The sequence below is a fragment of the Suncus etruscus genome, chromosome 11, assembly GCF_024139225.1.
Source record: "Suncus etruscus isolate mSunEtr1 chromosome 11, mSunEtr1.pri.cur, whole genome shotgun sequence".
Lineage (NCBI taxonomy): Eukaryota > Metazoa > Chordata > Mammalia > Eulipotyphla > Soricidae > Suncus > Suncus etruscus.
In genome coordinates this window covers 36,959,515-37,103,693 of record NC_064858.1, presented here as the reverse complement: position 1 = coordinate 37,103,693, position 144,179 = coordinate 36,959,515, and the positions used below count along the sequence as shown (strand labels likewise).

Genomic DNA, 144,179 nt, shown 5'->3' with positions numbered 1-144,179 from the left:
ACATGATTGTAGTTGAGTTTCAGTCATAAAAAGAACACCCTCCTTTATCAGTGCAACATTCCTATCACCAATGTCCCCAATCTCCTCCCCCTCTCCTGTATTCAAGACAGGCATTCTACTTCTCTCATTCTGACATTGTCACCATAGTTGTCATTGTAGTTATTTCTCTAACTGAACTCACCACTCTTTGTGGCGAGCATCATATCTTGAACCAGTCCTTCCAGCCCTCATCCCTATTGTCTCTGGGAAGTACCAGGTTTTTTTGCAGTGCATATAGATTACAACAAACTGAAGAAGGAAAGCCCAGAGATACTAGTGCAATGCTCTATATCTCCATTGGTCATTGTTCAATTTGGATGCTAGTTGGGGCAGGAAGAATAACCCAGAATCCTAGAAGAACAAACTGGTCCAAATCATAAATATCTTTTTTTGCAGTGGACATGGATTACAACAAACTGAAGAAGGAAAGCCCAGACTTCTGAACAAAGCATTTAAATTTGTTTAAAATTGAAATATTACAGAACCCATCACAATATTTTCTACTGACTCAGAATATTCCCCCTCTAGATGTATGTTGATGTAATTTGCTGGGGTTTACAATGATTAATAAATATATCATTTTTAATAAAATTTTTATTTAAGCACAATAATTATAAGCATAATTTAATTGGATTTTAGTGATAAACTGAAAAGCCCCTTTCACCAGTGAAACATTACCATCACCACTGTCCCCCTCCGTTTTTCCCAACCACTGCATGTATTCAAGCGGGGCATTCTACTTCTTTCACTCATCTAGATTTTCATGACAGTTGTTAGTGTAGTTATTCCCTAACTGCACTCACCATTCTTTGTGGTGAGCTTCATATTGTAAGCTGGTCCTTCTGACCCTCATCTCTATTGTCTGTGGGCATTATTACGATAATGTCCTTAATTTTTTTAAAACCCATAGATGAGTGAGACTATTCTGTGTCTATCTCTATCCCTCTGACTTATTTCACTTGGCATAGTAGATTTCGTGTACATCCATGTATAGGAAATTTTCATGACTTCATTTCTTCTGACTGCTGCACAATAATCCATTGTATATATTTACCAAAGTTTCTTTAGCCATTCATCTGTTGAAGGAAATCTTGGTGGTTCCCAGAGTCTGGCTATTGTAAATAGCGGTGCAATGAATATAGGTGTGAGGAAGGGGTTTTTGTATTGCATTTTCGTGTTCCTAGGCATATAGTCCAGTGGTATAGCTGGATCATATGGGAGCTCAAATTTCAGTTTTTTGAGGGATCTCCATATTGTTTTCCATAAAGACTGGATGATTACAAATTGAGAATATCTAGAACTTTTTGATAGGTTGTCTGTGGTTTATTGACTTTATTAAGTAAAATCTAATTGATTGGGTAAAGGAGTAAATATATGACATAATAAAAGGAAATTATTAATAATGGAGAACTTATTCTGATATCTAGTGGGGCTCTTATTAAAAAAGGTTAAGTATTAGTTCTTATACTTTTGTAATATTTAATCCATATTTTATTAAAGTAATATTATACTATAATGTTATATTTTCCATATGTACATCACTGAAAAATAACTTGTGAAAATAAGTCATCACTAAAAATTTAGTTCTCTCCATCATATTTTATGTATCTTATGTACATTATTACAACAGCAAAGAATTGTAACAAGTTAGCTACTTTATTCTCCCTGACATTCTTATAATCACCAGCTATTCTCAATATCTAAAATTTATACTTAAGTCTTCCTTCTAAGATCAAGAGAAGACAAGTTTCCCCACTCTTTATGTTCTATTCAAAATAGTACTGGAAATAATTGCTGTAGTAATTAAATAGTAAGAAAACAGTATTAAGTGGAGTCAGATAGGAAAGAGAGAACTCAAGCTCTCACTATTTCTGGATGACATGATAATATATATAAAGGAAGGAAGGGAGGGAGGGAGGGAGGGAGGGAGGAAGGAAGGAAGGAAGGAAGGTAGGAAGGAAGGGAGGGAGGGAGGAAGGAAGGAAGGAAGGAAGGAAGGAAGGAAGGAAGGAAGGAAGGAAGGAAGGAAGGAAGGAAGGAAGGAAGGAAGGAAGGGAGGAAGGAAGGGAGGGAGGAGGAAGGAAGGAAGGGAGGAGGGAGGGAGGGAGGGAAGGGAGGAGGGAGGGAAGGTAGGAAGGGAGGGAGGAAGGAAGGAAGGTAGGAAGGAAGGGAGGAAGGAAGGAAGGGAGGGAGGGAGGAAGGGAGGGAGGGAGGAAGGGAGGAAAGGAGGGAGGAAGGGAGGGAGGGAGGGAGGAAGGAAGGAAGGGAGGGAGGGAGGGAGTGAAGGAGGAAGGAAGGAAGGGAGGGAGGGAGGAAGGGAGGGAGGGAGGGAGGGAAGGAGGAAGGAAGGAAAGGAAGGAAGAGGAAGAAAGAAAGGAAGGAAGGAAGGAGAAAGAAGAAAGTAGGAAAGAAAGAAAGAAAGAAAGAAAGAAAGAAAGAAAGAAAGAAAGAAAGAAAGAAAGAAAGAAAGAAAGAAAGAAAGAAAGAAAGAAAGAAAGAAAGAAAGAAAGAAAGAAAGAAAGAAAGAAAGAAAGAAAGAAAGAAAGAAAGAAAGAAAGAGAAAGAAAGAAAGAAAGAAAGAGAAGAAAGAAAGAAAGAAAGAAAGAAAGAAAGAAAGAAAGAAAGAAAGAAAGAAAGAAAGAAAAAGAAGAAAAGAAAGAAAAGAAAGAAAGAAAGAAAGAAAGAAAGAAAGAAAGAAAGAAAGAAAGAAAAAAGAAAGAAAGAAAGAAAGAAAGAAAGAAAGAAAGAAAGGAAGGAAGGAAGGAAGAAGAAAAGGAAGAAGGAAGAAAGGAAGGAAGAAAAGGAAAAAATAAAAAAGAAAGATTTAAAAATGAAAACAAAGGAGAGAGTTTATTAGCAGTTATATTTGTGAAAATTATTGTTATCTCCAATATAGTCATTAATGTAATAGTCAAAGTTTTAGTATGGTCCCATATTTTTTCTCCAGCGATGGGCACTGTTGCGTGTGTTTGTGTGTGTGTGTGTGTGTGTGTGTGTGTGTGTGTGTGTGTGTGGCAATTGTTGTTTGCGTAGGCACAGCAAAATAAGGAAGTAATTGAAAATAAACACCTTTGTCCATAAAAATAGGAAGATCTTACCCCCACTTTGGCATAAGACCAATTAAAGGCTCCAGGCATGCTCAGTTGTCCAACCCCCTAGTTATCCCTAGTGGATGCAGTAACTTTTATATATTAATCTACTGAGGGATCCCATGCAGACCCGAAACCATAAGATATATAGAACAACACATAGGCAAAACACTCCAGGACATTGAGACTATAAGCATATTCAAGGAGGAAACTGCACTCTCCAAGCAAGTGAAAGCAGAGATTAACAGATGGGAATATATTAAGCTGAGAAGCTTCTGCATCTCAAAGGAAATAGCACACAGTATACAAGAGCCACCCACTGAGTGGGAGAAACTATTCACCCAATACCCATCAGATAAGGGGCTAATCTCCAAAATATAGAAGGCACTGACAGAAATTTACAAGAAAAAAACATTTAATCCCATCAAAAAAAAAAAATGGGGAGAAGAAATGGACAAACACTTTGACAAAGAAGAAATACAAATGGCCAAAAGACACATGATAAAATACTCCACATCACTAATCATCAGGGAGATGCAAATCAAAACAACTATGAGGTACCACCTCACACCACAGAGATTGGCACACATCACAAAGAATGAGAATAAGCAGTGTTGGCGGGGATGTGGAGAGAAAGGAACTCTTATCCACTGCTGGTGGGAATGCTGTCTAGTTCAACCTTTATGGAAAGCAATATGGAGATTCCTCCAAAAACTGGAAATCAAGCTCCCATACGATCCAGCTATACCACTCCTAGGAATATACCCTAGGAACACAAAAATACAATGCAAAAACCACTTCCTTACACCTATATTCATTGCGGCACTACTTACCATAGCAAGACTCTGGAAACAACCAATATGCCCTTCAACAGACGAATGGCTAAAGAAATAGTGGTACATATACACAGTGGAATATTATGCAGCTGTCAGGAGAGATGAAGTCATGAAATTTTCCTATACATCGATGTACATGGAATCTATTATGCTGAGTGAAATAAGTCAGAGAGAGAGAGAGAGAAAAACACAGAATGGTCTCACTCATCTATGGGTTTTAAGAAAAATGAAAGACATTCTTGCAATAACAACTTTCAGACATGAAAGAGAAAAGAGCTGGAAGTTACAGCTCACCTCAGGAAGCTCACCACAAAGAGTGATGAGTTTAGTTAGAGTAATAACTACATTTTGAACTGTCCTAATAATGAGAATGTACAAGGGAAATGGAAAGCCTGTCTAGAGTACAGGCGGGGGTCATGTGGGGAGGAGGGAGTTTTGGGACATTGATGATGAGAATGTTGCACTGGTGATGGGTGGTGTTCTTCACATGACTGAAACCCAAACACAATCATGTATGTAACCAAGGTGTTTAAATAAAATATATTAAAAAAGGAATTCTCAACCAATGTATCAGCAGTATACTGCAAGGGTCCAAGTAAAAAATGTTGCTCAGGCCTTGTAGTTCTAGGGATTATCAGTGACACCCAGGCAGGGCAGTGCTCAAGGATCTCCAGGGCAACATCTGGTGGGTGCATGGAGAAGTTCTTGGGCTGCACCTGGTAATGCTAAGTGTTCCATGTGTTGCTAGAAATCAGGAAAGTGATAACATTTGTACTATACAAAGTCTATACAAACTTTTATATTTTATTTTGTAGTCCCCATTTTACTGTACCCATTTATTATTTATAATACTTTTATGTGAAATATTTGAGGCTTTCTACATAAACCATTATGCCATTAGAAGTTCTGAAAGTTTTTATCTTTCTTTCCATTTCTATTCTACATTTTTTATAATTAATGACTCTAGGTAAAACTATTAACATTATATGAAATATTATTACTGAGAGCATAATCCTTGTTTCTAATTTTGTCGGAAAAATTCCTCTTTTCAGGTTCGTAATAATTTTACCATTGTAATATATATGCATACACTTGAAGAAGGCTCACATCTATACCACCATTTATATTCTATATCCTTTCTCTTGTCCTATCTCTAACACTCACAGACTGTCCTTATCCAACTCCAGTTCAGTGTTGGAGAGGCTCTATTGTAGTCTATACCACTTTCTCTCTGCTCCTCCTCAAAGAAGTACCATCCTGTTTGGTGCACCCCAACTCCTCTAATTGGACTTGACCTGCATTAAGTGTATGATCCGCTATATTTTTTCACTCCCCATCCCAGAGCCCCATACTGATCCTGTGTCCCTATTTTCTGTGTTTTTCATCCAAAACCACAGGTCTCTAGTAAACAATGTCCAGTGAAGTTCACTTTTCCATCATCCCTTCAATATATGAGGTGCACAGAATCTTCAGTCTTATCCCATCTATGGGAGTCTCCGTGTCACATCTTTCTAATAAATTGTGAGCTGTTCTTTGGAGCAAGTAAGGAAACACATCTGTTTTCATTTTGGTCCAAACTTTTATCAGCTCTCTTTGAATTTGATATCACATATAAAAACAAGCCTCAATTCCAACATTATTAAAATGACTACACTACCTAAGCAACTACATAAAATCAACATGATACCATTTCAGATTCAGACAATATTTTTCCCTGGAAATTCAATTGTTAAGTTTGTATGTAATCAAAAGAGACCCAAAATATCAAAGTTATACTGAAAAACAAGTAACTTGGAGGTGTCTTTATACCTACATTGGGAGTGTATTAAAGGTTATCATGATCAAAACTTCGTGATATTGGAATTAGATAGGTTTTGTGATCCATGGTTCAGAATCAAATAGTGGGTCCCATATTTATGGACAGACATTTTTCAATAAAGCAGTTGAGAATATGAAATGGAATAAAGATAGCCTCTTTAAAAATGGTGCTGGGAAAACTGTATGACCATATATAAAAATTAAAGATGGGTCCATATCACACACAATACAGAAAAGTTAATTCAAAGTAGATCAAAGACCTTGACTGAGATTAAAGTTTTGGCTGGCAGCTGAAGCCTTCTGCTGGTAGCCACCATCTTGGTGATTTGTTTCATGAGGAGTTAGCCATTTAGTACAAAAATTAGCATTTAGCATCTAGGTTCAGCAAGGGTTTGTTACCCGAGATTTCCTCACAGAAACACTTCTTCCTGATGCCCGAAGACCCAGGAGGGCGACTCTGCCAAGAAATTCAAATCCAGAGACAGTGGGGACTCTGGTGTACCTCCGATTTTTTAGAGGAGTGAAATCCTATGCTGCAGACTCACATTCAAATCCAGAAGAATTTAGTTTGAAGGATAGTGGAAATGAAAATCGTGAACTGAATTGACAACAATTCCACTATCAGTAGAGCCTGTTCAAGAACGCATCCTTTTTAGTGAACACAGAGCAAAAGGGAAGAATTGCTGCACTTTTACTTGGATTTACCATATGAAATTACTCCAAGAGAGCCTGATCCCCACTGCATGGTTTTCAACGTGGGCTGCTGCCCAAGACCCAGAACAGCAGTGCTGGGATCAACCCAGCCCAGGAGAGCCAGTGTAAGCAGCATCAATGGAGGCGAGCTTGTCCCGTTCACAAAAGGCAGAGCCTGATCCCCCACCCCTTTATGCATTTTAATGTGGCTACTACTCGTGCCACTCGTGCCAGTGCTGGGACCAAATCTTCCCAAAAGCCTGCAGAAGCCACATCAACAGATGATCTTGCCCCGCCCACAAAGGGCAGAGCCAGTGGAGCCCTGCTTCTCTGCTTCGATGTGCAGCCTTGCACCTGCACATCTCCTAGTCAATTCACTCTAACACAACATGCAGAAAAAATCATAATATAAGTATTGTATTAGAATAATAACAGACCCTCAGATCAATACTTGAGTATTCAGCGAATGATACCAGACATAAAATAAATTAGTATTTTATAAAGGGGCAGAAAACACAAAAGAGAGCAGGAACTTCTCTTCAACAAGTGATGGTGGTACAACTGGTCAGCCACATTAAAAAAAAAAAAACTCAAACCTCTCTTAAAGAGAGGTGCATGGACCTTTGACCATGTACAAAGGTCGAAGCAAAATTAAATATCTTGATTTAATCAGACCTGAAACTATAAGGTAAGTAGAAGAAAACATATGCAAAATATTCCATGACATTGATACTAAAGGTATCACTTTTCCTTTAAGAGAGGAGGAACCACCACTGTAAAGATAAACAAATGGAACTACATTTGTTTCTGCACCTCAAAGGAAACTGCCTAGAATACAAAGTCCACCCACAAAATGGGAGAAACTATTCACTCAATACCCATCAGATAAGGAGCTAACATCTAAGATATACAAGGTACTGACAGAATTTCACAAGAAAAAAAATCTAGCAAACCCCATCAAAAAATTGGGAAAAGATGGGGCCAGAGAGATAAGGCATTTGCCTTGCATGCAACTGATCTAGGACAGAACGGGGCTCGATCCCTCCATATGGTCCCCCAAGCCAGGAGCTATTTCTGAGCACATAGCCAGAAGTAACACCTGAGCATCACAGGGTGTGGCCCCAAAACAAAAAAAAAAAATGGGGAAGAGAAATAAACAGATAATTCTTCAAAAGAAATATAAATAGACAAAAGGCACAAGAACAAATGATCCACATCATCACCAATCATCAGGAAGATGCAAATGAAAACAAGGTACCATCTCATGGTGCCAGTAGAGAGTGGCACACATAACAAAGAAGAACAATCAGTGCTGGCAGGATATGGGGTGAAAGAAACTCTCATTCACTGCTTATAAGTATGTGTTTTAGTCCAGCCTTTCTGGAAAAAAATATGGAATTTCCTCAAATAACTGAAATTGAGCTTCAATATGACCCAGACACCACTCCTAAGAACACAAAACAATACAAAATGAAGGAAAAGGACCATATTTCAAGCACACATATGTTCATTGCAGCCAGGATCTGGAAACAACCCAGATGCCTGACAACAGATGAATGACTATGTATATGGTACATATACACAATGGAATACTATGCAGCTGTCAGCAAAAATGAGGTCATGAAATCTTTCCTATACATGGATGGACATGGAAACTATTACACTGAGTGAAATATGTCAGAAGGAGAGAGATAGACACAGAATAGTCTCACTAATCTGGGGGATTTAAAAAAATTAAAAGTCAGTATGATAATAATACCCAGAGACAAAAGAGATGAGGGCTGGAAAGACCAGCTCATGTATGAAGCTTACCACAAAAATTGATGAGTGCAGTTAGAGAAATAACTACATGAACAAATATCATGACAATAGTAATGAGTGAAAGAAATAGAATACCTGTCTCTTAGACAGTCAAGGATTGGAGGAGCAGGAAGATGGGAGGCATTAGTGGTGGAAAGATTGCACTGGTGAAGGGGTATGTACTTTTTATGACAAAACCCAATTACAAACATTTGTAACCATGTCACTTAGAGATATTTACAAAAAAAAAGTGCTTCTGAAAACACTTCAATTGTAGCTGACACAGAATGTATTGCAGATAATATCATTTCATATTGCAAAAGATTTTTTTAAAGTACTAGAACGTCAATAACTTCTTTAGACATGCAGATCAAGAAAATATAAACAAACATCTATTGTTCTTGGATAGCACTTCAGGATATTAATTACCTAGGGTAGATAATTTTGGCTTTGATGCTTCAAAAGGACTACATTCAAAATCATTCAACATTTTAATCTTTCTCTTTGCTTTTGCCATAATGCACATTTATAGAGTCCATTTTTAAGATAATTTGAGGTAAGGCAATAACTATACTCTACATAATTTTAGTTGCATGTTTTATTTTAACATTGTATTTTGTGCATTTACATTGTATGTATTTAAGTAATATTTGTATGATTATATTTATTGTAACTCATCTAGTAGAATCTGTATACCCTGGATATATTTGTTAAAACTACAGGCCAACATTTGTAAATACAATTTGTACTCACATGTTTTCCCATAAGTATGTATTTAAATAGTTGGGGATTGTGAATGAGATACCATTATAGCAGTGGAAACTTTCTGTGTGAATAGTTGACTGTCATATGCTCTCTGACTTTTTTTCTGATACACTGTCTCTAAGGCACAGTCTTCACATCAAGTTCCTCCTAGTCTGATTGCAGAGACACATGCCAGCAGAACAACACATCCTACTGTACTCCTGACAAGCTTGTGCTCCAACTGTGAAATTCCCAGGATACACACAGGTACTATTAGTTAGAGTGGGTGTGTGACCCAAGATTCTGATGTCATGCTGTTGGTATAAAATAGAATTATACTATGCAAAACTATGAAGAAAGTCTAGACAGTTTGGGACAGTGTAGAAAGAGCTGATATTGTAACCATGTTTATGAATATGTTAGATGTTAACTTTATTCTATTAACGAAGACAGAAGTACATAAGAATGGGAATGAATTTTGTGTTTATTATGTATAAAATGATTTTCATGTACACAGATGTTTGTGGATATTACTCAAAACAAAATAAACATTTGTTTTTCTCTGTTATAAATGCTGTTCTGGCATCAGTGCATTATTCAAATTTAAATTACCTCATCATAGTCCAAATTTTGATACTAATTTTTCTATAAATATTAATGTAATAGTTATAATTATGTTTTCTCTTATTTTGTTATAAAAATTTTACATAAAAACTAAATCAAAACTAGTTTAGCAAAAAATATTTGAATTTAGGGTAAGACGATTTAAAATCTAGTCTGTGGACTTTTAATTTTATTATAAAACAAATAGGGGTGTAATAATAAATTTTATTTTCATTTGATAAATATTAAATAATTATATGAGGCTAAACACAGTTTCTCAAATTACAAATTTATAAAAATAAAGTAATGTTAGTATTTTAATCTCCCTAGGTTCAAATAAATTTAGAAACGATAGCTATCCATATTATTTTCTACAAAATTATCCAAGAGAAAATGATGTTTTCTTAAGTAGGACTTATCTAATATATTTTATTTTTATTTTATTTTGTTTTGTTTTGGTGCTCAGGGTTTTCTCCTACCTCTGCATTCAAGGCTTACTCCTCAGGCTTCATATGTGGTACCAGGGATCGAACCCGAGTCAGCTTAGTTTTAGATAAAATAATATTTTGAATTTTTGTGCATTTGTTTCTAAGACCCTAGTGTATTTAAGGTATAAAATTTGAATCTACATATTTGAACTCTACTGATATCTATATATGTCATATATCACATGTAACTTTAAATGAATGTTTATGATGATTTCAGTATTCTCTGACAAATGGCTACTAAACCATTTTTTCAGATGATCATGATTAACAATTATTACCTGTTACTTTCTAAGGAAGGTTTAATTTTTAATTATATCAATTATATATCTTTATTAAAAATAATTTTAAAATATTTTATTGAAACCATTGTGTTTTACAAAGTCCTTCATAGTTGGGTTTCAGACATACAATGAAACGAAATCAATTCCACCACCATTGTCCACCTCCCTCCACCAATATTCCCTAATTGCATTCAATACAACCCTCATATGCCTGCCTGCCTGCCAGTACAGCAGACCTATTTTAAGTTTAGATTGTTAGAGTTTGAGTCTTTTGATTCCATTGTTGTTGCTTTGGATATTTAGTTCTGTTCTTTTTTTTACCATTACCAATGCTCAAGAGACCACTTGGTATCTGGACCCTATCCTTTCATATTTGTGTTTCTCCTCTTCCACTCATTTTCTTCCCTTCTCCTTGCTATATTCTGGGGCCAGGGGTGTTCAAGATCACTCCCATTTAAACCATTGCATTTCTTCATGCAGTTATTCTAAATACTACATATAAATAGATATTGTTCTGTATATATCCTTCTCCTCTGGCTTACTTCATGGAACACAATATCTTCCAATTTCACCCATGTAGCTCTAAATTGCATCATTCCTTACAGCTATGTAGTATTCTATTGTATGTATCTATATCACATCTTCATGATCTGTTTGTCTGTTGTTGGACATCTAGGTTGATTCAAAGTCTTGGCTATTGTACTGAGTACTGCAATGAATAGTGGTGTGCATATACACCCTTTTTGCTTAAAGTTTTTCTGTCCTGGGGATAGATACCCAAAAGAGAGATTATATTGCTGGATTATGTCTATGAAGTGTTATGTAAAGTTCTTGTTCTTTTATTTTTCATGAAATTCTCAGAAATGAATGAGGAGAGAGTGTTTCACAAATCAAAGAAACCTAAAGACAAAAGGTTCTCAGCTCACCAAAAAAAAGGTCATGATTTTCTATATTCCTAACTTTTGAGATTTTTAATAGCAAATTAAAACATAAAATTATAGTAATTATGTTTACAAATAAGTGGTATCATTCATCTGTTTTATTATTATCAAAAAGTATTCTTAACTTAATAGTAAATGAGATTAGAACTTGCAGGAAAAAAATAATTTTATTTTTACTATCTTGGGTTTTTATGGGGGGCAACACCCAGTGCTCATGAGTTATCCTGGCTCTACACTAAGGTGATGCTAAGAAACCACATGGGATTCTGGGATTTGTGCGTGGTTAATACCCTATTCACTAATACTGTTACACTGGCCCCAAAATATTAATTTTAAACTCTAGAAGTTTGTTGCATGATCCCATTTGGATCAAGTGATGGGAATTAGTGATTAAAATATTTAACAAATTAAAATCTTGGAATTCAGTTCTATCAATTCTTACTTTTTTTTCCTTTTGTACAGGGTTTCCATGGCATATTATCACACTAACTCTAGGAGTTTTATGTTTTATTCTTCTGCTGTCAACCTTAGCCTTAGGATATATGTGTGAGTAGCAATAATCATATTACCTTTTAGAACATTGAGTTAGGATAAAAATTAAAGATATAAAATTTTGAGCCAGATTTCAACTGGCTATGTACAATTGTGTGATGTTTTTATCATTTGCTTTTTGGAATTTAGGTGAGGAGATGAAATCATAAGTTTCATCTGAAAGTTCATATTAGGATTAATCAGTAAAGTAAGAATTTTGAGGTTCTGCTCAGAATCCTAAACTGAGTGAATGTGGAGATAAAAGAAAAGTAGTTGGTGAAACAGTAGCATTTAGGAATGACAGATCTTGTTATGTCTTTAATGCAGGGTCAGAATGTGAATATCGAATGACGTTGTTGGAATGTAAGAATAGTTCATTAACTACAATTGAAGCTATTAAGAGACTGAACTTCCAATTTTTTAGGTTTTTTTTTTTTTTTTTGTCAGCAGACACTGAATTTGCCTGAAAGATATTGGGTGCTTGCAGAAGTGGTGTAAACATTCAAAGTTGTGCAATGAAACCTCAACATATTATTTAAATGTTCACACATTTAAAGGGCCACACACTCATACTTTCATATTTTTCCATTGCATTTTTAGAGGTTTAAGGTTTTTATAAGACTTAACTTTTTTTTAGTCCACATTCATAGTAACTCCTCCTGAGCTCTTTCTTAATATATACCTAATTAATTATGATGTATACTAAATAGAAAGCCAAATTATTTTCAAAATATAATTTATCATTTGCATGCAAATAATGAAGAATGGAAGCAAAAATAAGTAATTATATTATTTATTAATAGTTTATATTTTTGTGTTTTATGTGTTTATGCTTTACATACTTAAGAGAATAATATATAGCAAGTTTATTTCAAAATTTATTTTACTGATTCCCTCCCTTAAGTTGTTCAAATGGCACCTAGGGGTGCCTTTTTCTAGATTTTTGTCAAGTTGCACAAATGAAATAATTTAACATCAAAAGATCCATTAGTCCTTTGAAATTTAAAATAGATTAACCATACTTTTATGACTGTATTCATTGATTTATTGGGTATGCTGGAAACCCAAGTTCTCACACATGTAAGTTAAGACATGCAGTCTCCCATTGAGCTACTTTCCCTGCACAGTAGTTCCATTCAGGCAATAATAATTACTGTGTGATTCAGAGTTTTAATAAATGGGAATAATAAAGCGATCTAATTAAGTTATTCATTTCTGGCTATGATACTATACTGTGGATTGAAGTTTTGCGGAGGTCCTCGTGTCAGTGTGAAAAAGTGCCAAGCCCAAAAGGAAATACTACTTTCTCATCGGAGGCTGAAGATCACACAACTTTCACAGGTGTGTTTTTAGTACTTAATTGACAGTTTATTGATTTCCCCACATCATAAAATGACTCCATTCTTTCCCATCTTAACATTTAATCTAAAATATTTATATCCAATTACATACATTTTAGACTAATATTTTGAATTAAACATGTTTTTTTCTTTATATTTGCATGCTTACTAGTCAAAAATAAGAGGGTCCTCTTATCTAGTTGTTTTGATATGTCTGAGCATTTATGCTTGTGATGGATATTTTTCTAACTGTAGAACTTATAAATTTCTCTACTTTTGAATATTTAATTAGATAGATTTCTTCCTATAGGAAACCTGTCCTTGTTTCTGAAGTCAATTTAAATTTCAGAATTATTGTTTGCTAGTGAAAAATTAGCAATAACCCGGGGCTGTCAAAGACAGTGTCTACAGCAACTGTATTTTTGTCTTCATAATATGTCAGAAGATATTTTAACATATATTTTTGAGATTTAGAAAATATAATATGAAGTAATTAATGAAGTAAATTAAATGATAAATATTACAGTTTTAACAAAAATCAATGGTTTGAGGATAAGTGTGACTTTTCTTTTCAAGATAAACAAACTTCATCTATTGATAAGAGTGATGAAAACTGGTCCTGCTGTGTCAAAAACTGTTACTACGTTTCTAGAAAAGAGGCAAGTTGGGATGACAGTAAGAAATTATGCCAACAACATGGATCTAGTCTCATTAAGATTGATGACAAAGAGGAGCAGGTATGTTTATTTGTAAATACGGAATTGATGATGATGGGAACTTTGTAGTGAGTTAAAAAGGCATTGAGGTTTACTTCTAATATCATTTGTAATGTTTAATTTGAAATAAATCTAATAATGGTGCAGAATTACCTGGACAAAACTGTATACAATTATAACAGACCTGAGAAAATAATTGCTTAAACGAGAAATAGCTTTGCTGTAGTTTCTATGAAATGACTTTGAGTTTTTCATTGTATGTGGCTCATCACACTTTAGTAAGTGCCTTCAATGATTTGAGCAGTCTAAAGGTGGTAAAAGAACATAGCTGAGATCTTTTCGTGCAATATTGATATTTGACTGGGTTACACTTTCAAGCAGGGGTCTCAAACTCGCGGCCCGGGGGCCGTTTCCAGCCCTCCGTACAACATTTTGTGGCCTTACCCTAGAGGAATCTTTTTTGTTTTGTTTTGTTTTGTTTTGTTTTAGTTGTTTGGGTCACACCCCCCAATGTTCAAGGCTTACTTGACTTTGCACTCAAGGATCACCCCGACTTTGTCTCCTGCAGCCCCCAGGTAAATTGAGTTTGAGACCCCTGCAAGGGTAGGTGAATCCCTGTTCTGATCTTGGGGAAATTTAAAGGAAATTGATACAGCTGAAATGATTCTTCAAGTGAAATTTTTTTCTACTCACAATAGATACTTATATTTTCTAGAAGGTTTGAATAAGTTTTGGATATGTTTTTACACATTTGTGTAAAGCCAACATAAAATTAATTTAATTCAGTGAATTTCTACTAATGCTTTATTTACACTATGAATTCCTTTCATTATATTTAGTACTAGCAATGTATATTTTATTATCTAATAAAGAAAAATCAAAATAGTTTTGTTTATAAATTTTATTATTAAAATAGAAACATAATGGGGCCGGAGAGGTGACGCTAGAGATAAGATGCCTGCCTTGCAAGTGCTAGCCTACGACGAACTGTGGTTTGATCCCCTGGCGTCCTATATGGTCCTCCCTAAGCCAGGAGTGATTTCTGAGCACATATCCAGGAGTAATCCCTGAGTGTCAAACGGGTGTGCCCCCCAAAAAAATTGGAAACCTAATGAATATTCATCACTATCACCAAAACTAGATCCAAAATAATAAAATTTGGGGCCAGAGTGATAGTACAGTGAGTAAAACATTTGTCTTGCAAATGGTTGACAGGGCTTGATCCTCAATATCTCATATGGTCCCCTGAACTCAAAGACAGAAGTAACCCCTGAACATCACCGGGTTTGCTCAAAAAAAACAAATGAAGTCAAAGATAAATAAAAGTTAGACATAGTATCAAATGCCTTTATTAATGTAAACCAAGATTGTTGTACATAGGACTCACGTAATTTTAATTTTCTCTACTGCCATAAATTTAATTTTGTTCAGTGTCCATAATTTTTCTCTGTCATTCCTGATTAATTTTCTCCAGTTTTATACTTTTCGTTGAAGTTTCTCGATCAGTTTTTCAATGAAGCTACCTATAAAGTATTTTTCTTACATTTTTATAACAAATCAAGAAACCTTTAAAATCCATGTATTTCCCCACTTAAAAATTTACAAAAGAGACATGATTTACAAAACTATTGATAGATGAGTCTTAGGTATATAATATTTTGACACCAATGCCACCTTCAGTGTCAACCCCACTTCACAAGATTTCTCATGCTCCTTTCTACCACTATTCTCACCCCTCCAGAAAGACACATTTTAAAGTTTGGTGGTCCTAGTTTATGTCTCATGATTAAAATGTTGTTGAGTCTGTACTCTAGATGTAAATCTATACCACTCTCCCACATCATCAGTACCAAAAGGCCCTTGCCCCTTTTTCCCCCTTTGGTTCTATTGATAAAGCACAAGCTAGGTGATATGTTCTTAATTCATTGGACAATAACTTTGCTTGTAAATATAAAACTGGAATACTGTGCTAATAAAACCTTGTGACTGACTTTATTGCAAAAGATTATTATTCTCACACTAATAGTTTAGTACATAGTTTAGAATTCACGTACTGCAAAGTCTATGAATTATGTAAAGAAGTAATTTAACTTTAAAGATAATTAAATGTGGGTCGGGAAGATGGCGCTAGAAGTAACATGTTTGCCTTGCAAGCACTAGCGTAGGACAGACTGCGGTTCGATCCCCCGGTGTCCCATATGGTCCCCACAAGCCAGGAGCGATTTCTGAGTGCATAGCCAGGAGTAACCCCTGAGCGTCAAATGGGCATGGCCCAAAAACAAAAAACAAAAAAAAAAAAAAAAAAGAAAAGAAAAGAAAAAGAAAACAAAAAGATAATTAAATGTTTATATCTAATCCTAATATCCAGCAAAATCAAGTAAGTGAAAGAATTGACCAATATTTATTTTTAGTACATGCTTCTCCACAAACCTACAACTGATAACGTATATTTATAAAGCATACATATTTATTTTTCCCAGGCATTAAAGAATAAAATATAATTGATGCTACTTGTATTTTGGAAGTACTAAATGTCATTGACTATATGTATCAAGTGGGCAGAGAGAGAATATTCCCATTTTATTTCATAAATAAATTAATTTGTCAACTCCCATTTGAATATATAAATAATATTTAAGTAATAATGTATAGCATTTGAATAATAATTATATAAATAGCAATATTTTATTTCATATCAATTTTAGGCACATCATAAGTATCATTTGGTGCAACTACTGGTCAAATATAGCATTCTAGTTTGATTGATAAAGAAAAATTCTCAGTATAGTTTATCTATTTCAATTTGCATAGCAAATAACTGACACAACTTTTTTTTAAATAATCACTTTATTTAAAAAAATCACTCTATTTAATCACCATGGTTACAAAATTGTTCATGCTTGAGTTTCCGTCATACAATGTACACCACCCTTGTACATCACCAGTGCACATTTCCCACTACCAATGTTCCTAGTTTCCTTCCCATCCCCCCTTTCCACCTGCTTCTTGGGCAGACATTTGACTTCTCTCTCTCTCTCTCTCTCTCTCTCTCTCTCTCTCTCTCTCTCTCTCTCTCTCTCACTTTCTTTCTTTCTCTCTCTCTTCCTTTTTAATACACTGTAATCTGTACTATTGTTAATGTAGGGGTACCATGCATATCACTTAATCCCCTTTCAGCAGACAGTTTTTGAAATGACACAACTTTTAAGCAAGATTATAGTAATAGTTTTTGCCTCTTTGTTTCAGAAAATGAACATTTCTTTTCTCAAAAATATAGAAAATTGTTTCCATATTTTTAATTTTTTAATAATAGTCCATTTAACCTTAAAGATGTGTATTTGTATAAACCACTTTATGTATCTTGTCAAATCTCCCTAGAACTACAAACTTTGGGTAAAATAGTTCCATTCTATAATGCTATTTTATATAAATCAATTATTTCAACATTATTTTTCTAACAGATTTAAAACTTTATTCAAGAATTACATATATTTGTTATGGTGTTCTTTGTTTTTGTTTGCTGGTATACTTGCTTTGGGGGGGCCATTAACAGCAGAGCTCACCAAATAAGGCTGGAGCTAGTCTTAACTTTGCTGAGAAATTATTTCTGATAGACCTTAGGGACGTTAGTTGGTGTCAGCAATCAAAAGCAAACCAAGTTAACCACCCACTGTACAGTCTCTAGCCCAGATGTATTATTTTTTTATTTTATTTTATTTTTTTTTTTTGGTTTTGGGGCCACATCCGTTTGATGCTCAGGGGCTACTCCTGGCTATGCGCTCAGAAGTCGCTCCTGGCTTGGGGGGACCATATGGGATGCCGGGGGATCGAACCGCGGTCCGTCCTACACTAGCGCTTGCAAGGCAGACACCTTACCTCTAGTGCCACCTTCCCGGCCCCCAGATGTATTATTTTTTATTTTAACTGTGCAAAGTAGCAAAATTTTGAAACCTTGTGTGTTATTTTTCTGATCTCTCATAGGTTTCATATCTTTTTTGTTTGTTTTGGGATTTTGTTTTTAATTTTTTTTGGGGGGGGGCACAACTGGTGATGCTCAGACATTACTCCTGGCTAAGAGCTCAGAAATCGCTCCTGGCTTGGGGAACCATATGCAACTCCGGGGGATCAAACCGCAGTCCTTCCTAGGTTAGTGGGTGCAAGGCAAACGACCTACCACTTACACCACAGCTCTGGCCCCGGTTTCATGTCTCTCCATATTTATTGCTCCTCATTTTATTTATTTAAATTGGACTGTCTTAATATATTTCATTTACCACAATGAAGCCATGCTAATGAGCTATAATAATTTTAATATTAAAATGTATTATTAACTCTCACGCTTTTTGGATACAAAGTTACTAAAACTCTACCACCAAATTAAAACCTCTCAAATCCTCCATTATAGTTGTTTCTGGTGCCCCTAATCCCTTCCTCCCCCACTTAATCAATTATTGAGCTACCTCAATTCTCTTGTCAGAGCTGAAAGGTTTGCTTTCATTGAAAACTGTCTATTTCAGTTATCAAAACAGCATGGTATTGGAATAAGGACAGGCCCTCAGATCAGTGGAATAGGCTTGAATACTCAGAAAATTTTCCCCAGACATACAATCAACTAATTTTTGATAAAGGAGCAGGAAACCCTAAATGGAGCAGGGAAAGCCTCTTCAACAAGTGTTGTTGGCACAATTGGATAGCTGCTTGCAAAAAATTGAACTTAGACCCCCAGCTATCATCATGTACAAAGGTAAAATCCAAATGGATTAAAGACCTCGATATCAGACCCAAAACCATAAGATATATAGAACAGCACATAGGCAAGACACTCCAGGACATTACAGGCATCTTCAAGGAGGAAACTGCACTCTCCAAGCAAGTGAAAGCAGAGATTAACAGATGGGAATATATTAAACTGAGAAGCTTCTGCACCTCAAAGGAAATAGTGCCCAGGATACAAGAGCCACCCACTGAGTGGGAGAAACTATTCACCCAATACCCATCAGATAAGGGGCTAATCTCCAAAATATACAAGGCACTGACAGAACTTTACAAGAAAAAAACATCTAATCCCATCAAAAAATGGGGAGAAGAAATGAACAGACACTTTGACAAAAAAGAAATACAAATGGCCAAAAGACACATGAAAAAGTGCTCCACATCACTAATCATCAGGGAGATGCAAATCAAAACAACGATGAGATACCACCTCACACCACAGAGAATGGCACACATCACAAAGAATGAGAATAAACAGTGTTGGCGGGGATGTGGAGAGAAAGGAACTCTTATCCACTGCTGGTGGGAATGCCGTCTAGTTCAACCTTTATGGAAAGCGATATGGAGATTCCTCCAAAAACTTGAAATCAAGCTCCCATATGATCCAGCTATACCACTCCTAGGAATATACCCTAAGAACACAAAAATACAGTACAAAAACCCCTTCCTTACACCCATATTTATTGCAGCACTATTTACCATAGCAAGACTCTGGAAACAACCAAGATGCCCTTCAACAGATGAATGGCTAAAGAAACTGTGGTACATATACACAATGGAATATTATGCAGCTGTCAGGAGAGATGAAGTCATGAAATTTTCCTATACATGGATGTACACGGAATCTATTATGCTGAGTGAAATAAGCCAGAGAGAGAGAGAAAAACACAGAATGGTCTCACTCATCTATGGGTTTTAAGAAAAATGAAAGACATTCTTGCAATAATAATTTTTAGACACAAAAGAGAAAAGAGCTGGAAGTTCCAGCTCACCACAGGAAGCTCACCACAAAGAGTGATGAGTTTAACTAGAGAAATAACTACATTCTGAACTTTCCTAATAATGAGAATGTATGAGGGAAATGGAGAGCCTGTTTAGAGTACAGGCAGGGGTTAGGTGGGGAGGAGGGAGACTTGGGACATTGGTGGTGGGAATGTTGCACTGGTGATGGGTGGCGTTCTTTACATGACTGAAACCCAAACACAATCATGTATGTAATCAAGGTGTTTAAATAAAAAAAAAAAGAAAAAGAAAAAAAAAAGAAAACTGTCTATTTCCTGCCTTTGTTTCTTTACATTTTATATATTGGTGACTTTGATTTTTAAAGTTTAAGTAATCGCAGGTTTGAAGCTTTTCTTTCTATATTTCCCAATATGTTTTCTAAAAAAAAAAAAAAAGAAACTCTAAGTGCTCCTAATAGTTTTGTATCAGATGGAGATACTTATAAAAGTCCATTGTTTCATTGTTTGGATTTCTACCATTACTATCAGCTCAATAGATAAATTGATATCTGCTCTATCATTGAAAAGTTTGGAGATAAATATGATTGATATTTAATTATTAGAGTCCTCTGTAAGCAAAGACATATTACTATTATGAATGATATAAAATTTCTAATTTCCCCACAGAGCTTTATTCAATCAAAAGTCAACTACAGTTATTGGACTGGATTACATAAAAATGGCGCTCGTCAACACTGGTTGTGGCTGGATGGCTCAAATCTTGCTCAGAATCTGTAGGTTTTTGTCATCATGTTCATTTTCATCTAAGTAAATAGTCTAGAGATACTAAGATTAAGAAAGATTTTTCAAGTCCTAGATATCTCTAAAATACCATTTGTACAAAACTTAGACAAACAAAAGCAAATCTCTACAGAAGCCCAGTTATTCAGATTTGAAGAGCATTATTTCCTCTTATTTTTTATTGGAGGAAACCTTCTTCAAAGATGGCAAAATATTATTTTACTTTCAGAATTTTTCTCATATATATGAATATACTATTATGCTAATAGGTATAGGTAAAAGATAAACATACAACGAGGGAAAAGATATATAGGCATATATATATATGCCCAGTTTTCTCAGTAAAAATTTACCTTACTGGCTTCATAAAAACTTAAAAAGATCTATTTCTGACATATTTCAATAATAATATGAAATGTCTTATGTTGTAATTAATACTTCTCACATAAGTTCTTTTTATAAGAGTACCTAGAAAAATCCCTGATGGTTTTCTCCATAGTATGTTAGTGCAGATGTATTGGTTTAGTCCAGAATGACTCTACAGAAATAAAGCAAAATATCATGTCATAATGAACCAAAATAATGTTTGGGACAATATATGACCAAATGGCTACTGCTATGCTGTTTGTTGCATATTCACAACATTTCCTGCATTCTGATAGATAAGAAGCTATAAAAGTGCAAAAATATAGAAGCATGCCAAATTCCTATGAATCTTATAGAGATAGAAATATACAGTGACTGAATGATGGTGGGAGGATACTTAATGATACAATAAATATAACAGATGGTAGATGTTATAAGTGTGTTGTCAGGTGTTAATTGCTGCTGAATCAAAAAGCACCTTTGTTATTTGGTTGTAAGAGCTATCGATTAGAGATCAGGTCAGTCTCTTCAGCTCAAAGAGTTTAGCACACAACTTAAACAATCAACTTATATTACTTGACATACAGCCTTCTAGTAGCACTAATAGTAACAATAACAGTAGCAGTAAAAAGGACGTAAAAAGGACCTCATAAGGTTGGAGTGTGTATATATATATAGAAATACTCAAATTAAATTGGATTGTGTCTAGAGTGATAGTACAGCTGGTATGGATTTTGCCTTGTACATGGATGGCCTGGATCCCTGATACTCTATGTGGTGTCTTAAACACACCTGGAGGGATCCCTGAGTGCAGAGCCAGAACTAAGCCCTGAGAACTTACAGATGTGGCTCCCAAACCAAAAATAAATAAATAAATAAATAAATAAATAAATAAATAAATAAATAAATAAGGAAATAAATAAAATTAGGTTGGATAATATGCCTTTGGAGGAAAGATATGTAACTCTGGAATCAAATTTTTGTAGCTTATCCCCGTAATTGAAACTCCTTGTTCTCTTTGGTTTTGCATAATTTCACAACATTTTTTTAACCTTTTGATGTGGGTAACAAATGGTCTTTTGAACAAGGCTGATTCTCACTTGCAGTTTATACAAGTACCTTCCATACTAGCTTTGGAGAAACATGCTCTATGCAAATTCATCTGAGCAATAGGAAACAACATATTTTTCTATTGACTACAAAACGTCACATAAAAATGTATTCCACATAATCACTTTCAGAGACTTCATGTATTTTATAGGAATCTTTTGTAAAATGTACATGTCTAAGCAGTGTACATGTTACAATTTTACTTTTTATTTCCTATCCCATTTCCAGTTGCTCACATTTACATTCATTTTCAAATAAAATTATGTTTGAAATGTTTGCAGCTCTATATCAAAGATATGTATGCTTATTAGAATAATTAGACTCAGGTATTTTAAATTTGTGATAATTTCTAATTTAAGATTGACTTTCTAAATTAAAATATGGTCTTTGATACAGGAATTTAAAACAGACATCTCCACCTGGTGCAAAATGTGGATACTTCAAATCATCAACTATATTTGCTTCTTATTGTTCTATGGAACTTCATTATATTTGTGAAAAGAAGTTTTATCACTGTAATAATTAAAGAAATCGTTGCAATAAAATCTTAATAGTTTTTGTTCATTTATTTATGTATTTATTTATTTGATGCTACGAGCGGCTTCTGTCTTGCAGCGCCAGTGCGATTTTGGTGAATCCACTTCAGGGAGAGTGGGTTGCCCGGGCCGGCGTATGGATAAATATGAAATATAAAATAAATGAAACCACACACAGAGAATGTGGGGTCAACACGTTTCTGGCAGGAGTGTGACAAATTTAATCTTTAGGCAAGGGAGTATCTAAAGGGTAAAGAGACAGTCATATCATGAAAGGAATGCCCACAATGGTTTCTTTCAAATTACAGGAACTATCAATGTACATTGTTTGATTTTAAAACAAATACACATAGCTTTAGGTGGTTTGTAACCTTAGAACAGAATAGATTTCAGTTAGGAGCCAGAGGATAAAAGGAAGGCTAATTTCTTACATATCAAAGTAGTTCCTGGCCTTAGGTGTCCTTACTGATGTAAATTAAGGGATAGTAGGAATCCTGGTTTTCTTTCTAATAACAAATATACTTAACCTGAGGGAATAGTTTTTTGCTAGGGGCTAAGACTCACTTCCTATGATCTGGTAATAGAAAGAGATAAAACTTATGAAAGGGGTACAGAATTATACTTAGTAAATAGCCTAATTCTACACTGGCACAACATGTGTGTTAGCAGGTATTCAAAGTGACAAGGAAGTCCCTGAGGCAAAGTCATCCTGCTGTGGCACTCAAAGACAAGTAGAGAAGACATTGTCTTTAAGATGCTATGTTTTGACTTGGCCTTTGAAAGTAAATAGGCTGACAGAAAGAGACCAAGCTTATCTTATTTGGTGAGGAAATTTCTCTGGGAAAAGAAATTTGATAGAGGCCTTATTTCGGCCTGTAATTTTTACAAAGGAGAGATAGCCAAAATTGTAATGCCAAGAATCTCTTCGGAAATTCCTCAACATTCCACGCAGGGGAAAAAGGTGTTCACAGTGGGCCTTTTGAGGAACCCCTTAGGGGTATTTTTAGTCCCCTACCAGGAAAATCTGAGGATATATCTGGTGGGCTGAGCCTGCCTGAAAGTTTATGTATGCGTGGCAATTTAATTTTGGGGCCATACCTGATAGTGCTCAAATCTCTGCTTAGAAATCACTGGTGTGGGCCTTGAGGGACCGTATATGGTGCCAAGAATTGAACCCCGTTCATCTGAGTGTGAGCCAAATTCCTATTCACTATACTATCTCTCTGAAGGTGGTAAGCTCAGATACCAAGATGTAGAAGTCACTAGTGAGGTCAGACTAGCTGAATGTAAAAGCCACAGATAACATTAGATCTCAGGTGAGTAGAAAACTCACAAATTAGCATCCACAGGTTACATCCGGAGAGTGACTCCATTTGTTTCATGTGGGAAAAAGATGTTTCTATTAGGGTAGAATAGGATGTGGGCTTTGTGTCTGACAATCAGGTGAGAGGGGCTTAAAATAAGCTGTGTGCTTCTTGTTTAAGGAAAACAGGGTAAGGAGATTGGGGAAAGAAGAGGGTGTTCTCTGGATGTTAAAACAGGGTGTTTGCTTAAGGTGATAAACTATATATCTCCAGTCCTAGTTTTATTCTTTAATACCTGTTAGAACAATGCTTAGCTAATTGACTCAAAATATAGTCATCAATTCATAATTTATAAAAATTAGGTTTTCTCCAATAGCTCTGAACAGAAATAACATAACTTTTGCAGTCCAATTGAAAATATAGTGGGGAAGGTGCTTTCTTGAACCCAACTGAGTCTTAATCCACAGAACCCTTTATGGTCTCCCAAACCCACTAGGAGAGATTCCTGTGTGAAGAGGCAGGAGTAAGCCCTGAGTACTTTTGAGTTTTTGTAAAAAGAAGTATGATAAATCTATGTACAATTTATTAATAATCCCCATGTAAGTTCATTTTTATGAAATAACAAGAATTCAAAATTGTATTGAAAGAAGTGAAAAACATATTTTCCCCTACACATTCCTGATGGGAGTTGTCTGTCTCTTTCTCATACAATGCAATGTTCCCCCTCACCCTCCCCTCTGTGTTAACTACCTGCTTGTCTCTTATCTACTGAGTTACAGGTGCTGATCCATTTGCTGGCTCCCCATGGTTTTACAGACCCTGCATTAATCGTCCTGAAGACATCTTGGAGACTTAATGTCTGAGTCCCGCTCACTTGGAGACTTGAAGCCTGGACCCTACTCACACCTACCCCCAAAACCTCCGGATTCCCCCATATCAAAGCCCATTCCTGTTTCCTCTGTAAAAATAACACAGCCCACCTGAAAACTGTATAAAAACCCCCTGATTTCAGACCTCGGGGTTCGCAACCTCTGCTCTGCTCTGAGCACGTTTCGAACCTCTGATCGATCAGATTAAAATTGGAACTTGCCTGCAATTTGCTGAGCACGTGCCTTTTTCACTATTCTGTGCTGGGCAACTGGGGGGGTCGGGTCGTCCGAACTTTTCATTTTTGGCGAGCCACCAGGAGACCCTTACACACCCCGCCCGAGCCAGACGAGTGAACAAGGTCTGCTTGGTAAGTTCCCCTGGGATCCCTTCTCCCTCCTCCTCCCCCTAGCTCACTCTCTAGTTCCCCGTGTGCTTTCTTCTGGGTTTATCTGTGGGAAGCGCCATTTTGCATTGCTATTGTAAACAGACCTGGTAATTCGACTAAGGAGGCTTAGTTGTGGAAGTGTGGCTTTGGAATCCCAGATTGAGATTTCCACTCGACGTGTATACCGAGTGGCAAGCAAGAGTTGACGAACTCCAACGCAAAGTCACATCCCTGGACGCGCGCACCAGGGGGCCTAGGAGGCGATTTAAAGCAACAGGGGAGACGTTCCCTGATTGCAGGAAGGAGGTCTGTCTTTATCTGTGTAGGTTTGCTTTACGCCGCTATTATTGGATTTGAAACTGTTGTTGGAATATTGGCTTGCGATTTGAGTTGAATATCTGGCAATTCTGATATCGTCATTGTGTTTCTCTATTGTGAGTCCCTTGGGGCTCGTCCATTGACTGTCGAGCCGAAAAACTTTCTGTTTAAGATCTCTTACTAACTGTATCTAAACTAACGCTACTGAGTCCGACCGCAAAAGTCCCCCGGAGCCAGGTACCCTGTCTTCTCCATAAAAGACGTGGTCCGATAGATAAATCCTGGTGAAGAATAAAGGGTCTCAGACAGATCTTTCCAGATAGATTTGCCCTCCAACAAGACAAAACTGAGCACCGATTAGGAACACATTGGTTTAAGCAATACACTGCTCCCTCTAGTGGTCGGACATTCTTTTTCTATGTCTTCTGCGACTAATTCTCTCTGTCCTTCTACCTGTAACTGGGCTGATCCAGCCTCGTATTCTGGTACACTCATCCCAGTTTATTGTTTTCTCTCTACAGAACACCCTACCCTTGTTTTCATGTTTCAAATCGGACTCTGTATTGTGTTTTTTTATTCCTTGTTGGTTGTTACACTGTTAGGTGTGGAAAGAGGGCTTGATATATTGCTGTCAAGTATTCTGTGTGAAAGAGAGGCTTGGTAACAGCTGTTTGTGCATAAGGCTGGTGAGACCAGGCAGCAATGGGACAAGTACAATCCACACCACTTGCTCTTACACTAGAGCACTGGAAAGAAGTTAACAAAAGGGCAAAGAAACAGTCTTGGGTTATAAAGAAGAGAAAATGGCAGGCATTTTGCTCTTCCGAATGGCCCTCCTTTGGTGTAGGGTGGCCTCAGGGAGGCTCTTTTCATTTGCCATCCGTACGAAAAGTAAAAAGCGTTATCTACCGCGCCAAACCCGAGGGACACCCAGAACAGGAGTCCTATATTCTTGTCTGGGAAGATTTGTGTGAAAACCCCCCGGAATGGATGCGCCCCTTTCTGTTTCCAACAGCTCCCGACAGCCTGGTCGCCTTGCCGCCTGACCCTGAGCGCTCTTCCTTACCCCCACCTATTAACCATAGCATTCTTCCCGTAAGAACCCAAGAAGGAGGTGCCCCGGAGGAGATAACAAAACCAGCCCCTCCCGGCTCACCTCTATGCCCACCACAGTTCCCCAACATTTATCCAGATACAACTGATCTTCTTTTCGAGCCCCCCCCTATAGGCCCACAGAAGGGAGATTCGCCCTGCCCGCATCCACACAACGGGAGGCACCTGTCCCCCTTGTGTCTTCCTGTAAGGGCGTGGAGAAGCAGGGAGCAGGTCAGGGGGCGTGGCTGCTTCCCGGGTATGCAGAGCGGGGAGCGTCTGCCCCCCCTGCGTCTCCCTCAACTTGCGAAAGTTCGGAGAAGGGAAGGGCAGACCAGGGGGCGTGGTAGGTCACCCCAGCGCCTGAACTAGGAAGAGGGGAACAGCCCACCCCAGCTCCTGCCTCGATCTGCAGGAATGCAGGAAGTGCAGACCAGGGGACGCGGCGGCTCACCGCAGCGCCTGCATTTGGGAGAGGGGAACCGTCCACACTGTCAGCTCCCACTGCCCCTCCCCAGCCACCACCACCACCATTAACCAAGGGGCATGACCGGGCCCCTTGCCTGCCGTCTGTTTTAACAACAGACGAACAGGAATCATACTATCCACCCTCCCCCCCTGACTCAGAGGGAGGGGATGGACGCACAGGACCAGCTGCAGGGACCCGGAGCCAACTAAGAGGACAAAGCTCTGCCCCTCTTGCAGCATCTATCATGCCACTAAGACCAGTGGTCCCCAACGTTCCTTTGCCTGATGGGCATGGTGGAAATATGCCTACCTTACAGTACTGGCCTTTTCCCTCCTCTGATTTGTACAATTGGAAGCTAAATCATCCTTCTTTTTCAGAGGACCCTACTAAATTAATCAACCTTTTTGACTCCCTAATGAACACTCATCAACCAACCTGGGATGATTGCCAGCAACTGATAAAAACCCTCTTTACTACTGAGGAACAAAATAGAATCCTGGCCGCAGCACGGAAAAATGTGATTGGGAATGGTGGTCTAATCACCGACAGGCCTGATGAAATAGATGACATCTTTCCTTTGCGCAGACCTGACTGGGACCCCAACGCTCCTGGAGGTAGGGAACATCTGTCCACTTATCGCCAGACACTCATGAGAGGTCTCCGGGAAGCTGCTAGAAAGCCCACAAATTTAGCCAAGGTAAAAGAAATAATACAAGGGCCAGAGGAGCCACCAGCTGTCTTCCTAGAAAGACTAATGGAGGCATATAGGCGATATACCCCATTTGACCCTGCTTCTGAGGTCCATCAGGCATCAGTAATCATGGCTTTTGTAGGACAGTCAGCAACAGATATTAGAAGGAAGTTACAGCGGCTAGAAAACATACAAGGCAAAAATTTGCAGGATGTGTTAAAAGAGGCAGAAAAGATATATGAGAAAAGAGAAACAAAAGAAGAGAGAGAAGAAAGGTTAGAAAAGGAATGTAGAGAGTGGGAAGAAGAGAGAGAAAAGCGTAAGAAGGAAGAGGAAGAGAAAGAAAGATTAGAGAGAGAGCGGAAGAAAGATTGGAGAGATTACAGGAGAACTAAGGAAATAGCAAGAGCCCTGGCCGTAGCAGTCAGTGCAGAAAGGGCAGACAGGGACCTGGGCCCACGTAAGAACCCGGGATGGAGCTCAGGCCCGCGTCGCAATTTAGGATCACGACGGAAGCCGCGCAAGCTCGAGAAGGACCAGTGTGTTCGATGTGGACAGATAGGGCACTGGGCACGGGAGTGCACCCAACCCCCGAAACCTCACTCAACAAAGACCCTAGCAATAGACTCTGAATGAGGGGGTCGGGGCTCCAATCCCCTCCCGGAGCTCAGGGCTAAGTTTAAAGTGGAGGGGACTCCCGTGGATTTTGAGTTAGATTCAGGAGCAGTATATTCAGTCCTGAAGAAACCACTAGGGCCATTGGCAAACAAACTAACTTTAGTACAGGGAGCAAATGGAAGCAAGTACAGACCCTGGACTACTAGTCGTACAATGGATCTGGGGAGAGGAGAAATAAAGCACTCCTTCCTGGTCATTCCAGACTGTCCTTCACCTTTAATGGGTCAAGACCTATTAACTAAATTAAGGGCACAAATTACTTTTGAGGAAACAGGCCCTGAGGTAATTTTTAGGAATCCAAAAGTCCAACCTATTGGAACATCCATTTTAACCATGAGAGCTGAAGACGAGTATAGAATATTTGAGGAAGAAATCCATACCTCCAAAACAGATCTGGACTGGTGGTTAGAAATAGCACCAGCAGCATGGGCCGAGACTGCTGGACTAGGGTTGGCAAAACTACAGGCACCAGTAGTGGTGGAATTAAAGGCAACCGCAACTCCTGTAAGAATCAGGCAATACCCCATGAGTCAAGAAGCAAAGCAGGGAATAACTCCCCACATCAGAAAGCTCTTTAAGCAAGGAATTCTGGTAAAACGCCAGTCCCAATGGAATACTCCACTCCTCCCTGTCAAGAAACCTAGCTCCGGGGACTATAGACCAGTACAGGACTTGAGGGCAGTTAATGCCCGGGTAGAAGACATTCACCCTACGGTGCCCAACCCCTACAATCTGCTTAGTACCCTCAGTCCAGACAGAACTTGGTATACTGTGTTGGATTTGAAAGATGCCTTCTTCTGCTTACCCTTGCACCCAGCTAGCCAGCCATTGTTTGCTTTCGAGTGGACAGACATGGAGGCCGGCATCTCAGGCCAGCTGACATGGACACGACTCCCGCAAGGATTTAAAAACTCCCCCACCATTTTTGATGAAGCTTTGCATCAGGACCTAAGTGCTTTTCGCGAACAACACCCACAGGTAACTCTGTTGCAGTATGTCGATGACTTGTTGATCGCTGCCAAAACCGAGGGCAGTTGCAGGCAAGCCACTCTAGATTTGCTACAAGAGCTAGCCCAGCTGGGATACCGGGCCTCTGCCAAGAAGGCCCAATTATGCAGACAGGAGGTAATGTTCCTAGGATACACCCTACGTGATGGCAAACAATGGCTGACGGAAGCTCGGAAAAAAAGTAGTTGCCCAAATCCTGCCACCAACAACACGGCGTCAGCTGCGTGAGTTCCTGGGAACAGCAGGGTTTTGCCGTTTATGGATTCCGGGTTTCGCCAACCTGGCAGCACCTCTATACCATCTCACAAAGGGAGATGCAGCATTTGAATGGACTCCTGATTGCCAACAAGCCTTCAATGCAATCAAGACGGCCCTGCTGTCCGCCCCAGCGCTGGCTCTACCTGATGTGAGTAAGCCATTCACTTTATTTCTGGAAGAAAGAGGCGGGGTGGCCAGAGGCGTCTTAACCCAAACACTCGGGCCATGGAATAGACCAGTTGCCTACTTATCAAAGAAATTGGACACAGTAGCCAGTGGCTGGCCCAAGTGCCTTAGGGCAATTGCAGCTGCGGCCCTTTTGGTAAAAGATGCTGACAAGATCTCCCTTGGGCAAAAGCTAACTATAGTAGCCCCACATGCACTGGAAAGCATCATCCGCCAGCCTCCGGACCGGTGGCTCTCAAACGCAAGAATTACACACTATCAAAGTATTCTGCTAGACAAAGACAGAATTCATATCGGAGTACCCGCCACCTTAAACCCGGCCACTCTGCTGCCTGAAGAAGAAGCAGAGCCGATACTGCACAAATGCCAAGACATACTGGCTGAGGAAAGCAGTACCAGAAAAGACCTCCAGGACCAGCCGTTAAAGCAGTCAGATGTGATATGGTTTACAGACGGAAGCAGTTTTGTGAAAGGAGGAGAAAGAAGAGCTGGAGCAGCAGTAGTAAGCAATCATAAAGTGGTTTGGGCCCAACGGCTGCCAGATGGAACTTCTGCTCAGCGGGCAGAACTAATTGCATTAACCAAAGCTTTAAAATTAGCAAAGGGGAAGAAAGCCACCATCTACACAGATAGTCGGTATGCTTTTGGAACCGCCCACGTCCATGGCATAATTTATCAAAGACAAGGGCTGCTGACTTCAGCGGGAAAGGACATTAAAAATAAAAAGGAAATACTGGAATTATTATCTGCCCTTCAACTCCCCAAAGAACTGGCCATCGTTCACTGCCCCGGACATCAAAAAGGAAATGGAGCAGTAGCAGCAGGGAACCGAAAAGCAGATGCAGCTGAGGGACTACTGCCCTGCCCCGTCGCAGGACCAAGGCCACTTCAGGAGGAGGCATTAGTATGGGTCAGAGAAGACATCCCTATACCTCCACTCAAGCCGGAGTGGAAAACTACAAAAATTGCTGGACTAGATCCGGAAGAAATAGAAGAGCCTGACCCAGAGGCAAGAAGGTTGTTGCCACTCAAGGAAGTACCTAGACAAGAGAAAACTTCAAGAATTCAAGAGTACCTAAAAACACTCCATCGCCTCACCCACCTAGGGCCCAGGAAAATGTTAGAAATTGCAAGAGAATGGCTGGGGGGCACGCGCCCCGAGGAAATAAAAAGACTTGCAGAACAAGTTGTTAAGTCGTGCCAGCCATGTCAGCTGGTAAATGCCTACCCTGGAAGAATCAAAATGGGAAAACGATTAAGAGGAACACGACCTGGACAGCACTGGCAGATTGACTTCACCGAGATCAAGCCCACCAAATATGGACTGAAATACCTATTAGTTTTTGTGGACACTTTTTCCGGCTGGGTAGAAGCCTACCCCTGTAAAAATGAAACTGCGCAAATGGTATCTAAGAAAATTCTGGATGATATTTTCCCCAGGTTCGGACTTCCCCAGGTAATCAGGTCCGATAACGGACCTGCTTTCGTGGCCCAGGTAAGTCAGGGATTGGCCAGGGCTCTGGGAATTAATTGGAAGCTACATTGTGCCTATCATCCCCACAGCTCAGGTCAGGTAGAGCGTATGAATAGAACTATTAAGGAGACTTTAACTAAATTATCTCTAGAGACTGGCGTAAGTGACTGGATTTCCCTCCTCCCTTCAGCCCTTTTCCGGGCTCGAAACACCCCTCTCCCCTCCCAGTGTAGTTTAACCCCTTTTGAAATCCTATATGGGGCTCCCCCCCCAGTAAAAGTTATAACTGATACTTATGAACCTTCTCTTGCTTCCTCTTCCCCCTTGACTGCCCGACTGGCTGCTGTCACCACGCTGCAAAAGTGCATCTGGAAAAATCTTCAGCAAGCATACGAGCCCGGGGACCTGACAGTACCACACAACTACAAGCCAGGAGACTCAGTCCTCGTGCGGCGACATCGTGCTCTAACACTAGAACCCAGGTAGAAGGGACCGTATGTTGTCCTCCTCACGACCCCTACTGCAGTTAAGGTAGACGGTATTGCGGCGTGGATACACGCCTCACATTTAAAGCCAGCACCAATAGAATTTAATCAGAATGAGTGGGCAGTGGAGCGAGCAGAAAACCCGCTCAAGATCCGGCTTAAACGCCAGCAAACTGCTCCTCCTGCCTCAACTCCTGTGGTTACTTCTAATGCCCCCAGTCTTAGGGGGGTTTGATCGGCCAGTGGAACACCAAAAGCTGTTAAGGACTCTCTACGGTAACCCCTGTGACTGCCCCGGAGGTCATCAGTTCAAACCTGAGAACCGAGCTACACAGGCAGTCGACTGTGGCACTAAAACGGCCTATCTCCAGCTCAAGCCATCAGCTTCCACAGGTGAAATCAAGGCTCAGTGGGTATGTAAGCAAAAACCCCAACCCCTTCCCCCGGACACGAAAGGAACCTGCCCCCCAGGATGTGTAGAGCTAACTCAGGTACACTCACGGTGCTATAAAACCTATCAGCAGTGCGTTAAAAATGGCCAACTCTACCTGGTGGCGAAACTAACTGATACCTACAAGGGGAGCACGGGAGGTGAGTGGGGTCCTGAAACTTTTAAAACTCCATACGGGGCAGCGCATTGTCTAGCAAATATTGGAGATGTGGTCTGCTGGCCTCTAAAAGCCCCTTTACATATATCAGATGGGGGAGGGCCCACAGATCAAGAAAAAGAAAAGGAAGCCATAAAATGGGCCGAAAAGGAAGTTTATAACCTAATGCCAAACTGGCCCAAGCACCCCTCCCTTCAAGCTAGGGTGCTAAATGAGGATCTGGATTCAAATATACACGACATTCTAAAGTACACTCACAAGCTCTTAAATCAAACCAACCCAAGCTTAGCGGCTGACTGCTGGCTATGCATGAAAATGAGTAACGATTGGCCATTAGCAATACCTGTGCCTAAACCAAATATAAGTAGCTTTTCAAACTGCACCTATACCAAGCCCTTTAAAGTAATCCCTCAGGAATTTGACTCCTCCACTTGCTATGTTAGAAATTACTCACTAACCATAGATTTAGGGCAAGTACCAACAACAAGGTGCTCTAACATCTCCGAAGTCTCGTTGGACTTGGGATGCCTCCCCCCAGGAAAGGTCTGGGTCTGTGGAGGAAATTTGGCTTATCCAGTGTTACCCAGAAATAGCACAGGCATTTGTGCACCTGCCTTCCTGCTACCCAACATTGATGTTCTCCCAGGAACTGAACCAGTCCCTCTTCCCAGCATAGACCTCCTGGGAGGACACCGAACTCGTAGGGCTGTAGTATTACTACCCCTGCTGGCTGCGTTAGGGGTGGTCGGAGGATTAGGAATGGGAGCTGCAGGGTTAGGAGTTTCATTGGACCGGTATAATAAGTTATCTGATCGACTACCTCAGACATCCGGCAGGTTTACAAGTCTATCCAGGACCTACAAGACCAGCATGACTCACTCGCCCGGGTGGTCCTGCAAAATCGGAGGGGACTAGACTTAATCCTAGCCGAGAAAGGAGGATTGTGTGTAGCTTTACAAGAAGAATGTTGCTTTTATGTTAATAAATCCGGAATAGTACGAGACAGAATAAAGAAACACCAAGAAGAATTAGCAAAGCGAAGGGAGGAACTCTATGATCAACCGTTATGGTCTCTATGGGGAGGAATCCTCCCCTACCTCCTGCCTCTACTTGGTCCACTGCTAAGTGTACTCTTAATAGTTGCAGTAGGACCCTGTATCGTAAACAGAGTTGTAACTTTTATCCGCACTCAAGTGGGGGAAGTTAAGCTAATGGTGCTAAGACAGCAATATCAGGAAGTACCCACAAAACTCTGAGTAACCACTTGCTGCACCTTGAACTTAACCCCTGAAACCAACTCCGCCCCACCTCAGCAGGAAGTAGTTACAGAAGAGAAACCGTCTGCCCAAAATCCCTTCAATGTTCTTGGCTAGCAGTGGTTACTTCGGTTACTTCTGTGTTAATTCTAAGATTAGAATTATTAACAAGAAGGAGTGGGAAATGAAAGAAGTGAAAAACATATTTTCCCCTACACATTCCTGATGGGAGTTGTCTGTCTCTTTCTCATACAATGCAATGTTCCCCCTCACCCTCCCCTCTGTGTTAACTACCTGCTTGTCTCTTATCTACTGAGTTACAGGTGCTGATCCATTTGCTGGCTCCCCATGGTTTTACAGACCCTGCATTAATCGTCCTGAAGACATCTTGGAGACTTAATGTCTGAGTCCCGCTCACTTGGAGACTTGGAGCCTGGACCCTACTCACACCTACCCCCAAAACCTCCGGATTCCCCCATATCAAAGCCCATTCCTGTTTCCTCTGTAAAAATAACACAGCCCACCTGAAAACTGTATAAAAACCCCCTGATTTCAGACCTCGGGGTTCGCAACCTCTGCTCTGCTCTGAGCACGTTTCGAACCTCTGATCGATCAGATTAAAATTGGAACTTGCCTGCAATTTGCTGAGCACGTGCCTTTTTCACTATTCTGTGCTGGGCAACTGGGGGGGTCGGGTCGTCCGAACTTTTCATTTTGATATGTAGGAATTTTACTTAAAGTAAATTTAAACTTTTCTTATTAATTTGACCTATCTATAACCAGTGTATTAAAATTGTTCAAACTTGAATGTGAAAAAAAATTAAAAATTCTGTAACTCATACCATGTAATAATCAATTAGTTTCTCTTTCTTTTTTTTTTTTTTTTTTTTTTTTTTTTTGGTTTTTGGGCCACACCCGGTAACGCTCAGGGGTTACTCCTGGCTATGCGCTCAGAAGTCGCTCCTGGCTTGGGGGACCATATGGGACGCCGGGGGATCGAACCGCGGTCCGTCTCCTAGGCTAGCGCAGGTAAGGCAGGCACCTTACCTCCAGCGCCACCGCCCGGCCCTAGTTTCTCTTTCAAAGGCAAACATTACCTATTTTTCTAAGTCCTCCTTTCAGAAAATATGTAACAAAATACAATATATCTGTGCTCTCTGTCAATGCAACTGGTTCTTTATTCACTTCTTTATTTATATTTATCTACTTCTTTGATTTAAATATATATCTTGCATATCATGTTATTTCAGTAACTATTATAAAATAGGGAGTTGAAGCAATGACTTTTTTAATATAATTTTTATTTTGAACATAGTGGCTCACATATTGTTGACAACAATATTTTAGGTACATATTTACATAAAATCAGGGGGATTTCCATCACCAATTTGTCCTCCCTACACCTCTTTTTTCATCCTACCTCCCATATCCTCCTCCCTTACCCCCGGGGCTGCTAGAAAATGTGGTCCCCTCTGTACCTAGTTTACTACTTAATAGTCTTGCACCTGTTTGGTCTTGGTGCCTCCCTTATTTCCCCCTCTAACTGAGAGGCAGGACTAGATATTTCAAGTTATGTGGTTTTGTTTTAAGAAGAGAAAAGTATAAACTGGGGTAAAAGTCTAATACGCCAAAAATGGGCAGAATCCTTCTAGAGGCTCTCATCATCAGTTTGAGAGAGGAAGGAGAAAAATAAGGTGAAACACCCCAACAGTACAAAAAGAAGTGTCAAATATCCAGTGAGCACTCCAACAATAAGCACCACAAAAAAAGCCATGGTCTTGAGATAAAAAACATGGCAGGGCACATAAAGAAAGAAAAGAAAAGAGGAAAAAACATAAATATAAATGGGGACAACAACTTCAATAACCACACCAAAACAAGGAAATCGACAAGAAGTGGATAGGTAAATAAAAATAAAAAATAATTAAAAATGAGTATATGAAAAAATAATATATAAAAAATAAAAAATGTGGGCCCGGAGAGATAGCACAGTGTCGTTTGCCTTGCAAGCAGCCGATCCAGGACCAAAGGTGGTTGGTTCGAATCCCGGTGTCCCATATGGTCCCCCGTGCCTGCCAGGAGCTATTTCTGAGCAGACAGCCAGGAGTAACCCCTGAGCATTGCCAGGTGTGGCCCAAAAACCAAAAATAAATAAATAAATAAATAAATAAATAAATAAATAAATAAATAAATAAATAAATAAAAATAAAAAATGTTTTGTGAAGCAATGACTTTTACATTGAATGTGTATACTAGTATTTAGTAAACCAATTTTATGGAGTCCAGAAAGTTGCAATTAAAACTGCTGTTATAAATGGTCAAGCTAACTGAATACTCCAGTCAAAATTTCTATCAGATAAATCTGAGATAGAATAAGTAATCTTTTTGTTTGTTTGTTTGTTTGTTTGTTTGTTTTGGGGGCAACACCTGGTGATGCTCAGGGGTTACTCCTGACTATGCGCCCAGAAATAGCTCTTGACTTGGGGGACCTATGGGACTCCGGGAATCAAACTGAGGTCCATCCTGGTTCAGTCACGTGAAAGGCAAATGCCTTAAAAAGGGAAGTCAGCCCCACCTCCACCAACCTTGGCGGATGTCCCACCCCTTAAGGAAGTCGTCACTACCTCGGCCCCACCAATAACATCCTTGGCGGATGTCCTGCCCTTAAGAAAGTCCCGCATTTACCCCTACCTCACCAATGATTCTTGTTACTGTAGCGGAAGTCCAGCCCTCAAGGAAGTGGCGTCACTCCTTCCCCTCCCACTTCCCACCTTATATAAGGAGGGACCAACGGGACCAAGAGGTCTTTGTCCCTGTCCTATTCTGGGCACACATTGACCCTGGCCAATCCGGTCAGTAATATCAGTAATAAAGCACTTTTTGCAGCATTTGCTGGGGCCTCAGTCTCTTCATTTCTCTGCGTCGGGCAGCTAGATTAGGATGCCCGGACCTTTCACGCTATCACTCTGGCCCCAAGAATAAGTTATCTTTTAACTATTTATAAACAGAAGCAGGAATGATATTATAACAGGTAGGATCCTACTTTTCCCGAGACCAACCCATATTTGATCCTAAGCATCCCATATGATCCCCCAAGCTCTCCAAGAGTGATCTCTGTATACCAACCCAGGACTAAACCCTGAACACTACTAGGTTTGCCCCCCAAAAACAAACAAAAAATGTATAAATATATGTAAATTAAAATACCTATTGAATAACAGGAATGTCAGCTTTCTTGAAATCTTCATGTACATATTGTTGGATTCCTATAACCTCCCAAGTTTGAAACAAGATGATCTGGAATATCGGAACAGATCTATCAATATTGAGGAAATTGAAATGGTAATCACAAGTCTTCCAACAAACAAAAGCTCATGCCTAAATATATTCACTAGTAAATTCTTTTAAATCTTTAAAGAGGACCTACTGCCAACAGTTTTCAGGCTCTTTCAGAAAATTAAAAAAACAGAAACAGTCCCAAAAAATTATACTTAAGTAATTAAGAAAATATTTGGGAGAAAGAAGATGGTAGAAATCACTGTCCTCAACTTAAAACTATACTATAAATCAGTTGAATGCCTGTTGAGAATACAAGCAGGAGTGGGTGAGGAAGGGAGCATTGGTGGTGGGAATGTACTGGTAAACGGGGGTATTCTGTTTATGACTGAAACCCAACTACAAACATGCTTGTAATGATGGTGCTTAAATAAAGATTTATAAAAATATGGTATTGGAATAAAGACCCTGAGGTCAATAGAATAGACTTGAGTATTTTGAGACTGACCTACATGTATTTGATAAAATAATCTTTCGTTAAGAGGCAAAAAAATACAAAGTGGAACAAAGAAAGCCTCTTCAACAAATGGTGTTGGAATAATGGACAACTACATGCAAAACATAGCACCAGGCACAAAGGTCCAATAAAAATGGGTTAAATAACTTGATATCAAACAAATAAACATAAGATAAACAGAGGGAACCTTAGGCAAAACGCTCTATGACATTGAAACTACAGGCATCTTCAGTGATGAAACAACACTGGCAAAGTTAGTGGAAGCAAAGATCTACAAATGAGTCTACTAAGTTAAACTGAGAATTTTCTGCACTAGAAATCATACAGTGACTAGACTACAAAGACTGTTTCTGAAATGGGAGAAACTATTCATCCAGTACCCGTTAGATAAGGGTTACTATTTTAAGATATGCAATGTGGGGTTGCAGAGATAGCACAGAGGTAGAACGTTTCCCCTGCAAGCAGCCGACCCAGTACAGACGGTAGTTCGAATTCTGGTATCCCATATGGTCCCTGTGACTGCCAAGGGCAATTTCCGAGCGCAGAGCCAAGAGTAACCCCTGAGCGCCACCGGGTGTGACCCAAAAAACAAACAAAAAAAGATATACAAAGTACTGATATTACTTAACAAGAAATAAACAATTTAACCCAGTCAAAAATAGGGAGAATAAATGAACAGACATTTTCTCAAAGACGATATACAGATGGCCAAAAGGCACATGAAAAATGTTCCACATCACTAATCATCAGGAAGATGAACATTTAAACAATGAGGTATTATCTCCTACCACAGAGATGGGCACACATCACAAAGAACAAGAAAATCAGTGCTGATATGGGTGCAGGGACAAAGGGGCTATCATTCAATGCTGGTATGAATGTAGACTGGACCAGCCTTTTTTGGAAAACAATATGACTATTTCTCAAAAATTATAAATTGATCTCCCATATGAATCAGCAATATCATTTCTAGGAATATACTCTAGGAACACAAAAACACCAGAAGCTCTCCATATTCCTATGTTTATCACAGTACTATTTACAATATCCAGACTTGGAACACACAGTTTCTTTAGCCACTCATCTGTTTTTAGGTATTTGGGTTTTTCCAGTTCTGGATATTATAAATAGTGCAATGATGAACACAGGAGTGCAGAGGGCATTTGTCTATTGTGTTTTTATATTCATAATTATATCGCTAGGAGTGGTATTGCTTGATCATATGGAAGCTCAATTAATAGCTTTTTGAGAAATGTTCATATTGTTTCCAAAGGAGAAACGGTCTGCATTCCCACCAGCAATGAAAAGGATCTTTTTTTTTCCCACATCCATGCCAGCTCTAGTTGTTCTTTTTATTTTTAATGAAGTGTGCTAGGCTCTATGGTGTGAGATGATATCTCATAGCTGTTCTGATTTCCATCTCCTTGATGATTAGTGATGTAGAGCATTATTTCATGTGCCTTTTGACCATCTGTATTTCTGCTTTGAGGAAGAGCCTATTCATTTCTTCTTCACAGTTTTTGATGGGGTAGATATTTTTCTTGATAATTTCAACAAGTTCCTTGTATATCTTAATTATTACACCCTTATCTGATCATTATTGGATGAAAGGTTTCTCCCATGACCTATGTACCCTAGTCACTGTTTCCTTTGAAGTGAAGAGGCTTCTCAATTTAATATACTATTTGTTTATCTTTATTTCTTCTTGCTTGGCCAATAGTATTTCATCCTTGAAGAAGACTTTAGCTTTGATATTGTGAAGTATTCTGTCCATGTTTTCTTCTATATGCTCAGATCTGAGATATAGGACTTTAATTTTAATTTTGTACCATTGTGCATGGTGCTAAGGAAAGGTCTGAGTTAAATTTTTTTGCATATAGTTGACCAGTTGTCCCAACACTACCTGTTGAAGAGTCCTTGCTCCACTTTATGTTTATTATATCTTCATCAATATTTACTATGGAAAATGTGTTTTGATGAAAATTCTAAGTGTAAAATTAATAGTCCAGAGAACTCTGGAAGGAGGGTTACAGGAGACACGTTATCTTATGAAATGCTGATAGGGGAAGGACAGTACACAGAAGTAAATAGGCAGGTAAGAATACCCTGTGCTTTTTTATTTGTTAATCATATCTTTATTTAAATACCTTGATTACAAATATTATTGTGTTTGGGTTTCAGTCATGTAAAGAATACTCCCCTTCACCAGTGCAACATTCCCAATCACCAATGTCCCAAATCTCTTTTCTCCCACCCCACCCCTGCCTGTACTCTAGACAGGCTTTCTTTTTTTTTTATAATATCTTTATTTAATCTTGATTACAAATATGATTGTGATTAGGTTTCAGTTATGTAAAGAACACCCCCTTCAACAGTGCAACATTCCCACCACCAATGTCCCAAATCTCCCTCCATCCCACCCACCCCCCACCTGTACTCTACACAGGCTTTCCAGTTCCCTCATTCATTCACATGGTTATGATACTTCTCAGTGTAGTTATTTCTAAAACTGCACTCACCACTCTTTGTGGTGAGCTTCATGAAGTGAGCTGGAATTTTTAGCCCTCCTCTCATTGTCTTAGGATTGTTGCAAAAATGACTTTTATTTTTCTTAAAACCCATAGATGAGTGAGACTATTCTGTGTCTATCTCTCTACCTCTGACTTATTTCACTCAGCATAACAGATTCCATGTACATCCATGTATAGGAAAATTTTATGACTTCATCTCTCCTGATGGCTGCATAATATTCCATTGTGTATATGTACCATGATTTCTTTAGCCATTCTTCTGTTGAAGGGCATCTTGGTTGTTTCCAGAGCCTGGCTATTGTGAATAGTGCTGCAATAAATATAAGTGTGAGGAAGGGATTTTTGTATTGTATTCTTGTATTCCTAGGGTATATCCCTAGGAGTGGAATAGCTGGGTCGAATGGGAGCTCAATTTCCAGGTTTTGGAGGAATCTCCACATTGCTTTCCATAGAGGTTGGACTAGATGGCATTCTCACCAGCAGTGGATAAGAGGTTCTTCCTCTCCATGTCCCCTGCCAGCACTGATTGTTCTAGTTCTTTGTGATGTGTGACAATCTCTGTGGTGTGAGATGGTATCTCATAGTTATTTTGATTTGCATCTCCCTGATGATCCCTGATGAGGAGCATTTTTTCATGTGTCTTTTGGCCATTTGTATTTCTTCTTTGTCAAAGTGTCTGTTAATTTCTTCTCCCCATTTTCTGATGAGATTAGATGGTTTTTGTTGTAAAGTTCTGTCAGTGCCCTATGTACTTTGGACATTAGCCCTTTATCTGATGGGTATTGGGTGAATAGTTTCTCCCACTCAGTGGGTGGCTCTTGTATCCTGGGCACTATTTCTTTTGAGATGCAGAAGCTTCTCAGCTTAATGTATTCCCATCTGTTTATCTCTGCTTCCACTTGTTCAGAAAGTGTGGTTTCCACCTTGAAGATGCCTTTAGTTGCAATGTCATGGAGTGTTTTACATGTTGTTCTATATACCTTATGATATCAGGTCTGATATCAAGGTCTTTAATCCTTTGGATTTTACCTTCATACATGGTGTTAACTGGGGGGGGGGGGGGGGCTATGTTCGCTTTTTTGCAAGTGGCTAACCAGTTCTGCCAGCACCACTTGTTGAACAGGTTTTCCCTGTTCCACTTAGGATTTCTTGCTCCTTTGTCAAAAATTAGGTGATTGTATGTCTGGGGAACGTTCTCTGAGAACTCAAGCCTATTCCACTGATCTGAGGGTCTGTCTTAGAAAAAGACAAAGTTTACTTTTCTAAAAAGCAATGGAAACTTGCTGCCAGAAAACATAACCCACACCCACTCTTCCCAATACCAGGATAAACACAAATGGCACCAAACAGAGCTTTCAGAAACACCAATCTGACCAAACTCTAGGTTTGCCATTATTGGGGCTGATATCACCAGGGATTTTTTGGAGAGACTGTGTTGGGCACCTTCCCTTTGCATCCTTCTTCAGAGAGGCCTAGGAGCTGAGAATCCACCAGAAAAAAAGGCACAGTATCAGAAATAGTGCTTTGAATTTCTGAAGAGCTTCCTTATTTTGATGCTGTCTTCCTTATAAGAACACACCAATTTCTATGCCAGTGTGTAGCTAAGGTCTCATAATGTTCAGAAACAAAGGAAATAACAGAATGACAGCTAACACAAGTGCTTACTAAACCTTCTGCCATCATTGTAATAACTATATTGAGATACATTATATATTAAGAGAATTATTGAGGTACAATAATTCTCACAAACGTGCTTGCCACTGTTTCCCTTCTTAATTTTCTTACTTTTCTTACTTTGTCTTTATTATTTTTCTTCCTATTATTTTTAATAACTACTCTTACTCATATGAAAGCAAATGTACTATGGTCAACTATGTAAACTATGTGATGTATTTTTTAAAGTAAAAAAGAAGAAATGAAAGGAAGTAGCACTATTGAATGATGCACATGGAGATGAACAGGGCATCACTTCCATGCAGAGAAATTATTTGGGGGGGGGGTTTACACCCGGCAACGCTCAGGGGTTACTCCTGGCTCTACACTCAGAAATCGCTCCTGGCAGGCTCAGGGGACCATATGGGATGCCAGGATTCGAACCATCGACCTTCTACATGCAAGGTAAACACCTTACCTCCATGCTATCTCTCCGACCCTTAGAGGAAAATTATTAAGTTATTTATTTTGATATAGAAATTGTACTGCTAGAGATTCAAACTACAGATACATGTTGTACAAAATGTCCTAAGTTCTACTTATTGCAGAAATTTTCTATCTTTGAAAACTGATGGATAAAATGGAAATATTCTTTGAAACAAAACCCAGTACATCATCAGCTTTGTATAAAAAAAGAGTCCTCGGGGCCGGGTAGGTGGCGCTGGAGGTAAGGTGTCTGCCTTGCAAGCGCTAGCCAAGGAAGGACCGCGGTTCGATCCCCCGGCGTCCCATATGGTCCCCCCAAGCCAGGGGCGATTTCTGAGCACATAGCCAGGAGTAACCCCTGAGCGTCAAACGGGTGTGGCCCAAAAACCAAAAAAAAAAAAAAAAAAAAGAAAAAAAAAAAGAGTTCTCTTATGCAACAATATAAAAACATTATTTTAATAATAAATATAAGATTAAGATTTCTAGTTTAAGAACATGTAGTTAAGCAGAAGGCATATATATGATTGTACTTTTTTATATTATGTCTGGAATAATGTCTGAGAAGAAAGTTATGGATGGGTCTGCCTCTAAGAAAAAAGAAATAACCACATAGAGGATAAGAGGCAAATTGAGAATTTGTTTATTATTATTTTTTTTTTTTTTTGGTTTTTGGGCCACATCCGTTTGACGCTCAGGGGTTACTCCTGGCTATGTGCTCAGAAATCGCCCCTGGCTTGGGGGGGACCATATGGGACGCCGGGGGATCGAACCGCGGTCCTTCCATGGCTAGCGCTTGCAAGGCAGACACCTTACCTCCAGCGCCACCTACCCGGCCCCTGTGAATTTGTTTATTATTTTATACCCTATTTTGAACAATATTATTTCAATTACCTGGTCAAATATGATTTAAAAAATATAGAAGAATCCAAGTAAATTTACTTGTTTAATAACATAATGTTCTGTTATTGGTTCTTGTATTTTAAAAAGTAAAGGTTTGTAGAGTAATATTTATGCTATATACATTTCTCTTTTTATTCTTTCTCAAGATAGTTTGAGAGGTCCTAATTCTTCATAAATTGTGTTCAGTTGGGGCCAGAGAGCTACTTACTGGGATTTAGGTATTTGCTTTGCTTGCATATGTCTCTGGTTTGATCCCCTGTCACCACATAGAATTCCCAGAGCACTGCAGAAGACATTCCTAAGCACAGAATCAGAGTCAGGAGTAAACCCTGAGCAGAGCCACGTGAGGCCACTTTTCTGTATACCACAGACACAGGCTCAATCCCCAGCAACACATAAGTTCTCCTGAGTACTGCCAATGTGGGACTCTAAAAGCAAAATATAAATATAAACATATTAAGAGTTTTATTATAGCCATATTTTTCATCATGAAGATCTTGACTCCTTTTCACAAATGTAATAAAATTCTTTACTGCAAGCATCATCCACGATGTTTACAGATTTGAGGCGTCCACATTTCTCTTCTGATGTAGACCTACTTGTTTGAAAATTCCTGCATCAAAGAAAAAATTTACATTTTTGAAGAATATTACTTGGTAAATTATCACTACAAAATGTAAGTATGTTTTGTGTTCATTCGCACATTTCCCCCCAAGAAATACCCACGAGAAAAGTTTCCTGCAGGACGGGACATATTTCTATGCACAAATGAGTACAAGAAATGTATAAAGAAGCAAGATTGCTTTACATTCTCTAGCACCTGTCATCCTCTAATAGACAAGAAAACTTAATTGGCACTTGAGGATTTTGAATTTCTTTTTGTACAAATATCAATCCTGGTTAGAAAGTATGACACATCAGATCAAGATCCTTTATAGTTTTATTAATTGCTACACTTTCTGTGCCTGGCAGATTAGGAGAACTTGGTAAATAGCATATTAAGTAGCTCAGAGATATATTGACAATTTATATGTATCTATACATATGCATAGATAGATAATAGATAGATAGACAGATGATGATAGATAGATAGATAGATAGATAGATAATCTCTTTTTCTAATCTAGCTTCCTGCAAAACACCCAACACATTTGAAGCTCACTAGCAAAGAGATAATTATCAGGAGACATATGTATTTGTACAAATTAAAGCTTGAAAGATATAACTACCATAAGAGGAGGCCAATGCCTTATTTATTAGAAGTTTCTATTAACATACTAGATATTTAAGATAAATATTAGTTTTAGTTGGAATTAAATCTTTATTAAATTTTTACATTACATCAAGAAAAAGCCATAATTGTTAGAGTATTGAGCTAATATAGAACCTTAATTATTTTCTTTATCTTACAATATCTGCATATATAAGCAATATTATAAACTATATTAGAAAAATATATAAAACAGAAGCAGCTTCACTGTGTTTGGATGAACCATCCATTATAGAAATTAACAATGTTCTTTGGGGGGCTGGAGAGATAGCATGGAGGTAAGGCATTTGCCTTTCATGCAGAAGGTCATTGGTTCGAATCCCAATATCCTATATGGTTCCCCGAGCCTGCCAGGAGCTATTTCTGAGCATGGAGCCAGGAGTAATCCCTGAGCGCTGCCGGGTGTAACAAAAAAAAAATGTTCTTTGGGTCTGATTTTGGAGTTCTGAGATTAACATTAGGTTGCCAGTCTGAGAAATGAAATGAATCTTAAGATTCAAATCTTCAAATATCTTATCTATTTGTGAGAGAGGGATTTGACCACACATAAAGAAGCTCTGTGCTTACACTTGATTCTGCAATTAGGCATCACTCCTGGGAGGTTGGGGGGACCATTTGGGGTGCCAGGGATTGAACCTGACTCAACCTGAGTGCAAGGTAAGCATCCTAATCAGTTTAATGTCCTTTTGGCCCCAAATTACCTTTTCATGGTCTAAAATACACAATAGGTTCCTCAGATAAATATTAAAAGAAAGTTTATACAATTATAAAAACTCACAATGTCCAAGAAGGTCCTGTGCCATCTGGCCACATCCATAAAAGATCGTTTCTTTTTTTATACAATCCAACCCAATAACTGTGTTTTATTTTTGATTGAATGAAGCTCTATAGAAAAATTAAAAGTTCCAGGTTACATAGAATATCAATAACATTTTGCTTGCACAAAAGTCTTATAAAACTATACATTTACCTAAATAGAGCATTATTCCAAGAAAAAGTAGAAGGGGAAAGGTTTAAATAAAATGAATCAACAACTCGTGCAAGTGAATAAAAGATATCAAGGAAAATAACTCATATACCTTGAACTACATTTAGAATTGATTGCATATAACATAAAATAAAACTCCTTTTTATCAGAATATATTTTCACTAATGTGAAAAGAAATGCTTCAAATCTGGGGATATTTAGCCCCAAAATATAGATAGGAAAAGGAAAGAAATTGAGCGGAGGAGGAGAAACAAAAATATGAAAGAATGGGGGAAAGGGAACAAGGGATCTCAAGTACATTTGGTTATGTTAAAAAAAAAAAGGACAGAATCAAATATCCAAGCTAAAGTGAAATCAATGAAATCAGGAGACCCAAACTTTAGTAATCAAAACTTAAATAAAATAAGCCTGTTATGGTGGCAGTCTGAGGGGCAGGAATGGTGGCATGGGGAATCTGGGAACATTGGTGAAGAGAAGTCAACACTGGTGGTGGGATTGGACCTGAGACATGGACCTGAAACATTGTATGTCTGAAACCTAACTATGAAGTAGTTTGTAAATCACTATTGTTTCAATAAAATATTTTTAATCTGAGGATAGATTAAAGAAGAAATAAAATCTTCCTATGGATCAATAAAGACTATATTATTCAATAGAAAAAATAAAAAATTCATATTATATGTTTTCTTATATATTCTAATAAAATATATCAAGCAAAAAATCTATAATAAACAAAGGCCATATACTAATTAGCAGATGATATTTGCAACTCATACACATAAAAGGATAAATATTCAGATTTTATTAAAAAAACACATATAACAGAAAAACAAAAAGCAAAATATCACAAAATATATATAGATTTGAAATAAAACTTGTTCATCTATATACTTCAGAGTGTATACAGATGATTATGTATAGGAAATGATGCTCAGTAAGTTGCTAATTCTCCAATATGCAAACTGAAATCACACCAAGATATCTCAGCCTCAAAATTGGCTTACACTGAAAGGAACAACAAACATTGGTGAGGAAGAAGGCTAAAAGAGAAACTGCCCTTAACTCTAATGGAAATGTATATTAGTAAAACCATTTAGGAAAACAGTATGAAGTTTTATCAGTAAGGTAACAAGATAGAACTACCACATGTTTCATCAATCCATTTTTTGTATCTAAAAAATACAAAAAGATTAATTCAAAAAACATATTTACCCCATATGTGTATTGTAGCATTACAGTACAGTTAAAATATGGAAACAAGTGAAGTGTCCATTGATAGATGATTAAAGAAAAATATGCTCATTTATACAAAGTAAGACAATTTACCAATTAAAAAATAAAAGAAAATTTGCCATACATCAAAATGAAAGGCACTCAGAGAACTATGCAAAGAAATAAAAGCTAATACTAAAATATCAAATGATACCAAATTTTGACCTTAGTTTACAAAACAGATTATAAGCAGTGGTTAAGGAAAAAGAAGATTACAAGTGTCATAGGACAGAGATAAGATGGTAAAGATGCAACTTTGCAAATAAAATCATAAATCTTAATATCACAATAATCATATTAAACTATGTTTTTGGATCATACCTGTGATCAGGACTTACTACCTGCCTCATAACTTGGTGTGCTTGGAGACAATATGTGTTTCTAGGATTAAGCCCAGGTTCAATGTATGCAAGGCAAGTGTCATATTATTATACTACTACTCCAGGCACTAAAATATTTTTTAATTGATGGAGACTGAAGGCCATATAAAATGTATATCACATATATGCTACTTTTAAGCATATTTAGATTTAGATAATTATTTTATATCATTATATATATTATAAATATATATAATATATATATAAAATATATATCACATATATGCTACCTTTAAGCATATTTAGATCATTATTTTTATATCATTATATATATTACAAAAATCTTTACATCCTACTAATTGCTATTAATGCAATAGATATATATATTTCATAATTTGGTATGCTAGTAAAATCACTCTATGAAGAGATGAGTAGGTGGAAAATATTTCAAGTAATTTCAAAGGAACTGAGCTTTCTCTTATTATTGACTACTATACCAAGTTTATTTAATTGAAACTTGGAATTCCACAGAACTCAATAGAGGATAAAAACGAAGAAAATAGAGTCAGAATTAAAAAGAAAACAAAAAAGGTGCCAGGGCCATAACACAGCGGTAGGCATTTGGTAGGTAGGGCATTTGCCTTGCATACAGCCTACTGGGTTCAAAGTCCAGCACCCGATAGGGTTCCCCGAGCCTACTAGGAGTCATTTCTGAGTGCAGAGCCAAGAATAACCCCTGAAAGCTGCTAGGTGTGGCCCAACAACCAAAGGGGAAAAAAGGGAATGTGAATAAAATTAACTTTTTGATAACAAAATAAACCCCAATCATTTAGAAATTTATTGATAACCATAATGTTCAAGATGACCAAGACACTGTAATTGTACTATTCTTTCTATATATGTTTATATCTATTGGTTTATTTGTTTCTTATTTTGAAGAATAATTCACTGTTACCATTTTAATTATGCCCACTTATAAACCAGAAACGTTTTTGACAGTACTCATAAAATACTAATATATTAGCATTGCTATAACTAAATATTTTAAATTAAATTTGGTACTAAAAGTAAATGACTAGAATATAATCCACATGATCCTATTGAATTTGTATTCATTTTCCCAAATCTTTTAATTATGGTAAATATGTCCTAAATTTTCTTTTTTTAAAAAGAAATGTTTTGGAAGCCAGAATAATAGGACAGGTGATAAATCACTTTCCTTTCATGAATCCACACCAGCTATGATCTTCATTTGAGATCCAGTACTACATATTGTCTCCTGAGCACTGTTACAGGACACTCCAAAGCACAAAGCCAGGAGGCAACCTTTGTGTACCACAAACCTCTTTCCATAACATTCTGCATAACTTCTGCCCAGTAAAGTGGTTTAGTGGAAACCCCTTTATAAATAATTTTAAACAAGTTAAAAGATGTTTTATCTGTTTATTATTATAAGAAAATAAAAATGTATTTTTAATAGTAATTTCAGTTGCATTCATTATCTTAATTTTTATGCAACTTTTCCAGGTCATAATGGTAAGAGGTTTAGCTTCTCTTATAAATATAAGCACTCCCAAATAAGGATTGTGAAAAAAAGAACTCAGAGCAATGACAAATTTTCTCTTTTATATTGTTCACATCATTAAGGTTTTTTCTTAATTAATTATCCCATCGCCAAGAGAGCAAACATTTAAGATCCTGATGTACATATAGCACACATACTGAAAAGAATATAAGTAATTCCATAGTACTAATGAAAAAAGCTATTTCTATGGATTAAAGCAATGGTTGTCCCAGTTTCTGTAACTCTTATGTTTCACATATGTAGACAAAGCTGCAGCATAAACAAATATTTCAAACTAAATTTTTCCAAATGATATTGAAGGAAAAATCCAAAGAACTTTTCTAACTCTACATGCTCAAATTTCTCATTAAGAGTTTTGGGTTGGGCCCGGAGAGATAGCACAGCGGTGATTGCCTTGCAAGCAGCCGATCCAGGACCAAAGGTGGTTGGTTCGAATCCCGGTGTCCCATATGGTCCCCCGTGCCTGCCAGGAGCTATTTCTGAGCAGACAGCCAGAAGTAACCCCTGAGCACCGCCGAGTGTGGCCCAAAAACCAAAAAAAAAAAAAAAAAAAAAGAGTTTTGGGTTACTAAAGCAAACATACCTGCTCCTGTATATCATCAATCTTAATAAGAGTAGATCCAAGGTTTGGGCATGTCTTATTACTTTCCTGCCAAGTTTTTTCTTCTTTTGATAAATAATAACAACTTTTTCCACAACAGGACCATTTTCCTTGGAATATGTCACAGTTATTCTCTAGGAGACAAAATAACCATGATTCTAAACCCAAGATAATCTAGCAATCATTACCTTTAATGCAAAAGTAAAAGTAAGTATTACTTTTAACTTAAAAAACAGCAATCATTACTTATAATTAAAAAATCAATTACTTTCCCCAACTTTAAACTGTACTACAAAGCAATAGTTATCAAAACAGCATGGTATTGGAATAAAGACAGACCCTCAGATCAGTGGAATAGGCTTGAGTTCTCAGACAATGTTCCCCAGACATACAATCACCTAATTTTTGATAAAGGAGCAAGAAATCCTAAGTGGAGCAGGGAAAACCTCTTCAACAAGTGGTGCTGGCAGAACTGGTTAGCCACTTGCAAAAGAGCAAAATCAGACCCCCAGCTAATACCATGTACGAAGGTAAAATCTAAATGGATTAAAGACCTTGATATCAGACCTGTTACCATAAAGTATATATAGAACAACACGTAGGTAAAACACTCCATGACATTGAGACTAAAGGCATCTTCAAGGAGGAAACTGCACTTTCCAAACAAGTGGAAGCAGAGATAAACAGATGGGAATACATTAAGCTGAGAAGCTTCTGCACCTCAAAAGAAATAGTGCCCAGGATACAAGAGCCACCCACCGTGTGGGAAAAACTATTCACCCAATACCCATCAGATAAGGGGCTAATATCCAAAATATACAGGGCACTGACAGAACTTTATAAGAAAAAAACATCTAATCCCATCAAAAACTGGGGAGAAGAAATGAACAGATACTTTGATTTAAAAAAAAAAAGAAATACAAATGGCCAAAAGGCACATGAAAAAATGCTCCTCATCACTAATCACCAGGGAGATGCAAATCAAAACAACGAGGTACCATCTCATACAACAGAGACTGGCACACATCACAAAGAATGAGAACAATCAGTGCTGGCGGGGATGTGGAGAGAAAGGAACTCTTATCCACTGCTGGTGGAATGCTGTCTAGTCCAACCTCTATGGAAGGCGATATGAAGATTTCTCCAAGAACTGGAAATTGAGCTCCCATTTGACCCAGCTATTCCACTCCTAAAGATTTAACCTAGGAACACAAGAATACAATACAAAAACCCCTTCCTCACACCTATATTTATTGCAGCACTATTCACAATAGCCAGGCTCTGGAAACAACCAAGATGCCCTTCAACAGACAAATGGCTAAAGAAACTGTGGTACATATACACAATGGAATATTATGCAGCTGTCAGGAGAGATGAAGTCATGAAATTTTCCTATACATGGATGTACATAGAATCTATCATGCTGAGTGAAATAAGTCAGAGAGAGAAAGAGACACGCAAAATAGTCTCCCTCATCTATGGATTTTAAGAAAAATAAAAGTCATTTTTGCAACAATCCTCAGAGACAATGAGAGGAGGGCTGAAACTTCCAGCTCACTGCATGAAGCTCACCACAAAAAGAGTGGTGAGTGCAGTTATAGAAATAACTACACTGAGAACTACCATAATCATGTGAATGAGTGAGAAAACTGGAAAGCCTGTCTAGAGTACAGGTGGGGTGGGGTGGGATGGAGGGAGATTTGGGACATTGGTGGTGGGAATGTTGCACTGGTTAAGGGGGGTGTCCTTTACATGACTGAAACCTAATCACAATCATATTTGTAATCAAGATGTTTAAATAAAGAAAAAAAAGGGAAAAAAAGAAAGTTACAGAATGGTTGCCCTAGTTTGTAAAAAAAAAAAAAAAATCAGTTGTCAGGGGCACATACTTGCCTATGTAGAAGTCCTGGTTATCACTGAAACTATATGGTTCATCATTTGTGTGGTGGGCCATGAGCACCATTTTATATCTAGTGCCTTCCAGGACCACAGAGCCAAGTAGGAACACATAGCCAGGCCTGAGCATCAAACAATCTGGCTTATTTAGTAAATACCACCAAAATGCTCCTTGGGCATTTTGAGCAGTGGAAGACACACACACACACACACACACACACACACACACACACACACACAGAATACTTCTTGCTCTCTTTAAACTAATGTTCATAGAAAAGGTGGTATACTTATGGGCCCGAAGAGATAGCACAGCGGCATTTGCCTTGCAAACAACCAATCCAGGACCAAAGGTGGTTGGTTCGAATCCCGGTGTCCCATATGGTCCCCCATGCCTGCCAGGAGCTATTTCTGAGCAGACAGCCAGGAGTAACCCCTGAGCACCACCGGGTGTGACCCAAAAACAAAAACAAAACAAAACAACAACAACAAAATAAAACAGAAAAGGTGGTATACTTATATTCCAAAATATATGTATCAGGTATTGTTATTTCATAAAATTCTAGAGATAAGAAATGTGTAGTCAGAGACTAACTCTTGACAGATTTAAGGACATTGTAAAAATTGTATCTAGAAATCTCAACTTTTCTAGTTCAAATAAACTTCAGGTTAGGTTCAATTCTCCAGATTTGGAGGAATCTACTTTAATGAATACCTGAGAATGGTATTGATGCCAATAAATTAATGTTAGAGGAAATTTATCTGCAAGCATTAAATAATCAAATTAGTATGACAATATAATAGAAGCTTCTACTGTTTATGTCAAGCCTTCAAACAACTGAAAGAAAAAATATTTGAAAAGAAAAGCACAAAATTAAAGATTCATTGACAACCAATAAATATAATGTCTTTAAATTAAATATTTAAAATTAGATGGAGATAAGTTTATAAAATATATTAGGCTATCAACTTAACTGTTCAGTGCATACCTGTAATAGGTGGTAAATTTATATAATCTTCCATTTCTGATGAGGAATTTTCTTTCTTATCTTGTACTTTGCACTGTGAAGAGTTATCTTGTACTTTGCACTGTGAAGAGCACTGGAACACTTTAATCATAGTATAACATCAAGATTAAGAATAATTTTATGCAATAATTAATATGATCATTTATTCTAATCCTAAATGGCAAAGCAAAATATGAGTGAAGTAAAATTTTGCATTTAATGTTCTATTATTTTATTGCAGAACCGAAACAAATAGTTGACTGTGTTTAGTAAAATTATATGGATTCTGTAGATAATACATTAGTAATGAGAACATAATATATCTGATCTGTTAAAAAATCTCAGAAAATGGCACTTCTAAAAACTCAAAAGAAACTAAAGATATGAAATGCATGATCTCTGTGGCTGTCATGATTTAATGCATAGGAAATGTATTAACTAGGAATATCCATTTCATTTTGCCACCACTCAAAAACATTCCAGCAAATTCAGTATTTACTTAGATAATTCTAATATCAATTTCTTAATGACCTCATTTGATTTGCAAAAAGAACTGTAAGAGCAAAATAATAAAATAATTTTTAAATCGTCAATATTATCATCAAGTCATCATGATCACTAAAATGTTATAGACCTATGTACCTCTAAATGATTCTACCTTAGTTCCCTAGTGACAGGGATTTATTTCCCAGCATAATTCACTAGTCCCATACACATTTGTACAATGTATACTCACACATATATATTAAGACTGGAATCACAAGCAGAAGAAATAAACACACAATTCCTAGACTTTTTATAATGATATTGTTTGAAGATTCTGTAAAATATTTAAAATATATATAGTAAGCAATAATCATAATGCTTTATATTTAAAATATATTTAATTTATATTTAAAATAAAAATGTAAGCTCTGGAGGCAATAATAGTGCTCTTTTCTATGATCACAAATATTACTATTTTATTTCAACATAACCCTTAGTACATACTTATTATATACTCATGCTATATCAAATGTTAAGAAACATTAATATTGGGTTTTAACTACTTGATCTTTGTTTTCAGAAATCAGAAAAACAGAAAAAAATATTACCTTTCTTTTTGTGAACTGAGTTTATCTTGTTTTTCTGATTCATTGAGCTTTGAAATTTCAATTCAGCATACATTACTTTATCTTTCTCACTCATTTTTCTCAGGACAGAGAGAGGGAGATACAGAAAAAAAATATTTTCAGAGCTTCAAAATAACAAAAATATTTAACATAAAATATTAAAATTGGTGATGGGAATAGTGCACTGGTGAAGAGGGGTGTTCTTTACATGACTGAAACCCAACCACAATCATGTTTATGATCAAATGTTTAAATAAATATATTAATTTTTTAAAAAGACCCACAAAAAATTAAACATTTAATAAAATATTAAATGTTAGTTAGATATTCAAATATCAAATAGAACCATTTATCATGAAATTTTGAAAGTAATAAGCAAAATAGTTTAAAATTTGTGAATTAAAAAAAACATTTCTGAAACTATCAGAAAAAAAATTTTATAATTTTCACAGAGAACATGATTCTAGTATGACATTGGGAAGGTAAGTTGGTGTTTGCTCTACTAAAATGGTTTGGAATTTCCTTACAAAATATAAAAATGAAAATTATATGTGAGTAAGGAAGATAAAACATTCTATTTTAACCTTATGATTATGACAGCTTTATTCAAAACAGTCAAAAATTAGAATAAACTTAAGTGTTAATCACCAGAGTTGGATAAAGAAGTTGTGCCAACAACAGTTAATGAACTCTTGGATTTAAAAGACAAACTATACACTGACTTGATCACTTGCACTCCATAGAGTCTCCTGAGCCCTGAAAGGAAGGATCCCTGATCACAGAGCCAAGAGTGCACCCCAATTAAGTGCCAACCATGCCCTCAAAAAAAAAAAAAGAAATACAAATATAAAACTGTAACTTCTGATACACAGTAATCAGAGCATGAGGTGCAAAAGGTTTGCAAATAATGAACCCAGGAAAGAATAATATGGGAGAAAACAGCAGAATAGATAGCAAATATCTGCCAGCTACAAAAATGCTCTAGGCAAGCATAGAATGAGACTGTGTAGGGTCTTTTAGATGTAGGGACAACATGGGCAAAATGAGAATAGAAAATTGTCATGACTTTATAATGTAGGGTTTTTGCTAATTACCTATGTGAAATAACCCAGTCAATGTATCTATTGTATGTTATTGTCTCTGTAACTCAAACATTGTCAGTCTTTGTGGGGAGACATATGGTACTGAATAAATGGGCAGCCTGTAAGATCATTCATGGCTGTTCAGGCAACACTAAAGCTTGGACTGTCAGAGTCTTTTGTCTGTCTCCTGTCTGTTTGTCCCATTCTCTGTAACTAAGGCAACAGGCTCTGTTAGCAGTAGACACAATGTAGAGTTGTGGAATTTTGTAACTGGAAATGGTGACTATTACACACACATAGATACCTTTGAATTCCATTTTAGAAGTTAATTAAAAAATAGAAATGATTTTGCAATATATTTCTTGGGCTAACATGATAGCACAGTGGATAGGGAACTTGCCCTGCATGTAACCAGCAACAGTTCTATTCCTGAGCACAGAACCCAAAGTAATCCATGAGAACTTCCAGGTATGAACAAAATAATAATAATAATAATTTTTTCTCTAAAATACTCTAAAGCAGAGGTCTTACATGATAAAATATGCATTACAGTTTATAACTGTGTTATTTTAATATTTTACTCTTCTTAGTATAATAAAACTCATCAATAAAACTTAAAAATATGTATTTTACCTGCTTAGATACAGACTAACATCTCTTGAATAATAATTATTTGATATTTAGTGCCATGACCTTCTATAGCGTGGCAATGAGTAAAGAAGCATCCACTTTAGAGAGATTACATAAAGTACAATTTAACAGTGATTAATCTGACAAATTCCATCTACCTGATACATTAATTCATTTATATCACCCTTTTTTTAATATGTCACCAGAGTCAAAACTACTCATTTAGGGGCCCAAAAGATAGTACAAGGTGTAGGGTGCTTATCTTGCAGGTGGCCAAACTGGTTCCTTTCCAGGTACTACATATGGTTCACCCCAACGTTGAAAAAATGTGATCCCTGAACACAGGGCCAGAGTAAGCCTGAGTAAGTTATGGTGTGGTCCTGAAACAAAATAAAACAGACTATTCCTTAAGAAAATAAGAAAACTGCAGAAATCTTAGAATTCAAGCAATGGGAGTTGAAAAAGTAAGACTGAATAAGGCATAACTTGCAATTCTAACACTGTGGCACAATGACTTTTATTTAACATGTTAACAGCACCATATAACACTGGTGGCACACACTTGGATGTCCCGTTAGATATACTGTACTAATACAATGTTATAATTAACAAAATTTCATATAGCATTTTAGTTCAGCACCATCTAACAGAACCATGATACGTGAAGTGATCAAAGGGCAAGAAGCAGCTGCAGAGTTGCTTTATTTAATGTGGCAAATAATCAAAAATATTTAAAATGTCTTAAAAAGCAAGAGACTTTTAAAAGCAAAGCTTTTACATTTCTAGAAAATATACATAATAATTATCTTCCATTATAATTACGATAAAGAGTAGATGAGAAAAAAGACTCTTTAAAATGTTATTTTGTAACTTTGAATATAGAACTAGACAAACATTCATAAATTTAAATGTTGGATTCTAAAAACAAAAAATCTTACCATTTTCCACTATTTTGTGACTTGAAGAAAATCTGTTTTACCAAATAATGATTAAAATATACATACTAGTTTTCAAAAATTGTTTTCTCTATAACAATACCAAATTTTAATATAAACCTTACTTTAAGTGCTGTTCAATATTTGTCTAATCATTTTGCTTATATATTTGTCTGATAAGAAAACAATTATAACTATAAAACAGCACTTATTTGATAGAAATCTAATCAGATAATTAAAACATTAAAGTTTTTGATGATGTTATTTAAAACTTTGTATAAGTCAATGCTAAATATAAGGAGGTATTAATAGAAATAAGAAAAAGGAAGATTTATTTTGTGTTAAAATTAAATATTTGCGAGGGGAGGCAAAAAAATTAAATATTTGCCCCAGATATGAGGATTTCAAAAATCATAACATTCATAGTAAATATTTTTGTCCACCCTCATACTAGTACATTCCTAAAATTCACCTTTGAGATGAAGTGATTCTTAGAGACTAACATCAATCCCAAAGTCAGTTCTTTTCCACAACAATTGAAATCCTTCGGCATACTAAATATCTTCCCCACAGCAAACAGACATTTTGATCACACTTTAATACAAGCATATAGTATCTGTGATATGCCTTGAGACTCACCAGCTAGAGAACACGCTTGCGAAAAAACACTGAGAATGTGCTGCCTTCACCTCTGCTCTAAGTCCAGGAGGAACTAGAAGTGATAACTGCTTTAGAGACACAGTCAAAAGAAAGAGAACCAATGACTCTATAGCATGCACACACAGAAAGTTTCCACTGCTGACAGAATCTCATTGACTGCCACACCCTCTGTGAGCATTATAGGTAACTAAAATACTCAATTTCTGGGTAAGAGATCAATTCAATCATGATCTTTTACAATTAACATAGGACTTAGAAAGATAAGATCATCTCAAATTCTCATGAGAATGAATTTTAAGATTTCAAAATTATAAAAGTGAAAAGTTAATATCTATGTCATTTATAGATATGCATGATTTATATCATTTATTTGTATTAGAATGATGATTCCTCAATGATTTTATAGACATATATATGCACACGGTATAAACAGATAACTATCAAAATGTACATAAGTAGGTTCTATTTTTACTACTTAAAGATGCCAAAATTATTTTTACATTACAATAAAGTAATACATATAATATTTGTTGGATTGAATGATAGCAGCTTTATACTTCTTGTATTCTCTTTCAATTACAAAATAAAAAAAACGAATCATTTCTTTAAATACTAAATAGGTATAAATGAAGTTATTTTAAGCATCAAAGTCAAAGTAATCTGTTTTACAACTTGTAGCCGCAACTGTCACAGCACTTAAAGGGGACAGAGAACACTGCATCTAGTGCTGCTGGGGTCACTCATGGTTATGTGATCAGTGGGGGTCTCTCTAGGTCAGTGCTTCTCACTTATTTTCTGTCATGCCCCCCTAGGAAGAAGAAAACATTTTTGCGCCCCCCACGCGACTGTAAATAGTATCTTTATTAAAAAATAGTTTAACCTGCAAAACAAAAATATATAAAAATAAGTTGAGCTGATTTTTTAATTAGAGGTGATGTCCGGATTAATGGCTACAAAGAGCACGTTTTGCAATGCATAGCTTTTCGAAGCGGACTTTGAAGCAAGACACAGCAACTCTCAGCTCCAGAGACATACAGAGACACCAACACGGGGCTTAGCTTGTTATGACAGTGTTTGCCGAGTTCAAACGCGCCCCCCTTTACAGAGTCTCGCAACCCCCTGGGGGGTGCGCCCACTATTTGAGAACCACTGCTTTAGGTGGTACTTAAGTAATAGTGCAGTGCAGATTTCAAAACAGGGTCTCTAAAAAGCAAAGTAGTGTTCACCTGGTTGAAATCTCTAGCCTTGTCACAGCAATTTCAAAATTAGTATTTCAGTATTAGGCTGTTTAATTTCCAGGTGTTAAAGTTTTTCTTCTGTGTCCCTTTGTAGGTCACATATGATTTCAGTATTTATGTTCCTAGGGTATTTCCCTAGGTATCAAACCAGGGTCTCTAATAAGCAAAGCAGTGTTCACCTGGTTGAAATGTCTAGCCTTGTCACAGCACTTTAAAAGTTAGTATTTGTGTTCCTAGGGTATATCCCTAGGAGTGGTATAACTGGATTATATGGGAGCTCAATTTCCAGTTTTTTGAGATTTCTCCATACCGTTTTCCATAAAGGCTGGACTAGACATTCCCACCAGCAGTGAATGAGAGTTCCTTTCTCCCCACATCCCTGCCAGCACTGATTGCTCATATTCTTTGTGATGTGCCTCAGTCTCAGTGGCGTGAGATGGTACCTCATTGTTACTTTGATTTGCATCTCCCTGATGATTAGTGATGTGGAACATTTTTAAATGCCTTCTGCACACCTATATTCATTGCAGCACTATTTACAATAGCCAGACTCTGGAAATAACCAAAATGCCCTTCAACAGATGAATGACTAAGAAATTGTGGTATATACACAATGAAATATTATGCAGCCATCAGGAGGGATTAAGTCATGAAATTTTCCTATACATGGATGGACATGGAAACTATTATGCTGAATGAAATAAGTCATAGGGAGGAGAAAAACACAGAGTAGTCTCACTTATCTATGGGTTTTAAGAAAAATAAAAAACAATATTGTAATACTGCTCAGAAATGAGGGCCGGAAGGACGGCTCACTATATGATGCTCACCTCAAAGAGGGATGAATGCAGTTAGAGAAATAACTACACTAACAACTATCATGACAATGATAGTGAATGAGAGAAATAGAATGCCTGTCTCTTAGACAGGCAGGGGTGGGAGGCATTAGTGATGGAGCTGTTCTTTTTATGACTGAACCCAACTACAAACATGTTTGTAATCATGGTGCTTAAATAAAGATATTACTTTAAAAATAAGATTAATAAAAAATAAAAATTAGTATTTGTGGATTTGGAGAATTACAATTTGTGGGTTTGACAGAACAGCGGGTAAGATGCTTACTGTGTATGTGCCCAATCTAGATATGCTCTTTGGTGTCACATATGGTCCCCTGTGCACCACCAGGTGTAATGCCTGAGTGAAGAGCAAGGAGTAAGTTCTAAGCACCCAAGTCTAATACAAAAACAAACAACAAAAACACAAACAAACAAAGGAAGAGTTACTATTTGGAATTAAGAAATAGTACAGTGGGTAGGGACTTAGTCTTGCACAGAGCTAACCTAGGTTCAATTCCTTGCATCATAAATGGTACTGAGCCCCACCATGAGTAATCTCTTAGCACAAATACAAGGGTCCACCAGTAACATTGCCTAGTGTACCGCAAGAACAAAAACAGAGAATTGCTATTTGTTTGATTTAATGAGCACCTATAACTCTATTTGATCCCAGAAGAACTAATGCAATTTGTTTTTTCATATTATCTACACAAGTCTATTCCTCGGTCCACAAACACTGGTGGAAAGAAGCAGGCTTTGGTGATTAGTGTGATGTTGGAACTATGTAAGCATTAAAAGTATGACTAACAGTACTCTAATTACTAGTAACTAAATAAAAATGGCTAATAAAAATAATAAAAGCCCTCAAAACTCTGAAACTTTGCGTTGTGTTTTATGATCATTAAAGTCCCTAAGTCAGCTATACCAATAAAGTCTTTTAATGACCTTTTCCATAGTTGGCGATTTTTTCCACCATCATTCCCAAAGCATAACTGTCTTATCTCCTTACAAAGAATGGTTAGGCAGATCATATTCAGTTCAAGGCCTGGTGCATGTGCCTTTCTCTCATATTTAACTGAGGACCTTTGCTGTAACCAGGTCTTTAGTTAGACTAAGAAGCATCCAAGCTTAATCTCTTTCTTTGTCTTTATTGGATCCAGAGATACTTGTGCAATGCTATATATCACTGGGCACTGTTCAATTTGGATGTCAATTGGGACAGGAAGAAAATCCTTGAACCCTGGAACAAACTGGTCTAAATTATTAATATCATTTTTGCAGTGGACATAGATTACAACAAACTGAAGAAAGAAAGCCCAGACTTCTGAACAAAACATTTAAAGCTGCTTAAAATGAAGATCTTCCAGAAACCAAAATTTTCCACTGACAAGGGAATATTCCACCTCTAGATGCATTAGAAAATGTTAATTTACTATGCTAGGGCTTACAATGGTTAATAAATAAATGATTTTTAAATGCACATTAAGAATACCCATAACTTTCTTGATAGGTTGTCTGTGGTTTATTCACTTCATTAAATAAAACCTAATTGATTAATTGCTTGGTTAGAGGAATAAATATTTGGCATAATAAAAGAAAAATGTTAGTAATGGAGAACTTACTATAGAAATCTAATGAGGTTCTTATTAAAAGGCAAGTATTACTTCTTTTTTTATTTTGTAAAACTGAGTTGATGTTGGAGGCCCTTTAACTAGAGAGCAATATGGAGTCTCTGATGCCTGAGAAGACAAAAAGTCTGTGTATGTGACAGGTTACTAGTGGCACTTCCCCCATGAACCTAAAAAGAGAAAGCTGATCATAAAAAGAGCCATTACCAGAGGTAAATGGATAAAGAACAAACATGCTATGTAAAGGCTACAAGTTAAGATTAGATCTGTAGCACTGTTAACAGAACGGAGAACCCCAGGACCACTTATAGTAAATGTATAACAGGACTACTTATAGTAAATGTATAACTCACTAAAACCCCCCCTGACATATTTGATGTATTGGAATGTTACGGTGGAAAAGTACTGAACCACCCCTTCCCCTCTTTTGTCTGAAAACGTGCTCATGCTTGCTATAAAAACTAACTCCCTTTTAATAAACTTTGACTCTTGATCGGATTTGCGTTTTGAGTCCATCAATTTTCCCAGCCTTCTTTTATTTTCCAGGTCGACTCCTCTTCGTGACTCACGAATAACTTTGTGACCCTCATCCACCCTGCGGGCTGGGGTCCCCGGGGGTCGCAAGTTGATATTTTAATAAAGTAACATTATGTTATAATGTTATTGTTTACATATGCATCATTAAAAAATAACTTGAGAATATATTAAGTCATTACTAAAAGTTTGGTTCTTTTCTTTGTCATATGCCCTTATTTTATGAACATCATTACAATACCAAAGGATTGTTCCAATTTAGCTACCTCATCCTCCCTAACATTCTGGTAATCATCAGCTGGCTTCAAAGTCTAAAATTTATATTTGTCTTTCATCTAAGATCAAGGCAAGTTTGCATATTTTTTTATTTCTATTCAATATAGTACTAGAAATACTTGCTGTAGTAATTAGGTAATAAAAAGTCATTAAGGGGAATCAGGAAAGGAAGAAATCAAGCTCTCACTATTTGTGGCTGACATGATATTATATTTCAAAAATCCTAAATACTAACAAAAAACTCCTAAAAACAATAGATTTATATGTTATAGTGGCAGGCTACAAAAATAATACTCAAAAGTCCATGGCTTTTCTACATCATGGTGTATAAATAAATAAATAAATAAATAAACAAACAAATAAATAAATAAATAAAGAGAATAAATATATTTTTAAAAATCACATTCACAATAGTGCCTCCATAAATCAGTACCTTGGAATTAGCTTAGCTAAAGAGGTAAAATGTACACAAAGAAAACTACTATTTATGAAATAAAAGAGGACACAAAGAAATAGAACAACACAACACCTGCTTATGGATTGGGAGGACTAATATCAAAATGGCAATACTCCCCAAAGCATTATGCAGTTTAAATGCAGTTCATATAAGGGTGTTGTTGACATTTTTTCAGAAAAATAGATAAAATAATAAACTTCAGAAATTCATGGGAAATAACCTACCACCACTTCCAAATAGCTAAAGAAATCCTTAGAGAAAAGAAGATGGAAGAAATCAATATACCCAACTTCAAACTGTACTACAAAGCAATAGCACTTAAAACGGTACTATACTGGGTCCGGAGAGAGAGCACAGTAGTAGGGCATTTGCCTTGCATGCAGCTAACCCAGGATGGAGCACAGAGTCAGGAGTAACTCTTGAGCACAGCTAGGTATGGCCCAAAAACCAAAAAAAAAAAAAAAAGTAGTATGATACTGTAATAAACACAGACCTTCAAAACAATGAATAGAGATGAATATTCTAAAACAGACCCTTAGGTATATTACAGTTAATTTTCTATAATGGAGTAAAAAAATGTAGATTAAGGAAAGCTTTTTTAATAAGTGATGTTGGGAAACTGGTCAGCTACATGCAAAAACAATGAATTCATATATATCCTAGTGCCATGCACAAAAATCAAATAAAAATGGATTAAGGGGACCTGAGAAATAGTGTAATATAGTAGATAGGGCATTTGCTTTGAATGCAGACAACCTACGTTCAGTTTCCAGCACCCTGTATGGTCTCCCAAGTCAGTCAGAGTGATTTCTAAGTGCAGAGCCAGGAGTATCTCCTGAGAACTGCCTGGTGTGACTCAAAAAATAATTTATAAAAGACCTTGATATAAGACCAGTATCTATAAGCTTCAAAGAGAAAATACTTGGCCAGAGCTATCCATGACATTGAAGCTAAAGGCATTTTCAAGGATGAATACCACTGATCAAGCAAATAAAGCAAAGATAAACAAATAAATTCATTAAATTCAGAAGCTTTGCACCTGAAAGGAAACAATGACCAGAATACAAAGATAGTCCAAAGAATGGGAGAAATTATTTACCCAACATTTATCTGATATATCAAAGATATATGACACTGGTAGAATTTTACCAAAAAAAAAAAATCTAATCTCGTCCAAAAATGGGGAGAAGAAATGAGCAGACATTTCCTTAAAGTAGAAAGACAAATGGCAAAAAAAAAAAAAGCTCTGCATCTATAATCATCAGAAAGATGCAAATAAAAAAATGTGATATCACCTCACACCACAAAGACTGACACACATTCAGAAAAACAAGAATACCCAGCACAAGCATGAATCCTGGAAGAAATATGGCATCACCTGTTGGTGGCAATATCAACTAGTCCAGTCTTTCTGAAAAATAATGTTTCTTTAAAATCTAGGAATTGAGCTTCCATTTGACCCAGAAAATACAACAAACATAACAAATGGCAAGTTTTTCTATAAAATCAGAAATAGGGTCGGACGGTGGCGCTAGAGGTAAGGTGCCTGCCTTGCCTGCGCTAGCCTTGGATGGACCGCAGTTCGGGTGTCCCATATGGTCCCCCAAGCAGGAGCGACTTCTGAGCGCATAGCCAGGAGTAACCCCTGAGCATCACCGGGTGTGGCCCAAAAAACAAAAACAAAAAATCAGAAATAAGGATTAAGCTCTCAGTAATAATATTTAATATAGTAGAAATACTATATTGTTGTAGAATATTGTGCATATTATATTAATTAATTATATATTATAATTGTGGAAAATAACCAAGCCTCCCACCGAAAACAATGGAGAAAAGACATTTATACTCCTCTGTTCCTTGCAGCACTATACACAATCAATAGCCAAAATTTCTAAACAACTCAAATGTCCAAGAATAGATGACTGGATAAATAACTATAATACATATACACAATTGAATATGACCGAGCCATATTCAAAGATAAAATCATGTGATTTGTTGCTCCATGGTCTGTGTGTCTATTTCTTTCCACTATCTCACTATTTTTATTTGAAATTGGGGACCATAATAAATATGTTGTTTATTTTGGGGGGGGGAATAATATTATTGCCCAGGGGCTTTTGCATTTTTAATTAAGATTCATGATATTTTTCTGTAAAAAAATGACATTGGAATGTTTGTTGTGTCTCCCCAGTGTGCTCAGAGGGCTGGGAACTTCTCTTCACAATAGTTCTCTTGATGTAATTGCAGCTGGTTTATTTTCCTAATTTCTTTATCTACCAATTTGGTGTTTGCTTTTAGTACTGCAAGAGCTTTTTGTATATTAAACTAATGGGGGGAATCCCATGCAGTGCTCTTCCTGGAATTCTCAACCAATGGGTCAGTAGTTTACTGCAAGGGTCCAAGGATATGATGTTGTTCAGTTCTTGTAGTTCTGGGGATTATAGGATTATCGATGACACCCAGGCAGGGCAATGCTCAAGGATCTCCAGCACCTGGTGGTGCTAAGTGTTCCAAGTGCTGCTAGGAATCAGACTGGAGTCTGAAACATGCAGTCTTAACTCTTGTACTATGTCTCTCCAAACTAGCATATTAATTTTGTATTCTGCCATTTTACTGTTCCCATTTATTATTTATAATTGATTTTTAGATAATTTATTATTTATTATTTATAATGTGAAATATTTGAGACTTTCTACATAAACCATCATGCCATCTAGAAGTACTGAAAATTTTCATCTTTCCAATTTGAATACTTATTCTACATTTTTCATACCTAATTAATTACTCTAGGTAAAACTAATAACACTATATTAAATATTATTACTGAGAGTTTAATCCTTGTTTCTGATTTTATAGAAAAACTTGCCATTTGTTAGGTTAGTTGTAATTTTATCATTGTAATATATATATATATATACAGTCAAAGAAGGCTCACATCTCTACTATCATTTATATTCTATATTTCTCTCTCTGGTCCGATTTCTGACACTCAGCAGACTATCCACAACCTTGTCCATCTCCAGTCCAATGGTAAAGAGGATGTATTGTAGTCTATACTAGTTTCTTTCTACTCCCCCCCACAGAGGTACCATCCTGTATACCTCCCAACTCCTCTTTCTGGGCTTCACTTGGATTAAGAACATGTTCCTCTACACTTTCTTCTTCACTCCTCTTCGCAGGGACCCTTACTGAGCCTGTGTCCCTGTTTTCTTTATTCTTCATTCTGAACCACAGGTTTCTACTAATCAATGTGCAGAGAAGTCTGCTTCTCCATCATCCCTCCAATATATGAGGTACATAGGATCTTCAGTATCACCCCATCTATAGGAGTCTCAGTGGCACATCTTTCTAACAAATTGTGAACTATTCTTTTAAGCTAGTAGGGAAATACCTCTGTTTTCATCTTGGTCTGAACTTTATCAGCTCTCTTTGAATTTGATATCACATATAAAAACATGCTTCAGTTACAATATTGTTAAAATGACTATCCTACCTAAGCAACTACATAGTTTCAATATGATACCCATTCAGATTCAGGCAATATTCTTCAAGGATCTAGAACATACAATAATAAAGTTTATATGTAATCAAAAGAGGCCCTAAATAGTCAAACCCTTAATGAAAAATAAGTAATTAGGAGGTATCTTATTACCTATTTTGGAACTGTATTAAAGGTTATCATAATTAAAACTTTATGCTGGGGCCAGCGAGGTGGCGCTAGAGGTAAGGTGTCTGCCTTGCAAGCGCTAGCCAAGGATCAGGACCACGGTTCGATCCCCCGGTGTCCCATATGGTCCCCCCAAGCCAGGGGCAATTTCTGAGCGCTTAGCCAGGAATAACCCCTGAGCACCAAACGGGTGTGACCCCAAAATTAAAAAAAAAAAAACAACACTTTATGCTATTGGAATTAGATGGGTTCCATGATCAATGGGTCAGAATCAAATACAGGGCCCCATATTGATGGGCAGACATTTTTCAATAAAGGATTTGAGAATATGAAATGGAATAAAAATAGCCTCTTCAACAAATGGTACTGGGAAAACTGGATAACCACATATAAACATTAAAGATGAGTTCATATTGCAAGCATTATGGAAAAGTTAATTCAAGGTAGATCAAAGACTTTGAAATTCAACTAGAAACTACAAGGTGCAATAAAGAAAATATAGGCAGAATCCCTCAAGATTTGGACCTCAGAGGTCTCTTTAATGATATGATACCACTGTCAATGACAATAGAATCAAAAGTAAACAAATAAAAAATGAACAAAAATAAGCAAGTAAATAAATTAAAAATAATAAAACATAAAAAACTCAAACTAGAATATTTTTGTATGACAAAATAAACATGGGCTAAAACTAAAAGATAGCTACTTGAATGTAAAAAAAATTGCATTAAGCATATCAGTTAAATGGTTAATATCCAAGATATATAAAGTACTCACAAAGATCCACCAAAAAAATCTAAAAATCTTGTCAAAAAAATGGGGACAGGAAATGAACAGAATATTCTCAGAGGTAGACAGGCAGATGGCTACTTGGTATATTAAAAAAATGATTAGCCTATTCTTCATGGTATAGACTTCTCTTAAAGTGCTCATTACCTTCTCAAAGTTTATCTTATCAATAATGATTGGCCTAGAAAATGGAAAACCTTTTCATCCGACTTGGTTTTACATTTTTTAAGTGTTCTGTTCCATTTCACCTGGTCAGCTTTTCAACTGTAACCCATGGATCAATCCTCAGTGTCTGTCTATGTGTGTACCTGAGTGCTTGTGTTGCCCACCTCAATGTCTGTTTGATGTCCATCTGTAATATACATAATGTCTGTCTATGTTGTTTATTGTCCTTCCCCCTGTTATATATAATCCCTACTTCCCCCACTCCGTTTACCACTTTACAAATCTTTTTCTAGCCCTTCACTCTTTCACCCCAGATCTGTTCTCCCATCCCCATTCAACCCTTTTAACTCCTCAGGAACATTCCCTCCACCCCAGCCAGCTGCCAACCAACACCCAAAGCGAAAAGACAAATTCCCAGCCCACCTTGCCTCAGCCCAAGAAGAAGCTGCCACCACTGCTGCTACTGATTTGCTCCCTGCAGCTCCTTTTCTCCCACCTGCCTTCACTATGAACTGTTGCTTGCTCCCAGATCCGGTTTCTGAGAAGCCCCCAGCTCGAGGGTATTTCCTGAAATGTGACTGCTGGGAGCCTTTTTTTCAGAGTCCACAAGACCATATCGCAGTCTGAAATTGTGCTCCAGGTTTTATCCCACACCCAAGACTATTTCAAAAGACTTAAAGGGGCATGTATATCTCTTTCAAATATTTCTTTAGATGTATTCCTTAATAGGTATAATTCTTGGGGTCAGAGAGATTGCAAGGGGGTAAGGCATTTGCCTTGCACAAGACAAACCCAGGATGACGGTGGTTCGATTCACATCATCCCAAATGTTCCCTGAGCCTGCCAGGGGAGATTTCTGAGCTGAGGGCCAGAAGTAACCCCTGAATGCCACAGATATGGCCCCTCCCCCAAAAAATAGGTATAATTCTTATTGTCTATCTTCTTATGTATTGGCAGTTTTTCCCACTCTTTTTTTTTTTTGGATCTATTTAGTAGAAAATTCTCATAGATAAATCCATCTTGTGCTCTTAGTTCATGTGAGAACCAGGATATTGGGATTGTTTGACTTGTTATTTTACCTCCTTATGCACCAGTAGTAACATGTGACATTGTTTCTTTTTTGCATAGGCACAGTGGTTAAATCTTATATGGGAAACATGTTCTTATCTAATAGGGATAGGAACACATAAATTTATATTGCAGTGGGGCCTTAAACTCTGAACTCTTGTCATAGTGACTAGGCTTGGGCTCCAGAAGATAGGATTTCAGCCATTGACTCCTGAACCTTAGATCCCATCCTTGGAACCAGCACCAGGAATTGGTCTTCTACTAGGGACAGCCCTAATGCTTCTCTGGCATTGATTTGCTCCAGAATGGGTTCGTATAATACCCTGATGACTTGGTAACAGCAACAGCCTGCTTTCAGGACAGGTTTCCCTACATTGATACCTAACAGTGAGATGACACCAGATGACACTCTGTGTCACCCTGACTTCGACATAGGAATCATACAAAAACCAGAATCTCTAACTACAGAAACCTGACCATGACAATCATGACTATGAAGAACTTTCAGAGAAAGACTTTGGAGTTAGACAATTTAGGATGCCTGGAGCCTGTAGTTGGTCTTATACCAGGATGCTTCAGGGTAAGGTCTCCCTGTTTTTATGCCGAAGATTTTTACCTTATATTTCCCCCATAATTTTCTGTGCCTATGCAAACAAACAAAAAAATCTGACACACACACACACACACACAAACACACATGCACACACAGCTTTTATTATTATTTGGATTTTTTAATCTCTTGTCTTTTAAATTGGGGCTCCTGCCTTTTTCATAGAACCCTGCGACACAGATTATTTTACCACATATTCCCACATTTTTCTATAAAACTAAGAAAGGATTGGGGACCGGAGAGAGAGCATGGAGGTAAGGTGTTTGCCTTTCATGCAGAAGGTCATTGGTTCGGATTCAGGCATCCCATATGGTCCCACAAGCCTGCCAGGAGTGATTTCTGAGCGTGGAGTCAGGAGTAATCCCTGAGTGCTGCCGGGTGTGACCCAAAAACCAAAAAAAAGAAAACTAAGAAAGGATCAAAGAAAGGCCAAGTGGTCTCAGATGCATTGGTGGGGAAATAAAAACACTGAAAATATGAAATCCAAAAGGGAATAAAGGGAGAAATGGATCATAGAAACACTGGTGGAAAGGAAGTTGATTCTAGTGGTGGGATTGGTGTTGAAATCATATATGCTTAAACTCAAACTATCAATAATTTTATAACTCATGGTTCTTTAATAAAATTAGATTCATTAAAAAGAAAACAATCAGACTTAGTTTTTATCACTCCAATAGTTATTTGTGTATGTTCATGCAAAGTGTTCCAGTATCTACTAGACTTAAAGTTGTTTCAGGTTTTTTTACAAATAATTCCAGTTTCTTGAACATGCCTAAATTTATTTCAGCCCTTTTCTCATTACACAGATTTCTTGCTTTCTTGCATGTTTATGTGTAGCAGCCTTCCTTCTGCTGCCAGCACTGCACAACTAGCTGGAAATAGAGATTGTGCCTCTGTAAGATTATTAATATGGGACTCAACATTGGTTGAAATAGTTACCTGTAGTCACCCTCAGCACACACTGAGATGTACAGCTGTTGCCTAGCACTAAGTGTAAGGTCTGAGGAGCAAGAAGTTTACTTCTGGGTGGATTTGTAGAATTTTACAAGCTGGCTTTGTATACTTAGGCAAAGAAAGGGGTCTAGTGCCTAAGTCTTGGTTCTTGAACAGCAGGAGGCTTGTAGTCTACTACATGAAGAAGTATTGGGAGCTGGGAACAAGAAACTCTAAAGTCTGTTGATCACTTGCAGTCTTGGACCTGTTTTGGTAGGAAATAGAAAATCAAATTGCTTTCTCATCGAGAAGCATGGCAAAACCAGGCTGCCAGTGTAGGATTTAGCACCAGAAGTTAAACATCTTTTCACCCTTTTCTTCCCTCAACAACAATGCATTTCTCTAGGACCAGTGCTGTTAGATGTCAGAGCTTCCTAAAGCCTGTGAGCAGCACAACTGCTGCTGTCTGGTACTTGGTGCAAGGCTTGTGATTAGGTGAGAGTGTAACTAGGCATAACTCACAGGAAGTATTATTTCTTTCCTCTTTTGGAATCACTTATTTCTCTTAGAGGGAGGTTTATACTCCACTTTCACCAATGGAGGAAATATTAGTATGACCCTTTTCCTAAAGTTGTGAGAATGTTCTCATTCCTAGGAGTTCTTGGTTTTCCCTCAGTATCTTTAAGCTTTTGTTCAAATGAAGTGAGTCAAAGAACTGAAAGGCTTCACTTCTCTGCATCACTAAAGGAATCCCCAACTACCCTCTCCCCACACCCAGTCTTCTGCCCTGCTCTGTCAGCTCCCAGCTGCTCAGTGTAAAGGAACATATCAATGTCCAAACTCAAGAATTCTTACTATCTTGAGAACACACACTTGGTCTTTCAGAGTGTACCAAGTGGCTGGAAAGCTAGTGAAGTGAGTTTGTAACTTATCTTTCACACAGACAACCCAGGTTTGATTTCTGGCACTTAACAATGAGCACCATCATGAGTAAGCCCTAATCAGCACAGAGCCAGCAGTAAGCCCTGAGTACCATTTGGGTGTGCCCGCTTTGAAAAAAAAAAAAGGTGTTAAAATTTTTCAATATCTCTTTCTTATCTGTTCTTTAGCACCCACTCATCCTTCTTCTGTCAGAAGTATAACCACTTGTGGTTCCCAGCTCACCTCAAAGGTGCACTGGCCCCTTTGGAGTTCCCTTGACTTTGTTGCTTTCATCACTCTGATGTGCTCAAGTTACGTAAAGATTTTGTTGATTACAGTAAACCCTCATTTAGCATCATTACAAGTTCTTTAAAAACTCTATGTGAGCCCCTCAAGGGCCTCTGATTGTTATTTCCTCCATTTCCTCTTTCTGTCTGGTTTGCTTTATGCTCTGGTGCACCTATGTTGGGTTCTATGTATTAATAAATGGCATCCCCTATTAATGAGTTGAAATGTAATTGCTTTATTTAAGCACCATGATTACAACATTGGTCATTATTATTGTCAGTCATACACTGTACACCATTCTTCACCAGTATACCTTCCAATCACTGATGACTCCCTCTCACCCTACATTCCCTTCACCACCTTGCTCGAGACAGGGAATTTGACTCTCTCTCACACTGTCTCTCTCTACCTCTCTCTCTCTTCTCTCATCTCTCTCCTCTTTCTCACCTCTTTTTCTTCTCTGTCCTCTTCTAACTCTTTCTCTATCTTTGTCCTTTTTGTTTACAATTTTGCCAACTATTGCACTATTTCTTTTTGGTTTGCACTGTAATAGTGGTTTGCACTATTGTTAATGGAGGGGTGCTTTGCCAGTTAGTTTCTCCACTTTCAGCACCAAGTTCTTGTCCAGAGCAATCAGTTCCAACTATTATTGTCCTAGAAGATCTTCCTCCACTCTAGCTTTCAACTACCATTGACCTAGTAGACCCTCCTCTACTCTAGCTACACTCAAGGCTGTTTGTGATGAGCTTTCTATGAATTGAAATCTTAATCATTATATCATGTCCAATGTCAGTTTTGTTCTTGAAATATCAATAAATTATCTATATTTAATAAGTAAATATTACATTTACTTAAAGTGAAACAACTGGAAAATAGTTCTTGGAAAAATGATAGCATTAAAAACAATGTGTTGTTGTAATAAAAAATAGAATTGAAAGCTCAAAGTAAATTCATACAAATAAGAGCAGTTGATGAAAAAAACTAAAAGGAAAATGGAGAAAGAAAAGTCTCTTCAGCAAATAGTCTCAGCCACAAAAAGTAAACTATATAAATATCTCACACCATATACAAATCAATTCAAAGTGGATTAAAAATTTGACTTTAATCTTTAAAGCATTAGTATACAGAGAACACACAGACAATACACTATAGTATTGTACCTGGGAACTTTAACAACAAGAAAACAAAAAGCAAAAATAAACAAGTGGAACTATATCAAACTAAAAAACTTCTACATAGGAAAAGAAACTAGGATGAAAAAGTAACATCTACTGATGAAGAGCTGAAAAATATGAGAAATATATTTTGGTAATTTGTATTACAAAAGCTTCAGCTATAAGATAAATATGACATTGGCTAAAGGAATAATATGTAAATATTTTATACTTATTAATAATAGATCATAAGCATTCTCACAAAAGTAGTAACCATAAGTTAGCTAACTTGACTGCAGCTAACTTGATTCTGGAAATCATTTCACAATGTACTATCATCAATCTTTCACCCTAAATAATTTAATTATAATTTTATCAATTTACTCAATAGAACTATAATATTTAAATACAAATTATAACTATAATCTAATTGTTAAAATAATATTTTCTCAGGACTAGAAAGATAAACAGCAAGTAAGGTATCTGCTTTGAATATAGCTGGCCCAGGTTTTCCCCTGCACTATAGATGGTCTCAGAGCCCTGCCAGTAATGATCCCTGAGCACACTGCCTGTGCACTGCTGGGTATGGTCCAAAAACAAAAGAATATATAAATTTTAAAATATTTTCTGTTTAAGAGATAATTTCTAGGAAATGGTACATTTTATTAAAGACACATTCAACTGAACTAATTCCCCTAATTTTCAATTATTTTTAAATAAAAATGTGATATTCCTTAAAATTATAGCACGGACCTGCATTACAAAAGCATTTCTGTATATTGTACATCTACCTAGTTACCTACTTAAATACTCACTTTATGATCACAATGATTTTTATTTGAGGAAGAGGGGCTATGATCCAAGTCCTGGGACCCCCTCCCAGGATTCTCAACTAATTGAAAAGTAGTTCAATATGAGGGCCTGAAGATGTGGTGCTGCTCAGATTCTGTGAGATTAGGGATTATCCAGGCCACATCCTGTAATGCTTGAGGCCTCCAGAACTATACCCAGCTATTTCTTTTTTTTTTGGTTTTTGGACCACACCCGGTGATGCTCAGGGGTTACTCCTGGCTATGCGCTCAGAAGTCGCTCCTGGCTTGGGGGACCATATGGGACACCGGGGGATCGAACCATGGTCCGTCCTAGGCTAGTGCTGGCAAGGCAGACACCTTACCTTTAGCGCCACCATGCCACCCCCTATACCCAGCTATTTCAGGGGAACATGTGATATCAAGGATGAGCCTAAATTGGCTGCATGTGAGGCATGCAACTTTAATCCATGCAACTTTAATCTTTCCTCACGATTATTTCTATGTCATAAGACTATCGGGTTTTTCAGAACTTTCTACTATATTTCTTTTGAAATTTTAAAGTTTTGCAAAAATAATAATAAAACATATTTCTAAAGACAACTGTAAGTAATCAAACAAGGAAATAAAAAGTAGCAGAAAATAAAATTTTATAATATGCATTATGTATTTATTTTTTATATTAATAATTTTTAATTTGACCAAAGTGGTTTACAAATTATTCACAGTAGTATTTCAGGTACATGGTGACATTGAATCAGAGGCATTCCCACCCACCCCCAATGTTGTCCTCCCTCCACCCCTGTTCCCAGCATGCATCCCATATAGCCCCTACTTTGCCCCTCGGGCTGAAAGTATAAGTGGTCCCTTTTGTGACTAGCCTGTTGTAGATTGGGTATCATTTCTCTTGTAGTTGGCTTTGGAACTGGTGTACATGTATATGTACAGGTATATTTGTGTGTGTCCAGTCTGCACATTTAATTTTTGTTTGGGGTTTTTTATATAAAATTTTCTTTAAGCACCATGATTACAAGTATGATTCTAGTTGGCTTTCAGTCATAAACAGAACACCCCTTTTCACCAGTGCAACATTCCCACCACCAATGCCCCCCTCTCTCTTCCCTACTTCTGCCTGTATTAGAGGTAGGCATTCTACTTCTCTCATTCATTAACAGTGTCATGTTAGTTGTTAATGTAGTTGTTAATGTAGTTATTTCCCTAACAGCATTCACCACTCTTTGTGGTGAGCTTCATACTATGAGCTAGTCCTTCTGGCCCTTGACTTTATTGGGATTATTAAAATAATGTCTTTACTTTTTTTTTACTCTATCTGGGATTATTAAAATAATGTCTTTACTTTTTTTTAAAAAATCCATAGATGAGTGAGACTATTCTGTGTTTATCTCTCTTCATCTGGTTTATTTCATTCAGCGTAATAGATTCCAGATACATCCATGTATAGGAAAATTTCATGACTTTATCTCTACTGACGGCTGCATAATATTCCATTGTGATTGTGTATATGTACCACTGTTTCTTTAGCCATTCATCTGTTGAAGGGCATCTTAGTTGTTTCCAGACTCTGGTTATTGTAAATAATGCTGCAATGAATATAGGTGTGAGAAAGGGATTTTTGAATTGTATTTTTGTGTCGCTAGGTATATCTCTACTAGTAGCTGGATCATATGGGAGCTCAATTTTCAGTTTTTTGAGGAATCTCCATATTGTTTTCCATAAAGGCTGAACTAGACAGCATTTCCACCAGCAGTGAATAAGAGATCCTTTCGCAGAAAATAAGTTTTAAGAGGCAGATATACATACAGCTCAAAGGGCTAAGCAAATGCTCTGTAGGTGGGAGGTCCCTATTAAAATCTCAGCAATGATGGCACCCAAAGCATCACTCTCGTAACTGTTATCACTAATCCTAGAGCAGCTCTGGACCACCACTGGGTGTTGATCCCTTCAAAATGTAAATCAAATAAGTTTATTTCTTTGGGTGGATTCTTCAAGCAATGCTGGGAGGGAAGAGTGGACACACTGACCAATATTCAATCAACCCAGCCAATGGTTCAATATTAAGGTTCAAGGATATGGATTGATCAGACCCTCTGGTTCCGGGACCATGACAGCCACCCTGGCTTATGCCCAATCACTGTACTATATCCCAATTCAAATTAAATGTTAAAGGCTCCTGAGTAATGCTTTTTTCTCAATACTGTCATATACTATAACACTTCCTAATTAATTTCAATTCTCTCATTCAAATTTTTTATTAAATAAAATTACTTCTATGTTAAAATTTTGAAAAGGCTTTTTTCCTCATGTCATTTTGTTTTCAAAATAACTAGCGAATAAGAGTAAATACAAGAACTGAAAAGGTTAAGAAGTTCCAGAAACTTATTCAACAAAACGCAGCAATTTAAAACAATATAAGTATATGCATATTGCATGTATACCTGTGTAGGTATACATACATGCACACTAGATGTCAATTCTTGGTTATTCTGAGACCCAAAAACTGTACATAGAATAACATATATAGGAACAATTTAAACATTACTAAAAATATAGGTCAGTAATTTTATACTCATTTTGATTTGAAATTGAAAAATACAACTTAATACTCATAATTAAAATAGTATAAATTTAAATCCATGTTTAATTTTTCTATATACACATACAACATATATTTAAATGTTTACAATTCTATAGACCAGAACAATAGCACAGCTGGTAGAATTCAATCCCAATCATCTCTTATGGTGCCCGAGCCTGCCAGGAGTAACCCCTGAGCGCCATCAAATGGGACCCAAAAACAAACAAACAAATAAAAGGTGATTACAAATCTAATTGAATTTAAAATAATACCAGAGGGGAAATATATCATATTTTAAGTGCTATTAAGGTTCACTAAGGGTGCATAGAGCCCAATAATATTCGCTAAATGAAAACATGTGAAAGAACCAATGTTAATACTGTAATCACAAAGATTCGTTCTTATGGCTGCTTAAGGGGGTCAATTCAATCAATTGAGAGGCAAACTGCAGAGCTTGATTGACAATAACGAGCAAGTTGTAAGATAGTGAACTCATGTTCTAAAGAACTATCTTGTCCAATGCATTGAAAGAAGCAGTTTTCATAGCAATCAAAATAAAGAATCACATTTTTTTGAAAGGGCAGGTGGTACATTGTGGGCACCCAAGTGATCTGAGTGAAAAATCAGTACCTCTGTAGGCAGGTACCCTACACTCCACTGTATCTATAAATCTAACCCACAATTTTTGATGAAGAGTCTGCCCACTTTTTCTTAAGGAATAAATAAGTCTGGCATCATCTACAGACCTAGAAGTCACAAATATTTAAGTTTTCTCACTTTGAATTCAGCTTTTAATATCTCTAGAATAGTTTCAATATGATTTAATATAGAAACACAGAAGAACCTAGGACAATTATCTGGTTATTTTCTTGTTCTCCTGTTTTCTTACCCTTTCATTCATACCATGAAAATCTTAATCAGCCTGAGGCAATGCTGCAAAGTGTACTTCCTTTAAAGAAAAAAAAAAGACTGAAATAGAACATCACTTGAACTATGTGTCGTCCCCCCACCCAGGAACTGAGGAAAAAGAAATGAAGAAAACAAAGTGGGAACAAGCCCTGGCAGAGAGAACCATGGATGTGATGCAACAGGATGCAAGACACAACCCAACTTTCTTGTGTTGTGCTTTTTTCTAACATCTATCCACTATCTGTGGACAATCTATTAGTTCTAAATCTATTAGTCTCTTTCCTAAGAAATTTAAAAACCTGTACATTTGATATGGGAGAGAACTGGAATCATAGAAAGATAATCCTGTCTCTGATCTAGAATGAATTAAACTGAATTAATACTAGCCCATAGTGGCATTCCAGTGAGGACAAGACCTTTTGCTCCATAAGAAAGTAGTGTACCTTAATGTAAGGAACAATATAAATTTGCACCCCACTAGGAATACAGGCTTTAATCAAGAAATTTGATTGGTCTGAAGTTGCAAAGAGCAATTTCTTTCGTAAAAGGAAGAAATTCTAATGAACAAAAAAAAAAAATCTCGTATTCTTGATCAAACAGAACTGATACATGTGAGTAGGCGGCATATAAAATTGGGTACACAGTAGGTGAATTGCAGATGTATTTTGAAGTAAGTTGTAAAGAAAAAATTAAGTTCCTTTTCTGGGTTATGTAAATATCTAGGGTTCAAGCTTACCTACATTGTGAGACCAATTGAAACTGTCTGAACTGACCACAGTAGCTGTGGAGACCAAGGCCAAACATCTAGCTAATGAAATCTTAAATTTGCCTTTTCTTGCACCTAAAATAGTTCTGCTTCAAAGATAACAATCTCACAGTCTTCTTGTTCTGCCAGAATGTTAGAAATTCTATTTTAGTACATGTAAATTTCCCCTTTTTCCTTTTTCTTTCTTTCTTTTTTTTTTTTTTTTTTTTTTTTTTTTTTGACGAAAGTAGGCTAAACTACCTTTGGTTAAACTTTAAAAAAAAATTTAAGTTATTTTTCTTTCCTTTTTGGAGCAGTGACATTTTATTTGAAAGCAAAGATTTCGTGATAGCAAAAAGACCCTAAGACTATACTCACAAGTGGGAAAAATAAAAACGGAGGAACTAAGAGGTATAATAATTATTCTGTCTACAGTTCAAAGCAAGTATCTCAATATAAAAATTTTTTTCTAAATGTAGATTTTTAAAAAGAAGAATCTGTTGAACCATTCATGTTTTATCACATTATATCTTTAAATAGTAAAAATTTGTTTTGATTATATTCTCTGAAAAAAATATACCTGCAAAAAAAGTCCTTGGAGAAAAATCATCTCTAGGTTCAGAATAATAGAGAGTAACTAAGCCTCAGCTAGGATGCTATCCCAGGAACATGGGAATAGGGTTATTACTATCTTACATAGGTAAATAGCACTGACTCCTTTTCCAATAATACATACCAATGATTTCAACATTGTAGGTTTACATTTGCATCATCTCATGCTCACTCATTTCCTTCCAGCACCTTTTCGGCCAGTGGTCCTCAAACTATGGTCTGTGGGCCACATGTTGTATTTATTCCCATTTTGTTTCTTCACTTCAAAATAAGATATATGCAGTATGAATAAGAATTTGTTCATAGCTTTTGTTTTTACTATAGTCCAGACCTCCAACGGTCTGAGGGACAGTGAACCGGTCCCCTATTTAAAAAGCTTGAGGACCACTGTAATGTCCATTGATTGAAGCTATGAAGATGCCATCATTTGACATTGTTTCATCAGAGCATACTCAAACCAATACTGTAATATAAAATAATTAGGTAACCCATAATGAGCTGTAGATCACCTGTTTGTTTTATCATAAGATAATTGAAAGCCCATTATAAAAGACACTATAAAATGCTCTGTGAAAACTTGACATAAAAATAGACCGAGATACTTCCTGAGAGGTTTTTGGGTTAGCTCAGTAGAGAAAGAGAAGTAGCTATATCTATCCTCAAGTGTCTGAACAAAACCACACAGGAAGTGTCAAGGAGCTCATTTACCATACAAGTCCAGGCTGGGAGACCCCTTCAGAGTTTCTTTCCTCGGTCCCATGCAAGCCCAAGGAATAAAGTAAAAGAGCATTTCTTAATAACATAGATTCAAGAATTTATCTTTCAATCCTTGACTTACATTAATTTTGGTCTCTTGGGGTCTAAGAGATAGGGCCAAATATAAAAGTGTTAGTATTGTGTGTCCTGGTAGGGTCACAGTACCACATACTGGTCCCCATAATCACCAGCAGAATCGAACCTGAGCATCTCTGAGTGTGGTTAAAAATTAAAAAAGCAAGCAAACAAAATAATAAAAATTGACCTCTTGAATATGGATTTTTTAGTATGTTATATAACATTCACCTGGGGTTCTAAAATTGTTCTTCTTCATGCCTACCATCATACTAGAACACTGGTTCTCAAAGAAAGAGAGGAGAGAGAATCTCATAAATTTCATACTAGAAAAATTCATCTCAGCATCACAATTTAAAACTTATAGACTCATCCAAGCCAGTTTTTAATAAGAATGTTCTATAACATTATCTAATTCATGTTTTCTCTTTTCAAACCACACCGACTAGTTTCTCCTCCCATTTCTGTTATTTGTTTCATTTCCTTAAATTCCATATATAGTAAAATTACAATCTTGTCTTTCTTCATCTGATTTATTTCACTTAGCATCAACTCTTCATAGTTTATTCATGTTATCACAAAATGGCAAGATTTCATCTTTTTTTAAATGCCACATTTCTGAGCAGTCAAGTGTGACCCCAAAGCCCTGTTCTACTGTGTGTGTGCTTGTGTATTTATATGTGGCCTCAAAGCCCTGTTCCACTGTGTTTTGTGTGTATATATATATATGTATATACATAATGCATGTACATATATACATATGTTTATATGCATATATTTGTGCATATGTGTGTACATATATGTATACATATGTATGTCTGTATAAACATATGTTTATTATAGATGTATATATACACACATATACATCCCATATTTTTGTTTGGTTTGGTTTGGGATTTAGGGTTTCAAGGCCACATTCCTGACCCCATACTTAGGAGTGACCCAAGAATGTGCTCAGGAGACTCTGCAATGCTAGAGATCCAACCCAACAAGGGTTAGCCATATGCAAACAAGTGCCTATCTCTCTGATACCATCTTGCCAGCCCTGGATTCTTTATCCAATCACCTATCCATTTACATTATTTCCTTATCTAAGTTTTTTGAGTCTAAGCCCTATTTTTCAATAACTATTATAGTTCTTATACATCAACTACTTTGAAAAATAATTCCTAAGCTTTTATATTTTTCTTGGTTTATATATTTAATTATTTCATTTGTGTTGGACATAAGGGACTTGTTCAATATTAAGCAATTCAAATAATGTTGAGGGAAAAAGCTAAGTGTCTAGCCTTTTGTCCATATATATTAGATTCTGAAGATAGATTTCTAAAAGTAGAATCATAGAAAACATTAAACATAAAAATGAAAGTATTAACTCAAAATTTACTGCCATTTTAAGACAAAAACTGTACTGTGTAATTGTTTGATTAAATTAAAATAGCAATTCATGGTATTATTTTATTGTTGCTATATTTCTCTATTTTTACAAATAAGACCTTTTGAAAGGCATTTAAGCTCTTCTTTGACTTTTCACTTAATTATTGTAGTTTAGGTCACATGTTTACTATAGAGGTAACTTTGCTTAATTCAAAAAAATGCCAGTGTGTCAGATAAAAGTTGTTTTTTTATGCTAGTAAAAGTACAAACTGGCATCGTGTTAAAGGCTAGATGTAAATCTGGAGGTAACAAAGGGTACTGGCAGACATTTATGGTTTTGTTATACAAAATGATATACATTTCCCAGGGAGCCTTCTCAATCCTATTTTCAAATTTGTCATGAATTTGCAGTTTAGCTTGTGTTATACCGCCATCTGGCGGCTTTTATGCAAAATTACAAAATCAGAAGTAAAAAGGCCTTAAAATTCCAAGAAAGAAATCAGAGGCACCGCTAATGTTTTTGTGTCCTGTGGGTAGGCAATGGAATTTCTGGGTGGCAAAAACGTTCATTCAAAAGTACATAATAACATTATTATTATTATATTACTCATTGCATTACTCGTCACAACAGCTAGGATATGTCAACCTATCAGTGTCTAATATCAAATTGAGTAGATAATCACTACAAGTGAATCTACCTAATTATTTGAACACCTCAGACACATCTACACAAACTAACAAACACAAAATTACTACAAAAACACATTATCCCTTAAAATAGAATGATACTGGGGCCGGAGTGGTGGCGCAAGTGGTAAGGAGTCTGCCTTGCCCGCATTAGCTTAGGACAGACCACGGTTTGATCCCCCAGCATTCCATATGGTCCCCCAAGCCAGGAGTGATTTCTGAGCACATAGCCAGGAGTAACCCCTGAGCATCACCGAGTGTGGCCCAAAAAAAAACAAAAGAAAAAAATAGAACAACACTTTTTAAAGTTTATTTTGTTTGCTATTTCTTTTTTTTCCCTTTGTTTAAAGGAAATGCATCATAGAGTTGACATAGTTAAACATAATAAATTTGTTTCCAGATAAGTGAGAGCAAAATTATTTTTAAAAGAATAGGAAGAAAAAGGATAAAGGAAGAGAGGAACATTTTAAAAAAGAAAAAGTAATAAGTACATTTGTGATAATTATCTTATCTCCAATGATGTCATTAATACAGTGCCAGACGGATTAGTAAATTTTTATTCTTTTCTATGCCTTCCATTGTAACTACACTGTTCAACAGCTGTGTGTTTCTGTGCCCTTTGATACTTTCCCAGACATGCAGATACTTTCCCAGACTAAACCAAAAGGCCAAGCAATTGAGGAAGTAATTTAACAGAACTGATTTTTAGTCAGAGCTTTCATTTTCCCACAGTGTTTGAACTTGTTTAAGGCCAGTATTTAGCTCTTGTTTTGAGATGATTATACATCGATTTGTCCTCTGAATTGTGAATGTTCACCATATTTTTGAAACTTGGGGCCATTTAGAAAATCTACACCCAGAAATCAAAGGTACTTGACTAAATAACTACTTTAAGCGTCACAATGAACATTCTTTTCCCTTTTTATACTTCCTTTATCTATAAGATCATCCAAATTTTGATTCTGCTTTTGCTTTTTCTTATCTACTTGGCTTAGAATTCTCCCTGTTTTCCTTTCTTAGACAATTAAAACAAATATCTCTCCACTTTTTATAACTATATATATTTTATAAGAGGGAAGAAATTCATAGTTACGAAACATATCAACTTACTTAGATACATTTTAAATAAGTCTAGCATAATTTCTGTTCAGATCAAAACTACTAGCATCTACAAACTTTTCTTTTAGGTATCATTATAAACCTAATAATCATTATAAACCTAAATCTTATATAAAATTATCTTAATTAACTATTATTAATTAACTATTATTAATTGCGGGGCCCGGAGAGATAGCACAGCGGTGTTTGCCTTGCAAGCAGCCGATCCAGCACCAAAGGTGGTTGGTTCGAATCCCGGTGTCCCATATGGTCCCCTGTGCCTGCCAGGAGCTATTTCTGAGCAGACAGCCAGGAGTAACCCCTGAGCACCGTCCGGTGTGGCCTAAAAAACAAAAAAAAAAAAAAAAACTATTATTAATTGCTAACATCACAACTAACCAAATAAAAAGTCCCCTCAATTTACTTAAATGTATCATCTTAAATATTTTGTTTTTTTTTCTGATAATAATATATTTCTGCTTCAACAGTAATTTTTTCCTTCAGACATAAAATCTTCTAAATTCCAAAGAGGCTTGTTTTTATTTCTTCTCTTCCTTAAAAATTGGTAATGACTTCCCCTTGATCTAATCACAAAATTTTCTTCTTATCTGATCTCTGATCACTTTTTTATCTTCATTTTCTGTCACTTTCTCCATTAATCATGACCTCCACCCACACCTGTCTTTTTTGCAAATCCCAAATGCAACAAGAGGAACTTGATCATAATTTCTCTCTTTCTGTGTAATGGAAGAAACATTAAAGTACACAATAAAAATACAATGTGTTCTTGGTAGCATTTGCCCCTAGCACCACACTTAGAACATAGTTGATCTTCTATAAACAATTTTTCTCTTTAAATTTTTTGAGGGGACCACACCTGCTGGCGTTCCAGGGTTACTCCTAGCTCTGAGCTCAGGAATCATTCCTAGAGGAATGGAAGGGACCATGTAGGATACCAGGGAACTGAACCCAGGTTGGCCCTGTGTAAGGTTAGTGCCCTACCCACTGTGCTATTGCTCTGGTTCTATAAGCAATTATTAATTAAAGAAATAGTATTAGTATGTTAGGCCAGATGGAAGAAATTAATGTATCAGGTGAAGTGCAACAGAGTGTCAAGGAAAGAAAATGTTAATTACCTACATCAAAATAAAATTAGAGAAGCATAAATTATTAGAGATTGTAGATAATGCAAGTAATATCAGATTCTGGGCCAACAGAGCATTTACAAATTCAAACCATTATGAGCCACTTCAGGTAGATAACTTGATTTATTTTAGGTGGGAGTGAGATATTTATAATGTGCCTCAGCCAATCAAGTTAGGGGAAAGTGAGTTCTGTGTGTTTAGAAGATTAGCAGGGTGGGTGCTCTGTGTATTAGGGGATTAGGGGAAAGCAGGGTGTGTGCTTTGTGTGTTTAGCTACAGGAGACAGTAGTGCAGTGATGTGGACTCTGCCCTGAAAAAGACATGGAAAGAGACAAGATGTAGGTAAAAATGAAATCATGTGGTTCACCGCAATGTGAATGGAATTGAAGAGCATCATGTTAAGTAAAATAAATCATATGGAGGAGGACAGATACCAATACCGAATAATTTTACCCATCAGTGGTATACTGAGAAACAAAACATGGAATACATGTACCAAACAATGACAAACTCTTGGTCTTACATTATAAAACTCAGATTACCAAACAATGAGGAGAAGGGAGGAGAGGGTGAGGATGAAGTGGTGATGTAAAAGACATTTGGTATCATGCTGTAACTTTGTACATCAATATCATAAACCCTAACACTCTTATAACTAGGTTACCTAAACTATAAAAAATTTTTGAGAAAACTATATCAGGGGCAGAAGTGATAACATGGAGGGTAAGGCATCTGCCTTGCATGCAGCCACTTTCCCCAGTTCAATCTCCAGCATTCCATATAATCCCCCAAACCTACCAGAAGTGATTCCTAAGTGCAGAGCCAGTAGTAACCCTTGAGTACTGCTGGGAGTGGCAAAAAAAAATGAGAACTACTTCATGGAAATCTGCTGTCTTTCTATATTTCATTCTCAAAGTGCCCACAGATTATGTCTGTCCTTTGAACTTTTATATATGTAATGTTATATATTATATGTGCTTATGTGTGCATAAAATTGTACATGTAACCTAACATGATTTTATAATTAATATCTGTAATTTATTTAATTCATAGACAAAAATGACTTCCTCTAATGTCTAGAATAAATGACAAGAGTACACAATTTTAATATTTAATAAATCATCCAAGTGAAAAGACATGATTCATGTAAGTAGCCCCAACGCCACTGAAACACAGTAAATATTTTATTTCATTTTATAGCTATTATAAATATAAAAGCAAAAATAATAGTAAATTGGATGTTTATATATGGCAAATAAGTGTTTTCTCCTAGCATTTGATGCTAGAAGCTATCCAAAGTCAAGCTGTTTCCTTTCATCTGTCTCTAGAAGTGGATCAAGGCATTAACAAAATTTTATGCAATCAATACATATACCTAAATAACAAAGCACTTCAATTCAAACAAACATCAATTCTCTGTAAAAATAAAACAAGATGTACTTTCGTGTATTTTCTGAACCATAATAGATTTGTAAGTGGTGGAAAGAAATGACAACATTCTGTTGAGGGGTTAGACTCAGATATGTGAATAGGATTATTGAGTCTTTAAAGAAATATATTTTTGAATATCAGGTACAAGAAAAAATATTTTGATTCACAATAAATAAAGTACTATAAAAATAAAAATAAAATAAAAAAGTACTATAAATCAGATAAAGTCTGTGGCTGACTACTGTAAATAAATCTTTCCACCTCAATCTCGAGGATTGGGATTGCGGATCTGGAAACAAGGCCACTGCAGGAAATAGTCCAATCCAAGCTGGAGGGATGAAATGGGTCCAGGGATCTTTCTACCATGAGAAATGAAGATATGCCTGAAGCACAGTCTTTATTGGGAAGAATAGGACCACTCCCACAGGTGGAGAACAGATTGGGACAAAGAGCCTCTCCAGAGGTTCTTCCCACCCAGCCAGGATAAATACACATAAAGAAGAAGCCATCTTTGATTAGGGTGAAGCCAGACTACTTTAGCAAAAAATCAGAAACGTGAATTCTCTTTCCCTAAAGTTGTTCAAATGTGGCAAATAGCTAGTAGGCAAGGGAATTATATAGGAAAATTTGCAAAATGATGATACTATGGGACACAGAAGGGTCTATTCAAACCTATAGTTTTAGGATTCTGTGAAAATAGACGTTTGCCATAAACATCTTTACTATCAGAAATTATGGGTTGCATAATTTTCCTTTTGCCATCTGTGAAATACTCTCAATAATTTCTAGAAAACAGAGAGTAGATACAGGAATGGTTCAAAACACAACAGCAAATAAATCCCACACAACACAAAAAATTCATCAATAAGATCTCTTTGAGCAGATTTTCTTATACCACCATGAGAAACTCTTGAAAGGGTCTTCTTGAAGGAAGTTCATATGAAAATATCCCACTATCTGTCATCTTCTATAAACTGGCAGGTGGCTGTTGGACAGGTTAAGAAATAGTTCATTAGAAAAAGGAAAAGCATTAGATGCTATGATTGAATGCTATTATTTTAAAGAGGCATTCCTCTTACTATGTTAAGTTAAAATTTTCAATTATATTAAAAATTATAAGTTGTTTGTAAAAGCAGAACTATTAAGAAAAAATAGGCTGATAAACTACAGCTTTGACTTAGATTTGACTGTCTTTAATTTAAGACAAAGCCACGTATGAAAATAATTTTAAAACTTTTTTAAATGAAAAAAATAAGAACCATCACAATGTCATAATACAATACACACCCAATTTCAAAAAAAAATTTGGTCATGGATTTTGGGCCACAACCAGTAATGCTCAGGTATTACTCCCAGTAGGTTAGGGGACCGTGTGGAATGTAGGGAGTGGAACCCATGTTAACCCCTACTGCTGTACTATCACTCTGGCCCTAATAATTTTGAGGAGAAAACATAAAGAATAGAAATGAAGAACATGAAAACTGGTTTTTAGTAGGAAGTTTTCCAAGGAGGATGCTGAAGCAGAGTTGGAAGAGAGTGGAAATAGCACAATGGTGGAGGGAAGTGATCTCCTGGCAGAAGTAGGTGCTGGAAGGTAATAAAAAAGGGTTATACATGAACACTATCAGTAAAGTACTATAACCACGTGCCAAAATTTAATTTTAAAAGTTTCTGTCATGGGGCCGGAGAGATAAGATAGCATGAAGGTAAAGCGTTTGCCTTGCATGCAGAAGGTCGGTGGTTCAAATCCCAGCATCCCATATGGTCCCCCGAGCCTTCCAGGAGAGATTTCTGAGCATAGAGCCAGGAGTATCCCCTGAGTACTGCCGGGTGTGACCCCCCCAAAAAAAAAAAGTTCCTGTCATAAAGGCAAATTTGTAAGTACAAGTAAAACTGGAGACATTGTGGAGTGAAGTGGACACTGGTGAAAGAAATGGTGGTGTTGGATTATTTCATATGCCTAAAATTTAATTATGAATAACTTTATATAATTCATGGAAACTAAAAATATTCTTTTTAAGGAAGATGGCATAAGACTGGACAGAAATTTTATGAAAGAATATATTCAAATGGTATATAAAAATCAAAGACAGACAAAATCATTAGTCTTTAAGGAAATGCAAATTTAAAACTACAATGAGTTAACAGACATGTATGGACACATACACACACACACACACACACACACACACACACACACACACACCCATAAGGTTAAAGTTTACAAACTAGAAAATGTAAGTACTGAAATGACATGGAGCAACTGGTATTCTCATTCTTGCTTCTTGAAAGTAAAATTTATAAAATTACACTGAAAACCATTCTAAAAATTAATTACAAAATTAAATTCACTTTCATAAGAATCATCAACAAGGTGTTCAATAAAAAATAAATCAAAACACATGTCACTTGCATTTAAATGCTCATGGCAGGTTTATTCATAATTATAAAAAACTTGAAATATAACAAATACCCATAGATAAATGAAATTGGGATATATCAGTATAACAGAATGTTAATAAATAGCAAAAATAGGGAACCAGAGAAAGAGTGCAACAAATAGAGTACTTGACTTGCACGAGACCACACCACATTTGATCCCTGTTACCCCAGGCACCACCAAACATAATTCTTGAGTACAGAATAAACAGCATTAAGTTTGGCTCAAAAACTACAAAGAAGAAAAAAAAATGAACAATTAGTACAAGAAAAGCATGAATGTCTTACAAAAATTATACTGAGCAAAAGTAGCATATACATAACAAAAGAACGTCTCTAATACGCAATTATAGTGACCAAAAATATACCACTGGTTGCCTGAGACCAGGTGAGTGAGAGGACAGTGGAAGTGATGAGAATGCCTTATATCTTAATATGACAATGACTATGTTTGTAAAAAAACCCCTGAGTATCTCTCAGCTGTTAAATCCCATAAACTAGATAGTTGCTTTTTTTTTTTTTTTTTTTTTTTTTGCATGCAGAGTATCACTAAATAAGGTTGGAAGTTTTTATTGGTTTATTGTTTGGTTATATGGGGGAGGAGATGAGGATTTGGAGCTATAACCTGCAGCTTTTCGGGCTTATTACTCTTGGCTCTTTGCTGAGAAATCACTCTTAGTGGTGCTCAGGGGCCAACAGTGTGTAAAGTGTTACCTCTGTAACATACATTCTCTGAGTCAGGGCAGGGGAATGTAAGTTCCCCTTTCTCTGTGAAACCACAGCAGACCCAGCACCATGCTCTACACACCCTCAGACAGAAACAGTCCAGTTCCATGATGGAGCTCAAATAAGATGAGTTGAACCTTCTCAAGTGGGGCCAGCCTACAGGCTGAAAATTCTGGGATATTTTTGGAATAGGGAATATTTTGGAATAGCTAAGTCCCGACACTCAAGCACATACCCTGACTCAAGAAAACCCAGAAGCTTCCACCCACACCCACCATCGTTCAGGCAGAAAATGGCCGGGCTCCAAAAAGAAAATAATAGTTGCTGATACTTCCCAGGCAGTTTGGTTCTGGCTGATACCTCTGTTGCAGTCTCAAAATGTGTAAAGGCAAATTCCCCTTTCGGTGTGAAACCACAGCAGACCAGAGACGCAACTTATACACTCTGACAGAAATTCAGGTTGAATTCCACAATTCAACCTTATCAAACTCTCAAGTCACCAAATTTGTTTCAGATTTCTAAATTCTGTACTACGACGATGAAAGCAGCCATGCGACACTTCAAAAAGTCATCATAATGTCAACCCAGTGATATCACAGAAAACCAGATAGGAAAGTCATATAGAAATCGACCAATCTAGAGGCCAAAGTAATAGTACAGTGGATAGGGCACTTGCCTTGTACATGGCCGACCAGGGTTCGATCCCAGCAACCCATATGGTCCTCCAAACTTGCCAGTGGCAATTTCTGAGTGCAGAGCCAGGAGTAATCCCTGAACTCTGCCAGGTGTGCCTGCCCCCACCCAAAGAGAAAAGAAATCTACCAATCTCAATGAGCCTGAACATAACACAAAAGGTTCAACTAGCACCAACACTAGTAAACCCTAGTAAACCCTTAGACACCGACTTTAGTAACACCCAGAAGAAACATAACAATAATTTCAAATTGACCTGTTTATCTAAGTTTTAATAATTCCATTTGCCTTTGTGCTCTAACAAAAATATGAGGTAAATTTGTGCCTGCATGAAGGCAAGCTAGGGTGGTGGGTGGGAAATGGGGGACACTGTTCAAGGGAAGATCACACTAGTAGTGGGTTGGTGTTTGAACATTTAATGCCTGAAATGAATATATTGTGAACAACTTGGCAAATCAATGTTAAAATAAAAATTAAAGAAATAGTGTACAAATTGTTATAATAATTTTTAATGTGTGTGAGCAGTGTGCCTTACCCTCTGTACTCTTTCTCCAGTCATTCAATAATGCTAGCTTTTAAATATCAAAGTCAAGAATAAGGTTCCAAGATTAAAGGACATTAAAGAAACCTCAGAACTAGACACATGATCTTGAACATGATGGAAAAACACCTGCAAATGACATGATTGGAATAGTTGGTAAAATTTGAATATGTACTAAAAATGAGATCATTGTACCATCTCAGTGCTAAGCCTTTTAACTTTTATCATTGTACTTACTATGCCTATACAAGACAAAGTACTGTTATAAAATATTTAGAAAAAAATTGAACATAATGTTTCAAATTATTAGAAGCTATTACTAGGAGTAGGGAGTTATAATAAAACACAAGTAGAACAATATACAAATATATGGTAATTTGGGTATGGTAACTTATATGGTAATATATATATACATATATATAAAACTTATTTGGTAATAAGTTATAAGAGGGAAAATCCCTGCTACTGTTTTTTCAACTATTCGGTAAGTTTGTTATTATTGTGGAACTATGTTTTTGGTGGGTGGGGAGAGAGACCACACCGGGCGACGCTCAGGGATTACTTCTGGCTCTGCACTCAGAAATCACTTCTAGCTCAAGGGACCATATGGGATGCTGGGAATCAAACCCAGGTTCGTTCCTGGTCGGCCACATGCAAGGCAAACATCCTACCACTGTGTTATCACTTAGGTCCCATTGCTAAACTATCTCACCCAGCAATGCCCAGGGGCTCTTCCTAGATCTGCACTCAGGAATCTCACACCAGGGAACCAGGAACTGATATTAGCTGCATGTAAGGTAAGCGCCTTGACCCCTATAGCATATCTATAGCTCCTAAAAAATTTCTAAAATAATAAGCATCAGATGGGAGAGACAGATAACTTTGCTTGGTTCTTAATTTTACTTATCTCTCAAAGGCAATATTATTGAAGTGATTTATCTTATTAATAAGAAAAAGCTCAGGTGATTTATCAAAATTCTCAATTCCACTGGGAGTGGGTACAGAAAAGCTAAAGAATAATTCTTCCTGTTCATTAAAGAGTGAGGATAACTGTTATGCAAAGTGAAAATCTGTCCCTATTGCCCCAAGAACTAAGAAAACATCTGAGGACTGAAGTGATATATGGGGTTCAATATCTGGCACCATATATGGTCTCACAAGCAAAAACTCTGTACTTCAGTACAGAGTTAAGAGTGTTGCTGGGTGTGGCCCAAAATCAAAAACAAATGAACAAAAAAATATATGATCCCTTCAATTTTAGTCTAAAAGATTTTGGTTTTGGGGTGTTGTTTTTGTTTGGTTTGGTTTGGTTTGGTTTGGAGGCCACACCTGGTGAAGTTTAGGAGTTACTTCTGGCTCTGTGCTCAGAAAGCACTCTAGCAGACCCAGGGGACCATACGGGATTTCTGGGACTGAACACACGTCAGCCACATGCAAGATAAATGCCCTACCCACTGTGCAATGGCTCTGGCTTCATAAAAGAGTTTCTTTTTTTGTTTGTTTTTCTGTTGGAATTCTTTTCTGTTTCCACAATGGACAAGGTCCTACAGTGAAAAGCATTAATTTTCAAGGGGCCAAAAATTATTAAAGGAAACAAAAAAAATGATGAAATTCCACTTTCACCTGTTCTCAAGCTGATGAAATGTAATTGTCCTCTCACAGATACAATTGTAGACATTAGAGCACTCAATAGAGTCCATTCTTGTTGCAGATAAAAAGGCACAATGTCCTATCCTAGGTGGCAAAGTCTTGACTCTTGGAAGACTGTAGAATAAAACACACACAAAGGCAAATGTTTAATTTGAGAACTTTCAATAATATGCATCATAATATTTTTTTTGGTTTTTGGGCCACACCCAGCAATGCTCAGGGGTTACTCCTGGCTGTCTGCTCAGAAATAGCTCCTGGCAGGCACGGGGGACCATATGGGATACCAGGATTTGAACCAACCACCTTAGGTCCTGGATCGGCTGCTTGCAAGGCAAACACTGCAGTGCTATCTCTTCGGGCCCGCATCATAATATTTTAAGTGTCATCTAAATAGTAATTATGACCTCATTTCTGAAAATTTTTTCTTTTGCTCTGTGCCCTTTAAATAGAATCAGAGCCTCTATACACAACTATACTTAGAATCAGAACCTCTATACACAACTATACTCTCCCTTTATTTTCCACATTGAGAGAGATTTTGGCTAAAAAGAAAAATTATTTTTCAATATTGCTGCAGGATCACAATATAACAAACTGCTTTCTAATATAAATCTGTATAATAAGAGATATTTATAAAGGAGACCTGGGCTGGAGCAATAGCATAGTGGTAGGGCATTTTCCTTGCATGGCAGCCAATCCAGGACCAACTTTGGTTTGATCCCTGGTGTCCCATATGGTCCCCTAAGCCAGCAGCAATTTCTGAGCAGATAGCCAGGAGTAACCCCTGAGCATCACAAAAAGCAAAAAAAAAAAAAAAAAAAAAAAAAAGCAAAAGAGAGAAAGAAAGACTGGGAACCAGGTCTTTTGTGCATAATTTTGAGAAAAAAATATAAGAATGGAATATAGTCAGATAAGGTTATTCAATATTTTATATTAGTTTTTTTTCTTTCTGTATATCTCATAAATAATAGTTATTAAGATATGGCATCTGTTGAAAATTTTCTAGAAGAGTTTTATTTCAGCAATATAGGCTAGGTACCAGAAATATCTTCCTAATAAAAAAATTTGCTGAATTTTTTTAAAAATTTAAAATTCTTGCATAAGATTATGAATTATAAAGAACCAAATTCATATTTAAAACAAAGGTTATAAGTAATGGTGGAGAAAATAGAGATAAGTTAAATCACTAAAGTTAGTTTTTCCTTGATCTATGCAAAAAGATGAATCATGAATTCCATAAAAATTGGAGAGTACAAATATATACTTAGCATAAACCACCCTAGAACCTGAACCAGAGAAATAGTACAATAGTACAATGTAGGGCATTTGCCTTGCATGTAATTGAAACAGATTCAAGTCCCAGTATTCCATATGGTTCCCCTGAGCCAGGAGTAATTGCTGAGCATGGAGCCAGGAGTAATGCCTGACCACCACTGGATATAGCCAAAACCAAATATGAAAGAACATTTTTTGTCTTGGATATAAGCAGAAAGTGAAAAACAAACAACTTTTTATAATTCAGTAACATCTTTTGTGTAATTTTCCATTTTCTATGTTAAGAATATTCAAATCTACTATAGGATAAAAAATGAAAAGGGAAACAAATGAAAATAAGCATCTTGTGGGCCACAGACAGGGAACATAATATGTGTTAAGTATGGTTACATCAATTCTTAGCCATGTGTTAAAATGAGTCAGACTATTGTGTTAGATGGCACTTGTTAGAAACAGATACACTAAACAGAGTACGCTATGCTGAACCCAGGAAAGGAAGAAAGAACCAAGTAAACACTAAATATCATATGAAAGGTGATGGAGAGAAAAATAAGTTTATGAACTACAAACTCTGATGAGATAAACAAAGTCTGAGCTTCACTACCCAATGATGACAATTATTCTGGACCTCAGCCAGAAGAATCACAAATATAATCAGTTTACTGACTGGATTTTCCAACAGAGAAAAATGGGTTTCATTTCCACTAGAACCTTCTGTCTGTTGGGCCCCTTACTTGTATAATACTTAAATTGCCACTATCATCAGAAGTGAGGGTTAGGAGGCAGGTGGAATCAGAGAAACCAAGAGTCAGGTATTCCTTTTACCATGTGCTCTGGTATGACAACATTTCCTGCCCACTCAAGAGTGAAAGTAATTTATTAATTTCCAGGGCATAATGCCAAGTATTTTAAATTGATCTGATTAGCCATTCAATTTGAGCATCTTAAGTTACTGATTGACTACATAATTTGAGCATCTTAAGGAGTCTTTTTGTTCTGTTACCTCTGAGCTAGTTTGTCTAGATGTGACCTAAAGTCATATTAGGGCAATTTTCTGCATGACATCTTGCATAGGTTTGCACACTTGAAATTCACTACCTACAGACACAAATTTAGAATAAACATAATCCTGTTCACAATGTCAGTAACATGGCATCCAACTAAAGCAGATACTTCCCTAAAAACAAAACAAAACAAAACAAAAAAAAACTCAATCTCAGTATTGAATAATTTTCATAACAGGTTAGAAAGAAAAAAATTCAGGGGCCAGAGCGGTGGCGTAGCGGTAGGGCATTTGCCTTGCAAGCGATTGATCTAGGACAGACAGCAGTTACATCTCCCAGCATACCATATGGTCCCCCAAACCTGGATCAATGCCTAAGCACATAGCCAGGAGTAACACCTAAGAGTCACAGGGTGAGCCCCCCCACAAAAAAAAAACACCAAGAAAAAAAAAATTCACTCAGTACTACAAACAAAATTGCTTTATGAAACTCAGCAGAAAGCACAGCTTTCAAAACTACAAACAGATAGGGCCAAAACAATGGCGCAGTGGTAGGGTGTTTGCCTTGCACACGGCTGACCCAAGACAGACCTCAGTTCAATTCCTCGGCGTCCCATATGGTCCCCCAAGCCAGTAGCAATTTCTGAGTGCATATCCAGGAGTAATCCCTGAGCGTCACTGGGTGTGGCCCAAAAATCTAAAACCAAAATAAAAAAAAAATAAAAAAATAAAAACCCTACAAATAGGGCCTGAGTAATAGCACAGTGTTTGTCTTGCACACAGCTCACCTAGGAAAGACCCAACTTCTATGCCCAGCATCCTATATGGACCCCCAAGTCTGCCAGGAAAGATTTCTAAGTGCAGAGCCAGGAATAAAGTCTGAGCACTACTGGATGTGGCTCAAAAAATAAACAAAAAAAAAAAAATCAAAACCCACACCAAAAAACCCTCAAATATTGAATTATCATATATAAAATGTAATAATTTTAATATATTTCAAGAAATAAAAATCATCCTGAAACTACAACTAGCAAGAACATTTGAAAGTGTGAAATAGAATTTTTAGAATAAAAATATAATGTGTATATTTTTAATTATTAAACAGTAAACAATTTAATAAACAATTTAATAGAAGATTATAATTAAATATGAATTTATAAAATATAGTACTTCAAGGCCCAGAGAGAGTAGTAACATGAGGGAGCTTGGCTTGGATGCAGCCAACCTGGGTTTGATTTTCTGACACCTTATGGTCCCTTGAGCCCCACCAGGAGTAATCTCTAAGCCCAGCTCCAGAAGTAAACCCTGAGAGCCTCTGGCTGTGGCCCCAAAACAAAACAAAAACTGCACTTCAAAGCATAAAGACCATAATGAAGGTATGCATGGGTGTATGCTCATACCTATATTTATGAACAATAATATAAACACTAACTTTAGTAAAAAAATGTTAAATGAATTTTCAGACACTCAGAATGATCCTACATGACCAGGAAGAAGAATCACTAAAACTAAATCAGAATAGTCTAAGCATTTCATATCACTTTCACTTTTGATAGTTCATACAACTTCTGAGCAAAAGTATAACATCAGAATTTTATTATTAATGATATACTTCTCATCCTTCTTAACTGTGTGCACTTTTTACTTTTCATTAAAATTAGAATTTTGTTGTAATTAATCAAATTTACTGAAGGAAATAAAATATATTAATAGTAATGCTGGCACCATGTATCATGCTTTTAAGTATGAATAACATGTTACATTTAGATTAAAAACATGTCATTCATATCCATATTAGAAAGCATCTTATTCCAGAGAAAGAGAGAGACACAGAATAATCTCACTGATCTATGGGTTTTAAGAAAAATAAAAGACATCATTGTTATAATTCTCAGAAATGAGGGCCAGAAGGACCAGCTCACAATATGAAGCTTACCATAAAGAGTGAAGAGCAGCTATGTTATACAGTAGGCTAGCAGAAAATATCAACACAAGGAAAAACCACAAAGGAACACCACCACCAGGAGCTACCCCCCCCAAAAAAAAGGAAAAAAAAAGAAAAGAAAGCATTTTATTTTAAAATATAAATGAAACAGTTTTTTTATTCATTGCCCTTATTCTTAACAATGACATCTAATTAAAAATGAGTTAAGCTGTGAAATAAGATTGTTTTTAGCTACAGTCCTTCTACCACCACAATGTTAAAAGTTTCACTGTATTACAAAGACTTACATTTCAGAAATTTTGTTGTGATCAATCCATTTCCATTCACTTTTATTTTTATCAAATGATAATCCAATCCAGTAGTAATTTTTATAAGTCTGGGATTGAATAAACTTCTGTTAAAGAAACAAAATATGTGACTGAAACATCTGCTAAATGAGTGGAAAGAACGCTCAATAATGGGCCAGCAGTCTCTAACTTCTTACTACATCATTCTTTATCCTCCTTCAAAATCTTTTCTTCCCTAAATTCTTGCACCTTCATTCCTAAAGTAATTTCCTCCTACATTTTGTCTTAAGTTGCCAAAGAGCACAATGGGTAGGGCATTGACTTGCATGCAGTTAACCCAAATGATTTCCCCAAGGCTGCAGGAGTAATTTCTGAACGCAGAGCCAGGAGTAACTCCTGAGTGCTGCTGGATGTGGCCCAAAACAAAACAGACCTCCCAAAAATGGCTGCAGTCTTGGGTTGGAGCAATAGGACAGTGGATAGAGCATTTGCCTTGCACACACCTGACCCCAATTTGATCCCTGCATCCCATATGTTCTCCCAAATATGCTAGGAGTAATTTCTGAACTTGGAACCCAAAAACCAAAATAAATAAATAAATAAATAAATAAATATTTATATATATATAAATATTTATTTATTTATCTCCTGAGTGCCTCAGGAGAGAGGCAGGGCAGGTCCCTGATCCTGCTGAAGCCTAGGCAACTACACACATAATCCACAACCATCACCATATCAGTGACCTAACTTCACCACTTTCCACTAATCTCTACAGAAACACCTAACCACCAAAAACTGCAGACATGCTAGCTTAAAGACTGAGATGTCTGGTTATTTTTGGTTTCTGGTTTTTGGTTTGGGGAGGAAGTTGTTTGTTTTCTTTTAGTATTTTAATTATTAATTGCTTTATTTAAGCACTATGGTTACAAAATTGTTCATTGTTGGATTTCAGTCATACAATGTACATCGTCCTTCAACAGTACATCCTTTCCACCACCGATTGTCCCGTTTTCCTTCCATCCCCGAACCCCCACCACTGCCTGTCTCTAGGTCAGGCAATTTACTTCTCTCTCTCCATCTCTCCCTCTCTCTTTCTTTAGCTTTTGACACTATGATTTGCACTATTGTCAATGAAGGGATGCCTTGTATGTCACTTTCTCCCCTTTCAGCACCGAGTTCTTTCCCAGAGTGATCAATTCCTTGTCCTAATTCATTGTCCTAATAGAACCTTCTCTACTTAACTGTACTCACTGCTCTTTGTGGGAAGCTTCCTACCTTGGACTGAACCTTCTGACCCTTAATTCTATTGTCTCTAAGTATTGTTACCATACTTTTATTTTTCTTATTTCCACAAATGAGTGAGTTTATTCTATGTTTATCACTTTCCCTTTAACTCTGGCTATTTTTACTCAACATAATAGTCTCCATGTCTATCCATATATAAGCAAATTTCATGACTTCATTTTATCCAAATGGCTGCATAATAGTCCATTGTGTAGATATACCACAGTTTCTTTAGCCACTCATCTCTTTCCAGATGACATGGGGTTGTTTCCAGATTCTGGTTATTGTAAATAGTGCTTCACTGAATACTGGAGTGCAGAGGGCATTTTTGTATTGTGGTTTTGTGCTCCTGGGGTATAACCATAGTAGCAGTATTGCTGGATCATAACGAAGTTCAATTTCTAGCTTTTGGAGGAATATCCATATTGTTTTCCAAAAAGACTGAACCAGTCTACATTCCCACCAGCAGTGAAAGTGTCCCTTTCTCCCCATCTCCACACCAGTCTTGTTCTAGTTTCTTGTTCTAGTGGTATATGCTAGTCTCTGTGGTGTGAGATGATATCTCAGTGTTGTTTTTATTTCCATCTCCCTGATGATTAGTGAAGTGGGAGCATTTTTTCATATGCTTCTTGGCATTTCTTCTTTTAGGAAAGTATTTTGAGTAATATTTGAAGAAATTTGAAGAATATTTAAGGAAAGGATTTCTTTTTTAAGGAAATGTCCCCACTTTCTTCTCCCCTCTTTCGGATGAGATTAAATGGGGAATTTTTTGGTTTTTGTTTGTTTGTTTGTTTTGTACAGTTTAATCAGTGCCTTGATATCTTAGATATTAACCTCTTATCTGATGAGTCTGTTTTTGAAGTCAAAGCAGACTGCTTTCTTCTTATCCTCCATATTTCCAGAAGCCCCAATAGCTACATCCATGATCCTCAGCCAATGCCACATCAGTTCATTGTCCCAGTTCCACAAATTCTCAAAGTTCTGGACTGCGTGGTTGCATGCTGCCATGCAACACCTCCATATTTTTTAATATGGACATTCCAGGAGGAATGCATCAAATTAGATTTGAAATTGATCATAGAGTGTGAAATTTTTGCCTGATTTCAACAAATAAAACCAATAAAATGCTTGACTAGCAGCTTAGTAAATCTTCTGTAATGACATAATGACCCTATTGTGAGATAAGACACTTCACGAATTTTCTATTTTTGAAGTTTTTGTATCGATAATTTCATTACCTTTTAGTTGTACCCAGAAAAATTAAGTAAATTACTTTTATCTGCCAAAGCTTGGGGAAAAGTTGAAAATGGGGACAGTGGTGAAAGGAATGTTACACTTGTGATGGGATTTGAATATTGAATGCAGAACTAACTGTATTATGAGCAACTTTGTAAAACATGGTGCTTAAATAAAAGATTAATAATAAATAAATAAAATGGCTACAGCTTCATAGATGATCTAAGACAAAACAATGTTAAAGAATGAATTTCTATCAGAAGATTGATAAAATAATTTGACACTGAAACCATTCAAAATCAAACAGAAATATTTAAAAATTTAGAACAATGATAATTGCAAATTACTTATGATTTTAGTAGCATATTTGTAAATTATACTAAGTTGCTTCTTTCTGTTTCCATGTTAACAATTTTGACAAGTAAGATACCAAGAAAGAATACATTCTTACCTAAAGAGAGGGGGAGAGGAAGAAACACCTTATTAAGTTAATTTAACTTAAAAGACACAATTATAATTATCTTAGGTTTAACTTGTGGGGAAGCTGGGGGGCTTTGTTTGGTTTTAGGTCCACATTTAATGGTGCCCTAAGTTTATTCTGGGCACTGTGCTCAAGGATCATTCTTGGCAGGGCTCAGGGGACCATAATGGAATGCCAGTTATTAAACCCAGGTCAGTCTTCTGCAAGGCAAATACCTGCTATAGTATATCTCAGGTCCATCAACTTGTAGCTTTAATCACAATTACAGAACATTATTTTTAAGAGAGGAATCTTTTAAAACAAATATATTAAAATAGTAGGTGTTAGGGGTTACAGTGGTAGCACAGCGGTAGGGCATTTGTCTTCCACACAGCAGACCCAGATGGGACCCAGGCTCAATCCCCGGCATCCCATATGGTCCCCTGAGCCAGAAGCAATTTCTGAGCACAGAGCCAGGAATAACCCCTGAGAGTAGCTGGATGTGATACAAAAACAAAGAAAAAGGAAGGAAGGAAGGAAAGAAGGAAGGAAGGAAGGAAGGAAGGAAGGAAGGAAGGAAGGAAGGAAGGAAGGAAGGAAGGAAGGAAGGAAGGAAGGAAGGAAGGAAGGAAGGAAGGAAGGAAGGAAGGAAGGAAGGAAGGAAGGAAGGAAGGAAGGAAGGAAGGAAGGAAGGAGAGAAAGAAGGAGAGAAAGAAAGAAAGAAGGAAGGAAGGAAGAAAGAAAGAAAGAAAGAAAGAAAGAAAGAAAGAAAGAAAGAAAGAAAGAAAGAAAGAAAGAAAGAAAGAAAGAAAGAAAGAAAGAAAGAAAGAAAGAAAGAAAGAAAGAAAGAAAGAAAGAAAGAAAGAAAAAAGAAAGAAAGAAAGAAAGAAAGAAAGGAAAGAAAGAAAGAAAGAAGAAAGAAAGAAAGAAAGAAAGAAAGAAAGAAAGAAAGAAAGAAAGAAAGAAAGAAAGAAAGAAAGAAAGAAAGAAAGAAAGAAAGAAAGAAAGAAAGAAAGAAGAAGAGAAGAGAAGAGAAGAGAAGAGAAAAAGAAAGAAAGAAAGAAAGAAAGAAAGAAAGAAAGAAAGAAAGAAAGAAAGAAAGAAAGAAAGAAAGAAAGAAAGAAAGAAAAAGGAAGGAAGAGGAAGGAAGGAAGGAAGGAAGGAAGGAAGGAAGGAAGAAAGAAAGAAAGAAAGAAAGAAAGAAAGAAAGAAAGAAAGAAAGAAAGAAAGAAAAAGAAAGAAAGAAAGAAAGAAAGAAAGAAAGAAAGAAAGAAAGAAAGAAAGAAAGAAAGAAAGAAAGAAAGAAAGAAAGAAAGAAAGAAAAGAAAGAAAGAAAGAAAGGAAAGAAAGAAGAAAGAAAGAAGAAAGAAAGAAAAGAAAGAAAGAAAGAAAAAGATAAAGAATGAATAGAAAGAAGAAATAAAAGAAAGAAAGAAAGAAAGAAAGAAAGAAAGAAAGAAAGGAAGGAAGGAAGGAAGGAAGGAAGGAAGGAAGAAAGAAAGAAAGAAAAAGAAAGAAAGAATAGGTGTTTACAAGAACTGTGCATTGAAAAGACAGTATAGTTCAGCATTTTAAAAGAAGGAAGATAAAAAATTACTATAGTTGCATACAAATCTCCTTCTGATTTCCTAATCAGGTGGATATTTACTTTTTTCATTTTTATTTAAAGCATTGTGATTTACAAAGTTATCCATAATTGAATTTTAGATATACAATGTTTCAGCACCAATTCCATCAATTTCAACCTCCTTCCACCAATGTTCACAGAGTTCATCCCATGCCACCACTATCCACCCCTGCCTGCCATCATAACAGGCACCTTTTTTTAAATATTTATTTCTCAATTTTATTTTTGTTTTTTTGGCAGGGGATGGGAATATACCCAGCAGTGCTTAGGGATTACTCCTGGTGTTGTTCAGGGGACCATATATGGTGACTATATGACCAACCTATAACAGGCACCTTATTAAGTTTGGTTTTTAAGGTTTGGGTCTCAGGATTTATTGTTGTGACTCTATTTCTTGGATATTTTGTTCTGTCCTTTCTTATTTGGGGGGGGCATACCCAGTGATGCTCAAGGGTTACTCCTGGCTATGTGCTCAGAAATCACTCCTGGCTTGGGGGACCATCTGAGACACTGCAGAATTAAACCGAGGTCCATCCTAGGCTAGTGCATGCAAGGCAGATGCCCTACCACTTGTGCCACCGCTCTGGCCCCAGTTCTGTCCTTTCTTTTTTTTTGGGGGGGGGTCACACCCTGCGGTGCTCAGGGGTTACTCCTGGCTGTCTGCTCAGAAATAGCTCCTGGCAGGCACGGGGGACCATATGGGACACCGGGATTCGAACCAACCACCTTTGGTCCTGGATCGGCTGCTTGCAAGGCAAACGCCACTGTGCTATCTCTCCGGGCCCAGTTCTGTCCTTTCTTAACCCCACCAATGCACCCTTGCCCTTATCTCTCATTATTTCACAGTTGTCTTTGTCCTCTTCTACTCAAATCCTTAACCTTCTCCTCATTATACTCTGTGACCTCTGGTTGATATTTTCAAACATTTGTGTATAAAAACATCTGGTGTATGTAAATAACTTTTTAGCAATATATTAAAATTTGTGACTTCTAGATTTTTAAACATGCATCTTGATCAAAAATAAAATACAAAAGTATAAATATGCACTTGTAACATTGATGAAAAATAAATAGTATTTTGAGATGCAATAAAAATCACCATAAGGCTGATTTTTGTAAAGTGCATCACTTATATGGTCCTAACTACTATAACCATTTTGCAGATGAGGAAACCAGACCTAAAAAGGTCAGTCATTCATTGAAGATCTCTCAGACATTTAGTGGCAGAGTTGGATTTGATCCCAAGCAAACTGGTCCCTGATCTCCATAGAGTGACAACTACACTATGTTCTCAGGGATCTTATTTGCCTCCTTAAAGAACAGGTAACTGCTGGTTCTAGATTCTAATCTCTCAGAAGGTTAATTATTTCATCAAAAGAAAGGTCAATTTTCCTGTGAATATTTATTCTCCTTAGATGCAAGACTGCAAAGACCCATATTATAGCTCCAAGATTTTCATTTGAAAAATAATCATCACAATGATAATATCTCTTATATAATAATTAAATAGTTAGATCATGTGACTATAAGCAGGCAAGGGAGACTTTAGGGAGATTCACAACTAAACACATTTTGATCATTCAACAGAAAATACACAATTAATCACCAAAGTCTAACTTTCTAAGAACTGCTTTCATGCCCAATATATTTGCCCCAACAGTAAGACAGAGAACCAGAGGGTAAAGCGAAAATAAAAGTACATTATACCAGTTCATCATTATTAGCTATCATCAGAAGAGATGAATTATTATCTTGACAACTCCGTTGACATCCATCCCAGCTTTGACGTTTCAGGCTAAAATAATAACATTTCTCTCCACAGCAAGACCAGAATTCTCTGCTGAATTCATCTACAATATATAAGATAAATCAGTCTATGAAGCAGGATGTTATCCTTCAAAATAAAATAATAGCATCAATGATAACAATATAAAGTCCTCAAGATTCTGGAATGCCAAGGGATATATACCCCCATCACATGGACTGAAAGCATTTGTTTTTATAATAGTCAAAATACAGGAAACAACCCATGTGTCCATCAACAGATGAGTGAATTTCAAAAATGTGATCAATACACATAATGAACTGTTTTCTAGTCTTTTTGTTTGTTTTTGTTTTGGGGCTACAACTGGCAGCACTTAAAGGTTGCTCCTGGCTCTGCACTCAGAAATTATTTCTGGTAGTGCTCAGGAGATCATATGGAATGCTGGATTGAACTAGAGACAGTTGCTTGCAAGGCAAACACCCTCCCCGTTGTGTTATCACTCTGGGCCCCTGTTTTCCAGTCTTACAAACGAGGAAATCTTGCCATATGCAAAAGCACAGGTGAAGTTTGAGGCTATAAAACTAAGTGAAGTGTTGGTCACAAGAGGATTAAAAACTATGTGATTCCACTTATAAGAAAAAATATTTTAATAAGCAAATTCAGAGAAAGAGAAAGTAGAATAGCAATGGCCAGAGAACTTGAAAAAGAGGAAATATGAAGTTGTTCTTTAGTGACAGTATATTTTTATACAAAATAAAAAGGAACTATGCTCCTAGAAACAAACCACCTAGAATCAGCAATGCTGAACTATGTATGGGACAACACTTGGAAACTTGCATGAAGGATAGATCTCATATTTTGGTCTTAACACACAAAGACATAAAGGAAGAAGATAAGCACTGAACGATGTCATAGATACATTATATATGTATATATATATATATATATTTAAAAATCAGACAAAACAACTTTAGACTAAAATCAACGAAGGATTACAAAATAGAAAAAGAAGAATAATGGGTAAATTAGGAGATAGGAGGTAAAGTTATGAGGGACAGAGTTTTGACCTTCTAGTGATGAACTTAGTATATTATACACGTACTTATTTAATGAATGGGTACCTGAAATGTATGCAATATTACTTCAATAAAAAAAAATAAGGGAGCTAGAGTGCTAGTACAGAAATTATGGCACTTATCTTGTATGTGATAGACTTGGGTTTGATCCCCAACACCCAAAATAATCCTCCCAAGACCACAAGGAGTGATCCCTGAGCCAGGAGAAAGCCCTGAGCACCACTGGATGTGGTACAAACCCCTCTCTCAAAAAATAAGGAGATGAGGAAATATTAGAAGTTTATAAATATGTCTACTACCCTAAATGTATATAGCATTAAGGATAAATATATGTCCAAACATCAAACTGTATATGCTAAATATGCAAAAAATTTATATTAATATCTCAATGCTATTTTAAACTTTTTGTTCTAAAATACCTTTTAAATAAAATATTCTTCAGAAATTTTTTTCACTAACATATTTTATAATATATCAAGTTTTTAAAATAGTATTAATCCTATATCAATGGATACAGCAAATATCTACTCTCATACCTAACAGATATTAAATATGCAAAATCCTTCTGGAAACTCCTAATACCTCATCCAATATTTAGTAATTATTTAACATCCAGATCTATTGATCCCTTGTTACAAAAGATAGTTTAATATATGAGATTTAGTATTTTTATATCTTTGATTTTTGTTTTGTTTTGGGGTCACAGACAAATGCTCAGAGCTTATTCCTGGCTCTGAGCTCAAGGATCATTCCTGGCAGTGCTTAGGGGACTATATTGGGTAGCTGGGACTGAACATGGATCCACTTCATGCAAGGCAAGTGCCTACCATTATACTATCTCTCTAGTCCATATTTTGGGTATTTTTAATGGTATCATCTCAGAGTCAGGGGAAATGTCAGCAATATAGCAAATTTTGCAGAACACTGGAAGGAGTATAGATTATTCTCATAGATCTTAAATATCTGAAATCAAGTTGGATTATCTTTAGAAATCACAACCAATAAAATGTTGTTCCTTTTATATCCTACATACATATTTTTACCCAGAGACTTCCTATTTTGCGTCTGAACAAAGTGGAAGTCTCTAATTTTCCCACAGCTCAAAAATGATCTAAATTTTCAAGAGACCTAATATGCTTTCACCTTCGGGGGAATAATATCAGAGGGACTATTATGGGAACTCAAGGCCTTTGGAGTCTCAGTTTGATGTATGAAACTAACAAATCCAAATATCCACATTACATTTAAGAGGCACATATATAATCAAAGTTGTCTAGAAAAAAAAACTCAGCTGCTTGCACATTTCACAGGCTTATCTATTAGACTTCAAAGCTATTGAAGGAGAAATAATAAAAAAATCATTTAATTGTTCATTTCTTCAAGATATCCTTCATACCTGTATTTCTCAAAGTTTCTGAAAGATTCTTCCTTCTATGACATATATTCTTTTCTGTAAAGTCTGAGTCCAGTTCTTTTTTCGACTGCTGCAAAGTTTCATTTTTGAGAATGTCATATTCTAAAGTCTTATTTAGCAAAAGTTGCTCCTTCACATAGCTATCATTTTTTATAATGTCACACTTTGTAATAAGACTTTGTAGAGTTTCCTCCGATTGACGTTTTTCTTGAATATGCTGAAAAACTAAAATTATTAGCAAGCGTAAAATAGTTTTAAAAATATTCATAGGTTTAAGTGTCAAAATTTAAGATAAGAAAGTGTCTTTCTTTGATAGACAACCAATAGTAAATCAGTAATTTGACATTTAGAAAGTAACACTTCAATAATTAGCCGTAAATGTGAAAACCAAATGTCTCACTATTATAAACTGGAAAATAGGCAAAATAAGGCATCTGAATAAATGATAATGGCAACACTTTACTGTTTTGTTTAGATTTTTTTTAACAATTTTACCACAATTTTTACAAGTAGGTACAAAGTAAAATTGAGTTACTTATGAAACAAATTTCTCTGAGTGCAAGTGTGCATTAAAATAAGAACTAGCAAAATTGTTATAAGAGAAAATGGAAAAGTGATAGAGAGAAAAAAGAGAAGCAAATCCAAGTACATAATTTTTTTAATAAAATGAGCTTTATAGAAACATCATTGACATATAAATTATGTTATTTTTAGGTGTATAGCTTCATGGTTCAACATGAAATGACCTCCATAATCTACATAACATCTATTCCCATGATACAGAATTGATTTTTCCTTTGATACATATTGGGGGGGGGGGCACACCTGGCAGCGCTCAGGGATTACTCCTAGCTCTACGCTCAGAAATGGCCCCTGGCAGGTTCAGGGGACCATATGGGACGCGGGGATTCGAACCACCGACCTTCTGCATGAAAGGCAAATGCCTTACCTCCATGCTATCTCTCCAGCACCCTTTGATACATATTTTAATGTTAGTGCACTTTGGGGGGGTAGATTTTGGGACACACACGGCAATGCTCAGAAATCGCTCCTGGAAGGCTCAGGGATCCATGGGATGCTGGAGATCAAACTTGGGTTCCATCCTGGGTCAGCTATGTGCAAGGCAAATGTCCTATCACTGTGCTACTGATCCTGCCTATTAGTGCACTTTTGTTAAAGAAACAAGTTATCAACAAAAAATAAAATAAAATTTACCAGTAATCTTATATGCTAGGATAACTTTTCCTCCCTCCTCTCCCACTCTTTTTCTCTCTCCTTATTTTTTTGTTTTGTTTTGTTTTGTTTTGGGGCCACACCTAGTGATGCTCAGGGTACATAATTTTTTGTGAGTGATTTCGTCTTAGTGTTCTTTTCTAAAGAGGCTCAAAGAATTTAAATAAAAAATAAAGGCTGAATTTGAGATCACCTAATACTCATGTACAAAACCATTATTTATTTAATCATTTCCTCATTCTAAACTGATATAAAAATGAAGAAAAGTCAACATTTCTTTGGAACAGTCATTCCTTGAAAACTAATTAATCTAAGATTCACAATGATCTGAATTAATAAGGAAGAATATTATTAAGTCTTACATCAGAAGGAATGTTATTCATGTTACTCACCCTTTGAGCCCAACACTATGACTGCCATCAATAAAAGTAAACAAAGAATCCCAAGAGACAGAGCAATGAGATGCCAAGGCAAAGAAAATCCTTTAAATAAAGAAAAAAGAAAATAATCATCCTAAGAGAGTCTAGTTTTAACCTGGGAACCATCTGAGCCAAAGGGCCAAGTTTCCCTAAAATCCATTCTATTAAAATATATAATTTGAATTTATTCAAATTTGAAATCTACTCATTGCAGAAAGATTTTATTTATTTTGTTTTAGGTTTTGGCTTTGGAGCCATATTCCACAGTGCTGCTCCCTAGACTGGGTGAACTCTGGAAATGCTCATGGGACTACCATATGCCATGCCAAGGTTTTTAACCTAGTTCTCTTGCATGCAAACATCTATTCCAAGCCCACTCAGCTCTGGCAACTGCAATTTTAACTAACAAACTCCCACAGTGGAAATCCTACAACACAGAAACAGTGCTGACAGGATTTTAAGTTTATCTCTTTCAAAAAGAGAAAAGTGAATAGGAAAAAACAAAACAAAACAAACAAACAAAAACGGCATTTAGGAGAATCCTTACTGAAGTGTGTACCCTTATCTGTGATTACAACTAATCTCAAAAAAGGGAAGCAGCAGTCATTAGACCAAAAAAAAAAAAAATGAGTAAACGTTCTGAAGCTCTGAAAGTGCTCGTGGTCTTAGAGCTATTTCCAGAAAGCAGTTTTTTATGCCCGTTCTCTTTTTTTTTTTTGTTAGTTTTAGGGCCACACCTGGCAGAGGTCAGAAGTTACTACTGGCTCCCAGGTCAGCTGTGCACAGAGGCAAACACCCTACCCACAATAGTTCTGGCCCGTTCGTTCGCTTTTCCTTTTCTTTTTATTTATTTATTTTAATTTTTGGGCTCCATCCAGTGGCACTCAGGGTTTTCTCCAGGCTCTGTACTCAGAAATGCAGATTTGCGGACCATATGGAATACAGGGGACCCAACCAGAGTGGAGTGCATGCAAGGCAAACGCACTCCCTACCTGTTGTACTATTACTACAGCTCGTTCCCTTTTCTTGAAGTAATGCTATAAAAGTCCCACTCCTGAAAGCTTCTCTATCTCTAATTATAACTAAATTAAAATAGTGAAACTTACTCTCAATTTAGAAATTGTGACAATATTTAAAGGTACAGAGAACAGAAAAATGAGAAAGTTGTTAGAATGTCCCTTTGATTTGAACATTTTTGTACCTTCATTGCCCTTACATTTATAAAACTTGAAGGCTTGATAAAACTTAAGGTTTGTAAAAAGTTTATTCTTTTGTTTGAATTTTTTATTTGTTTTGATTTTGTTCAGTGTGGAGGATCAGCCATGGGCCTCTTTCATGCAACACGGACTTAGCCAGTTTGAGTTATCTCTCTGACCCTTCAAAACATTGTTCTTGTGGCCAGAGCCAGAGCACAGCCTAGGGTGTTTACCTTGCACGCGGCTGACCCAGGACAGATCTGGGTTGGATTTCTGGAGTCCCATAAGGTTCCCTGAGCCAGGAGCAATTTCTGAGTGCAGAGCCAGGAGTAACCCCTGAGCATCACCAGGTGTGGCCCAAAAACCAAAACCAAAACAAAACAAGGCAAAGCAAAACATTGTTCTTAAAAACATTATTGAACTACGATAATAAAGTGGATAGGGTATTTGCCTGGCAAATACCCAGGTTCCAGGTTCCATCCCCAATATCACATATGGTTACCCAATCCCACCAGGAATCATTCTTTGGAGAAAGCCAAGAATAACCCCTGTGAATATGAGGATATGACTCCAAAATAAAGAAATTGTTTTTGCCACAGTATTTCATTTTTGAAGCATTCTCTAAGGTATTTTTTTTTTTTTAGTAAATGCAATATTTTCTTGAAACTACTCAGTCTTTTACATTTATGTTCTCACGAATCCCTCATGACCAAATCTAAAAGGAAACTATTATCCTCTCAAATTTATCTACTTATTTATTTGGTTTTGGGGCCACACCCGGTAACGCACAGCTGTCACTCCTGGCTATTCACTCAGAAACTGCTCCCAGCTAGGGGGACATTATGAGATGTGGGGGACCATATGGGATGCTGGGGACCGAACCCAGGTCCCTCCTGGGCAGCTACGTGCAAAGCAAATGCCCTACCACTGTGCTATTGCTCTGGCCCCTTTATTTTTAATCCTCTCAATTTTAAAAGAAATTATGGGTCAAGAAACAGTACAGCAGGTAAAAATCTTGCCCTGCACACAGCTAAACTGGATTCCAACACACATATACTCCTATGTGTACCCAGTAGCCCAAATACCAAAGATAAGTAAGTAAATAAATAAATAAAATTGAATTAATTAATTTCTCCATTTCACAAACTTTTAGTTAGGCTTTTTCTGTTATTCTATTCACTGATAGTTTTTATATTAACAACTAAAAAACCAAAGTACAAGTAAGAATATTTTTTCCAAATGTTAAGACTGACCATCCATAAGAGACAGGCAAATCTAGACATTTAAAGCATATACCTTTATTATCAGTTTTCCTAGGTCTTTGAGCAGAACCAGACTTCAACCTATTTTGGGACTCTGAATGAGACTGAAGAAATATGGGAGTTGAATAAATCACTTCCTGTTCACTCATTTCTAGAGTAAGGAGAGAAATATGTTTTGCATTAAAACCTCACCACAAGATGATTTCTAAAGAAAGCTTAAATATCAGTCTATAGAGACAAAGCAGAATTAGGAAATAAATGTGTATCTCTATGTGCATATGGGTATGTGTTTATAACTCCTTTTGGTGTCCAAAGGATATAAAATTTGCATAAAAAGTGGAAATTGTTTTCAATATTTTTGTAACTACTGTTGCTTTAAATGATTACTGCTATATTTATTTAAAAATAGGAAAAGAATTTTTTTTAAATCTAGTAATAGATTCAATGGGCTGAATACTGTTCATAAGTTAGAATAGGTCAAATATATGTGCAAGAGCTTGGCAGAATTGGTACCATACTAAATTAATGAGAGAGATATATAAAACAATAAAAATTTTAAATTCTAAGCTTTGGAAATTCTAAAAATATCTGTTTTTATTTAAAAAGCTACCTGTTCACATCTAAATATATTTTAATTATTGTTTTACATTACTTATATATCATATTCTATATTCAATGTACAGAATTATTTGAGGATATGGTAACATTCCAGATTCTAATGTCCCAGGTAAGATGTGCTGACAATTCTTTATAGTACAATCTGAATACTATCATGTTAATTTTAAATTGTCCCATATGTATTAGAATTTTAAAAATGATTTTAATATGTGATGTTAAAAATAAAATGTTCATAATTTTATAAATTTGACAAAATGTATCCCAAACTACATGGAAATATGCATATAGTTTATAGCTACAAAGGTCTCAAAATAGCAATGGAAAAGAAATCACTATGAAAAGAATTTAGTCAATATTAGAAGATATCCTACTTTTTTTTTTACTGGTTTATAAAATTGATATATCAGAAACAGGAAAAATGAATAAACAAAATACACACTTTTTTCCTATTTTTTAATTTTATAAAATGTTCTCAATGCAATTCACATTCTCCATAATTTCCTGAGGAAAATTAGTCTTTTCGATTACAGTATTCCTCATGATAAAATACTATGCAAATATCATTAGGAAGGGTGAGAGGGAAACTGGGGACATAAGAACACTGGTGAGCAAATCTTAGGCACAAAGTCATTCAATCCCAATTCCTCTTTATTTTTTCTTGATAAGACAATGCACAATCATAGCATATTGAAAAAACTATGAATACTGACTAGCTCTCTCAATCTCATGTTCATGCTATTATCTGTAATAAAAAAGTCATTGCTAGAAGTGTTTCTTTACAAGCATGACCATTTAGACACAAGATAAGATACAGTTGAAAAAACAAGAGCAGATGTTACCTAGATCTGTGCCGTCCACTTATGTAGATGGAGAAAGCTGACCAAAAAATATGGTGGGGAAAGGCTGTTTTTCCAATCCTGGATCCCACAAGCTCCTGGGGGCCTCTTAAGATGAGAAGTAGAAAGTAAGTCTCTGGCACTACCACACAAATGTTCTGCCCCTCCTCTTCTAACCAAAGAGAAAAAGGAAATTGTATGGTAAAAGCAGATACTGACAGAAAAGGAAGGATGATCAATCACGAGCTGTCTTCTTCCATTTCATCTGACCAACCATTTGCAAAAAAAGGACCCAAATAGAAATGTTGAGAATCGAAAAGCACAGCTGTAGAGAAAATTAAAAACAAAAGCTACTGTAAAAAAAAATAACTAGCCTACTTAAAATAATTTCTAGTAAAGGCAAATGAGTAAAATGTATGTGTGTTTAAACAGAGGTACAGTTATACATAATATAAGTATATTAAAAAATTATTCAAGACAAAGTGCTTTAACAGAAACTTTCTTTTCTATGTTGTTATTTGGGAGAGAGGTTTTTTTAATCTGTGTTTATGGCAGTTAAATGTGTTTTAGAATTATTTTTAACACCCATAATTTCATTATATAAAAATGTTGATGTTGGGGCCAGAGAGATAGCATGGAGGCAGGGCATTTGCCTTGCATGCAGAAGGATGATGTAAATCACAATAGGTTCAATAAAATAAAATTCAAATTAAAAAAAATTTTAAGGGGTAAAATCTCAGGGCAATAGGTGTTTCAGGCAGATTTATATGAGGGGGGGGTGCCTTGGGAATAGGGTTTTGGGAAATAAAACTTACAGAGAAATTGCGCTTTGCCCTGAAGGAGTGCAAAAGTACATTTCCTTGAGAAACAAATTCATTGAGTGCCAGAGCTATAGCACAGCAATAAGACGTATGCCTTGAAAAATGCTGAACATTTTTTTTCTCTTGATCCTAACACTTAATTGAATCTGTTCATTTAAAAACAGAAAGAAAACTTCAAACCTTCTGGGCCCGGAGAGATAGCACAGTGGCGTTTGCCTTGCAAGCAGCCAATCCAGGACCAAAGGTGGTTGGTTCGAATCCCGGTGTCCCATATGGTCCCCTGTGCCTGCCAGGAGCTATTTCTGAGCAGCCAGCCAGGAGTAACCCCTGAGCACTGTCGAGTGTGGCCCCAAAACAAAACAAAACAAAAAACAAAAACAAAAAAAACTTCAAACCTTCTATTCCAAGGAGAGAGGGAAAAAAGAGGAAAAACAATAGAAAGGTTTGCTGAGAAAAGAAAATCAGACAGGGTGAGAGAATAAGTAATGATTGTGGGGAAGTAGAAGACATTATCATTTATAGGAGGACCTCATTCACATACAGTCTGGAAACCTCCAACGTTGATAGTTATTTCTTATTTTCCTATTTTACAAGTGAAAAATATTTTGCCAAGAAAAATAGTTATTTCATTTGCTAAAGAACATGATTGCTAATTCCTGGCCCATGCTTAAAATCAAATCTGTCTCTGCAGACCACAGATACCAGGAATTTACCATTCCTCTTGCAACTGGTAACTGGGTTGTCTCTGAGCAGGGGAGCTAGCAGACAGAATCCCTGTACTGAACCCTAGTTCAGGGAGATGGGACCCTCTCAATCCAAGCCAGGACTTCATGGCAAGGCAAGCAGCTGGATCTCCGGGGGTATTGGGGGAGGGAAGCCAAACCCCTCTCTAAGGCATAAAACCCAGGCTAGACTGGTGACTGGCACAGCAGGCCCCAGATACCAGGATTTCACCGTTCCTCTTGCAACTGTAACTGGGGTGTCTCTGAGCGGGGGAGCTGGCTAACAGGACCCCTGTACTGAACCCTAGTGCAGGGAGATGGGACCCCCCCCCCAAAGCCAGGCCTTCACAGCAAGGCCAGGCAACTGGATCTCTGGAAGTGTGGTGAAGGGAAACCAGTCCCTTCCATGGCCATTAACAGGGCTGTGCAGGGGACCTCCTTGTACAGGGGTCTTTTCTCATTAGTCCTCATTTCTAAAAACACATGGGCGTTAGTGTGCCCGTGTGACAAATATACTTTGTTAACCATGATTCCACAATGCTCATAATTTTAGATTGTTCCTAGGAAAGAAAACAGAATGTCCAAGACCCGCAGAATAATACTTGAATAGATCTCTAAAGTCTGTCTACTTGTGGGCATAAGTTTGTATATAGTGGTCTTATCTCTGATTGCCAAACCTAAACTGTAAACAATCCATATCTATAGTGTATATAGCCCCTCATATATTATCCCTCCCCCACTTCAGAAACCCTTCTATCCTCTCATTCCCTAATCCTGATCCGTTATCCCTCCTTATTTAACCCACTTTACCCTTAGTTTTTAACTCATTAGGCACAGAGACCGACCTCCTCCCCCAATAAAACACCACCCAGCTCCCAAAACGAAAGGACACCCTCTCAGTCCCACATCTCATGCCCCAGCAAGAAAACTACAACCAACACACCTGCTGATTCATGCTATGTGGCCCTTCATACCAAATGTGGACTGTTGCATGGTACCGGATTCAGCTTCAGAAGGACCTCCAACTCAAGGACACTACCTGATCCCTTAATGCTGCAAATCATGTCTCAAACTCTACAAGACCACGGTGTGTGATGAAAAAGTGCCTTGGATTTCACACCCCACAAGATATCTCAAAAGACTTAATTGGAATGCCTATATTGCCTTTGTATGTTTAATATCTCTATAATAATGCCTCTTGGGGTGTTTATTCCCAAACATAAAGGTAGTTTCCTCAATCACTTTTTTCTTTAATTACTTTTTTAATTCATTTTTATTTCTTTTATATATTTTATATAGATATATATTTTCTTTAACTTCACCTGTTTTGGTTCTGCTTGGTATGAAAACCAAGAAGGAAAAAGTCTTACCGGGGATAAAAGCTCAGGTCAAAACCAGAGCACTGGTAGCCTGTCATTCTTACCCCCAAATGCACCAGAAATATAATATGACACCATATGCTTTTGTATAGGCACAGTAAAAAGGGGGAAACCTTATGCACAGAAACAAGATCTTATCTTCTAGGGATAAGAATTCATACTTTTTATGAACATGAACATGTGTCATGTGGACACAACTTAGACTCCATGAGATTTAACAGTGATCGTCCAACCCTGAACCCCAGATCCCAGATATAGTTCCCTGCAACAACACCAGGAACCAAATCCCAGATCCCTGATATAGTTCCCTGCAACAACACCAGGAACCAAACTCCTCTGCGAAATTCCTAATGCCACTCTGGCACCAACTTTTTGATATGACATCCCAACTATATAGAAACGACAACAACTTGTTCTAAAAGCAGGTTGTCATATCTCATCACTATCTCATCACACTGAAATCAGAAGACACGCGGTCCTTTGATCTGTGCAAAAACCAAGAGCGCTAACTACAGAAGACTGACTTTGACAACTATGACTGGGCAGAACTTATCCTGGGACCAATAAAAAAAAAAAAAAAAAAAAAAAAAAAAAAAAAAAAACCTACCCTAGGCTTTAGGCCTGGAACTTGTACAAAAATCAAGATCTCTAATTACAGAGATCCAACTTTGACTGCTTAGACTGAGCAGAACTTCTAAAACCATAATGATGATTCTATCCTAGGCTTTTACCTAGGATATGAGCAAAAACCAAGACCATTTATTACAGAAGACTGATTACAACAACAGTGATGGAACAGAACTTCTAGAACTATAAAGAAAGACTGTCCTAAACTTTATCCTATAACCTGTGCAAATACCAAGATCTCTAGCTACAGAGGCCCTATTTTACCATCCACAACTGAGTGGAAAGTTTCGTGGCACCATAAAAAAGACCTTGGAGTGTGGTAATGAGAATGTATGGAGCCAGTAGTTGTTCCCATGTCAGTATGCTTCAGGGGTGGAGAAACCCTGAATCTCTTAGCCCAAGGGAATTCCCTTTCTTATTTCCCCAATACTTACTGTGCCTATGCAAAAAAAAAAAAAAAAAAAAAAAAAAGGAGGAAAGAGCACAAACCCTTACCACACCAGCACTCCTTTTTTCCCCTCTTTTTTCTTCATTTTTCACTCTTGTGGTCATTATTTGATGATTATTTTTTTGTTGCTGGGTGCTTTTTATTTTTTGGTAGTTTCTTTTCTTTTTTTTTCATCTTCTTTCCTTCTTCCTCTTGTTTCCTCCTGCTCCTCTTCCTCCTCTTCTTCCTCCTACCCCCCGTCCTCCTCTTCTTCCTCCCTCCTCCTCATTTTCTTCTTCTCTTCTTCTTCTTCTTCTTCTTCTTCTTCTTCTTCTTCTTCTTCTTCTTCTTCTTCTTCTTCTTCTCCTTCTCTTCTACTTCTTCTCCTTCTTCTCCTCTTCCTCCTCTTCCTCTTTCCTCCTTTCCTCCTCCTCCTCCTCTCCTCCTCCTCCTCCTCCTCCTCCTCCTCCTCCTCCTCCTCTCCTCCTCTCCTCCTCCTCTTCTTCTTCTTTTTCTTCTTCTTCTTCTTCTTCTTCTTCTTCTTCTTCTTCTTCTTCTTCTTCTTCTTCTTCTTCTTCCAGCAGAACCACACAACTTGAATCATCTTGTTCTGCCTCATGAATTGAAGGGGAAAATAAAAATGAACGGTTCCAGTACCAAACAGATGTATAAACATTAAATGGAATTAAAAAATGATCAGACTTAAACACCAAACCCAAAGTCAACAACAACAGAATCGAGACCCTATCTACAACAAGCTATACACAGTGGGGAACAGTTACACTAGCACGAAGGGCAAAGGAGGGAGATATGGGAAACATGCTGGGAAAAGGGGAGAAGAGAGGACAACCCTGGTGGTGGGAATGGCCCTGATTCATTGTCACTATGTACCTTAAATATTACTGTCAAGGATTTATTTATTTTTGGTCAAAATAAAAATTATTAAAAATTCAAATCTGTCTGAATACACAATGTACAAATAGACTGTAGACTCAAAAGAGCCTGGATTTTCAATAATTTTCTTGTCACAAAGCATAAATTAATCCTGAAACCAGGCTGAACTAATTTGAAATACATGCTTCTCTTACTTTCAGGTTAACTATAGTTACTATCATTGAGACTTTCCTAGAAGTAAATATGTAAAAATTGATATACTCACATTCAAGTTTTCAGTACTTGAAGTACTTGAGTTCTTCATATATTTGATGAGTTTACCACTCATTTTATAGACTTGGAAAAATTTACTTTCATTAAACAGGATTTCTTAGCCAAAAACATGAATACTCTTTTTTTAAATTTCTCTCTCTCTCTCTCTCTCTCTCTCTCTCTCTCTCTCTCTCTCTCTCTCTCTCTCTCTCTCTCTCTCTCACACACACACACACACACACACACATACCACAAGGTTCTAAGTAAATGGTAGATTTTAGTTTAGTCTAACATGGCATTTTAAAAGTGCAGGTGCTTGTAAGAAAATGGACGGGGTGGAAAGATAAAGGAAGATTAATAGAGATTAAGAATTATGAACATGTGGTGACAGACCACTTCCTCTCTAGAAAAACTTATCTCATTTTTAGTATCTTACTGCCTCATGGAGATACTGGTGATTTTGGCCTTTGTTTTGGCTTATAACTGGTCTCATGATGGAGACTAACAAGGCAGAGCATGCTTCACAGTAAGTAGCTATTATCCTTCTATAGCATCTCCATAGGGTGAATACTTGCCTCACTCATTCTGGCTGCAGCACACAGAAGCCTACTCATGCATTCACTATAGAATGTGGTCCACATCAAGAGAAACTGACTGCAAAATCTTGTTTTCAGCTTAAACTGTACAAAGAAATTAACCATTTAAAAGCCAAATTATGTGACTGCTTCCTTTACACTATCTTGATTTTATTACCAGCTCTAAGCTTTTGGGGAAAGTTTCTTAAATTGTACGACAATCAGCTTGGGCAGGAGTAATTTTGAATGTAACTAATTAAAATTCTAGCATGCCCTCTGATCATAAAAAGGACCAAGTTTCACCAATCATGAGTACTATGTTAATAAAACCAGAACAAAGGGGCCGGAGAGATAGCACAGCAGAAGGGCAGTTGCCTTGCACACAGCAGATACAAGGACAGATGGTGGTTCGAATCTCAGCATCCCATATAGTCCCCATGCCTGCCAGGAGAGATTTCTGAGCACAAAGCCAGAGCCAGGAGTAACCCGAGTGCCACCAGGTGTGATCACAAAAAAAAAAAAAAAAAAAAAAAAAAAAGAACAAAGAGACGATATAATATTGAGTGTTCTTGATCTTTGTCTTCCAAATTCACTTTTGTGTGAGATAAACACTAACCCAAACACAAATAATAGCTTTTATTTTTTATTTCCTGTCTATACCTGCAAAACCTTTTTCACCTGGGAAACCACACATTTTACCCATTCCTACCTATTATTACTAATGTGAAGCATAGTACTTTCTTTCAAGCTTTCCATTCACACCTTCAACTTCAATAGCTTATCTCACAGTGGCTGCTCCTCCTGTCGCAGAGTAGTTGTTTGGGTAATGATCAGTTCCAAGGAGATATTCTATCACTCCTCTGGCCAGCGTCCCTGCATCTGAGCAGATTCCCATGCCCATGGTTATATGTATTATCTAATGCCTAAGCTTTATGCAAATGGGCAATGTGAAGTTTCCTAACCCTTACTTCTTGGTTCAAAAAACATCTTGAGGTTTCCTGTTCCCCTAATTAGTCCCTTATTTGTCCTTATCTTTACAAAAAAAAAAAAAAAAAAAAAGCACTGTTAAACTCAAGTTAAAAAAATTTTCTTTTGGTTTGAGTGCCACACTGATGGCATAGTAGTACTCAGTGCCTGTACTGTCCTGGCTCTGTACTCAGAAATTACTCTTGGCAGTCTTGGGGAACCTCTTAGGATGCCAGGGATCAAACCTGGGTTGGCTGCACATTGTACTATCACTCTGGCCTCAGAAAAAAAATTCTTTAGTGAGTAAAAAGAATTATCTATGATATACCCAGTAAAGTATTATTATTCTGCCCACCTACATTTGCTGCAGCATTCTGTATGGTTAGACAAGAGTGAAACAATCCACCTGCCTAACTACAGACAAATGGGTCAAGTTGCATATACACAATGGAATATTATGCAATTCTCAGGACAAAAGCACAAACTTGAGTGACTTGGATAGAATTAGAGGGAATCATGTGGAGTGAAGTGAGTCAGAAGGAAGCAGATACATAATTCTCTTATACATGAAAATTTATAACATAGTAAGGGAACACAAACAGCCAAAGATAACAAACTAGTTAGTACACAGAATTGAATTTATGGGGGGGAGGGCACTGTAGGGAGAGTGGAATAGGCAAGACATCTTAGTGGAGAAAGTCTGGTGTTCAAATGGTATATGCATGAATTAAGAGTGTTGTACATCACAATACCAGAGTAAAGGTTAAAATTAATAAGGGATAAGAAAACCAGAAACACTGTATTCAAAAAATTTATTAAATAGCTATACTCCAGTCTAGGCTTAAATATGACATTCCATAGTAGAGACCCAGAAAAAGTAAGTTTCACAGGGAAGTTTGAGAATGAAAACAAAAATTTATGTCTTAAAGAAATATATCAGGGGCCAGAAAGATAGCATGGAGGTAGGCATTTTGCCTTGCATACAGGACAGTGGTTCGAATCCCGGCATCCCAAATGGTCCCCCAAGCCTGTCAGGAGTGATTTCTGAGAATAGAGCCAGGCATAGCCCCTAAGTGCTGCCAGGTGTGACCCAAAAACCAAAACAAACAAAAAAAATATCAAAGGCAGAAGTAAGAAGATGATGAAAAAAAGTAACAGAGGATCAGGAAACAAGGCCTTGGGTACATCAGCAATTTGGGGTAGTGGGATAACTATACATACAAACCACAGTCAATAACACTGAAATCAATGAGATCCACATGACAAGCAAATTTTAAAATGTGCCTGTCAATGTGAGAGACTGGGAAAGAACAAGAGCACTGATTAAAGGAAGATGACACTGGTGGTGGGATTGAAGTTACAATGTATTTTGGACATACATTCACCAGTAACTTTGTAAATCATGTCTTTTTAATTAAAAAATATTTTTATGGGTTACTAGGCGTGCTGACTCTGTCAACCAGCACACCAGGGTGTGCTTCCTCCTCCCAGGCTGATAACCAGAGAGAGTTTATTCCTTTCCAACAATGCTTATACAGGACCAAAAGAAGATATTGAAGGGTAACAGGACATAGGCAGGGGAGTAGGAAGCACAGGGATGAAGTTAAGCATGGAGTGCACCTGGAGTGTTGATAGGTATTATCTCCTTTCACCAAGACTCTCTGTGAGGGAGGAGGCCCAAGGTCAAGCCCGATTAGGAATCACAGTCTTGGGGGGATGGCGCTCCTCTTCATACTGTCCTTCCCTGTATCTGGTGTGGCAGTGTCTCTAAAGCTTTCAGCTTCAAGGAGAATCCCAGTAACAATTGTCCCATCAGGCTTCCTGAAACAAATAGCTCTACAGGGGTTCTGTGTGCAGGCAGTTCAGGAGCGGTGTCACAGAGGGCATCCAACACTAGGTTCTGCAGGAGGGGAGTGTGAATAGTTTGCCAGGTATCAACCCCAGTATCTCAACATGGAAGACATGTGTTCTGCTCACGAGCTACATTCGCATTCCCTATACTATTTAATCGAAGGACAATTTCTTCCCAGATCTTTAGTCTTGAGTGGATTCTCTAATTCAGTAGGAACCACAGAATGATTTTGAGTCTTCTGACAGGAAATTCCAAGAGCAACTCTTTCTTTCTCAAAAAACACATGGACCAACTGGCACTGCAATTTGCGTTAAACCACATTCACATGTGAGCCACCAGTGGCAGGCTAGCATCAATGGATTAACCTTGATTTTTCACCTGCTAGTTGGGCTACAACTATCAGTGTTTAGTGTTCACTCCTGGCAGTACTTGGGGAACTATATATGGTGTTGAGGATCAAACCCAGGTCAGGTCTATGCAAGACAAGTACCTTACCTGCTGTATAATTTCTCAACCCCAACAGTTAACTGTTAAGTGTAATTTTAACATGACATTTTATCCATAAGTCAAAAACGTGAATAGGCATATTTTCTGGTTCAGGGACATCAAATATACATATTAGTTATTATATATATATATATATATATATGATATATGATATATCTCCCCCCCCCCCAGAGCCAGAGTGATAGTATAGCAGGTAAGGCACTTGCCTTAAACATGGCCAACCCAGGTTTGATGCCCAGCATTCATTTGGTCCCCCACAGGCCTATCAGGAGTGATTTCTGAACGCAGAGCTAAGAGTAACCCCTGAGCTCCTCTTGGTATATATCAAAAATAACAACCAAAAAGAGTGATTCCTTGAGCCTAGAGCCAGAAATAACCCCTGAACACTGAAGTAAAACAATAATACTTCTCTATGAGAACTGAAAACAGTAACTTGTACAATGAAAATCAGGTTCCTTTCCATGACAAATATAGAAAAAAATTGTTCATTATAACTGTAAAGAAGTGGTTTTAAATGGCTGGTCTGCATTTCCATGCAGATTTGCCTAAAAAAGTTCCTGCCACTTAACTGACATTGATTTTTAATCTCTGGTGCATGTCCTGGTGAACTAGATGACATTTAGATAAATGGGCTGCCAAATCATGCCCTAGATCTACTCTGCCAAAAGGGCAGCCAAGCAATATGAAGCTATCTACATTTAAATCAATTTAAATTGTACCAGAAATAAAGGTGTCAAGTGGCATTACCATCTAGTAATTTTACCCTGAAGTAAAAAAATCAACAGGACATGATTTATTATTATAACTTACAATAATAAAAAGAAATATGTCACACTTCAGAGACTGCCTTATATGTGGCCACCTGGGTTCAATCCCTGGAACCCTATAGGGTCCACTGAGCAGAGCCAGAGCCCTGAAAACATTGTATGTGCTCCTCCAAAAAAAATTAGTTTTGAACCTATATTGACATAATGATGTCCATTTTGTAACTCTTCTTATGTCTCCTAACATGTTTCCTTTCATAATATGTTGGGAGGGATTAAATAGGAAAAGTTCATTTATATGAGCTTCATTGCTAGTGCTCAGTAATAACAAGGTAGTTCATGGCTACTTTATGGGATAGTAGATAAAAACATTTTTATTAACTCAAAGGTTACTGTACTGAATTATTCTACTTCGTGTCTTCAGAGATAAAGTCAGTGCTGAGTGGTTCCTGCAGCAGGTGGATCTTAAGTGTGTAGGCTCAGATGGAGAAGCAAAAAGAATACCAGTGGGCACAAGTGACCAGAACTAAAACGAGGTTTTTAGTTCTCACACACACTGGATAAAGAAATCAGGACATACATCATAAAAAATTGTCTAACACAGGGCCGGAGTGATAGCACAGTGGCAGAAAGTTTGCCTTGCACATAGCTGACCCAGGACGGACCTGGTTCGATTCCCTGCATCCCATATGGTACCTCGAGCCAAAAGCAATTTCTGAGCACATGGCCAGGAGTAACCTGAGCATCACCACGGGTGGCCCACACACCCCCAAATTGTCTAACACTATTTTTGTAACCTTTTAGGAAATCACAGCTCAAACTAAAAATATTTAAATGCAATTAAACCCCATGAGGTTTTGATTAACATAAATGCAAACCCAGAACTTTATTAAAAAAAAAAAAAGCTTCTCTACACAAAATTTAGATCCCATCTGGTATGGGAGGAATAAGGAAAGATCTATAATTGCCTTCAGTGTATAGAAATCTGGTACATATTTCTAGCTGACAGAAATTCTATTAGAAGCTATAGCTACTAAGAGAACTCTGAATTACTTTTAAGTGAACTAGAGGGGCCAAATTGTATACCAGGCAGGACACTCACTTTGAGTGAGGCAGACCCAGGTTCAATCCCTTGCACAACATATAATCCTCTTAGCAACAGGACTGATCCCTGAGTACAGTGAGGTCAGGCCTCCAAACCAAAAAATAAAGTCAGTCACAGGCAAAAGTCCCCGAAAAACAATAAACTCACCATACAGAAACGTATGTGCTTTATTGAAACAGAAGTTTAACAAAAACCAACTTATTTACAAAATAGCCCACTGGACCCAAATGAAGATAACTGTAAAATCCACTTATGTATTTTCCCACTTGCAGTTTGCATACAAAAAGGCGTTTGTTTTACTTCCACAAAAATCTCACTACTGTAAGTAACAAATCCTTCCTTATCCATCCTTAAGTTAAATATAAAAACTTCCAAAATCATCCAGCTTAGATAGGTTTGATCTTGAAATGTAATCCAATAAGACTAAAAACTAAACATTTCAGGTCCTGTACCAAATAATAAAATACTCGAAGGCCTTCAGGATCCCTGGAATTCAAAACAGAAAAAGTTACTTATAAAACAGAAATAATTTTTACAAGCTAATTCCTTACAAAATCTGAAATAATTAAAGGAACTCAACAGAAAGGATTTGATATTATCAAATATTAAATGATCAGATCTCTATTATTCTTACACTGAACGAAATCTCAAATTTTCTCTACCTGCATTCATTTCATAGTTCAGATTTTTAAAGACAATCTGTTATTCTATATAATATCTTCATCAATTAACTATAAATATTGGTTATTTTTTCCGTAATTAAAATCACTCAATAAACTTAGTATTACTTTTTTCAGTAAATTTTTTAAAATGAAGAAATACTTCTAAAAATTCTGTCACCATTTGGATATATTTTTAATTATATAAAATAATTCAATGGCTCTATACATAAATAAAACTTTTCATGATTTGAGTCTGCTTCCCCAGAATAACTAACTAGAAATTGGAAATTATCTAACTATAACAAAGAAGAATAAAAACTAAAAACAATCAATCACTTCTGATGCATATTATCAAATTGTTTTTCAGAAAACAATGGACCATTTTACAATCACAGTGGAATATGAAACCACATCCTCACAAACTATAGGCAAATAAATTTGATTTCTCAAAAGTCTTTCTGAATAGTCTTTTATAATCAATACGTTATTGTACATTCATTCATTTTCCCCTTCCTCTAAAAGATTTATAAGACATCTATTACATGACAAACATGATGCTAGCTTTGCATCTATAGCATGGGACTTGTACAGCAGAATAGCATGAGAACAACAAAGTCATTACATGCTAGGGCAAAATGAGAAAGCACTATGAAAAGACACTTGGGGAAAAATGGGTGAAAAGCAATTGCTGGTGGCAGAAAATGTTTTCAGATAAAACCATGAGAATGTGTTACAGTCATTTAAAACCAGGAGACATACAGCTAAGTCCACAGTCTGTGATACTGGGCTTTCCTAGCTCTTTCAGTCATGAAATCTAAATATAAGTGTGATGTAATTCAGGGACAATGAGACTGGCCTACCTACACTTTTGCCAAAAAACAATAATAAAATTTGGCTATTATCCTACATAGTTGTCCAATTAAGATTTCGGGAGAAAGGGGCTTGTTTGTGTTGACTTTATTTGCTTTTGTTATTGCAATTGGTAAATTACACTGCTTTCTGATAATGAGTCTTTTGTTTTGGTTTGGTTTTTTGGAGGGCCACACACGTTGACGCTGAGGGGGAGTTACTCCTGGCTATGCACTCAGAAATCGCTTCTGGCTTGGGGGGGGGACTATATGAGATGCTGGGGAATCAAACCGCGGTTCGTCCTAGGCTAGCGCTTACAAGGCAGATGCCTTACCTCTAGCGCCACTGCTCCAGCCCCTGATAACAAGTCTTTATAGACTTAAAAAAATCAGGGGGTTGAAGAAATACTATACACAAGGCTACAACACCTGCCCCAAGTTCATGGTCTGTAAGCACAACCACGCAGGTTCCCACTAGTGGCTCCCAGTACTTTTCAAGTAACACTGGATTACCAGGTCTCATCATCAAACTGACCATGTCAGTATGACTGACCAATGTCATTGGAAGTGGACCTAGAGCATACTAGGAGATTGCCCCAACCTCCACTTAAAAAAAAAGGACCAAAAAGATAGTACAGAGATTAAGGCTCTTGCCAATCAATCAGCCAACCTCTCTTAGAGCCCTTAAGCTCTACCAGGAGTGATCCCTGAGCAAAAAGCCAGGAGTAAGCCTGAGCACTGCTAGTATGGTTGAAAACCTCACTGCAATAATAGTTACAAAAATTAATTATTACCAAAAAAGCACAAAAACAAGGGCCTGAGTGATAGTACAGTGGTAGGGCGTTTGTCTTGCTCATGGTCTGAGTTCAATCCCTGGCATCCCATATGGTCCATCGAGCCTGCCAGGAACGATTTCTGAGCACAGAGCCAGGAGTAACCCCTTAGCACTGCCTAGTGTGCCAAAACAAACAAAAAAAATTGGGGGGCCAGAGTGATAGCACAGCAGTAGGACATTTGGCTTGCATGCAGCTGACCCAGGACAGACTACAGTTTGATCCCCAGTGTCCCATATGGTCCCTCAAGCCAGGAGTAATTTTGAGCACATAGCCAAGAGTCACCCCTGAATGTCACCAGGTGTAGCCCAAACACACACACACATACACACACACACACACACACACACACACACACACACACACACACACACAAATTTAATTATGCCCACTAAAAGCCAATAGGAAATGAAGACACTAAACAGTAAATTGACTGTAGTCCTGAAACTAGCCCTTCTGCTATAGTATGTCAAATAAGTTAAAATGCTTTCAACATACTTACTTAGACTGGTTTACATCAATAAGAGAACCTATTTTTGATGTGGTAAAAGAAATATGTTCATCCCCAATTACAATTTCAAGCTCCTGAAAATAAAAACAAGAGAAAGATAGTTATTTATAAAGGCCTATCTCAGACTTAAGTCTACATCTTGCTACCAACACATCTCAGTATCAACTCTAGAGTTATAAAAAAAAAGAATAGAGAAGGAAAAAAAAATTATACTTGATCTGTCAAAATAGTACCTATATTTAAAAAAGAAAATATTTCCAGCTGCTCCATGGCTCCCAGTACTGGAAGCAATAAAAAGTATTCTCCAGTACTATTATACAAATACTCTGAAGCACATAACAAAGATGGCAAGGAAGAACTTATTGTCAGTAAATTAAAAATATCACTTTGAAGCACAATAATACATACATATAATAGAGAAAAGCTGAATATTAATAGGGGGAAAAAAGCACATTCTAGCAGGCTCTAATAGCACCACTTTACCACTCTCTGGGTGTCAGTTCCTCAAGACAATTTTTACAAATAGCCTTCAGTCCTACAGTACTTTTATCACATAGGTTAACACAGGCCTAACTTTACTGTCAAGTCCAAGGCCGATAAAACATTAGAAAAAGTCTGCCAAAAAAAATAGAAAAAGAAAAAGTCTGCCTCGCACATGGGTGGCCTGGGTTCACAAAGCAATTAAGTTGAAGAACTAGTCAAATATAGTATACCAAAAAGGTTCCTAGTTGTGTTCCTATACAAACTGCTTTATTTTCATTTGCCGATTTTTTTTTTTTGTTTGTTTTTGGGTCATACCTGGTGAGGCTCAGGGGTGACCCCTAGCCTTGCACTCAGAATCATTCCTGGTAGTGTCAGGGGACCAATGGGGTGCTGGAAATCAAATATGGGTTGGCCGTGTGCAAGGCAAACACCCTAACCCACTCACTGTACTATATCACTCTGACACCAGTTTGCTCTATTTTTATCTGGCCACACCCAGTGGTGCTCAGGGGTTACTCCCGGCTATGTGCTCAGAAATCACTCCTGGCTTGGGGGACCAAGCGGGGAATCAAACCGCCCTATACCAGCCCGGGCAAGGCAGATGCCTTAGGGCTTATGCCAACACTTCAGCCCCACACAAAAGGTAAATTTAACATTTCTTCCAATAGGGGTCATATCTCATTTCACCAAGAGTTATAAAGACCAATTTCAGAATTCAAACTGGCTCTCTAGAGTGAAATTAGGCCTTAAGAGATCTTCAGAAGCTTTAAGAAATACCAATTATTGGGCCCGGAGAGATAGCACAGCGGTGTTTGCCTTGCAAGCAGCAGATCCAGGACCTAAGGTGGTTGGTTCAAATCCCCGGTGTCCCATATGGTCCCCCATGCCTGCCAAGAGCTATTTCTGAGCAGACAGCCAGGAGTAACCCCTGAGCACTGCTGGGTGTGGCCCAAAAACCAAAAAGAAATACCAATTATTAACATTCCACCAAAATTACTTATAAGCAATGTGAAGAAAAACAAAATTTGGCTTGGAGTGAAGTGCTCAAAAAATAGTCTGGGCTGGGCTTCCACTACTTTATTAGAGAATAACAAAATGAGGAAAAAAGATATAAAATTAAGAGATTATGTGTCAGTGAGAATGGAATCTAAAGATTCAGTTAAAGACCTAAATGAGACCCACAACAGTTATTAATTTTTAGGATTTATGCATTCAAAGAACTACTAAACACAAACCTGTCGACCAACCCTATCAGGGGGAGGCCACAGAGCATCATCTTCTTTCGTAATTTCACTGTCATCAATAATTCTCTTCAGTTCTTCCATTACACTTTTGTGTACATAAGCCTGAAAAGTTTTCATAATTTTACTAGTTATAAATAAAATTTATGAAAATAAATTGAAATGATTCTCCCTTTCTTCCCACAACGAAGAGCTAACTGATAAAATGGAAGTATAAAATAGAAGGAAATCATTCAACCTGATGATTTTCTTAGTCTCTTGCTTTTGTTTTTTCCTTCAATATTTTATCTCCCCATTAAAATTCTGCACTCTGCTTTCAGAATTTGAGGCTCAATATTTGAATCGTTAATAGAACAAGGCATAAACTATGAGGTGACCAGTACTATGGGGTGACAAGTATACATAAGCTACTGATCTGAACTTTTCCTTATCCCTAATTTTGAATCTTTCTTTTAAAATTTATAATGTATTTAAATCTTGAGTTTTGTTTTTATACTTGGGCCACACCGGCAGCACTTAGGGGTTACTCCTTTCTCTACACTCAAGAAATTACTCCTGCAGGCTCAGGGGACCATACGGGATTCAAACCCAGGTCGGCCACATGCAAGATAAACACCCTACCTGCTGTGCTACCGCTCAGGCCCCTCACAATGGGTTTTTAGTTGTAACTAAAGGACTAAATTATAAAGTTAGTTAAATTATATGTTCAAATGTAAGCCTATAACAATGTATTCAGATTACTTCTTTGGCTGTTATATTACAATTATACCTAAAATTTATTTTTATTTTTTTTTTTTGTTTTGTTTTTGGGCCACACCCAGTAACGCTCAGGGGTTACTCCTGGCTATGCGCTCAGAAGTTGCTCCTGGCTTGGGGGACCATATGGGACACCGGGGGATCGAACCGCGGTCCGTCCAAGCACAGGCAAGGCAGGCACCTTACCTTTAGCGCCACCGCCCGGCCCCTATTTTTATTTTTTAATGTATTTTATTTTCTTAAAACCCATAGATAAGTGAGACTATTCTGTGTATGTCTCTCTCTCCCTCTTATTTCACTCAGCATAACTGTTTCCATGTACATCCATGTATAGGAAAATTTCATGACTTCATCTCTCCTGACGGCTCAATAAAATTCCATTTGTGTATATGTACCACGGTTTCTTTAGTCATTCATCTGTTGAAGGGCATCTTGGTTGTTTCCAGAGTCTGGCTATTGTAACTAGTGCTGCGATAAATATAAGAGTGAGGAAGGGAGTTTTGTACTTCATTTTTGTGTTCCTAGGGTATATCCTTAGGACAATTAATACCTAAAATTTAAATAGAAACCCTTTTGATCATAAATTGACTTCTTTATAAAATATCCTCAGATGTACTTTTATACATCGAATAATACAAAATATTACACATCTTAAAAACTCACCTCTTTTCTGATCATGACATCATTTTTATAATTGCTGTTGTTGGCATATCTAAGCTTTCCTGCGGAGAGTAAAAAAATTCTATCAATTAACAGCAATAAATGTTTACGAAATAAAATAATATCATAAGCAATTCTAGTGATGAAATATATTTTCTTCTTTTTCTTTTGTTTTCGGGTTTTTTTTGGGGGGGAGGGGGACACAGTGATGCTCAGGGGTTACTCCTGGCTATACACTCAGAAATTGCTCCTGGCTTAGGGGACCAGCTCCTGGCTGGGGGATCCAATAGTGGTCCATCCTAGGTTAGTGCATGCAAGGCAAAAATGCCCTACCGCTGGCGCCACTGCTCCGGCCCCATATTTTCTTTTTTGAAGACATATATTTTCAACAACTTTTACTATACTTCCTTATTCAAATATTTGCTAATAAATTGGCTAAAGTTGAAACTAGTAAAAAATTTGTTAATATAACTCACCATAATGGGAAAGTTCCTTTTAAGGTCCATTTTCTTAAACAATGTCAAGAAATAGATAAGGAAACTGAAAAAGGAATGAATACTTCTTTTATAGTTTGTTAATGTCTATACTAGTTCTAAGTGACTCACCCAAAACATTAGCCTAAGAAGGTTTCTTTCACCTATTAAGTTGAGAAGCTTAAGTAATGTCAGCAGCAGAGAACAGAGTTGGTAAGGTGCCTGATTGTCTTGCACACAGCCAACACCAGTCCAATTCCCTACACTAAATACGCTTTTTCCACCCACAGGCACCACCAGGAGTGATCCCTGAACAGAGAGGCTGGAGTAAACCCTGAGTCCTGTAAGGTGTGGCCCAAACCTTGTCCCCTCAAAAAAACAAATGTTAACTTGCCCAGAGTCATACAAGAAGCAGATCTAGATCATCTAAATCTACTTTCTTTTAAGACTCACCTTTTCATCTTCAAAGAGCAAACATCACTGTCCAAACAAGTGGAAGCAGAGATAAACAAATAAGACTATATCAGAGCTTCCACTCCTCAAAAGAAATAGTGACTAGGATACAAAAACCACCCACAGAATGGCCAATACTCATCAGATTAGGGGCTAATATCTAGGATATACAAGGTACTAATAGAACTTAACAACAACAACAAAAACATCTAGACCCATCAAAAAATGGGTGGGGGAGGACAGACTTCCTCAAAGAAGAAATACAAATGACCAAAAGGCACATGAAAAATGTTCCACATCACTAATCATTAGGGAGATGCAAATCAAAACAACACTGAAGTACCATCTCACACCACAGACTGACACACATCACAAAGAACAAGAACAATCAGTGCTGGTGGGATGTGGGGAGAACGGAACTCTCATTCACTGCTGGTGAGAATGCTGTACAATCCATCCTTTATGGAAAACAATATGGAGATTCCTCAAAAAAAATTGGAAATTGAGCTCCCATATGATCCAGCTATACCACTCCTAGGAATATACTATAGGAACATAAAAATATATTACAAAAATGCCTTCTGCACACCTATATTTATTGCAGCACTATTTACAATGGCCAGACTCTGGAAACAACCCAGATGTCCAAAAACAGATGTGTGGCTGAAGAAACTGTGGTACACATACACAATGGAATACTATGCACCCATCAAGAGAAATGAAGTCATAAAATTTTCCTATACATAAATGGACATGAAAACTATTGTGCTGTGTAAAATAAGTCAGAGGGAGAGAGATAGACACAGTACAATCTCACTCATCTGTGGGACTTAAGAAAAATAAAAGACATTATTATAATAATACCCGGAGAAAATAAAGATCAGGGTCGGCCCATAATATGAAGCTTACCACAAAGAGTAATGAGTTTTAGAGAAATAATTAAGCTAACAATATTATGACAATGGTAGTGAGTGAGAGAAATAGAATGCCTGCATTCCATATGAGCGGGGGTGGGGAAGCAGGGAGATGGGGGGCATTGGTGATGGGAATATTGCACTAGTGAAGGTGTGTTTTTTTATAACTGAAACCCAACTACAAACATGTTTATAATCAAGGTGCTTAAATAAATATATTATTAAAAAAAATGACGCCTGTTTCCATACTCCAAAATATTTGTTCTAAACATTTTTCTTAAAACAAGTGTGCAAATCTAATATGCCATACTAATATTGAAGAATTATAACTACAAAGCATAGCAATAACACACTGCTCCGGTATAAATCTTTCATGTGATCTATACTTAATTTTAATCCTTCATGAGCTTTATCAACGTTGGTGTGCTTCTCCTCCTCAGTTACTAATATTTCCAGCAGGGTTTTACTACGACTAACTAATTTGTGATACACTTAACATGGAAAGTTGAAAGCTTAAGGCACTAAATACAAGTGTCACATAACGAAAGAACAAATGGGAGGCCAGTAAATTTGATTCCTTGGCTATTTTTAGAAGAATCTGAGGAAAACAGTTGCTAGTTTCAGAACTGTTCAGGCTTAAAGGTTTGATACTTTCCCTTTTCTAAAAATGTGACTTTCCCCATCTTTATTATGGTACTTCATATTCTAAGAGAACCGTATTTGATGCATAAACACAGCATTGAATGTTTAATTTTTTTGTCCGTGTCATTTATCAAGACATAACCCCTTGAAGGAACAAGACTTAATGCAATCTCTTCAATATTTGTTTTCACGTTGCCCGAGAAGATAATATGTATGAAGAATATAATTATCTATGGAGATGGGCTATCCTCACTACAAAGAGAATTTGAATTATTTCTGCAATAAAATAACCTGCTGCACAGGACAGAGGCCCTGAGAAGTTTCACCTCCCATTCTGTGCATGCTTCACTCAGTAAGCTCACTTTTCTTCCCCTGAAGTTAAGAGAGTACTCCCAATTCATGACTCAAAAATGTAACTGTCCCTTCTGTAAAAAACTTTCTCTTGATTCCTTCAAATAGAACTAACCACTCCTCATACTGTATTAACACATCCAAGGATGATGGGAAGTTGCATAAGGGCCAACGTGGATCAATCGTTTTTCTGCACACAGATGGCCTTTCTATTTTCTAGACATACACCCTGAAATGACTAATAAAGGCACAGAACAAAGGTTCCTCATAAGGGAATATTTTTAAGCATTCACTGGACCAGCATGTCATTTTATGAACTAGAGTATTAGCTCCACAACAAGGTCTCTGGGGATTCTAGGATTCGAATTACCACAGGGACAACTCCTCAGCATCTGGCATGATCAATTTTTCAGAATCGACAGGACTTCCATTTATTCTCTTGTAAACACACAAGACCACTCTGACTCCCACATTCTTCAATTCCACTGCAGATGAGTGCAAAGGCCCATCATGGATGGACTTGGCCAGCCCAACCTGACCCGCCTCCTCCGGGGCATCATCGCTTCGAGTCCCCTCGTTTAGCCGGCGGCCGGGAGGCCCTTCCCCTGCTCACCATCGGGCCGGAACTCGAACTCCAAAAACTCGTGTCCAAACTTGCCCTTGTGTCCCACGTAGTAGCGCAGGTAGAAATCACTGGCCATAGACATTTTGGCTCCGGGAAAAGCGCGCCGAAGGCCCAGCCAACGTGCGCCCGGCGCCCGGAAGTGACGTCACGTCGCACGATAAATACGTCGGCGCGGGCGTCTTCCGTCTCCAGGCGCCCAGAGGAAGGCGGAAATGAAGGACTTCCGGGACTGAGCAAGGCCGAGGGGGCTGAGTGAGGGCGATGGGGACGTGACTAGGATCAGAAGCGTGCACAGACGTGTTGAAGTAGCATAAAGATTTCTAAAGTTTGCAAGTGGCTTTTGACTCTTCGGGCCTCCTAAGTCTCGCGAGAGCATTGAGGGAGGTGGGTGTGGCCTAGTCCTCTTTAAATTGAAGTGGTGACTCAAAATGCTAGGCTGGAATTGGTGGCAGATCTAGAGTGTCCTGATTCGTCTGTTGGGTTATTAATATGGGAGTCTCTTCTTTGGATGCCTCTTTTGCTAGTTATCTGGCCACTGGAAATAACAGACTAGATATCATTTGTATAACCCTCACCCCAGTCCTCCCCTCCTCAGCTCCTGGGATGATGTTTTTGAACATTTTTCAAGGCTCTGAAAATTCCGGACAATCGTAGTATGAATTCCTTTTAATAGCAACACAAGGTGCGTCATTTCTTTCCCCAAGTCTTTTCTTTAGGAGTCTGTTATGAGTTTAGACAGTTTGACTTCTGATCAGAGTGGGGTTAGCCCTATGTTTCTTACCAAGTAGATAGAAATCAACTTGGGGAATCAGTTGCTCCACAGTAGGAAGATATCCGAAGGATATGGAAGACCAGGTGAGTTTTTACACAGGCCACCCTTTACCAACACGATAATATCAGATGATCTTTAACCTTCAGTAGACTTGAGTATAAAGAGTGACAGTCCAAAGATCTAGGTTTCATTCTCAGCATTTTTCTTTACTTAGATCCCTCTTACTAACCTGTTCGTTATCAACCAAATGGGTATTCTAAATCAACTTTATCAAACTTACGAAATTGATGAGATCATGCACATTACATTTTTAATGTCTATAGCATCCTGTAGTGAGTTTTGTGGTACTTTTCCATACATCTGAAATGATTAAACACGGGTAATAAAAAGGGCCCTTTGTGCTTAGGCCAAGTTTACAAAGAAAGCAAACATAGGCAAATATTAACAAAGAGGAGGCAATTACTATAAGGTTTTTCTTTCATGCTGGCAGAACAGGTATAGGAAACTGAAGGAATAAAAGGGGGGAAGGCTTGTAAGAAGATGTATGATTTGCATTGGACCTTGTACTTCAATATATGTTAGAGCAATGAAAAGACTGTTAGAAAATAGCCTGAGCAAAAGGCAGTTTAATGGAATAATGCATCATTGGAAAAGGCAAGAAATTTAGTATTGTTGGAAATAAGAGATTGTAATGATTTAAAAAATAACCTCCGTCAAGTCATGGTGAGTCTATATTAGCAAATACATAACATAGAAATCCGTATTAATACTTGTTTAGCCTAACTCAGTCTCTACTATTGGCAACCATTATGAGCAACACATAAAAAATAAAAAGTATCATTCTTTACTACCAACTGAGGAAACATTCCTGGTTGGTCCAGATGATAAATTGCCTGGATATGGAATTTTCAGCTTTAATACTTGAAAAATTCCAGAAAAACTGGGACTAGTTGGACAACTACAAAAATTTGACCATTATTCCTTATCATCTCTGGTAATATAAGTAGTAGATCATTTGTTTTGATGTCAGAATATTCCTCTGGCCCCAATAATATCTTTACATTCCTAAATGCATTAGTTCCTTCAGATTTGAGGCACATTTGCTAATGTTCATCTTTTTTACTATATAAAGACATAAGGTAACAGCCTTTCACTTGGCAAATAGTTTATGAAATACAGTGTTCAGATCTTTATCTGAGGGCCAGTTACATCTTAATCTTTTAAAGACTCTAAGCACAAAACTAATCCTCTCTAAGCCTGTTATTAATATGAAACATTAAACTACTTTTACTTAATCCTTCATATATTTTGCAACTCAAAATGCCAAATCAGAGACATGTTGGACCCAACACTTCCTGTACCCAAGTGATAAAGCATTTGTACATAGCAGCTGGAGCAATAGCACAGTGGGTAGGACATTTGTCTTGTAAGTGGTTTACCTGGCTTCTATCCCCGGCATTGTATATGGTCCCCGAGCCCACCAGGAGTGATTCCTGAGCATAGGGCTAGGAGTAATTCCTGAGCACAAAAAAAAAAAAAAAAAAAATTGTGCTGTGTGGTCTTCTACACAGGAGGTGTCTAAATGTTCTGAACAGCTACTAAACACCTGTTAACTCTCGGTGAGACAAAGGAACTTACTTTTTATGAACAAGTGATGTTTAGTTTGTACAAATTACATTAACCATGACCACATTGGCTATATTGAAAGGAAATATTATATACAAATCATGTCTTGGGCTTTTTTTTTTTTTGATTTTTTGGGCCACACCCGTTTGACGCTCAGGGGTTACTCCTGGCTATGCGCTCAGAAATCACCCCTAGCTTGAGGTAACCATATGAGACGCTGGGGGATCGAACCAAGGTCCCTCCTACACTAGCGCTTGCAAGGCAGACACCTTACCTCTAGCGCCATCTTCCCGGCCCCGGGCTTTTGTTTAGGCTGGAAATCATGAAAATATTATGACAACACTAAGAAACATCTTTTCCATCATTTTAGGGCATGTTTACTGATTTTACAATTTATTAATGAAAATAAACATTTGAGCTATTTAAACAAATGAAACTAAATAAAGAACTCTTCCTACTTTTTTGCTAATGCATGCTATCTGTGGTCAGCTTTAAAAGGCCTGCCTTTCTGAGATAGATAAAAATAGCCATTTTATTCCAAACTATAGTTGAAATTAGACTAAAAAGTTTTACTCAAATACACACTTCATTTAGTGGGAAAATATTTTTTGACTGAAATTTTTTTAAGGATATTGCTTCCAATTTTTTGTTTGTTTATAAAATATGCTACAGGACCAGCATGCATGATCTTGTCAGACCTTTTGGTAATGTTTTGTTTGTTCTCCTGTCCATAATTCTTTTGACCGTTCATGCCTTCCCTATCTGCATGCTTCTTTTGTCTTTTGCTTAACTATTAAATTAAAAATTATTAAATATTCTTGCTTCCTACTTATAGAATTTTTCCAGAAATAGACTTTAAACTTACTGTAATAAATACTAAAGAGATGATCTTTTCTTTTAGGGTTTTTTTATTTTAGTAGCTTTCAAGTAGTTTTGATTTTGTGTTTGATCTAATAATACAGAAAAAACTTATTAAATGGGTCAGAGTAATGAATTAAAAATGATATACATACACATAAATATATATATATGACATCACTCAAAGAAGATAGTTTACGTGGGGGTAGCCACACCCAGAGTCACTCAGGGTTGGTTACTCCTAGCTCTGCACTCATAAATGGCTACTGGAAGGCTTAGGGGACCTTATGAGATGCCACAGATCAAATCTAGGTCTCTCCCGGGTTGGCCACTTGCAAGGCAAATGCCCTACTGCTGTGCTTTCACTCCGGCCCCAGTAGTTTGCATTTGAAAATGTCAGATTCATTTTATTCATTCACTATTTTTTTCCATAGTCTTCTCTATGCAATTTTAGCTATATATGTATGTTTTAACCAGCAATGCAACTACTTTATTTATTGAGGGGAACACACCCAGGAATACTTGGGTGTTGTTCCTGGCTCTGCACACAGGAATTGCTCCTGGTGGGCTCAAGGAGCTGCATGGAATGCCAAGGATTGAACCTAGTCAGATATATGCAAGGTAAGGGTTTGGCTACTTACAGGAATGGCCACACTATTCAATGTACTATTAATTTAGTACAAACAACTACATTTTTAATAAATCACCACATACTGAAACACTAAAATACCTTTTGTTCCTCTATGTTCCTGTAGTTTGTGCAAACATATATATATAGGGAGCTATTGCTAGATTATTATGGCATGTTGGTATATTTAATTCCATATTCAGACTGGTAATTTTCCATTATGTAAACAAGTCAGCAAAATTAAATAAAATAAATAAAATTTAATAAAAACATTAAAATAACCAAAATTAGCAATTAAATTATATTGGCTATATATTAAGTTAGGTAAAGCAAAAATACTCATAAAAATTATATTAAACAAAGGTTAAGGGGCCAGAGCCGTGGCACAAAGCGGTAAGGCATCTGCCTTGCCAACGCTAGCCTAGGGCAGACCGTGGTTTGATCCCCCACCGTCCCATATGGTCCCCCAAGCCAGGAACAATTTCTGAGTGCATAGCCAGGAGTAACCCCTGAGCGTCACCAGGTGTGGCCCAAAAAAATAAAATAAGATTATATTTACTTGCTTACATTTCACTTTTTAAGTTTGAAAATAGAAATGTTTAATTACACAGCTAAATCTGCTAGAACATGACTAGTGCTCTACATCAGAATCACTTGAGAACTCTAGTTCTAGTCTCAGTCATGTTTCAGTTGGATGTTTTGTCCCAGGTAAATATGCTCAGTTTATAACTACATTGGAATTTTTCTGTTTAACAAAAGTATAGATCAGAAAAATATGTTGGGGGGGGGCAGAGAGATAGCATGGAGTAGGGCATTTGCCTTGCATGCAGAAGGACGGTGGTTCTAATCCCAGCATCCCATATGGTCCCCTGAGCCTTCCAGGAGCGATTTCTGAGCAAAGAGCCGGGAGTAACCCTTGAGCGCTGCCGGTGTGACCCAAAAAAGGGAAGGAGAACAAAGTAAATAATAATGGCTAACGGTACTTCCCATGTATTCCCAGTCTAGGCTGATACCTCTATGGCTCAGAAAGGAAGGGGCAGCAGATTCCCCTTTCTGCATGAACTGCAACAGCCTAATGTAGTGCTTCTCAATTATTTTCTGTCATACCCCCTTTGGAAGAAGAAAACATTTTTCATGCCCCTCCCCCACGCTACTGTAAATAGCATCTATTAAAAAAAAACTTTAACCTGCAAAACAAAAATATATAAAATAATTTGAGCTGATTTTTTTAATCAGAGTGGTCTCGATTAGCGGCTACAATGAGCACGTTTTGCAATGTATAGCTTTAAAGCGGGGTTTGAAGCAGGACACAGCAACTCTCAGCTCCAGAGACATACAAAGACATAAACACGGGGCTTAGCTTGTTATGACAGTGTTTGCAGAGGTCAAAAGCACCACCCTTTACTGACCCAAGTGGGGCGTGCCCCACTATTTGAGAAGCACTAGCCTAATGCAACTCTTTACACCCTCTGACAGAAGCAGCCCAGCTCCACTACTGGAATCAAATAATATGAGCAGCTAAAACCTTTCAGGTGAGATGAGACTACAGGTCTTGTCTTGTGAAATGCATTCACACCAAGGCTCCTACACCACACCAACCCAACACCGAAATAGCAGAAATAGCCCGTTTCCTCTACCAAGCTTCAAAAGAAAATAATGATTGCTGATACTTCCCATAAAGTACTGTCCTGGCAGATACCTCTGTGTCATTCTCCAAAATGGCGGGTGTGGGGGGGAGATAAATATTCACCTTTATGCATGAATTACAGCATCCGATTGTCATCCCTATATACTCTGCCAGAAACAGCCCAGCTCCACAACTGAACCTTATCAAATTGCCAAGCCATCAAGTTTGTTTTAGATCTATAAACCCTGAATCATATGGATACCTCAATATCTTATAGTAGTGTCAGACCTGTAGTATCACAAGAAATCTAATGGGAAAGTTACATAGAAATCTACCAAGCTCACTGAGCCTAAATAGTAACACAGAAGGCCCAACTAGCACCAATGACAGTCCAGTAAGTCCTTACACTTTAGTAGTACCATGGAGGGATATAAAAATAATTTCAAATTGACCTATGTTGATCTTAGTTTTGATCATTCCATTTGGCATTGTGTTGTAACAGCAATATGAAGTAAACTTATTTGTGCCTGCATGCAGGCTATGGTGGTCGATGGGAGACTGGGAGCACTGGTAAAGGGTGGTCATACTAGTGTGGGATTGGTGATTGAATTTTTTTTCTTTTTTTTTTTTTTGTTTTGTTTTGTTTTTGGGCCACACCCAGTAACGCTCAGGGGTTACTCCTGGCTATGTGCTCAGAAGTTGCTCCTGGCTTGGGGGACCATATGGGACACCGGGGGATCGAACCGTGGTCCGTCCAAGGCTAGCGCAGGCAAGGCAGGCACCTTACCTTTAGCGCCACCGCCCGGCCCAAATTTTTTTTTTTTCTTTTGGTTTTTGGGCCTCATCCAGTGACACTTGGGTTACTCCTGGCCCTCCATTCAGAAATTACTCCTGGCAGGCATGGGGGACCATATGGGATGCCGAGGATGGAACCCAGATTAGCCACGTGCAAGACAAATGCCCTATCCTCTGTGCTATCACTCTGGCTCCAGTATCTGAAAATATAATGTCTAAAATGACCATTTATGAATAACTTGGTAAATCATGGTGTTATAAGTATTAGAAAAAAAGAAAAAGAAAAAGTTTAGGTTTAGAAAAACCTAACTGATAAAACTTGTTTACATGAGGCAAATTAGTTATCATTAAATACTTGGTTTCACTGATAGATTAAAGATGCCAGAAATTGTTGGAAAATCAGGGAACTACTCGGTTTTCTAAACTTATACATAAAAACAAAATTATGGAAAATAAATAGTAGTTTCACATGTGTAGTGTAGGTCTCACTATCTTCACAATCAGAGTAAGATTTTCTATATAAAGGGTCCAAAGATAGTAAGGAAACAGCAAAAAGCCAAGGTATTAGAAGGGAATTTGATCCACAGAACTAAGCTTACATTGATAGTGGAATTGAAGGGAGAGTCAGTGGAACAGAAGTGAAGGTGGATGTGGTGCTGGAATGGTGCATGTATATAAAGTATAATTCACAGTGTTATAAATCATAGTACCCAATAAAAAGCAAACGCTAGCCTAGGACAGACCCCCCCCCCGGCATCCCATATGGTCCCCCCAAGCCAGGAGTGATTTTGGAGTGCATAGCCAGGAGTAACCCCTGAGCATCAACGGGTGTGACACAAAAACAAAAATGAATAAATAAAAATAAAATAGCAACTGTAATTTCCCCTCCTACCAAAATAAATAAGTTACAGTATGGCAGCGCCTTGTTCATCTCAGTGTCAACTGTCCCCAACTCAATTTCCTCCTCTTAAATCTTTGCAGTACCTTAAACTGCTTTGTTACTTCCTTTTGTGAAGTCTCCTCAAAACTTTTTTTGCAAAGATTCTATTCATCCCCAAGGTTCTCATTTAAATAATTTTTTAACCAAAATAAGCCTTCATTTGATACTCCCTTCTATCATCCTATACATTTTTCTTTCATAGTATTTGAAAGAACATAATGTATTCATACACTATTATTAATGCCAAGCCCCTTAATTTCTAAACTGTCATCCAAAGCTCTAGGAGGTTTTGGTTTTAAGCTAATACCTAACTATCTGGTCTATCAAGTCTGAATACTCCCATTTCCCCCCAATATTTAAATAAATAAATATATTATTTTGTACCAACCCACCCATGCTTCCTCCCTTCTCCACAAGCCACTAACACCATTTAAATCAGGGTTAATCATTGTAGTCCTCCCACAGGAACATGAGTCACTCAGTAGGTTGACTCATGAGCCTGTTCTCTACAGAATTTGCAAATGCCAATCATACTTGTAACATAACACAGAAGATCCTGAGTGAATGCTGTTTAAAATCCTAGATCATTATGCTTTTCTGCATTGTCATCATGATATCTTCAGTATTTTGGAAATGAAGGGGGGTTAGTCATGTCAGCCCACACAAAAGTACTGCCTTCATCAAGTACTAATCATTGTCCCATAGCATCAGCATTACACCATGCCATTTCTGTAGTGTGTCTGCCATACTCACCTCCCTTCTGGGCCCAGAAGATCTTAAATAATACTAATAAACAATCCAGGGTGGAAAAACAGAAATCAATCATTTATTGAGCACATAATTGAGCCACATATGCCAGGCATACCAGTACCTTCTCTCATTTCAGCCCTAAAGCAGTAGTGTGGGGTGGGCATCAGCCCATTTTATTAATCAGGTAGATTGCTGCTTGAATTTTTCTACTGAAATAATTTCCATTTGTTTATCATTATTCTTTCTCAGTCTGGCAACTGCATATCAGAAATCCCTGTTCTCAATAAATACTAATTTAATGCACTATTTCAGAGTGCAGTGATGGAAGATATCACAGAATATCTCTGTCTTTCTGGCTTCATTGAATGGGATGAATCCCATTCATTACATCCTTCTCTCATTAAACACTTGTTTTCTGTATTGCCTACTTACTAATCATACATAATCATCAACCTCATTGACTCAATGTTAATGTCCTAGTCTTACTGGGATCAGGGAGCTAGCCTGATGAATAAATAATAATGTTCATGTTCCTAGTCATGAAATGAACCCTCCAACTTTTAGGATACAACAACTTTTAGATAACCCTGTGCCAACAGGATTGAAGCATCTCAGAATTAAATAAAAGGGAACTGTGTTTCTCTCACTGCATTTTCCTTCATAGTTTCTCTCCAGCTCTGTGAAGGGACCAGGACTAAAGAACTTCATATCTTTTCTCCACTGTCTCATTACATGATGAACCTTGTCCATGATGAACTCCTGCACAAATAGAACCTTTTTCTTCTTGTCAGCTCTCACTGCATTCCTTTTTCCTCAGAAAATCATAATTTTTCTGGATTCTAGAACAGTCTGTATTAAAAATGATTTGGGAGGAATTGAGTCTGTGAGAAGAACTAGCTTAACACTGCCAGACCCTGATGCCCATTGACCATCTCTAAAACCCCCATCTGCAATGTCATTGTCTACAGACCACTGGGTCTCCAGGACTGAGCAACAGAAAAGAAAGTATTTCTCAGCCTCCAGGTATTTAATATCCAGAGTTTTCTAAGGTAGTCTAGAAAGTGTGTAGCAAAAGGTCAGTTTCTCTGTCTCACTTTCTGTGTGACGCAAGAAAGTCTAGTCTCTGTTTTGGCAGAATTGGTTCCAAAAGTATATGATCATCTCTAAGTATTCATCTTTCCAAAATGCTCAAAGGATGCTGTAACTGAAGGAAAGACTCTCCACACTGATGCCTGCCACAGCTGCATAGAGTTCAGGCACCACCAACTCTGGCACTTGCAGCACAGCCTTGTCATCTGCATTCCGAGCCACGGCTTCTAAGCGTGAGCGGAGATCTCTAGGTGAGGGGCGGTTGTTCTCACTCCAGCGCCAGCAAGACTTCATGAGGCCATACCTAAAGGGAAATACAGAAACTGATCTGATTGACACAAATGGATGTGGAATGTCTTCTCCCCTAACCTTGACAAAAACCCTGCCTTCTCCATCTCTACTTATTCACAGAGAAGAATATCCTTTCTCTTTCTCTTAATGCTCAGTTTTAAAAATCATCTTCTCCATGGGACACACTTTATAATCAGAACAGATAAACAGATAATTTCTCCAACTACAATCAGCACTACCTGTTTTTTCTACTCTATTGCAAAACTTTCAGGTGTTAGTGTTCTCTTTGGAATTTCCCAACTTTCAGCTAATTAAGACCATTACAAAATGGTTTAGTACTAGCTCAAGATCATTGAATTGCTGCCAATGAAATGCAAACAAGTTGCATTTAGAATCTGCTCAGTGTAAATAAGGAAAAAAAAAGAATCAGCTTGAAAAAATAACTTTATGATAGAAAAACTCAGATGCTGAAAATATACAAATAATAATTTTAATCAAAATACGTATAAATATATTTCTTCTACTTTGTAATGAGTAACTTGACCTTTACCTATGTTTTTATTTTTTAATTGGCTTTTGATTCTGTACATAATTTTGTATATAATTTTTTTATTTTTAATTGAATCACTGTAAGATATGGAGTTAAAAAGTTGTTTATAGTCAAGTTTCAGTTCCAATACCTATCCCTTCACTAGTCTGTACATACTTTTTAAGTTTTCTGTTCTGTTCTTACATTGGTTTACCACTTGTCTCCTTTTGCTAACAGTATGTGGTTCTACTCCTATTCTGATTTCTTCTTTTTACAAGCTTTTTACAAGCTTAGAGGTAGGAAAGAAAATGTTTTTTAAAACTTAAATAAAAGCTGGTGTGGGCAGCTATAAAGTAATAGATTTTTTGGCAGCTAACTAGAACAAGTGCTATCAGAAGACTGACAATTAGACAGTATTTGCATTGGACTTAGTTAGCTTTTTATCTGTTTCCCCATTTCTGGAGGAACTAAACTTTATAAAAGTTAGATTCCTAATTCTCAGTGATTGTCCCAATGTCTACATGTACATACACAATATAGGTGTATTTTAAAAAGCAGTTGTATTTTGCTGCCTAAGTTTGACCTAAGTTTGTATATTGGTACATATAAAAGGATCATGATTGACAAGGATCCAGAAAGATTTGGAATGAGAGGAGAGTTGCTTATCAATAGCCACTTACATGGTGCTTGTACAGCTACTGGGTCGTTTCATGATTTTACTTCTTTGAAGATGCTGCAGGATGCTGTTAGGAGGAACTTCCGGGTATGGTGGTGCTCCTGTTAGTATGGGAAGAATGAGAATAGCAAGAAAAATTTAGGATCTTCTAGGATATTACCTATAACACACATAATACTCTATCCACGTAGGTTAGTTTCTCCCTCCCCCCACCAAAAATAAAGAGAGCCATAGGGAAAAGACTAGATACAATTAAGAGTTGCTCCCTATTAAATATAGAGCTTAGATAATTGGCCAGAAGGGGAAATGTATTGGAGGGGAAAGCCATGTTGATCTCTTGGAAGAATGTTAAAGCTAATAATAATAACAAAATAAAAGAAGAAAATGGACTTGATCTCCTCTCCCCAAACCTGGGAATGTGTTTCAGTATCTCTATCAAATGTATCAATGGGTTCCAAAACATTTTTAGTTATACAAGGCACTCTTTTAATTATCTTTTTTATTTTAAAACATACGTTGGAATTGGCAAAATGTTGGGGAAAGAAAGTACAAAATTGAAAGAGACAGAGAGGAAGGAAGGAGAATCAGGGCTGGGAAGATATCATTAGTCTAGTTACAAGACTGTCTCATATATCAGGCTTGAATTCCATGTCAGCTGGTGCAATCATCAGAATTTCTATAGAAATCCTCAAAACAAAAAAAAAAAACTGGAAATTGAGCTCCCATATAATATAATTATACCTCTCATAAAGATACACCCTAGGAACACAAAAACACAATACAAAAATGCCGTCTGCACATCTATATTCGTTGCCGCATTATTTACAATAGCCAGAATCAGATGAGTGGCTAAAGAAACTGGTACATTGGGGCTGGGAAGGTGGCGCTAGAGGTAAGGTGTCTGCCTTGCAAGCACTAGCATAGGACGGACAGTGGTTCGATCCCCCGGCGTCCCATATGGTCCCCCCAGGGGCGATTTCTGAGCGCATAGCCAGGAGTAACCCCTGAGCGTCAAACGGGTGTGGCCCAAAAACCCAAAAAAAAAAAAAAAAAAAAAAAGAAACTGGTACATATACACAATGGAATACTATGCAGCTCTCAGGAAAAATGATGTCTTGAAATTTTCTTATACATGGATGGACAAGGAAACTGTTATGCTGAGTGAAATAAGTCAGAGGGAGAGAGAGACACACAGAATAGTTTCACTTACATTTGGGATTTAAGAAAAATAAAAGACATTATTTTAACAATAGAGAGACAATAGAGATGAGGGCTGGAAGGGCTGGAAGGACAGGCACACGATATGAAGCTTACCACAAAGAGTAGTGAGTATAGTTAGAGACATAACTACACTAACAACTATCATGGCAATGACAGTGAGTGAGAGAAATAGAATGCCTATCTCGAGATAGGCAGGGGGTGGGGAATGTGGGAGATGGGGGCATTGGTGGTGGGAAGGTTGCACTGGAGACGGGGTTTTTTTTTTAATAAATGAAATCCAACTAAAAAATGTAATCAAGGTGCTTAAATAAAGATATTATATTTTTAAAAATTCTACAGAAACCACATCTCAAAACATGTAACCCATGACCACACAAACAAGCTTCCATATTTGCATATAGATACACTCTGGAGATTTTTCTTACCTAGAGTCACCATCTCATAGAGTAGGATCCCAAAAGACCAGCTGTAAAAGAAATAAAGTCATTAAATTAATTTCTATGTCTGCCTTTTCTAAAAAAAAAAAATGGTTCAAAAAGAAGGCAATGGAGGTGAATTAAAGGTGCTTGATCAAAGAGTACTGGGCAATATTTCTGGCAAGTCCCCTTTCAGAATCAAATTTCTTTGAGAACTGGATTTATGTCTTCTATATTTACATGAATGGCTGTCAACTTTTATTTGCTATGTTGTATTTGTTTATGAAAGTCAAACATTTGTTTCAGCCAAACATAAAGAAATTTCCTCATTCTTCTGAAATTCCTGCCTATTTTTAGCATAAGACAAAACAAACGTTATCATGTATGTACAATTTCTTCAATGGATGTAATTGCCCAAACCTCAGTAGAATATTAACAAATAAATCCCTGTATGTATGTGAAATATGTATTTGTCCAAGCAATTCTTGAGACATACATATTTCCACATACAAGCTATGGCAATAAGCATTTTTCTAGTTAAGTTTATTGTTCCCAGATATTAATGGAAAAACAGATGTGAGTAAAATAGCAATGGGAATGTTCGAATTGACTCAGCACATTAGCTGACATTCTAAATTTCCTCTGCTGTGCGTCATATTTATGGCTGGTACAGTGTACATTACACATACTTCTCCAAGTAGTTCAGTTTTATAGTTTCAGAAATCAAATGCAATTTTTTATCCTGTTCGTGCCAAACATCCATCATTAATCAATGAAACACTACATAAATTAATCAACCATAAATGCGTATAAAGGGTTTTCTCTTCTAAAATTAGGTTGAACGCTGTGAAAACATTCTCTGAAAATAAGTCACTAAAAAGAAAATTAGTATCAAATTGTGTATTTGAAATCACTAAAGAAAATTGGAAACAATTACAATAAAACTTCAAATGCTCAGGCACCATAATTGTTTTCACATTTCTCACTCTAATGAGATGCATTTTAAAGTGAAATTCAGAAATAATTCATTACAGATGCCATTTATACAGAAACAAAATGTGTAATTTCTTAGCAGTTCTACACTCATAGGAGAAAACAGCTCTCCTCTGAAAGAATTATAGATACACATTTTATATTTTGAGTTAAAATAAGCTATTTAAGGTATGCATATTTTTTATTTTGGGTGACTAAACCCAGTGATGCCCAGGAAATACTCCTGGCTCTGAACTCAAGAATTATTCCTCATGCTGCTCAGGGGATCATATGGAATGCCTGGAATTGAATGTAGGTTGATCTTGTGCAAAACAAGCACCCTGTGTTTGCTGTGCTCTCTCTCCTACCCCTAGTTTTGTGTATTTCTACTTATTCTAATAATCTATAGCTTAAATGAACATTTGATTACCACAGACACCCAACCCAGATAAAAGGAATCAAACTAGATCAAGTCCTCAGTTACTGGTGTGGATTATCTTTTCAGTTTTCTTTTATTCCCCGGGGCTGCAAAAACACAGCCTGGAGTGACTTGGAACAGAAACACATAGACTGGAACACAAGCATTGTATGCAGGAGTCCCAGGTTCGATTTCTGTCTGTATAGGTGGTCCCATGCACTCCTAGGCATGGTCCAAAATAAGTCTTTAATTTTATTTACTCTTCTCTACTAAAGCTGCATAAAAGGAACACTTCAAGGGACACTTAAAAATAAAAACAAGGGAGGGCCCGGAGAGATAGCACAGCGGTGTTTGCCTTGCAAGCAGCTGATCCAAGACCTAAGGTGGTTGGTTTGAATTCCGGTGTCCCATGTGGTCCCCTGTGCCTGCCAGGAGCTATTTCTGAGCAGACAGCCAGGAGTAACCCCTGAGGACCGCTGGGTGTGGCCCAAAAACCAAAAAATAAAATAAAATAAAATAATAAAATAAAATAAAATAAAAACAAGGGGCCAGAGAGATAGCATGGAGGTAAGGCGTTTGCCTTTCATGCAGAAAGACAGTGATTCGAATCCCAGCATCCCATATGGTCCCCTGTGCCTGCCAGGGGCGATTTCTAAGCCTAGAGCCAGGAGTGACCCCTGAGCACTGCTGGGTATGACCCAAAAACCAAATATATATATCAAAGGATGACATTTTAACACTCAGTGTGATCTGTCACATGACATACATTTCTCAAGAGTATTGGGGAAAGGTTTGGAGACACACCCAGCTGCACTCAGGGGTTGGTCCTGGTTCTAAGCTCAGAAATTACTCCTGGCAATCTCAGAGAACCGTATGGGATGCCGGAGGTATGGGGAGTTGGAGATTGAATCTGGGTCAGCAGCATGCAAGGCAAGGCAAATGCTATCACTCTGGCCCCACATGACACACATTTTTGTTGAAGGTTCAGTCTTAATTCCTGAGTAGAGAGTTCACATGTATGTATCATTGACAATAGACCAGGCCAGGGCCAGGAACTTTGTGACACCTAGGTCATGAAGTGTAGAAATTCAAAGGTTAAGAACAAATCATACATGTCTGCTTTGATACCAGCTGGTCTCAGCAGAAGCCGTTCTGGGGCGAGCCACTTGACAGGTACTTTGCGAGTAGGAGACATGGCCCCTTGGGCATGAACTTCATAAGCCAAGCCCAGTCCACAGAGCTTGGCGGTAAGATCAGTCTGGATCAGGATATTCCTGGCTGCCACGTCTCCATGAAACAGGTGCTTATCCTGGAGAAATTCCTGTCACCATAGATCAAAAGTGGATCAGGCTCATATACAGACAAGAAGCAATCCTAGAAATCCTCAAAAGAAAATTTTTCTGGTCCAAATAATTCTTCCTAATAAGGAAGGACATGCCACTTCCAACTCATGATAGTAAATGAAAAACTTTATATTGTGTTAAGATTACCCAAGGGAGAGAAAAAAAACAGATAAGTTTAATGCTGGATTTGGAAAGTATATGTCAAGCCCCCACTCATGTCTGACTCTTTTTACCTTCCTATAATATTTTTTCATAATTTCTTTATTTAAACACTATAGTTACAAAAGTGTTTGTAATTGGGATTTCAGTCATTGACTGAATACTGTCCTTCACAGATGTAACTTTTTACCATCACCAATGTTCCCCATTTCTCTTCTCTTCCACCCTCTGTCTGACTTTGCATTCCTTCTAGACAGTCCCCAACTAAAAGTAGAAAAGGGAGATTTTTCAAGTTTCAGTAGCAGTGAGCAGAACAAAATATTGCATAAATGAATTTACATTGAATTTTAAGTCATCCCATTTTTTCTTCTAAAATAACTAGAAGGGTTGAGTTTAGGAAATATCATGTAGATGAATCTAAATTATTAACATGACCACAGAATTATTATTCACTAGTGACCAGAACTAGATATTCTAATGCATAAGAAGAATTACAAAGTTTTCTTTTCTTTTTTTTTTTTTTTTTTTTTTTTTTTTTTTTTTGGTTTTTGGGTCACACCTGGAAGTGCTCAGGGGTTACTCCTGGCTCTACACTCAGAAATCACCCCTGGCAGGCACAGGGGACCATATGGGATGCCAGGATTTGAACCACCGTCCTTGTGCATGGAAGGCAAACACCTTACCT

General features: G+C 37.1%; 3 protein-coding genes across 3 annotated transcripts in view; all 3 read right to left on the bottom strand.

The window, feature by feature from the left end:
- Positions 1-43,377: 43,377 nt before the first annotated feature.
- LOC126022050 (killer cell lectin-like receptor 2) lies at positions 43,378-106,736 on the bottom strand. Its single transcript, XM_049782916.1, has 7 exons — positions 106,622-106,736; positions 104,103-104,192; positions 102,460-102,702; positions 99,930-100,072; positions 96,832-96,866; positions 89,079-89,219; positions 43,378-43,504 (listed from the first exon to the last, which is right to left on the bottom strand). Exons 1-7 carry the CDS (start codon positions 106,734-106,736, stop codon positions 43,378-43,380), a joined length of 894 nt encoding a protein of 297 aa, XP_049638873.1.
- Positions 106,737-119,081: 12,345 nt separating this feature from the next.
- MAGOHB (mago homolog B, exon junction complex subunit) lies at positions 119,082-128,476 on the bottom strand. The gene is made up of 5 exons (XM_049783338.1): positions 128,373-128,476; positions 124,930-124,988; positions 123,505-123,615; positions 121,778-121,860; positions 119,082-119,418 (listed from the first exon to the last, which is right to left on the bottom strand). The coding sequence occupies exons 1-5, from the start codon at positions 128,464-128,466 to the stop codon at positions 119,319-119,321; spliced, it is 447 nt and encodes a 148-aa protein (XP_049639295.1). The 5' UTR covers positions 128,467-128,476; the 3' UTR covers positions 119,082-119,318.
- Positions 128,477-137,568: 9,092 nt separating this feature from the next.
- STYK1 (serine/threonine/tyrosine kinase 1) overlaps positions 137,569-144,179 on the bottom strand; it is an 18,889-nt gene continuing 12,278 nt past the window's right edge. Inside the window, exons 6-9 of the mRNA XM_049783323.1 lie at positions 143,105-143,313; positions 140,612-140,652; positions 138,970-139,066; positions 137,569-137,773 (exon numbers count right to left, since the gene is read on the bottom strand). Coding sequence (XP_049639280.1) covers positions 137,569-137,773; positions 138,970-139,066; positions 140,612-140,652; positions 143,105-143,313 — 552 coding nt within the window. The remainder of the gene's footprint in view (positions 137,774-138,969; positions 139,067-140,611; positions 140,653-143,104; positions 143,314-144,179) is intronic.

Excerpts from the sequence above, each read along its gene's own strand:
- LOC126022050 (XM_049782916.1), bottom strand. The coding sequence starts at position 106,736 with ATGAGTGAACAGGAAGTGATTTATTCAACTCCCATATTTCTTCAGTCT. Across the intron at positions 96,867-99,929 it reads TAGCTAATAATGATGAACTG|CTACAAGTTGATGGACCTGA; the intron begins GTATAATGTACT and ends TTGTGATTAAAG. Across the intron at positions 89,220-96,831 it reads CCTGAGATATACTATAGCAG|TCTTCCAAGAGTCAAGACTT; the intron begins GTATTTGCCTTG and ends TTTATTCTACAG.
- MAGOHB (XM_049783338.1), bottom strand. The coding sequence starts at position 128,466 with ATGTCTATGGCCAGTGATTTCTACCTGCGCTACTACGTGGGACACAAG. Across the intron at positions 124,989-128,372 it reads GTTCGAGTTCCGGCCCGATG|GAAAGCTTAGATATGCCAAC; the intron begins GTGAGCAGGGGA and ends TACTCTCCGCAG. Across the intron at positions 123,616-124,929 it reads ATGTCATGATCAGAAAAGAG|GCTTATGTACACAAAAGTGT; the intron begins GTGAGTTTTTAA and ends AAAACTTTTCAG.